Raw genomic sequence first — 134,062 nt, forward strand, 5'->3', positions numbered from 1 at the left:
TTTTTTTTTTTTTTTTTTTTTTTTTTTTTTTTTTTTCCCTCTGTTACATATTTAACCACCAAAAGCACCAAACCCCTGTTCAGCCCCCAATCAGCTTTGGCACTCCGTGCTGTGCGGTCATAATTACCATCAGATGTAAGCATTGCACAAATGTTATGGAATATATGCCACAAAGCTCCCAGAGGGGCACATTTAGAGAGCACAGGAGGCGGAAGGGAAAAGCACATTCTTCCTGCCCTGCTGTTCATAGGACGGCTGTACCAGCTCTTCACAGGTTTCAGCCCAGAAAAACTGTAGCCTCTGCACGTGGTGCTTGTCCAAAAAGATAAAAGCTATCTAACCTGCTTGGTGGGTCAAGACCTTTCTAGCTAGCTGCTGCTATATGAGGAACTATTATTTAGACTCCTTTACAGCAGTTTGATTAACACTCCAGTGATATGGACATTTGACTCCTTGATTCAATCACTTCCCTCCAAAATCTCTGAAGTCTGAGGGGCTTTAAAGTATCTAAAGTCCTCTCAGATCTGTGCTTCAAATTCATACTTACTAAACAAACAAACAAATAAATAAATAAACTTTTAAAATGTTTGGGCAGCTCAGCAGTAGTGCCACTTTGTAAGCTTACAAAAAAAAAAAAATAATAATAATAAAAATCTCTGAGTAGAAAGCAGGAAATTCCCTGCAGTTTAACCTAGATTTTTTCTTAAATTCACTTTCTATTATATTTCAGACAATGAGACAAGAAGGAGCATGAAGGATTAAATACAAATATTACAAAAAAAGACAATAGTGTAATTATTTGGGCAAGGGAAGAGGCAAGAATAAAATAAAGAATAAGTGATCTTTTAAATGAGCTGAATTTATTGGAGTATTATGTGTATGAAATTTAGAATATTTATATTTGCCTTCCTGCAGATAGGTATAGAAATATCATATCCATGATCTTTTTTATGTGTCAGCATAAAGCTGTGCTTTCCCTGCATATACAGGTACTGAGCAGAACCAACTTGTGTGTGTGTTTGTGCTCTTCAAGGATAAAACAAAGAGTGCTAAGTGTTTTGACTTTGGTGTGCACATCCAATAGAGTTGTTGCACCTCTAGATGATGATTCAGAGACATAAAAAGATGGCTGGGGAAGCAATGAGAAACTGTCTGAGCTTGCTCTGGAGAGACCCTGATTGATGTGCCATGTATTTCCTCAGTAGCCCCTACATTACTAGTCAATATACAAAAACTAATACTTCAGCAAAACACAACAAAAGTGATTAATTTGGAGGCCCTTGAGTCCACAGTGTTGTACAGCTGACAGTTTTATAAATTCAGGCTTCACTTGAGCAATGACAAATGCATGCCATTAAGCTGAATAACAATACTATGAGGCTGAACAAGGAAGAAGTAATATAAATGATAGCTAGACAGACCAGAAAAGCAGCAAGATAGAAAGTTGAGGTGAAGTACTGTGGCTTTAAAGGTAAGAAGTAAACCTTATTATCAGGCTGGTTTGCTTCTTGAGACTGGCAATTTCCTGACCTCAGAAAATGCACAGAACTGATCTCATTAATTTCATGAAGCAATTCACATTGCTGATAAACAAATATTTATATTTTGATAGCACATAAATAGATATTTTAAAAAGCATTGTAATAATTTTATGTAGCAATGCAACTGGGTTAAATTACACAAATTTGAATTTGATATTCAGAAACCATCAGAAAAATTCAAGCTTTGGTTGGCATTACTTACCAAACGCTATCCTCCTCATTGAATATCCAGCTGCAAGCTGTACAGATTTATGTTTAAAACAAACAATCAAACAAAACAAAACAAAACAACAAACAAACAAAAAACACCTTTATTTCCATAACTTGCAATACACAAAACTAGATTACCTGTAAGGTCTGTGTCCTTTCTCAAGCCTTTGATGAAATTTTCACCATGCTATTAGATGAATTCAGTTGATGCAAATATTCTGTTTTGCTCAATTTAAGGCATCAGCTGGTACTTAAAAAAAATAATAATACTTTGTAGAAAGTGAGAGTGCTTCTAATCTAACTGATAAATGGTTTAAACACTTTAAATTTTACTACGACTAGTGAATAGAGATACTGTTAAGAAACAAGATCTCCAAACTGTACTTAGGTTCACCCCCTGAAATGTGTTCACTCCTGATGCTATGAGTTTTGCATTTCTAAAATTAACTTTAATAAGGCTTTAGGGGTTGTGGGATGCAATTTTTTTGCCGGAACATAACAAGAGCTGTTTTGAAAACTGGGCTGTAAAGTTTTGCTTTGACATCACAGGTTATCTTAACATTTCCATCAGGCAGAACTTCCACTCAGCATAAAGCAAAAATTACTGGATCTAGTCCAGAGAATTTGGCTTGGATGAATGAACAGAGCTGAACAGAAATCCTGGGAATACCTCTCTTTGCTGTGACTTACAGGGACACTGCTGGGCATAGTCAAAATTTTAAATTAAAATTAAGAATGTACTTGCTTTGTCATACATGTGTTTTGGATTATTTTAAGTGAAACAGTTCACACAGGGTAACTGAGCAATATTAATCCCATTTATACAAGAAACTTTACCATATTACATAGCATTGTGTTATTAATGTTTTGGTATCCGCTCTGGTAAGAAATTAACTGTATCACAATATTTATTTTAAATTGCCTTGTTAGTGTGTCCATAAATTATAGTGCTTGATCTTTCTATATACAGTTCATGTTCATGTTTTGAGACTTCAGCTCACTTGTTCCCTACCATTTTTACTAAAGAAAAACATTAATATGAGCAATTTTTATACACATATTAATTATGGATTACTGAGATTGCTTAATGAGGTTTTAATTTTCTGTTAAATATTTCTGACATAGAAAAAAATAATCAGTATATAATTTGAAAAAACATCATCTTGTGATGACACCAACTTCCAGCAAGTTTTGTTGGAAATATTTGTGAGAAAGCCTTTACAGTTATGCAGGAAATTATCCTGCATAATGCTAATAAAGAAACAATAGCTCGGGTTGTTGATGACAGTAGGAAACTTCTCAGTTGTTTCACGCTATCAGGCTACCACACTTAGAAAGTATTATAAGCAACTACTAGGGAAATGAAAATTAACATGGGGGAAAGTAGAGAGAACATAGGCTTCCTCCAATTGTTCTTGGCAGTTTGGGATGCTCATCCTCAGCTGGGTCCTGACTCAGCCATTTAAGTGAAATCACCTCCAATGGAAGCACCTCTCAACACACAGGCACAAATTTAGTTGGGTTTTCTGTGAGTTTTTTTTTTCTTTTTCTTTTTTTTTTTTTTTTTTTTTTTTTTTTCCAGACTTTTGGGTTATGCTTTATTATACAACACTGGAACTCTAAGGTTTTAAAAGGGAAGATCACTTTTCTCAAATTTGTTCTGAAGTAAGATGCTGCAATACTAGTGTCTCACTAACTGATGTTCACAGGCAGGAATCCAATTGGCGGAAGGAAGGTAGGCTTTGCTAATTTTGGCTCAGTTTTCCAGGAGGATTTTTTTTTGCTGTTCCTGTTTGAGATGCTCCAGCTCTGGTCAACCTGATACAAATGTTTTCTTAAGGTGAATGTTGATGTAAGTTACATTTTCCTATGATTGTTTCTGTGAGGAATATCATAGGATTATAGAACAGCTTGGGTTGGAAGGGACCTTAAAGATCTCCTAGTTCCAACCCCCCTGCCATGGGCAGGGACAGCTCTCCCTAGATCAGGTTGCTCAGGGCCTCCTTCTAACCTGGTCTTGAACACCTCCAGGGATGGGGCGTCTACAACCTCTCTGGGCAATCTGTTCCAGTGCCTCACCATTGAGTGAAGAATTTCCACCTAATCTCTAATCTATATCTCCTCTCTTTTAGTTTGTTGTATTTGCAAAAAAAGCCGCAGCCGTCTTGCCCCACCACACACAAATGTCTCATTTGCAAGAGAAGATAAGGTAAAGGCAACTCACATTTCCTCTTAATCTGAAGACTGGATGTTAAGAAAGTGGGAAATGTGTGTCTGATGACCTCAGGCTATGTCTACGCCTGAAAATAAATGTATGGAAGATCATAGCCTGGCTTACACCCAGGCACGTAAGCTCTCTTCCCTCCAAAATCAGGGTTGACTCAGGTAAAATCCTTGTTCTCTTGTAGTGAAGTTGCACGTATCTCTCATCCTCTTTCTGTTTAGTTGTTATTGTTTACTCTAATGTTTTTAATTTGACACTTGAAGAAAAAAAAATCCATCACATCTGCTCATCTGGCTCTTTAGACAAGCATTGGTCTACTACAACTCTTTGTCATACAAACAATGAAACTTCCTGAAGCAGAAGAGCTTTTTTGTACAGCTTGACAAAGACTGGTGAAACAGGACATTTTGATGAAATGATATTCCTGTTTAGGAATTCTATGCAGTGTACCCATCCCTTTTTTTATTATTCCTGCTCTGAGGAGCAGACCACAGAATGTGTGAACACACCGAAGTCTGCAGCACCTAACAGTTGGTCTCAGAACCAATGCACTGAAAATCTTATCTTTGCACAAAACTAGTACAACTAAAGCCCATCCTGATGTTTCTGTATACTTTACAACTTGCTTTGCTTTCCTGGCACCAATGAAGATGCTGCAGATGCCCAGATGTTATAGTTATCTACCATGCTCTTTCTTGTGTTGGGAGTACTGCAGATGCTATAGTCTCATCATTAAGCAAACATTGTCTTGTATCTTTAACACAGAGAAAAATCTTCACTATATATATATATCCCCCGCCCCCAGTTTTATGCCTAAACTCCAAAGATAACAGCCTGCATTTCTACAGGGACATTGTGGTTAAAGGGAGTTCAGTCATAAACTGCCAGCAAAGATTTTGCCTCAAAATGCAGTGCTTGGTGAGGTCACATCCTCTATATGGATACATTAGAGTTGCTTATTTAAAAAGAGCTACTCTGATTTGTGCCACTTTAATATAATGTGAAGAAAAAAGATTTGTAAGATTTCAAGTTTGCAGTAGGCTGGAGAATAAATTGACATTCAAAATTCTGCTCTTTCTCTGCTGAAGATTGGGACAATTAAGTTTTCTTTTTTATTATATAACTCTTTATCTGTGTTTTTCTGGTTGGCAAAAGATGCTTCTTCTGCATCACCTGCTTGCTCACTTCTCTATTCTGGTGTATACTGCTCTCTGCACTACTGCAGCAGCACCTCTGAATGCACAAGGATGGGCATCCAGCTCACACCATCCTTCTTACAGATGTGTTCAGAGCTGTCACAGAGCACACATCTAAAGAATCCACCCAACAGGATAAAGATTCTTTTATTTGTAACTGGAAGAATATGGAACATCTTAGCAAGTACTTTATAGATAGATAATAGTGTAATTCAGCCACATGGTGTGTGTATATAGATGTTATAAAATAATGTAATATAATGCAACATTTTATTTATTTATTTATTTATTTATTTATCTTATTTTTTGGTCTATTTTAGGTGAATTACAATACTGCAATTTCCCCTTTGAAGTACATTTTACTTCCATGCAGACCTCTGAGTGCACCATCCTGATCTTGCTTCTCTGTGTTATCTATGTGAAATCTGGTTTGCCTTTCCAGTTTGGTTATGATGTTCTGGCATAGTTTGCTTATGGTTTACTCTGGCAAACCAGAGCAGGCTGTTCTACAAGTTGGTGAGCCGATACTCAACCTGCTGCCAAAGCTTACTGCAGATAATATCTACAGTAATCCCCGTGTACTACAAATGTTTCACTTACAGCCTCCAGTTTCTGTCTTCTCAAACGAGGCAGAAGACAAAACAAACAAAAAAACTGCTCTCACAAGTGAAAGTCAACAACCTAAGCAATATGGTGAGAAGACTTCATGTCTCTGATGTTGTATAGCCACAGTTAAACCAAAGCTTGAGGTCTTTGCTCAGTCTTCAACTAGTCCTTGCTCAGGCAAGGACCTTATGGAAAGAAGGCACTTAACCACACCAGAGATGTCAGCTCCTTCTCTAGGTATCACTCACTCTTATATTTAGGCTTTGTAATAATCCCCTTTTATAGATAGGCAGCCCAAAGACACGCCTGTGCCTTTCCTTATACCAACAGGATAAAAAAAATTATGTAGTTTCCTATATTGCCCTCATTACCTTCCCATTATGAATTCAGCAATAGTATGTATAGCCAACATGTAAGATTTCTTTGCGTAGGCTTTTACCAGGGGGATAATAAATTCTTTTTCTTTACATCTGAGAAAAAGAAAAAGAAAAGAAAAGAAAAGAAAAGAAAAGAAAAGAAAAGAAAAGAAAAGAAAAGAAAAGAAAAGAAAAGAAAAGAAAAGAAAAGAAAAGAAAAGAAAAAAGAAAATGGAGTATTTATGTAAGAATTACCTTCTGATATTATTAAAATGAATGGAATTGCACTAGGATAGAAATGATATGTACAAGAAGAGGCTCGGGCTCCTAAGCCATGTTTACATTGGCATTTGAGTGAGGAAACCCCTTCTCTGAGCTTTACACAGATCATTTTCTATGCAGTATGGTTTGTATAAAGGTGTATTGTTCCCTGTTCCTACTCACTCAGAGAGCTTTTTGTATTTTCACTGCTTTTTTATTCCCCCAAATATTGTATGCAGCCCATTTTGTCTCCTTTCATCTTACTGCTGCTGTGTCCTGATTCTTTCTTTGGCCTCTTTTCAGGATGTGGCGGAGCTCAGACTCCAACCTATCTGCAGATGAGTGGTGTCTCCCTCTTACAGCAGCCTGCAGCACTGGCCAAAGCACTGAGCATCCCTGGAGAGATCCCAATACACACAGTGACCGCAGGCTGGTGAAGTCAGTGGGCTGAGGCCAACGGTATGAAGTTCAACAAGGCCAGGTGCTGGGTCCTGCACCTGGGGCACAACAACCCCAAACAGCGCTACAGGCTGGGAGATGAGTGGTTGGAAAGCTGCCTGGCAGAGAAGGACCTGGGAGTTTTGGTTGATAGTCGGCTGAATATGAGCCAGCAGTGTGCTCAGGCGGCCAAGAAGGCCAGCAGCATCCTGGCTTGCATAAGAAACAGCGTGGCCAGCAGGTCCAGGGAAGTGATTGTCCCCCTGTACTCGGCTCTGGTGAGGCCGCAACTCAAGTACTGTGTTCAGTTTTGGGCCCCAAGTACTGTGTTCAGTTTTAGGGCTACGAAGCTGGTGAAGGGTCTGGAGAACAAGTCTAATGAGGAGCAGCTGAGGGAGCTGGGACTGTTTAGCCTGGAGAAGAGGAGGCTCAAGGGCGACCTTATCGCGCTCCACAGGTACCTGAAAGGAGGCTGTAGCGAGGGGGGGACTGGTGTATTATCCCATGTGCCTGGTGACAGGACGAGGGGGAATGGGCTAAAGTTGCACCAGGGGAGGTTTAGGTTGCATATTAGGAAGAACTTCTTTACTGAAAGGGTTGTTAGTCACTGGAATAGGCTGCCCAGGGAAGTGGTTGAGTCACCATCCCTGGAGGTCTTTAAAAGACGTTTAGATGTAGAGCTTAGGGATATGGTTTAGTGGAGGACTTGTTAGTGTTAGGTCAGAGGTTGGACTCAGTGATCCTGGACATCTCTTCCAACCTAGACGATTCAGTGATTTTGTGCATCTCTGCTAATAAATAGAGCAGGTCTGGTCTCTGGCTGGTGGGCTGACTGGCATGGTTTGGCTACAACTTTATGTTCCTTCTTTCTCTGCCCCCAAAACAGTATAGTCACACCCAGGACCACCCCCAAATGGAGAAAACCCCGAGCTGCAGGTGGACCTCCTTGGGGACAGGGTGATGGGGTCAGACTGATGCACACCAGGACTGAGGCTCAGTGCCCTGACCCTGTGCAGCTGTACAGCTAGAACCTCTGCATGCAAGGACAGTTGTAGCAGATTTATCTAGACAACATTTCTTTAACCACTGACAGGGAATCAATGTGAGGTACCATCAAAAGCCTTCCAAAGGCAAATTACTTGACATTGCTACTTCTCCTATGCTACTTCTTCCTCTCTGTTAATGAAACTACACTTCTTTGACATGGTCTGACATGGCCCATTATCTAACTGGGCTCTTATTTTCACACCCTGTCTTGATTTTTAAGGACAGCCACTTGCCTTACCATTGCTTTAGAAGTAATCACATGTAACTAGTCAGTGCTAAGACAGTTCATTAAATACTCTATGGTGAAGTTCATCAGGCCCAGCCTACCACAAGTATTGAATTTAGCTAAGATTGAGGCATTGAAACATGAACTTGGTATTTAAGGATATTACTTCCAGTGTATCTGCTACTTGCTATGAGATAATCATGAAAAAATACAAGCTGATAGACACTGCAATGCTTTTCAGTTACTAGGGCTGTGTTTTCTCCGATTGGTATTGTCAGCACTATGCATCATTGGAAACATCATTCCTCCCTCTCCTCAGGCTGTTTTAATGCATCCATGTCTTTAATATTTTATGTTGAGAAAGACTCTTTGTCTAAAAATATCTCCACTAATATCAATCCAGAGTAGATTCACTGAAGTACGCGCAGCAATACCTGTAGGACAGAAAGAGGCTTTTTAGGTATTCCAAATGGCTAAATTGTTTTGCAGTACCTCTTGATTTTATTGCCTAGATCTATAGGCTTTTTGTGAAGCCCTAAACGTTTCCAGGTCCCCCTGTCCCTAGTTGTTTGTATTCGCCTTTCACGTTCTGATTTCACTGTTGAAAGGGCAAGGAAAGTTTACTGAATGGAAAGACCTTGGAGTCTACAATATCAAACAGCAGAGTGACCTCAAAGGAAAACATATTTCATTAAAAAGAAAAGAGTTTCCTTGCAAATCCAGCTTGTTTTACCCACCCAGATCTGTCTTTTTGCTGCCTCTGTGGTAACACATGTTTTATATGAATCTATATTAAGATGAATTTTAACTTACAAATAACTAGATACAGCTATGCAGTAGGAGGGAATTCCTACAAGATGATGTAAAGTTTTTTAAGCAGTAAAATTAAAAATAGCACATAAAACCTGACCAGTAGATTTGGATCTGAACCAAGGCAACACATTTGGGAAACATTATCAAGTTTATCAGGGGTAACATATCACAGAAAATCTGCTTCTGTTTATATGCCATTTATTATTCATTTTTGACATTTCCCTTTTTTCTTCAACCTTTTGCAAACCCTAAGCAAATATATGTTAGACTTAACTGAAATGTGAGATAACAGACCAGCCTTTTTATTTCTTTCTCTATAAGACAAAAGCAGATCTGACTAGAAGTAAAAAAATAAAATAAAAATCTATAAAGTATAAGTACAGGAAAAAAATGTTGATGGAGTAGCACTGGTAATAAAGGAGAAATCTGTTTCACAATGAAAACCGAGAAAAACTGAAATGTCTAATAAGATGAAACTAAGGGCCAAATTCTGTCCTTCCCTATACTGTCTTGCATTTCCTGATGTATAAATAGCACATTACAGACTGCTTACTCATGCGAGCATACCATATTCTTTATATATTCTTATATATTTTATAAGACTAGGACATCTGTATTAATAGGGCTATGCCACCCAAGCCATTTTTGCCTATGCTTTTCAGAATGTTTGCAGATCTAAACAGTGCACAGTTGTCAAATCTAATTAAGGGAATAATGCACAAAATTCAAAATTAAAGCAAATTCAATTCTGGTAAATGACCCAATCACTCAGTTTTACTCAGACAAACTCTCACTGATACCATTGCAACAAATTTTAAACTAGAACTTTTGTGTAAGAGTGAATAGCCATGACTTTTACTTGCTATTGATCTGTCATCAAAATAAAAGTAATCGTTAAAGTCAGTTTAAACCTGATCCAAAGTCAGCCAAGATGCATGTAACCTTTCTACTGAATGCAGTTCATTTAGGTTAGAGAAGACCTCTAAGATCATCTTGCCCAACCTTTAACCTAGCAGTGCCAGCTCCACCATTAAACCATGTCGCTAAGCATTACATCTATATGTGTTTTGAAGACCTTCATGAACAGTGAGGACTCAATCACTCCCCTGTTCCAGTACTTCACAACCCTTTCAATGAAGAATTTTTTCCTAATATCCAACCTAAACCTCCCCTGGTGCAACTAAAAGACACTTTCTCTTATCACTTGATGCCTGGGAGAAGAGACTGACCCCTGCCTTGCTATAGACTCTAAGGTAATTGTAGAATGTGGTAAGGTCTCCAATGAGCCTCCTTTTCTCCAGGCTAAACAACCCCAGTTCCTCCAACAACTCCTCATAAGTTTTGCTTTTTAGACCCTTCTCCGACTTTGTTGCCCTTCTCTGGACACAATCCAATGCCTCGATATCCTTCTTGTAGTGAGGGCCCCAAAATCGAACATGGTATTTAAAGTACAGCCTCACCAGGGCTGACTACAATGACCTCCCTGATCCTGCTGGTCACACTATTCATAGAACCAGAATATCCTGACTTGGAAGGGACCCACAAGGATCACTGAGTAACTCCACAATACAAGCCAGGATGCTGTTGGCCTTGACCACCTGAGCACAGTACTGGCTCATATTCAGCCAGTTATCGACCAATACCCCCAGGTCCCTTTCTGCTACTGAGTTGCCCATCAGTAATTTGTGATTTTCTTCAGTGGATCCAAATGTAAAATATCAACATGTATTTGAAAGCAGTTGACATTGCTTTGTTCTGATGTTCAGATCTCCAGCTGAGGGGAGTATTCATTTTTCTATGCTCGAACGAGCAAAACCTGGACTGGATTCAGAAGCAGATCTTTACTACATATGTTCTAGAATATACATATATCAGCAAAAACTCTTCACATATCAAAGAAAGAAAACACAATACAGAGCATAAAATAGTGGAGACATTTATTTTAAAATGCAAGTACAGTCCCAGAATATAATAATATAAACATATATATATATATTGAATACATGCTACAGTTTTGAAAGTAGAGATTTTTATTTATTTTTTTTAATCTATGTAATAAAACTGCTCTGTGATTTTACCAATCATTGCATGCTACTGCTGATGGAAATGCTTTATTTGAATAGCTATTGAATATTTTCAGTTGAACAGTTATTTGTGGTAATAAAAGGGAAGATTCTTGTAATTACAGCGTACAATGACTGCAGATTCACACCCAGATGTTATGAAGAAAATTTTGGATAACTCCCCACTACTGTGGCAAAGCACAAAAATCATGTTTTAGCAAACATAAGTTAACATGTCTTAAAACATAGTATTCAAAGGACATTTGTTCAAAGTGGATACAGATGGAAGAGACCAGAGAGTAAGTCAAAAGGAGTTCCTAGTAACCCAGTAAGGTTGAACTGCTGAACCCTGTGGTGGAAATTAGCATTGCTGGTTATGCTGTCAGGTAGCTGAGTGCTACTAGAAAAAAGATGATTTATTAGAGCACATGAAGAAAAAGTTACCGCTTGTAGGAATAATGAGGGTTTTTTCTTTGTATTCAGCTTGACAATTCAAAGGCTAATGACTTGAACAGACTTTGAATCAGTTCCTTAAAAATCAACTAAACCTGTATGAAAACAAAATAATTTATTTTACATTGTTGCTTTTGTTTCCTGTCTTTCATTGTTGCAGAAATCCCAGCACAGGACAGCCAGACACTGCACTAGGCATTGCTCAAAGCAAAAATTTCTGCATATTGGGAACATTTAGATGTGCAGTTGCCTCTCCTTCTGACCAGTGTAAAAGCTGGCATTTCATCCAAACCAGGATCTTGGACTTTCAGTCCAACCCATGGTCCATAGTGGAGAGACTGAAAGACATTTCTAAAGGGCTGATTCAATGCATAGGAGCTCAAGAAAGGATGAGGCTCTTCAGCAGTCTGTCCCTCCCCAGTCTTTGGAGGACTGCATAGAGGAGGTCACAGTTTGCTATCTCAGACAAAGCCCAGGGCTGCTCTAAGTGATACCCTTTGAAAGACCAAATGAAAATTAAGGTTCTAACACCTGCCACCTCTATTTTTTCAAGATGTCTGTGGCAGGCTGGACTCAAAAACCAAACCAGGCAGGCCAAGCTGAGCAAAGCTTAGGAAGAATTTATCTGCTTCAAACACATGAGAAAAAAAAAAAAAAAAAAAAGTATTTTCTAATTTGTAAAATGGAGGATAAATAAATAAATAAAAATAATAATAAAAAAATAATGCCACTAAAAAGAAGGTGAGATGGTGTCTTTTTAGCAACTCTGACCATGAATTACTTTCATCCTGCTTTCAAGATCAGGGAGGTAAATGACCCATCACTGCAGAGTCTAAAATGCTATCTTTCATTTTTATGCTTCTTGACCCATGAGGTCAATAAAAGATGTCTCAGAGGAATTATTCCAGCAGAAGTTTCTAATACAATTGTGATACAATTGAATGAACACCTCAGGAAAAATGAACTTTCCAAACACACACAAACAAGAACCAACAGATTGACTTTCCAAAAAAACTCCTATTTCATGGCCCTTTAATTTTACACAGAAATGGCCCAGCTACACCCTGGAATAAAAATAATCTGAATTAAATTGAAGACTGTATCTTTCATAGCTAAAACCCAAAAATGTTTGCTTGTTAGTCTTTTGTTGGTTGATTTTTATTAAGTATGACATTTCAAATTGTTCTTGGGGTCAGAGTTAAAGAGAGGAGAGTTTGTTTGTTTGTTTAATTCTATTTCATAAGTGTGAAAGAAGTAAGGAATATCAAACTTTCCAATGTGAACAATTATCAGTAGCTTGGGCTATGCAAAACTCTACCAAAATTGTTCTGTGTTTTCTCAGTTCTGTTACACCATACCTCCAGATTCAATTTATTTGCATATTTTATAATTCCTGTATAGTAAAACTCCATTTTCCATTTGGAAAATACATACAATAAGGAGGACTACTGGTGCTTGTTTGAAAAATAATCTTGTTTCAGAAGTAATATTTTCCAACAAATTAATTTAAACTATTTTCCAGATAGCATACATTTGACTGTTTTTAGTGACTTCATTTAACCTGTGCTGGATTGTGTTATATAAAGACCTGGCCAATTATATAATGAAAGGCAAAAAAATAAAGAGCAAAAATATTTGTTTTATTTGGTCTCAATTAAAGTAACTACAATTGAACAACATATAATCAGAATAGTGGGTCTCAATGTCAGTGTGAAACTAGTGAACAAAACAAATCTTCATTAGGTTTTTAAGCTTTCAAATTTAATAAAGCAAATATCACTTCGACAGACTATGTAAAACAAATGTGGCATTCACCTTGAAGTTTTAAAACACAGCTGCAAAGAATTGCATAAGTCAGTAGTTAGAATTGCATAAGTCAGTAGTTAGAAATAATCTTTTGCTGTATAAATATTATAGATAGTATTATGAATGTATGCCTGAGTATGTGTGATCTAAAATTAATCAGAAGAACAAATATGTATGTTTCATCTGATATACATAACACAAATCTCCACAAAATCCTTTAATAAGGGTGGCTAGGTAACAGAATTTTTCTTAATCTAAATGAATTTCTTTTTACAGAGATGTACTTTATGGTTTGGTCTCATATTGGTACATTCAATATCTCAGTAGCTAGGACCATGTATACGTGCTCAGTGAAGTTCATCTAAGAATCCTAATGCAAGTCCACTGTAAGGAATCATGTTTGGGAAGGTTTCTATTAAAAAGCCTTTGAGCTATGATGCCACATGCTATTTAAGCCTAAGTTTCATAGTTAAAATGCTTATAATTAACCACAGCCCTGTGTGTAAAAACAAAACAAAAGACATGAAAAGGATTATAACAATTTTGTTCCCAGATACCCTAAACCAAAGACACAACTAAGAAATGCATAGAAAATTCTGACAGAAAGCAAACAAACAAAAACATATAGACATAGCATTTGATTTAGAAATATATCTGAAATTATCAAACATTAATCTCTGCTGTAAAAATTGTACAAGGTCACTTTTTTCAGTAACCTTCTCATAAAAATTAACAAAGTGTTTAGTTCCCACGGCTCTGAATTCACTGGGAAGACTCCATTTACAACAACAGAGGGCAGATGGAGGCTGTTTATAGGTGAGCTAAGGTGAGCCACATCGCATTCCCTCACAGGCAGCTTTACACACAATAAGGCTAAGCATCAAGTAGCAGAGGTTGTAGCCTGAAGTGGGCCCTCAGGCAGCAAATGGAGTAGAAACTGAGGTTCCACACAGTGCTGTGCTGCTGTCACAGAAAGGGAGGTGAGGTTAGTTAAGCCCTTAAGCTTCTTAAACCTTGGCATCCTGAAATTATGTCTGTAAAGAGATAAAGTTCTACATTTGGTGTAGAATACTTTCCTCGCCAAGTCCTCTCCAGATACCATGTTCTGACATGGGACATAGCCACGTCACACAACCACATGAGAAGGTAATTTCTGAACTGCACAGTGCCTGCATACATGCCAGGTCTCACATTTTGTCCTCCTTTCATTATGGACAACCTAAACCTGTTGAGGTTGATCATCTACTGCTATCCTCCAACTTTTTTTATCCAAGTCACATAAAAATTTTTAAACTTTAAATTCTTTTAGCAATTTTAGAATTGCAAGAGTAATGACAATAATTTCTTAATACCCACGTCTGTACTTTTGTCACAGTCCAAATATGCAAGATAAGAGTTTGATGATTCCAGCTGGATTCCAGATTCAGATCAGCTGAAAATTCATGATGTATCTTCCTGTTAAAGTAGGGATTAGTGCTTGGTTGGTCTATTTTTTCACTATATACTTATTGATTTTCTATAACATCTACTGCATTGTTCTTTTTAGTTTTAATTTCAAAGCAGTCAAGAGCCAGATCTCTGCAAGATTATCAGGTTACATCATTGATCTGCACTAGCAGAAGACTTAATTTACTCAGTAATAAGCAAGTTGGGTCAAAGGCCACAACTGAGAAAAAAAGCACAAAGAATATCATTTACACCCATGTCAATCAGAAACAGATCTTGTGCAATCAACTGAGTTACATTTATGTCAAACTGATGCAAAGAAGAATCGGGTTTGCAGAATTTGGATTATTTGGCAGTCAGGAATTCACCTTTATTAGTCTACAGCAGGAAGCACTACAAACTACTAGGTTAAAATACTAAATCTATTAGATGTGTTTTTTTAGTCAAACAAGGCTTTATTCACTTACTGATGAATAAAAATTGTGTCACTGTTTCAGTTCACTGGCTTCCATTACACTATCTAATGTGCTTCATGTCCATAGATTCTAGAATTTTGCATTAGACATTTCACATGAGGCAGGAGAATAGTAATTAGTGTACTACTTTTCAAACAAATAATAATAATAATAATAAAAAGCCCTCTTAAAAATATCTGAAACTGTCAATAAACTTTTCGGATAAGCAAGATTTTATATTTCTTGACTTTTTGTGTTCATTGAATCATGCACTTCTAATGGTTCTAGAACACATGTAAATTTTAAAGCATATTCCCAACTATACAACCACAAAACGGCTTCCAGAAAAGATTAAATCTGGGAACTGCAATTTTTTACAGGGATCTGATTGGAAGAATTGCATGGGATACAGTCCTGAAGAGGACTGTAGGAAAAGCTTGTTGATTTTCAAGGATCACCTCATCCAAGCTGAAGAATGGACCATCCTGATGAGCAGAAACCAGGCAAAGGTGGCAGGATGCTTACGTGGATGAACATGGCATTCCTGACTAAACTCAAATATAAAGAGGTAGCATACAAGAAATGGGAACAGGGACAAGTGACCTAGGGAGAATATAGACACTGTCTGAGCATGCAGGGTTAGGGTTAGGAAGACCAAATCCTCTCTGGAGTTAAATCTGGTGAAGGACATGAATAGCAAAAAAAGGGCTCCTACCAGTGTATCAGCAGCAACAGGAAGGCTACAGAAAATGTGTGCCCACTGCTAAATAGGGTAAGGGACCTAGTGACAAAGAATGCAGTCAACGAAATCAATGTTTTCTTTACCTCACTTTTTAATAGCAGAATTTGCCTTCAAGAATCCCAGGCCCCCGAGACTAGACAGAATGTTTGGAGAAAAGACTTACTCCTGCTGGAGAAGGTTCAGGTTTGGGAGCATTTAAACAAATTGGACATACACATGCCCATGTAACCTGCTGGGAAGCACAAAGAGTGCTGAGAGCTGGCTAATGTCACTGAAGACTGGAGGAAAGCAGGTGTAACTCCTTCAAGCACAACAAAGAGAATTTAGTTAATTACAGGCTGGTCAGCTTCACCGAAATCCATGTGAATCTGATGGGACAAGTCCTAGAAACTATTTCCAAACATAAAAAAGGACAAGAAGTTGCTTGAGTGTAGTCAGCATTGACTGATTATAAGGAAATCATTGAATCATAGAATGGTTTGGTTTGGTTTGGGTTGGAAGGGACCTTCCAGATTATCTAATGACACCGCCCTATCTAATGGCATCCATCCTGGGCTGCATGAGGAATAATACCATTAGCAAGCTGAGGAAGGTGATCCTACCCAGCACTGGTGACGCCCATCTGGGCTGCTAGTACCAGGTTCCCCAGAAGAAAGTTCATGTCTTTCTTCCATGTCTTTCTTCTACTGGGGAGCCCAGTACTTACTGGAGTGAGTCCAGTGAAGGGTCATGAAGGTGACTGGGAGACTGGAGAATCTGTCATATGAGTATAGGCTGAGAAGACAAGGACTGTTCAGCCTGGAGAAGAGAAAGTTCACAGGACTCTTAACAAAGTGTACAAACATCAGATGGGTGACAGCAAAGAAGGCAGAGACAGAGTTTTCCCAGTGGTGCTCAGTGATGGGCAAGAGGCGATGAACACAAATCAAAATTCATGAAATAGTGCCTAAATATGTTTTTTTTTTTTTTCCTTTTTTTTTTTTTTTTTTTTTCCTGTAAGGGTAGTCAAACATTCAAACAGATTTCCCACAGAAGTTGTGGAGCTTCCATCCCTGAAAATATTCAAAACCCACATGCACATGGCCCCAAAAAACCTGCTCTAGCTGAACCTGCTTTGAGTAGGGGAGTTGGACTAAATCTTCAGAGATACCTTCAACCTCAGCTACTCTGATTCCACGAAGCCCTTGAATCATATTGTTATTTAAACAGTTTTGTTCTTTTGTATTTATTCTTGGTCTTTGAAGACCTGTTTAGCAAACTTGGAAACTGAAAACTGAAGGAAAAAAAAAAAAAAGAGGGAGAGAGAGAGAGGAAGAGAGAGAGAGACTTGCCTCCTACATCCAAATAGTTTTCCTGCAAAGGTTGTACAGATATTTAAACATGAATGCACAGCTCTATATAGCTAAAACAAGGTGTGGGATGAAAGAAAGGTGCAGTATTTTCCAAATGTTTGCATACATCTACTGGTGCTATATTTTGTAGGATATATTGATTCCATTCAACTTCCCAAGAAAGATACAGGAGAGGGGGAAAGAGATCATTTCTTATGGTGACTTTGTTTAATTCAGAGTAAATGTAAGAACCAAAAGTCATCTTACATACTACTTACATTGCATTTCCAGTTTACGTTTGGCTGAAATACAACAGAGAAAGCAACACAGAGATGACTTTCTGTAACTTTGTAAAAGTCTGTATACATGGAAAACATTAGATAGCTTATCTGTGGCCCATCACATACCAGCAAATATAATCTTAGCAACTATGCTTTGTGACAGCCACTTAGTAGTAGTAGAAAGCTTAGAAGTCATAAATTATATTTCTGAGCTGAGATTACACCCATTCATTTTTTTGCAGCAGCAGCAAATTCTGGTCTTATACCAAAAAACAACCCCTCCCCTCCCCCCCTTTTTTTTTAAAAGGCTATTCTGTCCCAAAGTAGTCACACATATTTATGCACATTTTACAATGCTCTCGTTATGAGGCTTAAATATTTACCATACTACAAAATATGTATTCTTATGTAATGATGAACCAAAATAACAAGAAGCACTGAGAAAATGGAGATCAATAATTTTGACTATTAGCTTCTCTTCTGAAAGCAAATCATTTGCACTTATATTAAGATTAAATGAATCATCCTCTGGTGATTATTGATTTTAAAGGCAGCCTGAGACAGCCACCACAGCCTCGGGTAACTAATGTGCAGTTATAAATTTCACGGAAGGGATTCATCTCTTCTTCTTTTAAAGCAGTATCAACAATTTCCCCTGGACATGATGACGAATGATACTATCTGTCAAAAAATCCAGGAATTGTTTAACTGACTTGAGGTTGTATTGTTCTGGCATGCAAGTGAAACACTAAATGCTTTTTAAAGAAACTATAAACTGGATACATAAAGGTGAGCCTACTATATCTCAGATTCAAAACTTAAATAAAATTCTTTTCAACTTTTAAATGTTGTCTCTAAATACAGACAGCGCCACTGCTTACTGTACCAAACTTTTTATTATTTCAAACAAACTTCTGTACAAAAACATCACAGCAGGCAAAGAAATTCAGTGGCTTCAGCAAACAGCACATGACAACTCACAGAATGCTTTAAAGTTTACATTTTTATTATACAAGTGACAAATAGCTTTCCTCCAGGCTACTTAAAGACTTCATTGTTTGACAAATAATTGCAGGTAAGCATCTATTAACTGTAGTTACCAAAACTCAACAGAATGATCTTTAATCCACCTAAATTTATCTAACTGAAAGTGGCTATGAACAAAACGGGATTTTCCCTAATATACATTTGTAAATGTCCCTCCATTAAAAATGGAGTTTGTAAACAGTGGATATACTACTATAAAATAGCAGTGTGATCACTGCTTCCAGAAAAAGAAACAACTAGCAATTTCTAATTCTGTTCCTGACAACAACATAGTGATCTGCTACAACTGCAGATATCTGAAATCAACTCTACAGTTGCAGTGGTATCTTGTAACATCGCATGTTTAACACTAGCTTCTGTGGGTTCTCATAAGATTTAAGAAACCTGATAGTGGCAGTTCTGCTCAGAAATAAACTCGAAGGCAATTCCTATTCCAAAGAACTTATGAGAGTAATACCTTTTAAGGACCAAATTCAATGACTAAATTTGTAACAGTGAAGCAGAGTTTTAGCAGACCAAATGCATCTTCAAAGTCTTATGGGTAATGTTTCAGAAGTGAAATGCATGAAAATTCCAGTGACAGCACACAAACCCTGATTGATGTACACAAGAATAAACAAATACAAATCTGAATCTGTGCACAAGCACTGGAGTTTTCATACATACATGCAAGCAAAGTACACAATTGAACACATTTTCACAACGTGACCTTTGCAAGAATATGTACAGCAACTGCAGATCACTCAGAAAAGACACTTAACAGAGCATGAACATTTTGCTGCTTTTGGCAAAATATGTCTATTCCATTTACTGGAAAAATTACTAGAAAGAAAGAACAAACAACTCAGCAAGGAACTCCAGTCCTTGAAGCATCAATCACATCTAGAAAAACCATGAAGAGCAGTCAGCTGAAACATACCTCTGTGTGGATTCTGAATCAGCTGATGAATATTACTATCCAGGAAATTGATGGAGTGCCTAAGAACAGCTCAGGTCTTGAAACTCCTTTATTTCATCCCTAGTCTTATGTGGGCAATTTGACACTAGGGAATTTTACTGCTACAGAAAAGCGTTCTGTTTTATACAGTTTTGTATCAGCAAAAAAGTTACTTACCAGGAAGAGCTGTCTCTAACAGATAATGTTCACCATGATATATTTACACTGACAAACTCTTTCTTCTCAAGTCAAGGCATTAGCATTTTCCCTTACTTTTCTAAATCTAATAAAATTACACAGAATTTTCAAAATCTAGTAATAGTCTTGAAACAAACTTCATGTTTATATTGAATCTGAAAACAGGTATTAATTTCCTCAATGGTGGAATGGTATAGGCTATATTTATTAGAGGTAAGATGACCTCTTTTGCAATGAACTTTTGGATGTCAGCCAGCAAATAATCCTTAAAATTGGATGTCCACTCATTACAGGAAAGACAACATATTTAAAGAGGATAATGAACGTTCAGGTATTCTATTCATACAATTTTATTTTTTCTTTTATTAAATTTCTCCTTTAAAGTTCCTTTTTCTAGGGCATCTCTGATATTCCAGTTTATCTGATTTCCATTTTGTCTTCATTACTACCTACTTTTCTGGAAGAGAAGGCATTTAAGGATTAAAATACACAGATAAACTGTTGTAGCTAAAGTATCTAAGTAAAAAAGGTATTTTAAAAGTCAAAAGATAAAGGCTAGCATAAAAACTTAGGCTGCACTATATAAAGTCAGTCAGGTTATGACTACAGATTCATATATTTTAGCAGTGCGAAGAAAACGGTTATGTAAATACACACAAGTATTAACACCAACTGTATTAAATTATGTAAACATACACATCTTCTGTGGTCAATACAAACATCTACTTGTCTCAGGGTACTACTGCAGCATAGCTCGGATTTGTTTTGAAGTAGATTCATCATTCAGGTGTTTTGTAGTGAACCTAGAAATTACAAGTTAAAACAGTAAATTAAACAGTAAATATAATAAAACAAACACAGATAATAGAAGTCTGAAAACTTCATTTTTTTTTTTTTTTTTTAAATCAATACAGGTTAATTACACAAAGACCCTTGTACATTCCTTTACTCACTGATCACTGGTATTTAATTACTATTAGTCTGGTGCTCTTTATCTTTTAATTACCCTTTGCAATAAATTATTCCTTGTTAAAAGGTGGAGAATTGTGAATAAATCCTGGCCTCACTCCAACAATCATAGTAACTTCAGTGTAGCAAGTATTTTAATTTAAAAGAAGGGTCTGCAAACAAATACAGTGCCTGCGATCTGGCAGGAAACTGACATCAATCATATTTCAAGAACAGTTCTTGATACCGTCTATGACATTATCTTATTTTTTTGGCAAACTTATCTTCACTTTTTTATCCAGTTAAAAGCCTCAAAAGAAATATAACACATGGAAAGAAATAAGAAATAGGATAAAAAATAGGAATCTAGAGAAATCCTAAATAGGATTTATGAATCTAGATTGAATTCTGGCAGAACTTAAAAGCTTAAGAAGCTTTTTTAAAGGTCCTCTACACTTGCATCTTATGAGGTACCATCACTCAGAGAATCTTATTTATTTATTTATTTTTAAAACAGAAGTTTGTTCGGTCTGAGTTACATTATTATGAATATCCTAGGAGAAAGAGCTTTAGTGTGTTTCTTCCATTTAAGCCCAAACATTCGCCACTATGTATGTTTGTTGGGAAATCAATTACCACTGAGCTCAAAAGACAACTGACACCTGTAGGATTTAAATCTGTATCAATTTCAATTCAGAAGACATAAGCAAAAATGGATGTGGTTATGGCTATAGTTTTCTCTCTATCCTAGTCCTCTACAGCTAAAAAAATCAACACAGATGTAAAAGATTTGTTGCTATGATGCCTTTCTCAGTTTCAGAGAAGTCAGATGATTGCGTCTTGCTTTCTGGGACAGCGCCTCAAATGCTTAGGTACCGTATTGGGATTTAGGTTAGATGTCTTTAAGTTCTATCATTTAGCAATGTTAAAATAAAATGATTTACTAGATCATAAGGAAAGAGAAAAGGGAAGTAACAATGGCCAGAGAAATCAAAATTCTGTTCTACTCAATTCTATTCTATATTCTATTATTTGTTTCTAAGTGTTCTAACTACTGAGATATTTTAAGAAATCTTTCTCTAGCTGTGCCTTACAATAAAGCTCAAACTATATACTCAAACTGACAGTCCAATGCAAGAGTAGATGTAGTAGATCAGTGCTCCAAATTGCAATGTTCCTGAAATTTGCAGTCTTTTTCCTGTCCTTTCCTCAGATTTCCCGCTGTTCTCCTTTACTGGGTCTGCACAGGCTGCTGGTTATCTGCAGACAGCTTTGAGGAACCTAGATCTGCATTTCTAGCAGTCACTTCAACTCTGAAGTTGACTCTAGAAAGTGCTTGTTGAAGCACCGTACCATTCCAGTTTTTAATATAGTTCTAGACAATTGGAGATGTCTCAAGAAGATTGTGGTAGAGCGAACAGTTAACATTCATTTCACCTAACTTTACTTATATAAAAGCCAATTATCTAATTTGAGTGTTCTGTTGATGCTTGTAAGCAACAGAGAAGTAGACAGAAATGCCCATTTTTTTCCACTGAATATTAACTGAGCATAGAAAACATACTTAGCTATATTGTTTACTTTTTAGATAGCTAATTTTTAGGCAATTAAATGAACTTTTGCTTAAGTATCACTGATGTAGGACATTATGACTTCCAGTATTATTTATCATTGTCTATCAAAGTGAAATGGAATTGAGAGAAATTAATATTACTTAAGAAAATCCCAGGAGATGAATGCTTATCTGAAAGGACAGTTTTCTCAATGAAACAAACTTCTAGGGCGAAAAGTCTTAACCATGAAGAAACTGGGAGGGGAAAAAAAAAAAAAAAAGGAATTTGTTAAGGCTGAATCAAACAATTAATCGATACATACCTGAGAGCATTCAGAAGTCCTTCCACAGTGTCAGGTGGTTGTTCCTTTAAAACTTTTATGCATCCCTTCATCTGGGAACAGAAGCATGCCACTATTGAACAATAATATATGAATTGCACTAGCTGAAAGCAAGGAAAAATTTCACCAAAGATAGGCAGTTTTTTTTTCCTACTGAGTGTTAACACTGTTTTGTAGGACACAATAAAAAGTGTGTCTTATATTAAATTAGAGAAAACACCTACTTTAGTAAGTATCTGTTGATACTAAATTATAAATCAGAAGTGTTTATTGTAACTCACACACAATTTCTCCAATTACAACTTAAAAAGAATTCAAGAATAGCTGACATAAGCTAAAAAAAAAATCAAACCCTGAGAGAGAGTTCCATATCACTGCTGTTAGGAACTATCAAAAGAGATGTTTCAACTTTGACTTTTATTTTTATACTTGCACACAAAGAAGTAATTTTCAGTATTCCATTTATAGTTGTAAATGGCAATAGATTACATTTTGTTTCATAACTAGTGGTTTCTAACTTCATCTGAGATAAGAAGTCCCTGATGTTGACTTTAAACATGATGGTGAAAGAACATCTGCTTTGGAGACTGTAATAATCAGGCTAAAAATACTGTCCAAATTTACAAAAGATAATAAAGCAGAGAAAGAAGACACAAAACTCATCTGACTCAAAATACAGACTCCTTATATAGTCCACAGAGAGAAACAGTAAATTCCTCCAACCTATTCAAAATATAATTTCAGATGTAGTGAATGGTGCTCTGGAAATACGTATTTCTTCCCATTGCTATGTATACATCTATAGCTACAGCTATCCAGAAGTCAGTTTAGATAAATTCAATCTTATTTAAAGTAACAGGTAAAGACACTGAACAGCCAAGATGTGATCCTTTTAATATTCCAAGTCACATTACAGTGCTAAATCTACAAGCCAGTATTTTCTTTGTAGCTATAGAGCAACTCTGCCTTATTGTGGAAATGAATGATTAACTGAAGTCAGGGTCCATGTATTTGCCAAGAAAAATTATTTGGAAAATGTGACTCAGCCTCCTGTACAAAGACCAGTCTAACAATTACTGATCAGTGTTCAGATGGCTCATTTCTACCTGTAAGATAAACCTAGCTATGCAAATACCAAATCAGATGAAATCTCAGAGGAGCAGCACATGTATAGTTAGATGACAAAGTTATTCTGAAGGAGAGAAACTCAGTGTTTCTATATAGTATGCAGTACACATTCAGATGTCCCATCGGATCAGACAAACTCAAAAGGGATAAAAATTCAAAGCATTCATTTCCATTTTTGTCAGTATCAGAATCCTTAAAACAGTCAAAAAAATAGAAGCTCTTAGGGTGTCTAAGCTAGGTGCCTATCATTAACAGCTTGAAATACAACTCTGTGGTATCCAGCTTTGAAAGAGTAACAGAAAGGCTAAGGAAAGGAGAAAGGAAAGGTTCCACTGTCCCTAAACTCTTGAAATGGCTCCCAAAAAATGACTAGCTTGGAGAATAGAATTGCTTTTTTTTTTTTTTTTTTTTTAACTAAAATAAATGCATCACTTGAAATACAACAGGATTTCTTTCTAAAGAAGAATCTCTAAACTAATTAAGCAAATTAATATTTGAGATCAAATACTATTTTTTACAACTGAGTTGTACGTTTCCTGCCTCCCATTTACACTGACTATCCTGTAAGATTACAAGGCTTTAGGATAAACGTGATAAACAAAGTACACACACTGTGTATTTGGTCCTGTGAAAATTTCTATTTGTGTATTCTTTGAATGCAAGAGACCGAATTAGAAGTCAGGAAGTCTGAATTTAATTCCCAGACTTTATCTGCTGCATGACCTTGAGCAAATCAATTCACCTCTTTGTGAAATCCCTTTCCCTCTGTTAAGCAGAGTCAAAGAGATCCAGTAAAATATTGGTATCCGCAGATAAAAAATGCTAACAAAGACTCAGTGTCATGGAGCACAACAACATTATATTTATATATATATATATTTCTTTTGAAGTAGACTGTCTTGTAAAGGGAAACATTTAGCTTTTTTCATGAATTACAGATTATTTCTTCTGAAAGATGTAGTTCATGATATTTAGGCTTGTAAAAACATGTAGCACCAATAGAGCACTTTTTTTTGTATGTGCTTGCAATATCTCAGATAAAAAAAAAAAATAAGGTTGATTTTGCTGTGACTGTTCATGCCAAAACTAGAACTGAAGGCTCGTTATCAACATTACAACAGTAGCATTTCAGTTCTGTTACTTTAGATCACAGACAAAGCAGAGACAATGTAGAATATCTGCTTATTTACAACAGAACTACAGCCAAAGATAAGCGTTTCAGTATGAAGAGATTACATGATTAATAAAAAATTGTAACCACAGAACTTATTCAAAGTTAGCTATAATATAAAATTATTTTAGTGTAACTGTACAGTTGGCAGAAAAGCACAGCTAACAAAGACAAATGGGTATCTGTGTCTGAGAGAAAATACCGACCCTTATTTTAATTCCAAACAAGCTGATATATGAAAGTATGCAGGTAGCATAAATTTTAAGTTTTGCCATTCAAAAGTAATTAAAATGATTTATACAAAGTCGTAAGCTTGTGCTGAAAAAAATCTGCAAACTAGTTTTCAAACCTATAGAATATTAAAAAAAGTAATTCTTACATCAATCTTTGATGTCTTTGAGAAAGCTCCCACGGGATGAACATGATCATACAGAATAATAACTCCCACCATTACACGCATGCAGAACATAAGAGTCTCTTCACTGGTGAATCTACTCCTGTACTCACTGAAAAACAGAACAAAAGAAACAAAAAGTCTTGAATGTTTTTAGTTTGATAGCTTTCCAAACTGGACTATGAATGTGTGAAACCTTAACATTGTACTTAAAGACAGTATAAGAAGAATTTTAGAAAAATTTTAAAGATCTTTAAATTGCATAAATCCACATCAATTGAGAAAGAAGTTCAGAACACAAAGAGATATGTAAATCTGTCCTATTGACTCTTCACAGCTCAGATCCTCACTACTGTGAAGCCATCAACTTAGAACCATCAATTTTGCAGAAGACTTCTATAGTTAATGAAATATGATGAAGAAAAATTGAGCTTCTGTTTAATCACATTGGGACCTCAAAGGAAAGCTACTCTTTTTGCTTACTTTGAAATGACTAACATTTAGGTGGGATCTAATTTTAGCAGCTAGTAAGCTTAGGGCTTCACCTAGGTGAATCATAGCTCTCTTCTACGTACATAGGCAACTTCAACAACCCAGGTTCAGTAAACATCTAAAATGCAGAGGCACACTATATGGGACTTGACTGAACTAATTCCAAAGAGATTTTCTGTGACTTTTGAACTGCAAAATAGGAGTATGGATGGCACAGTTAAGTCAGACCCTAACAGCTCCAATACCTGAAATAATCATAAATAAATGAAGAATTAACTAGAAAGTCTGAAAAACAGTAATCACTGCTATTTTTCTAACAAGTATTATTCTGAGTAGATAATACATAGACATCTACTGTCATTTATTGGCTTTCAATATAAAAAAATACTTAAACATTAAAAACACCAAAAGATTTACTGTATTATCTTTCAGTTTACAGTGACTTCAGATTTTATTCTTCAATTTACAGCTATTGACAGCATCCTAACATGGCCTGATTTAAAGACTACAGACATTTACATGTGAAAATGTTTGATTATCCCACAATCAGAACCAAGAACTGGATAATAAAGTCAATTTTATGTTTTGGTAGACAACACTTTACTTACCGTTACTCTAATTTTGCAAAAAAATGAGCTAACGTAAGGTTAGTTTACAATGACTCATTCTGAAATGTCCAAGTATTGTGAGATGAGCCCCACCTCCTATATACACTTCAGAATCTTCATAAAAAATCACAATAACCTCAGGCATTCTACCCTTTATATAGCATTATGAGCAAACAATTTAAAGACAAGATTACTGTGAATCTATCTTCTATTTGTTTTTCACTCAGGGGAGACCTCTAACCTAAAAAATACTTGGCCAAAAGCACGGCTAAACAATAGTAACTCCATTGGCTGTAATTATGCAAGTAAATAAGAAAGCGACTATAAGGTTTCCAGACAATTAAACTTTTTCATATCCAGAATAAAATGGCTGCATCCAAGAAAGACCTGTTCAAATTATCTTCAGAGTAGTCCCTGTGTAACATCTGCAGAAATGCCACTTGGAAGAGCCAAAATTTGGCCTGCTAATAATTTAGCAGAATGGGCAATCAAGAGATGGCATCTGGCCTATGACTCTGGCTAGACAAGACACGGATATTGAAACCTATATACTTAAGATTATACTTGTATGTTAACCTTTGTTGTAATACAGGCTGACTGTGTAATCCCAACCTAACAAAGTTCAATGCTGATTGATGAAAAATATCCTAAAATGGTTAAAATAGGAGGAAAGGCTTTCTAAAACAGATAATGTTTTGTATACCAATATGGTAACAACTTAAGGTAAACAGGAATTCATCTAGAAGAAGTATTTGTTACAGGTGCAAATAAACAAATAAATATGGTACAAATTTACTCATAGAAGAAAAGCAAGATTTAAGGTCAAACTTACGGTGTTTCCAACATGACTTTACATACACTAGCCATAGTACTTAGACAGTCCGTTGTATTTTCAATTGGCAATGTTTTGTTCTGGAAGGGTTAAAAACAGACATTGTTCAGTAAATTTTATTGTAAAATTAAAATTAAGAATGTCTGTGCATTTCTCTCTTTTCTCCCCCATTACCTACTTCTGATACAAAGTGTGTAGTTGCATTACTGAGTGTTTTCAGCATTGGTGTGGCTTCAGCATAAAACAGGGACATCCTATTGGCCATTTCATTGTTTACTTCATTCTCAATGTCTAGCTGATGAAAACACAAGAAAAAAATAGTTAGTAAAACTTAAAAATCTTGGCAGCAGCAAGATGCTCATATCAGCAAGCAGATTGTTACATGAATAGTTCCATCCTAATCACTGCTGATTAACTCTCAGTGTGAAGGACAGAACATGACAGCTAGCTAAGCAGAATAAAAAATATTACTACAAATGGTGTAAATGCACACAAAATGACAAATACATCTGCATGAACAGTAGATCAGATTTTATTAACTTACATGCATGTTGTTTATTCTGTTACGACTTATTGTCCGCCTATAATAACTGAAGTCATTCTGAATTGCTGGGTTTCTCATCTTAGGGAAGGACAAATAGGAGATAATCAGTTTCAATTCAAAATATATGGAAAAACATTAGCACGTACTATAAGATTTCATTTACCTTAAGTTCATCAAAACGAAGAGTAAAATGTAAGATTTCCGCAAACTCTTTAGCCAGAGCCTGTTCCCTTTCCAGGTGTTGAGTTGGAGTATAAGGTGGGCAAGTCAAGGATTCCAATAAGCTTTGCAGGGCTTTTTCTAAATAAAAAAAAAAATAAAAGCACAGCTTTTATTTAGTCCATATTATGATAATTTTTTACATAGGTATCTAAATATTCTTTTTTAAAAAGGAAGGAACTCTTTGAATATGCAGACCCCAAACAGGAATGCTCTTCCTTTCTATTCTAAGGTGAGAAACATTAGTCAAAGACACTTGCCTCTTTAAGCTGCCATTTTCTCTCCATTTTGCATCACTGAGCTCCTTTCTCTTACTTCTCCTTTTCATTTCTAACACCCTTTATCAGGAATCCCTATCAAAAATTGTATGGAGAAAGCATTTTTCTTGTATTCAAATATCCTGCCCTCTCTCTTTCATCTTACTCAGTTAGCCATCAACACAGCACAGAGATTATTCTGGCACCTCAGTTATTAGAAGTGTACTCTGAGGCATTGATAACAATGTAGTTCAGCTCTTGTGGCTATAATTACTAGCATTACTCAAAAAGGGATACACTTAGGATGTTGTAGGAGAATTCTCTTGTATTGGTAGCTCTCCCACTTTACAAATGCATTTTTTGCATACTGGTTCTTATCTAGAATCCTAATTCAAAGATTAATTACATATTTTTTTGAGGAGAGCAGGGATGGCAAGATCAGTTTAAAATATTCCCAGCCTTGGATTTTCACCCTGCAAGAGACTTTATTGATACAGTCCTTTCTCTTATCTCCCTCCTTTAAAAAAATATATAAATAAATAAATATATATTACTATGTATTTTACTATAATTATATATATTTCAATATATATGGTCTTAATTCATTTTAAAACCATTCTCTTCGAGAATCCAAATTACAAAAAGTAAATTGCATTACTACAATAAAAATCAACGATGTGCTGAACAGTGGGAGGCATCAAACTTCATATCATTACGATCACACACTCTGCTTGTCCTCTAGATAATACAGACTTGAATGACAAGCTAATAAACTGTGCTAATTTTGAAATCAAATAAATTAAAAGGTATGCCCTGAAAAATGTAATTGAAAGCAAATTTCTGTTGGTATCAAAAAGAAAGAGTAATAACCATTTGAAAGTTTGTGGGAAAATAAACCTTTTATTTCCTTAAAGTAAGCTGGTAAAACAGATAAAATAACACAAGGCTCACCTAATCTGAGTGAAAATTCATAAAAACGCTTCAGCCTTACAACCAGAGGACATACTGAATTCCATGCTTTTTCTTGCAACTGGATATCATTGGGGTTTTGTATTGCCTGAAACGAAAATATCAGGGTAAAGAATGGTGATCCTTGAGTAACTATCAAAAGGTGGTTTGGAAGTTTTTTAGTACAGAGTTTTAGAAAGTAAGTATTATAAAACACAGAACAATTACAAGAAATTACATTGCATAGGAATAGAAAATTATTAAATGAAAAAATAAAATACCATTCTTTTCCAACTTCCTTCTCCCTTTTAACTTGATGATTAAAAAAATATTGTGAAAGCATAAGGGAAGACATTTGTATGAGTCCTAGTTGCAGAAACTTTTTTTCCCTTTTCAAGTTGTGATGTTTTTGAAATTTTCAACATATTCAGGTTCTTAAGTAACCAATAGCTCATAATAAAAGTAAACATAAGGCTGATGCATGAAAAGATTCCGTAAGTTGAGACAAATTTTAAGTTCCAGTTCAGAATTTTACTTCAGGACCAGTTTCACAGAAAAAGACACCTGCAAAACTGATATAAAGTTATAATTTACTGTGTTTCATTATTTCTCTTTTTTCTCCATTTTTTCCATCTCTCTTCTCTCCATTATTTCAACTTTTTTTCTACGTATTTCTTATATTTGAGCATTATTTCTTACACATTCTCAGCTGTGACTTCTGCCATAAGATACATGAAACAAGGCATTTGAAACTGTATATCAAAGTGAAAAATAATTACTAATTTCTAATAGTAAACCCAAAAGAAATTCCAACAGTCATTTCATCATTAGATGATATGATGTTAGGGCTTATTATGTTACCGATAATCAGTAACATGTTTTCAAAAAACAATTTTAATGACGATTTTCATATAGTTCCACAGAACATGCAGAACAGAACAGAAGCAAGGAACACATTGAGTTTTGCTTGATTTTGCTTCCAGAGAACTGTTATTAGCATTAATGAACATACATCTCTAATTTCTTGTCCAGCTCCTTTGTAAGCCTGAAGATCTGCAAGCATACTTTCTGAGTCCTGTAACACTGCACTGATCTGATTCCATACTTCCCTTTCTCCATCTGTGGGCTGCGCATCTAAGAAATGTAAAAGCAAAAGGCACAAAGTCAAAAAGTAGCTGCAGTACAAATGGCAAGATTACTCAATTCTACTAAATTATATTCAATTTGACTATGTGTTAAATGCGTTTTTTTTTAAACACACAATTATATTGCACTGCCACTCTGCTAACATCAAAGCTTTTCCTTTCTATACACCAAGGAAGGAAAACCAGTACAGTTTTGGTAAGCTCTGGCTCAGAATGTCTTTTCTCAAAAAGCAGCATTTTGAAGTGAACCAGCATCATAAAGCAGTAGTATTAGAAAACAGGATAATGCCTCAGTCTTTTAGTAAAAATGCCTCTCACTCATGAGCTCCACAGCTTGAATCCTCAAGCAAAGGATTGTTCACGTTTCTTGCAGCTTGGGGATAAAATCAAGCCTTTCAGTGAACGGTGCAGTAGAATATTAAACTTCCTCCAGGCTTCCCTAACTGGGGTAATTTTTCTCCTTTTGTAAAAACACTGGTACAATACTATTAAACATTTTTCCTTTCTATGTCAAAGACCATTCCTGCTACTAAAATAAAAACAGCTCTGTCAATGATGTTTTCAGGGTGGGAATGGCCTGTAGGCCTTTATATTCAGCGAAGTGACATTTTGAAGGAGATTAAAATGCCCGCATTTTAATCGAAATTCACGAAATTCAACCAGGCCAAGTGCAAGCAAGGCACGTAGTGATAGGACAAAGGGAAATGATTTTAAACTGAAAGAGATTTAGATTAGATAATTATTCACTCTGGTGGTGAGGCTGGTGGTGAGGTGGTACAGGCTGCCCAGAGAAGTTGGGGATGCTCCCTCCTTGGAAGTGTTCAAGTCCCGGTTGGATGAGGTTTGGGCTGCCTTATCTAGTGAGAGATGTGCTTGCCCATGACAGTGGAGATTGGACCTAGATGATTCTTATGAAGATCCAAACCAAACCATTCTACAATTCTAAGATAAATTTTCCCACACCAATCCAACGTGATAGGATTTTTAAAGCAGTATGATATCAAGTGTTGATGTCAGACCTTAAACATCACTTTGCAAGACAAGGTAGAAATCTTCTCCCATCTTTTGCTTTGAAACATAAAGTTAATGACACTGATTCAACTGGATGACCTACATTTACAATTGCAGTCAGCAGTTGTAGAAACAATCACAGTGTCCCAGCAGATTTCTACAATGAGACTTTTTTTTCCCCCCTAAAGACAGTATTTTGATCTTAATGGAAGAAAAAAAATACTGTGAAGGTCAATCTTATGTCAACTGTTAAGGCTACTTGTTTGAACTCAAAGCAAGGAGATACCTTCAGCTTGGATGAATATGAAGAGCAACTGTACACAACTCTATGTTAACAGGCAAGAAATATTAAATGTACTTTTTCTATTTAGTCTTCCCACTCTCCTTAAGAAATGAGGCACAGTTCTCCGGCTACAAATAAGTATGGGATTTGTTTACTCAAACCCCATTACAGGCAAATGAACCAGCTGAACTTGGAGAACATACGGAAAGAGCAGACACTTTTAAAGACTTTCTCTTTGGCTTTTTGGGTTAGGGTAATTTGTTTAAATATTAAACTGGTACCTTCTTTGACTCAGCTCACTCCCTGAGGCCTCTAGGGATATCACCTCCTGTAAACATCTCAGAGGGAAGGGAGAATCAAAGGGAAAAGTACCCCAAAGACAAAAATCACAGCTGTGACGGTGCTGATGACTGAACTCTTACTGATATTAAGCTTACAGTGATACTGACTGATTCTTTCCCCAAGCTGCAAGAAATCTCATGTATACACTGTAATGGTTCTCTGACCTTGTGAAAAAGAGGGGAACAGTAAAACAGTAAACATTTCTGAGTTTAACAAGGAGGGTGGTACTCTTGCTAAGAAGTTACATACCATAGAACAGTAACTTAGGGGGAAGGAAGGAGTCACCTATAAATCAGTTTTTATATTTTAATTGTTAAATAAAAGTTAGAGTAGCATTTCCAGCATAAAAGAGAATAAGTAAACTATTAGTACAAATCACAAGTGTAAAATTTGCATATACAAGTCACCAGAAGCATGTGTTAGTTAGCAAAGTACTTCTATGTTACTTCTACAGCTTATTTGCATTAAAAAGTTTTACCCCCTAATAAAGATTTAAATGCTGTAGACTGCTCAGCATTTTGGAACTTAGAAACGGTCTTTAATAACATCCTTTGTAGTTAATCTTTATCAAAATTTCCTAATTCATTTTTCAGAAGCTGGGTTAAGGGTGAACATTTGAAACCAACTGAGCTATTTTGTATCCCAGCACCTTGGGAAGTAGGACTAGCAGAAAGGTAGATGGATGGAAAAGGGAAGGGAGAGGGCTGCAAAAGCTACAGAGCAATAGGCTTAGCTTGCACTTGCAGAAGCAGTTTGGATTTATGCTGAAAGTGTTTAGCTTAAACGCGAAGGCAGGGAGGATGAATCAGACTTTTTTTTAAAAAAAAAACACAACATGCAACTTATTTATGAACTGTATGTTACGCAAACGATGCTCTGATAAAATTATGGTTGTGTTCCAAGAGATTTTACTTAAACATTTTGCCAAACATGGTCAGCTAAAATACCTGTGATCAATCACTGAAAAAGATACAGCTTGCTTCAAACAATAACAACAACAACAATTAAAAGGAATAAAGAATTCTTCATGGTTGAGAGTTTGGTTTTTAAAATTGTTTTTCTATTCTAACAATGCCAAAGCTCATTTCCCTGTACTAAGTGAAAAAATGCAGCGTGGCCAGCAGGTCGAGGGAGGTGGTTCTCCCCCCTCTACTCAGCTCACCTGGAGTGCTGCATTCAGCTCTGGGGCCCCAGGCGCAAGAAGGCCACAGACCTTACAGAAAAGACCTTACAGAAAAGGTCTAGAGGAGGGCCATGAGGATGATCAGAGGGCTCCTATGAGGATGGGCTGAGAGAACTTGGGTTATTCAGCCTAAAGAAGAGAAGGCTCTGGGGACACCCTGCAGTGGCCTTCTAGGGGCTACAGGAAAAGCTGGGGAGGGACTCGTTGTCAGGGGGTGTTGTGATAGGACAAGGAGCAATAGCTTTAAACTGAAAGAGGGTAGGTTTATATTAGACATTAGGAGGAAATTCTTCACCTAGAGGGTGGTGAGGCACTGGAACAGGTTGCCCAGAGAAGCTGTGGATGCCCCATCCCTGGAAGTGTTCAAGGCCAGGTTGGATGGGGCTTTGAACAACCTGGTCTGGTGGGAAGTTCGAACTAGATGATCTTTAAGGTCCATTCCAACCCATATCATTCTATGATTCGATGAAATCTGTGTATTTCTGTATGCAGATTCTACCAGCAAATTTTCATACAGAAAGCAAAAAAATTAGTTCTGGAGAGAAAAGTTATTCCATTGGCTCCATCAGGATTAACCAGAACGTGGTAACTCATCCATTCCATGAACAAATGAACACTTTAATCATTATACACGCTCTATTCAATCTTTTCGATGGGGCTACTGATTTTTAAAAAAAAAGAAAGGGGGAAAAGATGGAATCTGGACCAACTTCAGTCCATTTGTGGATGCATTATGTATTTCAGGTACTTGGTAGGGTTGCAGTGTGGAATCAATATTTTTTTCTTAAAATATATGTCATTTGTTTCAAAATATTCCTAACAATGAACAACCTCATCCTTCACCATTTATACATTAGAAAAAGCACAGACACTGCTACATATGTAAGACACTACTTCTCACAGGACAAGATTAAATATAGAAAAATGGATATGAAGCATTTACCAAGACAAAGTGTAACAATATCTCAACAATTGATTTTTATGAAGAGATAACAAGTCAGTACTAAAAGGAGTACTACCAATCCATACACCATTTCTGTATCTGAAATGCAGATGAAAAGCGCAGAAATTTATTCCAACCTCAAATTAATTTCAAGCTAAGGGGAATCCCCATGAGGTTGGACAGTGCTTCCATCTCATTAAGTGCGCAATCATATTTGTCACAAAATACCCTGGTCAGCTGGCTCTGACAACCTAGCAAAATAATAGTGAGTAAAGCAAGGTGTTTTACAGGCTCTACTTTCACCTTTTCTTGTCCTACACATGGCTGAATATGGCCAATAATTCCAGCAGCCACCAAAAGCAAGTCAGAGTGCAGCATATATATATATATATATATATATTACTGCATCCTTCTGAAGTCCTCTTACATGGCAATGATTTTTCCTCTTCCAATCTGGCACATGATTACACACAAAGATAGCTTATGTCCTTGAAAAAGACTAAAAGCATTACTTTCAACTACAGTGAATAATGTATTTCAGAGGATATGAGAACCTGCTATATCCCGTACATTAAAAAGTATGGTACCATACAGAAACAGCATCCTACCAATCATACAAAGCAAAATGCCAGTGTACACCGGATTTCTGAATTTCATCCTTTCTAAATTAGCCAGAACAAGAGGAAGCTCTCTAAATTGGTAGTATCTGCTATGGGCATGACGCTGTGCCAAGCAACTCAGTCTGAGGCTTCCTCGTTTGCTGCTCCCTTCTGGCTCTGTGACAGATGCAGAGTGAACAGCCTGAGGAGAAGAGGCGGTGTGACCTCTGAGACTAAATCACAACTTCTTGCTTAGGGCACTCTCTGAAGTGCAGGAGACAAATGTAATCTCCCTCAGGCTGGATACAGATTACATCTCCAGCCTTCCTGACTGCAGAGCAAGGGAATTAATTAATACCCTATTGTGCAAAAAATGGGCAGTTGCTCCGCTGCCAGACACGTTCTATTAATAGACACTTTTAATCATATATGAACAATTATAACTCAGTACTTCAGGGACCTTTTTGAGGATGGTGGAGGAGGAACATTGGAAAATAAGTGTCCTTGATTCTATGGGGAAGGATCAGATAACAAGTCCACCTAGCTAGCATTTAGGAAAAACGGTTCAGGTTCTTTTAAGGTTCTGAGTTCAAAGAGTTTGGTAAAAGATATTTATACATGGGGAGAGGATGGGACTGAAGGTGACACTAAAGACATTTCCTGCCAAAAACTTACAAGCTTTCCAAAGCAAGTTATAAAGCTCTACTCTTTTAGGTTCAAAACAAATTGTTGTTACCTCAACCATCAAATTATTTTTAAGAATTCAAGAAGTACTTATTTACTTTTCCTGAAAACTGGGCAGTAGTAATTTGACAACAGATTTCTGCAAAAAAAGAGCACTCATAAGCTGCTATGGAAAGTGCTTCAAATACCCAGACTTCATTTATCTGTTACTAATATAAACAAGGTGAAGATCTAAAGAACAAAACAATTTTTGAAGGGAGAAAGTCAATTTCAAGATAATTCACCCTATGAGCTAACAACGAAAGCCTTCATTAGCTGTGAAGACCATAAACTCTCAAAATTTGTCATGTACTCATTCTTCCTAACAAGATTTTTTCTGAGTTAAGAGCAAAGGAGGAATTAAAACGAAGTGGTCTATAATTAATTCAAATACCTATCATTTTGAATACAAATACTCACACAAAGTGTAGAATAGTAATAGAGTTTGCTTTCTGGGATTAGATTAAAAAAATCTGGGATTTAATTAAAGCAGAATTCTGTTCTGGAAAAATCATAACTTCTAAGAAAATAAATTTATTTCTGTTGCACAGAACTCAACCTTACAACATGTTGCCTAAAATTAAAGGTAATAAGGGAAACTAGTAAAATAAGAGTCTACTGACTACTATGCTGACCTTATTGTGCAGTTTCTTAACTGACCTAAGATATCTAGATCTGTTCAATTGCTTGTCATTCTCTCTGGCATTTCTGTTCTCATTCATGTGACAGTTAGGGCTTTTCCAGCCATGCAGTCATCCAGATCACTCTGATCTGCCTGAAAGAATACTTAGTAGGAAGTGGAAAGAAGTAAGCTGGTAGGATTTTTTGTTTGTTTTGAACAGCTAGTTCCTAGCAGTGTTATTTTCCCACATAGTTATCATTCATGACTGCTGCAACCATATTTATACATGTTAATTCTAGTATTCTAGTACAAGGATATGAGACTACGTGACAAATCATTGGGGATCACCCCTTGTGAACAGCACAGAGCTAGATCAGCTTAAATTGATTATCAAGTGAATTTTAAACCTTCACATTCTTATTGTGCTTCCTTTGTATAAGCACTCATACTACTTTTGACCAACATCAGCACATAAAACCTCTGACTCTTGAGGTATGGAGACAGATCATATCTGTTCCACTCCTTCATAGTTGGAAAAACATTTTTTTTTTTCTTAACAATGTTTGTACGGCACATTGTATGCATAGCAGGAAGAAGTATGTCACACACCCTCTTTTCAGGTATAATAAATTCCAAATGAAGAACAGAAAAACGTACTAAGGAAGGAATATTCAAAAATTCTGTAAACATTTCAGAAGTAGTGCTGACAGATTTACTTTGAGATTTCAACTTACTGCTAATGAAAAAGTGCACAAAAACTAAAAAGCAATATCCTGATGCAAAAAAAATGAAATACAGTAAACGCATCAACTCAACATACCTTTCATTTAAATAAGGACGTTCTCCAGAGTATTTCCTGTGTTTTTATAATGTTCAGTATTAATTCTTGCAGTTGAACTCAACAGAAACCTCTCTGGGATACTTATACTCACACAGAAATGTTTTCAAGAAAGTTACTGAACAACAGTTACTTCACTAACACTTGAAGCTATAGTTTTACCTATTTAACTTTGGTTTAGTCATTTTGCAGTTTAAGGCAGAGATGAACACAGGCATGGTTCTTTCTCAGATGAGGTGTAGCACAGTTGGAATAAATCTTTATGGACAGAAAGGGATACTGCATTTCTACAATCACACTAATTCTTCCTTTAAGTGTGATGTATTTTCCTTAGATACATTACACTTCTAGTTGGAAGATAGGTGGAAGATTAGTAAATATTTAAAGAGCCTGGCAGCTAATCTTTTTTAAACAGTATATTTGAAATTGAACTAAGGAAGTCTATGATAGTCTTATTGAATCATGAGCATAATACAAGTACACTTGAAACTGCATTTGGTTCAAGGCTTTAGTGACACAGAAAATGATTTTTTGCTCGCCTTAAAATAGGTTCCTAACCTGTCTGTATTAAGCTGCAAGAGATTTTTGTTTGTATGTGTATATACTCATATATATATGTGTGTGTGAACATTTCTACATATTTTGCTTTTTACCTATCAATGAAAAGCACAAGCTACTTGACTCTACAGATTAATAAAATTTAGGGGGAGAGAAAAGGAAAGAATTGTGTAAGAAACCAATTGTCTCTACAGTAACCTTAACTCTGTCTTACATTAAATTTAGCATATCTAAACTTTACCTTCTAACACATTCCTACAATATTCAACAGCTACAGTGACTGGAAAAAAAGCTTTTGGAGAAAGTAGAAACAAACTCAGCCTAACTCCTAACTCAGCTTGCAGACACATTAAGTCTTTCAGGGAGAAAGAAAATAATAGAATTTCTTGCACCTGTCCTGTTCTATAAGGAAGCCCTACACCACGCTGCCCCTGGTTTTACATCCCACAGTGTCAGGAGATCATCACACTAAGGTTTTTTTTTTTTTTTTTTTTTTTTTTTTTTTTTTTACAGGAGAACTGTAAGTAATGCAGTTCTAGTCTTAAAAACGTGACTAAACTTATCTTTTTGTTATAACACAAATGGTAACATCAAAATATCTGAAACTATCAAAAGTTGATTTTACATTAAATGAGACACCTTTCCAAAGATTTGGAAAGTTTTTGTTTTGTTTCGTTTTTTAACTTATTTACAAGGAAATATTTGTAACTGCATTAGGTTCTAATAACACTTCTTATTGCTGATATTAGATATGTAAGAATAAAAGTGTGAGAAAAGAAACTAAAAGAGCCAATTATGTGACTTTTCTCAATAAGTTCGATACATGTATCGATAGGTTTTTGGCTATGGTGAATGCACTTTGAAATATTTGAATTTACAAACAAAACAAGTTTTCAAGATTTGATTATAATTAGCATACAGTCACTTTACAGTCGGTTTCTCAATTACAATTACTTCTGTGCCTCATACAGCACACACAACACCAGAACTGTCTACCAGATACCCGGAGATTTCAGTGCATGCTCACAAATTAACATGTGGCTGTATGTTTGAGAATGCACGAGGAACATCTCTGTACTTTAGCATAGTCCTAACTATCTTGTTCAACAAGGTATCAAAAACTGAGGCCAACTCCTGACTGGAACTACAGTGAATGTATCTTTAGCAACTACACCTTACAGATACAAAGCTGAAGGATTTTTAGAGATCTTTGAATAACCAACTCAAGTGACAACTTTCACCCACTGAACTAAAAACTAAGTCCACAGAAAGTCACAGTCAGCAAGCATGTATGGAGACTGGCGTCTACAGCCATTAATTGACAGCACTTTTACATCGCTCAGGGTCTAAGGAGACAAAGACGTGCAACCACAGGCCTCTGCTGTCACATCCCTTCCCCAGAACACAGACTTTATTCCATAAAAATCTTCATGACTTTATTTCAATCTGTAGGTAGCTGTGCCTGACAAGTGTTTGTGTGTGCTTACACCAATCACTTGCACTTCCCCTGGGAGAAGGTGCTTTGGCCCACTTCAGTTCTTGTTGGCAGTGCACTTTTACAAAGGCAATAAAATAGGTATTTTCCCCTCTCCCTCCTACAAGGCCTCCCACTGCCAGGCCACCTGTTTCCTGCTACATCTACATTCCTGGTTCATAGGACTTTCTTACAATACAGGACATGATGGGACTGATTAAACCTGAAAGCTCAAAGCAGCTGAAAACCTTTGTAATAGCTTGGCACAGTGCTCTGCTAAAGTATTCTGAAGTTTGATAGTAAAAACTACATGATCCTTTGGATAAAGATTTGACATCTCAGATTTACAATAAAATTGTCAAATTATTTAGGCAGAGGTAAAAACGGGATAGATGGCTTGCAGTACCCTTTTTCTAAACCCCAACTAACCGATTAACTTTTTACATAATTTAAAACTGATCCTTCATAACATGGTAAGATCTAGACGAGATACGTATGAATTTATATGCATACACTCCAGTTCTGATCCAAGAAAGCATGTTTGAACAATTTCTTAAGATTTACATGTGCTTAAATGACTTTTTGAACCAGTGCTTCAGTGTGCACACACACAGTCTCACCACATCATGTAATTTTTTTCAGAAAAAAAATACTTTCAGAATAAATTATTCAATAAAGCTATTTCAAGGTAATAAAACTGATGCCTACTCATCTGGAACTCTCTCTTAAACCATTCTTGAAGTTATTAAAAAAGTGACTTTTCTCAAAACATTTTTGTTTGTTCTTTAAAGATTTTAAGAGACAAAACATTACACACATTAGCATCTCAAATAAAAAGCATTACACCTAAGTAATGGAGTAAGATTAAATTCATATTTAAGGACTTGATGACCAGTTTTCAAGACAATGTCTAGAAGTACATGCAGGAAAATTGTAGCCAGCAGAACTGAATAGCTTTGATTCAGAGACAGATGCAACAAGGAAATTAGAAAGCAAAACACTGTTTGCAAACTGATAAACATGCAATTAAGAGAGATGCAATCAAGCACATACACTCTGACCACTTCATTACTTTTTAAAAACGGTAATAATCCTGTTAAATCATCACTGAACCAGGCAAAAAACTGTGCCACCTACACTGTTGACATTTTTAAAAGATTTTTATTTCCAATATATATTTGCATTCAATGAAGCAACAACAACAACAACAACATAACTGAATGTTAAAGGAAGCTGAGGTCAAGTTCTTTCATATGCAAGTTTAAAAATGGCTTATAAATCTTCTGAAACTAAATTAAGGTAAGATTTTACTTGCATGTCTATCATTCTGCCCTCCTCTCTGCTCAGAATGAATTTAAATCATTTTATATGGTTTTATAAATATCAAAAAAACAATATTCAACTGAAGTGTAATTTGATTTGCTTGCAAATCCCTTTTGAATTGCTTTATGATGCGTAAGCGCATGCAGTTTATTAGGAAGTAATAAGCAAAGAAGGCAAGCCAGGCAAGAAGCTTTGCTCACTTTCAAAGTCAAGGAAAAAATTTGGCCCCTGATCAAGCTCTGTGCAAGTGAGAACTTTTAAAAGATTTCCCATTTGGTTCCTGAAAAATAGAAAAGGAAGAGAAAAGGAGTCCTGAGTGAACAAATTATTTTAGAGACAAGGACTTGGACAGACTGGTTGTGCTGGAAAATACACACTGCAAGCAATCAGATTTTAAAAGTTTTTCCTCAGTTTGCTGTTAAGTCAGGGAAAAGATTCTCTCATTGTCTAGTAATTGTTTGAACTTACTTTCAAAATCCAGGAAAAAATGTGGATAGTTTTCAATTTCCCTGGTAAGGACCTTAAGAAGATTACCCATCCCAGCAAACCTAGTAAATGCAACAAAATCGTAAACAGTTATATATGTAAAGTTAGAATACTACAACTAAGGGCTTGACACAGTCTGCATCATGTAAACATTATGGCAAGTTCTGGACCATGAGAAACATTTTGATGGTCAGTTCAGTGATATTTATGTGTGGGGACAGAGAGAGTAAGACCTTGGATAAATACAGAAATAATTCTATTCATCAAATTGGAATTTAAACATTCCTAAGTACAGACAGATATTTATGAGTTTATTTACTTAGCAGAAGAAACAAACTCAGAACTGTATCTATATTTGTAAATCCTCTAAATTGCTGGACTCAGATTACTGAATAGCATTCCAGAGTAAGAAATAAAGTCTTAATCCCTGGTTTGGGTTCTTAAGCATAAATTCACCCATTATTGCACTAAAATTACTCAATTATTAAAAATAATAATAATAAATTACTATATAATGTATTAGAAAGCTGAAAAGCCTACTTCTTAACTTGTAAGAAATTATGTATTTTTGAAAAAAATACTGGTTCAGACTCAACTACTTTTTATCTGTTATCTTTTTATTTGTGTCCCTATCTTGTATCAACTCAAAAACATTTACATGTGAAGTTATTGAGAAAAACTTCCAAAAGGAGAAGTGACCAATTCTCAAAAAGGCAAGTTTCTATAGAAGACAAGAAGGAAGGAGATTTGAAGTTTATTATTATTATTATTATTATTATTTTCCACTGGTATGGTCCTTAGAAAGATCCATTATTCTAAAACTATGTGAAAGCATAGCTTTCTTGGGTAAGCTTAATCTTTTTTTCCTCAGAAGAGAGGAATTAAACCATGAAAAGCTAGAATAAAGAGGGTCTGCCTGGAGGGATGTAGAAAAATGTAATTTTAGATTTAAAAGTCAGATTGAAAACTGTTTTTTGCCTGAAAGATAAACATTCTCAGTACTCTAAACCATGGCTCTTGAGGCTTACATCTGATGCTCATCTATTTTTCAGTTTAAGATTTTTCCCACTTAAGAAATCAGAACACACACAAAAATGATTCTAAGCATGTATATGGGTAAAACTTCGTTTGAGGAGACATTTTTTTTTTTTTTTTCCAAATCTTCCCTCAAGCATTACAGAAGAAAAAGTATCATGAGTTTCAACTGGTTTATGCATATAGAGGATACATTTCAATAGCAGGAAAACCTAGGAAGGTAATGTAAGGCTTGGAGATTTCAAAGCAGTTATAGTCATCCCATAAAATTATATAAATCTAGTCAATAATCCGTTCCGAGTACACAGCTTCATGTAAAACAGTTTTTTGTTACACATGCTTTGCATAACGTATTTCTTCAAAATTTTCTCTCCAGAACAGATCTAGTGAGCAGACTGTCAAGCCCTTTAAAATTAGCATCATTTTGCATACACAGTATTGAAACATGAAGAAACATTCTCCATTATTCATAAAGTTATGTCCATTTACATGCAGAAAAAAGAAATACAGTTTTACTTTCTCAACAAGTTCTACACTTTATGAACTGAACCTAAGTTTCTGATTAGCCTAAAAAGAGGAAAAACATGCAAACAGGGCAAATGACTTTATACATCATTAAACATTGTATCTTGAGTAATTTAACATCCCATCACACTGAAATATTGCATTTTATCAACATCATTTAAGAGGGACAAGATAATACGCATATATTAATTTTCCTTTTCAGAACTGAGAAAGAAACAATTTACATTATTAAGAAATACTACCACAATCTAAATTACTCAGTTTGCATTCTTCACATTCAACTCATTTTAAGCTGTATCTTACCTCATTGCCTTCAGTCTTCAGAGAGAATCCAAGCATTTCTTCTACTGCCAAAGTTAGCACTGCATCCAGAGACTGTTTTAGTTGGTAGCATGCTTCGAACAGCAAGAAAGCTGTTCCCTTTGCCAAAAACTGAAGCTACGAGCCCTTATTTGCATTGAATAGCTTGAGGTCATGTGCCCCATCTTTGGTTTCTGATCCTTCTTACAGAACTATAGCACACCAAGGCTGTGGAGATTTCTCAATATTTTTCCTGAATGTTTACTACATTTCTTAGCTTGTTTTTCATTTTATTCCCCTCTCCTTCAATACTCATTTAGAAAATAGATTCAGATATTTATGTCACAAGTACTAAACAAGAACTCTCTTGAAAACTTTATACCAATTTTCAGGGTCAAAAGGCACTGCTTTGATGTCATCTATTTCCAATACACACAAAACCAAAAAATAAAGTGATATTATTCACATTTGATAAATATGCATTTTTTATGTTTTGAAATAATTTCTCAGTTTTTCATAAAAGTGAAACTAAAAGCAAGATCTACTTCCAAGTAAATTTTGGTTTTAATTATAAGTCATCTTTCAACATTAATTTTTTAACTCCATATTAGAAGACCAACTTTTACCATAATAGAAGTGTTGATAAGCACATTACCCTGCCCCAAGCTGAATTATTTTATTCTTCATAGCTTGCTGCTTCCCATGACTTGGATCTTCCAAACTGCCTTACCCTGGATACTAATAGTTTTTCAAACCTCAGAAACCAAAAGTCACTTCCAAGATGATTTCTTAATGAGATTTCAAAGTAACTAATGACATAAATGCCGAAGAGGTCAGTATTTATAATGCAGTTGTGTCAGAAACGCAAACACACAGCTGATGCACAAGAACAAACCACAAAGGTTTAATCTTCAGTCTAAAATTCCATTTCATTAACCTGGAAACCATTTTCCTTTACTTACTGTAAAATCAGTTCAATGTTGAAATAAGACTCAATGCACGCATAAAAGCATTGCTGTTGCAGCGATCCTGCGTGACAGCAGCTTCTACTTAATGTCCAAATCCATTAAAATTTCAACTTTTAACAATAGGTTTTAAAAATTACAATGATGTTTGTGTTTTCACGTTTTCTACTTTTTCCAAACCATCAAAGCTTATCCTAAGAATTTACGTAAACAAATAGAACATACTTTCTACGGTATTGTTGACAGTTTAATACATATTTGATGCTCAACATTTAATTAGTTGCACAGATATAAACAAACCATGAAAAAGCAGTGAACAAGAAGGTACATTTAGTATTTTGTGTTTCATATGCCACTATTCCCTGCCATTTATAAAATCTTGAGCTTTGAAATAAAAATAACACAGACTGGTTTTCTATTACATCATCACTTTCTTCCTAAAATCACATTAATTTAGTTTAGACATTCTTGAGGTTACTATTTATGATGGGTAAAGAAATTCCTTCTCCTATACTAAAGCAATCAATATATTTTTGAATAATGACACATAAAACACTCCCCAGAGTTCACAAACTGGGTATTATCAAATGAATTTTGCATGTCAAATGTTAACAAAGTGTTATTTAAACCTTAAAAATATTTGTGTATTTGCTGTTTTATGTCATTATATTATTTTGATATCTGGAGTTTTGTAATATTTCTAATTGGTAACTATAGCATTCTATATATTGCTAAGAAATACTAACTTTATAAAATGTATTTATTCTTCCTTTATAGGACTAATTTACATCAGTATTAACTCAAAAACATCACTATCACTACAGCTACGTTGAAGGTAGACATAGAGAAACAAACATTTAAACACTGTATTAGTGAAAAAATAAACGTTCACCAGCTCAACCCTTTACTGATCATCAGCAATCCTTTGCCAAATATTGTTTCCTACATCTGCCTACTTACATAAACATAGTCTAAATGGCTTTTGTCAAAATGAGCTAGATCAGCAAATACCTACTGCTTAAATTCATTTAGATCACCCTAACTGAATAGGGTTGGGAGTGTTCTCATGAGCAGCTCCACTGAGAGTTTCAGGAGAAACAGAGACTCCCAAGTTCAGAAGCAGCAAAAAGTTATTAGGAATGATGACTTCTAATGGTGCATCTACATTGACAGAGACAGGCATCCAAGTCCACAGTCCGAGGGAACTGTATTGTAGTAACCCTATTAATATCATTAAAGTAGTGGAACTGACTTTACTGCCTGAGTACTTGACTCTGATTTAAAAACAAACAAACAAACAAAACAAAAAAAGCAGTACCATCTAACCCAAGATGATGTCTCAGATCAAAAGCACAATTCCAAATTGTTGTGATATTCACCTGTGAAATTTGTTGAGGTGCTTATACGGGAACATAGCAGAAGTGCAACACTCTGAAAATGGTCTCATTATATTGAGGAATAAAATAAAACAAACCAAAAAAAAGTTGATTAAACATCATCAAAACTTCTTGACAACGATAACCAACTTCATTTTCTGATTCGCTCATTTTTTTGCTTGGGAGAAGAAGGAAGATATAAAAGATCATTTTTAGCTGCATTTGACTATTACTAATATTTTTGTTTTTTCTTCTTCTTTGCAATAAACATATTAACACTTACTCTCTTAAAGAGTTGATGTAAGACTAACTCCAAGCAAACTGGAATTGATGCAGTGCTTGCAATCATCCACAGTGTGACGGCACACAGAGAGACTGGAGTACTTACAAACAAGTGAAGAAAAACCAGTGCCTCACATTCCTTGCCCAGGTGAAGGATAAACAGACAAAAACAAAAAACAAGCAAACAGACAAAAAACACAATACAAAACACAACAAAACTCAACTCCCCAAAACAGATGTAAAAAAGTGAAAAGTGGAATAAGAGAAGAATGTTGCTCAAAGTGAAAGTAATCAAAGACAAAAGAATAATTTCTGCTTTGAACAATTATTTTATTACAGTTCCTAGAAAAACAATGCTTCAAGCCAAAAGCTTTTACTGTCAATGGACAAGTAGATTGTGGGACACAACTGAAAGCTACACGAAAGGTGAGGCATATCAGCAGGAGTGTCTGTAATGACAAATACATTTTTAAATAATCATAAAATGTTAAAAGAGTTGGCCAGCAATATGAGAACCTGTAGCCCCAAGGAGCAAAGAGCTTGGCTCGTGGTTTCACTAAAATCAAAAGGTAAAGAAAAGGATTACCTCAGATAAACTTAAAACTTATTTAATGGGGGATTTTTCAACATGCCAACCCTCACACCTGAACACACTTTGAAGAGAATGAATACCTATATATTTTCAAAGTGCATAATGTTAAAAAGAGACATCATGAAAGAATGAAGACCAGGCAAGCAAACTATTGGGATTCTGACTTGCAGGTTGCAATAAAAAAAAAGAAGGGAAACCAGTGGAATAATTAGAAGAAAATTATGTTTGAAATGAAGGAACCACTGTTGTACTTGATGATTCCACCTAAGTATACAGTAAGTACAGTTTGAATCTAATTCATTGACTATTGGCATCACATCCACAGATGCTTACACACCCAACAGGGATTTAATTCCTCCCCTTGCCCAAGAAATAGAGCCTCAATCAGGTAAGCTAAACAAGATTCTAACATCTACCCAACTGATACTTGTTAAAGGTATCCTTAACAGAAACAGAACAGGTTTAGCTAGTTTAAGTGTTCTTCCTTCAAAACAAAACCATTTTTTCCAGGCACAGTTTGACTTAGTGCTTTAGAACTTCAATTTCAAAGGGCATCTGCTTTCAACATTTGTTGATATTACAAGCAAAAAATCTACTACCGATCCCATACAGTCTTATATACAGAATCAGAAACAGAATTCAGATGAAAAATCAGAAAGAAAAAAAACACAACACGTTGCTCCTCTTTCTGCCTTTCAATGACTGCCAATTATTCAACCTTCTGACTATGCCATACATAACATTTCATACTATGCTCATAGAAAATCCAAAGTATGTGTCTGAAACAAAAAGTTGAAACCCAACATATTCTAGTTCTTTGTACAGCAGCAGCAAAGATTTTCCTCAAAGTGATTTTAATTTTCAATTTACTTCTTGAGAAAGTTGATAATGGGAATAAGTCTTTGCATGCTAACTTTGTTCTTTATCCATTTTACTTCTCTTTTTAATACTTAAATACCAAAACAGCACATAAAACCTCAGTCAAGCCAGACATCCTACAGTGACTGGATTTCTTACTGCATATTTGCTAGTGATCTGCTCTGAATGTGTCAATACGTAGGGCATAGTGCATTTTGCTTGCTAAACATATATTTCTAGTTTGAAGGGGGCTGATCTACAAGCTATGGACCTGAATCAGTCTTTAAACATATTCCTTTTTGGAACAGGAGTCAGAAATCAAACTGTATCTTACAACACTAAGCAGACAATTAATTTCCATCAAAGAAGTATATTGATACTGTCAGAATTAAGATAGCTATAGCTGACATACTGTATCAATTGCTCAAGATTTGGGGAATTAAAGATGAAAAGTAGACCTAATGGAAGTATTTTAAACTAATAGCAACTATTTGTGTAATACTGGTCATAATACCTCCTTACAGAAAATAAGAAAATTTGCTGACTCATTTGCATTATATTTATGCTATTAACGGAAATAGCAACAATTCTACTAGAAAGAAGAAAAGTATTTTAAAAACATTGTAAATAGGCTGGATGGTAATATATATACATTAATATATATATATATGTATATATATATTTCTTGAATACGGATAAGGGTAAGAGAAAAAATTCCAATATATCCCTGGGTGAGGGTAAAGGAGGAAAGCACAGGTATCATCAACACAGCATTCTGACAGATCACCTAAGACCAAGAAGGTTTACTGAACTATGGAGGCATCTGAGTAACAGAACTAGGCAAGAAGCTTTAGGAGGTTTAATTAACCATTTACCTGTACCAGTTCCTGAAGTTGACTAGCCATAGATGTTGTTTCTCACACATCGATAAATTTACTAGAAGAAAGGCTATTTTAGACTTTCACTTTTATAGTATTTTTATATTGTATTTGGTACCTGTTGTAAAGATCTGTTTTTCTCCAATACTTTTAATCAGTGACAAAATATGCAATAAGCTAGAATGGAATAAAAATATTCTGGAAAACAGGATTACAATTCAAAATCATTTTGATAAACTAGAGAAAACATCCAAAAGAAATTCAGTAAGTACTAATGTAATATACTGCAGTTAAGGAATGAAAAAAAAACAACACAAAACACAACAACAAAACAAACAAAACAACAAAAACAAACAAACAAAACAGTCACAAATGCAGATGGTCTGGAATGCAGAGAGACTGAGAAAAAATTACTTCATCATTATACTGGACAATACATTAAACATAAAGCTAGAAAGGTATTAAAACTCCAGATTTTTTTAAAGATTGTGCTTATAGTCAAGGAAAGGGAAGGGGGGGGGGCATATACTGAAGAATATATTTTCTCTAATGTATTAGTGTAATCTGTAATTAGACGAGAGCTAAAGAAATGGATGAATTCCTATAACACTTCCTTTTAGCTTCATTAGCTTTGTGTCATTTTTTAATTCCTTCTGATATTATTTTATTAACTTTCACTCTTTCCCATTAGACACTTAGTTCATTAGAACTTGCAGAGAAAGCTTGGGACCATGGCATTGCTGCAAAATATCCTGCCTTGAAAATTGTATTCCATTAATAGGTAAGCACATTAGCCCTCTTAATGATGGAAACATAAAGAGATTCATAATTTTGCATCATGCCTAATATTTTAAGAAGCACATCCCCTCATAAATCTATTTCCAACTAATATGTTTTGTGTACAAAGAATACCAAACAGGTTTTTGTGCCCCAATATGAGCTACTAAAAGCCACTGAAACTTTTTTGGCTACATTAACAAATCTGCTATTTGCCTTATGACAAATAAGGGAAGAGCACTGTGGATGGTAGTGAATTAAAAAAATCATCCTGTTAATTAAAAATTGTATTAGATGGTGCAAATGAAAATTGAAGTAACATACTGACCCTGACAGGCTTCTTAGTAATTAATTCAAATCACTACTGGAAGCTGTTCTTAATTTAGCAATGAAATTTGCACAATAACTTTTTATTAAGACAGTAAAATTGATGCACAGCAGTGACTTTATATCCTCCTTCTACTTTCCTATAAAATCTATTTTTACTTAATCGACTGATTTCCATGATGGTTAATCACAAGCCCATTTATGACAGCTCATTCCCTTCACATTAAAAGATGCACAAGCCTATAGTGGCCCATTATACAAAGAAAACAGAGTATTGTTCAATGATGTGAGCAAGTTAAACATATGCACAAAAGTGAGCATTGTACAGTTGTTTTGACAACCCTACAATGCTACTCAGTGGATTTCCTGTGAAGGAGACATTTAAAACTCAGACCAGCCTATAGACATTTGCTCATTCAACATGGCTTCACTCGAGTAGCTGCAATACAAGCTCAGGAAGGCTTTTGCTGGTGATGTGGTGCCACCTGCTGTCTGTATGGGAATCTCAACCCGAGACACATTTTTGAGTGTTTTTAAGTTACCCAGCATTGCACAATACGATACAATGGAAAGCACAAACTAGTGCTTTCACATAAAGCACATGAAAATTCATGTTCTAAACAAATCTAGTTAATTAATATTTTATCTGAAGTGCTTAATACTTTTATGCTTAAGTAGCACTAGCACTTTAGATCTAACCATGAGTTTATATGTGCACATATGAAACTGAATTTTTGCAGGGACTACAGCTACGCTATCAGTGGGTGAATTTCTCCTCTACCTTTACTTACTTTTCTAACTAAAGCCAAACTAATCTAGATAGTATTTTGATAACCAAATTTCAGAACCAGTTCAAAACCATTACATTGTTTTCCCCTTCCTCCCACTGAAACTCAAAATTTAGTTTAAAAGTGACTTCAAACACTTGAATCTGAAATTACAAAAAACATTATTTCTTCTGAAACATTCAATGGTGTATTATTAACTAGGCTTAGAAGAGAATGAAACTGGAAGGCCGGTGAGCGTTCTCAGCATGTATGTAACGTGCTACATTGGTCTTTGGCAGCAGTTGAGTTTCTTCTATGTGAACAGAAACACCATTTTTAGTTACAGGTATTCAAGAAGTTTCAATTACCACTCTTTGGAAGTTAGAAGCAGACTACAACTTGAAAAAAGAAGAAATCTGGTCTTTCCTTTGTAGTCTCTGACTAAAAAATAAATACACAGGATAAGATACACTAGCTTAAAACTGCCAATCGAAAATGTAGGTAGGTAGAGTTAGCTCCAACAATTTTTTTTTCTGACTTTGTCAAATACTGCTGTTTGAGAGGCAATTCTAGTTTTAGAACTAGAAACTATAGAAAAGACACTATAATTATGTTTAAAACAAAATTTAGTAAAATTGATTTTTACCTAAAAAGGATGTAAGAATTTTCTACTCACACTTAGAGGTGAGATAAATCAAAAGTAAAAGTAATACACCCTTGTAAAGGCATCAGTCATTACCTCTAACAAAAAATTCCAAATATAAATTATTTAAATAGTTCATTTAAAATATTTTAGGGGCAGATACATAACTCATTAAAAAATTCAGTATATGTCATATACGCACACAGATGTAACATAACATATATACATATAGATACTATACACAAAGTTGCAAATCAGCATATTTAACCTAGAACTGAGAATCAGTTGCTTGTTAAAGGGAAAATATATAAATCAAGTTTTAAATTGCAACAAAATAATGTAAATCAAGATTAAAATAATCTACTTAACCAAAGCCTTCTATTTGTTGTGCCCAGAGACACTACAACAGTAAAGCACACAGCAGAATGTCTCTGTGTCTAAGAGAGTCTTAAAACTCTGGTTAATTTCATCTCCTTACTTAGATGATGTGAGTTTTTCAGAGGATGGGGTGAGACAGAAAAAAACAACCCTCAATTATTCCCAATTTCATTATAAATAAATATAATGATTGGAAGATATAAATTTCCTGAAAAAAAAATGTGTTATTTAGGCAAATCAAAATCGGCATTTTCTTTCAGTCTTCATCAGTAACACAACCAGTCTGCAATAAAGCATTAGAAGATGACAGGAAATTTAATTGTCTTCTTCTTTCTTCTCAGAGCCAACCAGTATTTTACTTGTAGTTTATTCAACTGACTTATTAATAAAAGTAGTGTAGCTGAAAACTTCAGAAAAAAAAAATTAGAGATTTAGTAAAAAATGCTCAAGTGGCAGTTGAAGATTTGGGGGGGTTGATGGGAAGCAATGTAAATTTACTTAGGGAATAAGGAGTTCAAAGACCACAGTTTAAAGACTGAAAAAGTCCTAAATCAGTCCTAAACCAGTGTGTTTCCACAGGGGAAACAATCCCTTCCATCAATATAAATAAATAGATTATTTCTGTCAGATACAAAGTATGAATTTCTATGTATTTAAATTTTCTATCAGATACACCAAGTTATTAGTACTGTCATCTTTACTACTGAACAAAGAAAAATCCTTGTGGAAAGAATATACTTCAAGTAGTAACTGTAAAGTAGATGCAAAAGGTCTATTTCACTATCTCACCTTTCTGTTATTCCAAAGCAGAATTGTTTGAAGTCTACAAAAGATTCCAGCTAAAACAGGATCTAGCCCAGTGCTATACTCTCTACTTTTGTATATACATTCCTTAGTGCCATCCAAGAAAAGGCATTGCCTACTTTAAATTAGGTCCTCTTCAATTCAGTTCTTGAAGAATCGGCTTGTTTGAGGTCATGGCTTGCCCAGCCACCCAATCTTTCAACCATAAATACAAAAAAAACCACCTCATTGTCTGAAACACCATTATCTTTAGCTTACTACCAATTATATTTCACTAGCCTAAAGAAATAATGCAATAAGACCAAGAATGTTTAATCTTTCAAATCAAGTGAAATATACAAATGAGAAGATCACAGAATTGTAGGGGTTGGAAGGGACCTCGAAAGATCATCAGGTCCAACCCTCGTGCCAAAGCAGGTTCCCTAGAGCAGGTTTCCCAGTTAGGCCGTCCGGGTGTTGAGTATCTCCAGAGAAGGAGACTCCACAACCTCCCTAGGCAGCCTGTTCCAGTGCTCCGTCAACCTCACTGTGAAGTTCTTTCACATGTTCGGTGTGGAACTTCCTGGGCTCTATCTTGTGGCCATTGCCCCTTGTCCTGTCCCCACAAACCACTGAGAAGAGGTTGACTACATCCTTCTGTCTCCCACACCTCAGGTATTTATAGACATTGATGAGATCCCCTCTCAGTCTTCTCCAGACTGAACAGACCCAGGTCTCTCAGCCTTTCTTCATAGGGAAGATACTCCAGGCCTCGTATCATCTTTGCGGCTCTCCGCTGGACTTTTTCCAGAAGATCTCTGTCTTTTTTGTATGGATCCTTACTTTCTCCTATGAAGTTTAACATTCTGTAATAAATGTCTCTGACTTTTTAATACATTTCATCCAGAACCTGCACTGACTATCATGAACTTCATAAAATAGTAATAACAGAAGGTTTTTTGAAAACATGCTACTATCACCATATTCTAGCCAGGAAGAAAACTACAATATAGATATGGATGACTTTCTGCTACTTGATTTGGCTTTGCAAAAGACTGTAGTTAAGGCTATTATCCACTAAGTGGCATTATCAACTCAAACATGTAAATTTGACAAAAATAATCGTAGTACAGTTTGTTTTTCCTTCTAGAAACAAATTCCTGGAAAACATTTTCATCGGATGTTTCATTTTATTTAAGTCTGTCAGATCTTTTGACAGTTCCAAACAGGTAAATATATTAGAAAACCGGCAATACCAGCTTCTTCTTCATGCAAATATTTAGCAGAATAGAAACAAGAACATTTGCAAATATCTAGCAGAATAGTCAGGCCAGAAATAAAAATGTCATGATAGACATATTAAACAAACCAAAAATAATGTAATAAGAGCTCAAAATAGGTAGATGAAGGTATCATACGGTATTTAAAAAAGTAGCTGGCATTTCAGAACTGTTGTGCATCGACAATTTTACAACAATATCTCAACAATACTTCCTACTGTAAAATGTACAGGCACCAGAAGTCATACCAGATGTTTATTTTACTTTAGATGAAATACTTTTAAAAAATGTATACTTTTAAAAAAAATATGAAATACTTTAAAAATATATATATCTAATACATCAGGGAAACTAATTGATTGTTGCTAATTGATGCTAAAAAGTATTTTAAAAATACCAACCATTTGAAAGTAAGATAAGTATTTATTACATTTCAGTAATTATTTAAGGGTTAGTTTTCAAAATGTTACTTAATAATAAAAGAAAGAAAATATAGCTTTCTGATAAAAGCTTACTGGAACAAAAGCATTTAGAAACAATATAAATAGAATAAAAATGTATTAGATCGAAACTCTCATTTTAAAATAGGTTTATTCTATTCCTATTATAAATCCCTCATCTTTTATCACTGTCAGTTTATACATACACAAAGAACTGCTGAAAATAAAAAGGAAAAAACTAGTGTCACTGTATAAGAGTCTAGGAAAATGAAATAAGCAACTACTTCTGTCTCTCTTTACCACTTCAAAGCATGTATTTTAAGCTTGTGAAATGTCCTGTACATGTACTCATGTGAACATACAATGCTAGAAGAATCAAGACATTAAGACATTTTTTTTTTTTTTAAGGGGATTTTTTTTTCTCACTGGTCACAGAGGAATTGCATTAGGACATAGTCCTTTTTCCCTACATCCGCCTACGACAAACATTTGCTGCAAGTCAGCGACTCCAAAACCAAATTGTTTACAATTGACTCAAAAAAACATTAAAAAATTGTTTCTTTGTTCCAGTTGGAAAGAGAGACAGCCAGATGTGTGGCTTGTTGATCTTGCTCTTTTCTGACCTCTGAGTGTAGGAAGAACTGTAGCTGAGGAAGGAAGTCAGCAAGTTGTGTTAATGAAGGTGAACATTGTGAAAAAAGATGTTTGCTTTTTTTAAATATATATATATATATAAGAAAAATATCTTTGAAGCAGTTTTTATTTAAAGAAAAAAAGTATTAAAAAGCCTTTCTTTTTGCTAGTGGTGAAATATTAGAACCTTTGTTTCTAGAAAAGTCAATAAAGAGTGCAGGTTTTGTTACATTTAAAAAATTCAACCCTTAATTTCAGGAATTTCATAAAGTTTCATCCCTGTAAATTATCAAACACCTCATCATTAACACCTGCTGGGAGACTGTCCTTCTTTGAGAATGTAAAATTCAGGAAAGACATTTAAATTTTGGACTCCGACTGAGTCATACTCTATTATTACAGACAATAATCAGACCTAAAGCTGAGTTCCAGATTAAGAGTGCACCCACCTCTTTGTAAAACACATCTGGCAAAACCCCCAAGACCATGAACGATGTTTTCTACAGTACCTTTCGTCACGCTTCTCCCTGAATCGCACATGTGCTTTATAAATATTCAACAATTAATTGAAGTAATCTGAGTTGAAAACTATTCATTACATGGTTCTATTGTTGCGGTACACACCGAGATATTCCACTAGCATAATAAAGAACAATCTCTCAAAGACTTCATAGTAACAGACACAAAACATTATCACCTTCTTTCTTAACTTTGAATTATTTTCTAGGAAACATCTAAAATGTATTCTAAAGTTCTGTGACAACTCTGGCCCTCCTTTTATCATGGAACCTGTCAAGTCAATGAAAGTTACCATACCTGAGGTGCTAACAAATGTGTTTGCATGTGAAACAAAAAATTACACCAGATACTCAGTTTTAGGTATTATTTTTGGCACGTAAGCATCAATCCAGACTCATCAGACAGTAAATGAAGATTCCAAAATGTACTATGGGCATCTAACTTCATTGTCTGAATTAAGCAAAATTTATGAAGGTGCTCTCCCTGCATTGCTCTCTTCATCTTAACAACTCACACTAGTTTTGGTAGAAAATGATAATGCCTACGTTTTGTCAACTGGTTACTATTTCAAGAATATACTTACCATCCGAAGACCTGAACAATATCATCATAGTTCATCATCATCTTTCAACATATGCTTATTATGCTACTATTTAATTAAGAATTTATTATGTATTCTTTGAAAACAGGAAATTGAAAACTACTCTCTTCCCACCCGACGTTCTCTTGGCCTCCAAGGGCATTTGGAAAATGTTATTAGATCACTACCACATGAATATATACACACAAAAATATTTCTGAGAACAGTTATACAAATGTTTAATCTGATTCCGGAGAATTAGAACAGTATTTCAAATCATACATTTTGAAACTTTTCTAAGGGATATGGATCATTTTAAAAACAGCCTAAGAGACTCAATCTTCCTCTTTGCACTAAGAGAAGTGGAAAATCTTATCATGCAAGACTTCCAGCACAGCTCAGACAGCTCACAGCGATGACCACAAAGACACAAAGAATTGCTTCTGCTGCATTAATATTTAGAAATTCTTTTTGGCTTGCTGTTGTTATATGGTTTTATTTTAAGAAACTGATTTTAGGGAAAAGTGTTTAGATGTTTCTACAGTCCATGTTTTGTCATTGTCTTTTGCCACAGTCAGTCTTTAAGGTCATTAATGGCATGTTTTGAAAAAATAAATAAATCTTAATATCTGTAAAAGGTTTCTAGTAGAAAAAAAAAAAAAAAAAAAAAAAAAAAAACAGGACTTCAAAAATTTATCAGCTAATAAAGGGATTATCATTTTTTTTTCTACCAGTTGTAGTTCCTAGCAAAGGAATTAACAAAAACAATGAACTACATTGTAGTAATAATTAACTTTCTATGGACTAGATTTAAAGAAGAAAATAATCCTTAATTCAGTAAATCTCTATTTCTTTATTTTACATTCCTTGGTTCTTATCATTTCCTGTTGGAGTCTTCATCAGCATTCCTACATTTTTTCCCTTCATTCTTTCTTTTCAGTTTTCCTGTCTCTTAAGATCTCCTTGCCCTGTGCTTCAGCTCATTTCAGTCCCCCCTCTACTATGATGGATAAGACCAAGAAAAGCAGTCATTTTTGAGATCCTCTCATCTCCAGCACAGTAGTATCTTCTTCGACTAAAAAAAAATGAATGGCCCCTAAATTTTAATTGAAATACTATCTTTATAAAATGTAATAGGTATACCATATACATACATATATATATGTACATATACATATAATATACCTAATTCTTATTTTAAATTCCACTTGACTTTAATAGAATAGAAGGCTGGAAAGCCCTTCAAAGGAAAAAAAAAAAGTGTAAAAACAAAATACACAGAGACACTGCACTGATTTAGTCTGTAGTCCTTTGAAGCGTCACTTCTTTGGGTTACAAGGTAGAAAAGAATAATTACTTACACTGCAGAAGGTATCAAAGTTAGGATTATAGCCTTCAATCTTAACTAACTTTCCTTCTACCCCTTACATCCACGTCCTCCCTTGGTCCTGGGTTTGTTCAACTATCCAATGAAACAAAACAGGAATACTGCTGGTTTTCAACGACACTGGTTCCACTTTCAGCAGAAACATTTGTGGTCTTAAATTAATGAATCTTTAAACCTTCTAAAGTCCTCAGCAAGTGGCTTTGTTGCTTTTGAACAAACATCCACATGATTAGCAAATACTTTTACTTTGATAGACTGCCATTGAGATTCCTGAGGTCACTTGGGAACTGCAAACCTGCTTTGATAAATTGCCAGTCAGACTGCTGCCATGTTGGGCTTGGTATTTTACATACAACAAATTTAAGTCTTTGTGGCCATCTGCCTGCAGCATCCCTCACTGGATGACTCTCACAGCAGCTGAACTAATGACAGAATTCACTAAAGCAGGGCCAGCTTCAAGATTCCTCTCCTTATTTCACGATTTCCTTCTCTCCTAGAAACCACTGGATGAAAGCTAGCATCTCACAGGGCCTTAATTCCCTTAACAAATTAAGATATTAGTCTATTTAAGATTTTAAGTGTTACATACTGCAACAGCACAGCTCAAATGTCATGTCTGCTTCGCATTTTCCAACAGCCTAGAAAGGGCTGGCAACCAGCAGCGTGTTTGGGTCAGAACCAACAGAACCATTTCCTGCAAGTTGTAGCCTTCGATTTTAGAATCAGCATATGGACAAGTTAGTGTTAGGTAAGTATTACACTGAGTTTTCCATTCTCATCTTTATAATCTATGTGGTAAATACTAGCAGCCAAATTGGCATGACCTCCAGTATTTCACTATGAGGAAGAAGGCAATCTCCAGGGACAACTGCTGTAATTACATATACCTATTAAAACCTTCAAGCTCTACTCTATCACCCTCTACTTCCTCCCCAGATACTGAAGTCTCCAAAGTCTCCAGCTGTTCACAAATCCTTCATCTTATTTCTCATGCATCAAATTTGTTCTTGGAGCAGAGTAAGCTAGAAGTTTAAAGACACAGTAAAGCTGATACAGCAATTTGTTGCCAAAAGTACTGACACTGATTTCCTTGTGTCAACACCAATACTTGTTGGATTCCACAGCAGGCTGATCCAGAGGTCTAACCTGTCAGAAAACCCTCCAATACGTCTTTAAAATCCTACAGAGTTTCAGCAACAAATTCTCTAAACCAGCACAAAGATAGATACAGGTGTTGATACAACAGAAGGGGGCAGACAGAACTGAACCACCGCTTTTTACAGCAACAAGTTAACGAAACAACTACTTACTCGATCACAAAATTAAATCCTATACACAGTTAAACCATGTAGAGTTTCTACTGCATGAAAATAAAAGTTTAGACAACTGACCTCTTATTCAATCTCAGATAAAAGTGGACTCATTCAACAAAGATAAACACTCTATATACACAGTAAAGTCTAGCATATTGCATTCTTTAGCTTTCTCATAATCAGTGCAAAATTAAGGAGATACTTAACACACTTACTTATGTCTTACCTAGAAATAGAGTGGTTCCAATTCACATTCAAAAATCCAAAGTGTTGATGCTAAACATTCAATGTCCGTCTGTCATGAAAAACATTTAAGATTACACATGGGATCACTGTGCTTTTTCTCTTTCAGTTTTCAGTTAAAACTTTCTTGCTTGGAAGGAAATACACCAGATTGTATCAATTGAAAACTAAAAATTAGTCTTTTAAAAATGAAGTTTGGAACATCCAAGAAATTTTAAATTGAATTCAAAAATCCCACTGGATTGAAATGATCAGATATTTAAACCCTTTTATCATCCCATATAATTCTACAGAACAAATTAAATTTAATATTTATTTTTATAATGAGCATTGCCAAGATTGTACAGCCATAGCAAAATAATATTGTACTGGTATGCATTACATTAAGAATGAAATGAAATAACATTGAAATAATGAAAGTGTAAACACATTTTCAAAACATTATAATAGCTACTTATTATAATGGCTATATTTATTTAAATCAGTATTTACATTGAAAGAAGTGTGGTGCAACTGATTCTAAGTTCACAAATGAAGTTTCCTGTCTTCTGAAACTTCCAAAATAAAGAATGAAACTGAAATGCTTAACAGTGATAATTTCATTCTGGAAATGTGTGGGAGAAGCTAAGAGAAACACAGGTAGACCAACCAGGTCCTTTATAAGGATCCATAGGTAGACTCATTCTTTAGATCGGACTGTTATATCACTTCTACAACTCTCTAAGTCAAAGAACTTATAATGATACATTTTTGCTCCAAGAACAAGGTTAAATCAACTTAAGAGAAATACATCTGCTAAAGAAAAGATTGGAAATGAACTTCTTTTTCAACCATATCCTCAGAATTGCTAATTTGGCTCCACAAACACTCTTCTTCAAAATATTCTGTTTCACTGTTCTTATGACTATGGAGAAACAGAGGTTAAGTCATCATGTCCATAAATCAGTTCATTTAAGTTTGGGGTCTGAAAATCCCATGGTTTCTGCTGCTGTACTTATAAAGATATGACTAGGAGGAACTGGCCCTAATCTAACTATGAATTTTTATTCCTTTTTATTTCAAAAAAGTAAGCATGTTTAATCACTTCCTGAAGAGAAATCCTCTTTTGAAAATCAGGGAGTGATATGGCACAGATATTTTTTTCTAAAAATAGGTCCCTCACTACAAGCTATAACAATTCTTATAAAAGCAGATTGAATTAAATCAGAATGAAACACTAATTTCTCAAGTAGAGCACCCACATAGGGAACTAATTAGGAATAACGCCTTTGAGTAAACAAACCTTTATACCAATTAGTAACTGGTCAAGTCAGGGAACTCCCTTTCTCTAGGGAAAAAAGTCTACTTTCAGCATCACATTATTTTGCTGCTGGCTACAAATTATCTATAGGTTCTGTAGCAATGGAGGGTGTTTAGAATTTAATTTTGAGACAGTTTTCTGAGAATGTGGTCAAGATTTTAAAAAAAAAAAAGTAGCAGTGGAAGACCTAAATAATCGTGGTGTTAGAACTTCAAAAGGGATGAGAAGAAATCCTATTTTCCATCTAGGCCAATTTTGCCCCAAAGTCTAAAAAAAGTAATAATAAAAAAAAGTTACAGTAACAGTGAGATGACTCAAAACAAACAGTAGCATAAGTGAAAGAAAATACATGGGAAGGAGAATTTACAGCTTTTGTTCTATAAGAAAAGAAAACAAATAAAAACCCTAGGGCGAGAATATTATGCCCACACAGCATTTTGAAAGCATCAGTTAGGTGCAACAGTAAAACTGTATCACAGGGCATCATTCAAGGGAGGCTGAGTATTCATTTATTATTTATGACATATGAATCTGCTAGACAGCTGTACTGTGCAAGATGAAAAGTACATGGGTTGATTCTTACCTTGCTGAAGACGATTCAAAGCCTTCCTGATAATTAGAGAGAGACTGCAATCTGTGAATTTTAAAATTTGTTTGAAAGAATTGTTATTAATCCAAGCTGATTACTAAGTAAAAATCAGAAAAGTTACCAAAATGCCTTTAAAACATTATAGTAATTTCTCATTTTTAAAAAGCAACGGGTACTGCTGCAAGGTATCTTCTCTTGTGCATTATGCCCAAAGTAAAAGGGCAATTATCTCATAGTACACTGCACCAGGATAGTGAATTTCTGTTCCCATGGTTAGAATAGCAAGGGAAAGTTCAGACCCATCTTAGGAAGCTCCTGTAGAGTTAAATTTGACTAGACTCTCAGCAGCTTTAACTGTCTCTATGGAGAGTTACAAAGAATTGAAGAAAAGGAATTGATAAAACCTTTCAACTGTTTTAACTCCACTTCTCGTGGGAAAGAAGCCAAGAAGGAGGCATCAGAGAACAGGCAAAAGAGAGACAGAAAAAGGACTGGAAACACCCCACAGAATCCAGAAAACTATTGATTTCTTACAGAGTAGTGAAATAGCAACCGACAATTTTTGACCCTCCAGCCCTGGAAAACAAAGGACTAGCTACCATAGTTTTCTACAACATTTACTGATTAAAGATGCATCAAACCTTCACATCTTCCCTCTTGACCCACCACAAATGACAAATTTGAAGGATTCAGTAACCTCAGCGCTAATTAAATGAGTATCAGTGGGAAAGTTTCAAAGAGGGTATCCCACTTAAAGCACCATGTTAACTCTCAAGCTATTAAGCATCTAGGTATTTTCCTAAATTCCTGTAATTAAGGGTTAATAGCTGGTTAATAACTGGAAAGATTGGTCAAGCAACAATGCACTAAGATTCATATTAAACTGAAACAAAGCAGATTAATTACAATGAATGAGAGAAAGTGAGGTTGGTAGAACAGAATGGATGGAAATTTTAAGAAAAAAAAAAATATTAGTGCAGGTAAAGAAAAAGCCCTGTGAAACTTGATGCTTTTCAACAAGGAGAAAAAAAAAAAAAAAAAAAAAAAAAAAAAAAGTGGAGTTTAGCAAGTCCAGCACAGACTATTCTGATACATATTAACTGTTTTTGGAGCATGCTCACAACTGAAAAAAAAAAGACCCTAAATCAGTTTCAGAAAGGGGAGTAAAGCATTTTAGTATTTTAGATACCTTTAAATAAATACTTGAATTAATCCATTAAAAATCTCATGCCAAAGTGGGCATCTGCAGAACTGTATTTATTTGATCCATAATCAGGAAAAGTTAATCAATTTGAAAAGACCAGAAATTTTCAGTCATTGAAGCCAGAGGCAATGCAGTTTAATTGAATTCATAATCTAATATCACAAGAAAACAGAAGTTAAAATACCTTAGTAAGGGCACTAGAAAAGTTACTAAATTTCCACCTCTTTTTGAAAGTTTTAAATGAAAATAGGGCTACAAAATTCAAACTGTAGAATCAGTCTTACATGTTTAATTATGGCAAATAATTGCTGAAAAAAGTGGGACAGAAAAAAAATCCAGTCTATAACTCTATGGAGTAAAGAACTGCTATAAAAAATGAAATAGATTGAATGTCATGATGCGAGCACAAAAGATAAAATATACTTGACAGAAACTTTAGAATTTGTATCTTGTAAAACAAGACATTTGGATTGTTTAAAAAAAATCTCTATGTTCCTATCATGTGAGCCTTCTCTAATAGTATTAGTGACGCTACATTAAAACCTTGAATCTAATGTAGACCTAAAGAAAGGTAAAGGAGCATTTTTTTGAATTATATTGATTGTTTTATATGTTGATGCTTGACTGATTTGTTTTGTTATGTAACTTGTCTTATTTGGACAAAAATGTACAGTGTGGGCAAGAGTAAACTCTCTTTTTACAGGTGTAAAGTATACTCACAGAAAGCTTATAGACTGTCTGGAGGTAGGCTAGCACAGTTACTTAGTGAGTCCTGCACATTTTTATATAGAAAAAAAAAAAACCAACAACAAAGTTTTGGCAACAAAACCCAGCAACTATAAAGAAGTTGCTCCAGCACAGCAGAATCACAGAACTACACAAACACTGATACTTCCACTGAATACTTGTCCTAATACAACCTAGCCAGCAGCTCAGCAGCTAACACTGGATTCCGTTAACAAACTGTACATTGCATTGTGAAAGTCTTTTTAACCTCTTAAATAACTTATTCTGGATATCCAAATGTCTTTCAACCGTAAACATATATATATATCAAATGGCATGTAAAAATAATGCCAAGCCCAGTTTAGCAGTGCTGATATGACCAAGGGGGATGAAATAGGCATTTAAAAAGGACAAGGACCAGATGCCAGGAGGCTCTTCTTGTTCAGCTAGCAATAAATGCCTGGATGGCCTGGGAGGCAAGTTTACTGAGGTAAAACATGTGGCCTGAGTGAGATGCCATTGAGCGGGAAAGCAAGAGCCATGGGAGAGAGAAGATAAACTACTCTGGCTGAAAGAGCCTCCAGTTTTCAGATCTTAGCCTTTAATACAGTATTCCTTTAAAAGTTCACACAAGCAAAGATTGATATCAGTCTTCCATGAGAGCTAGAGGAATCAAGAGGGTCAACACTTTAGAATGTTTATAAAATAACTAATTACCAGTATACTCCCTACAACACTGTGACCCAGACAGGGGGTGAACAAACACATCTATGAGCAACTGAGAATTCTTGTGTCAGGGAGAAAAGAAAGGCACCTTTCACCAAGGAAAACACCAGCATGATGAAAACGGACAGAAGCAAATACGCTGCTGCTTACTCTAGAAACCTCAGCAAAAAATCCAACCCTTAATGCGGCTTTAAAGGAAGGATGTCAACAAGGAGGAAAACCATCACAGATTAGTGTAGAAGAGACAATTCTGTTACTGCTTTGGTAACACCTACTAAGTCCACTTATCCCTCGTTAAAACGCATTTATAAAATGAAGCACAGGAGTCAGTTCTGTACCTTCAGAGCAGTCGGCTGGGGGGCCTGCTGGCAGTAAAGCTTATTATACACCCAGGGATTTGGGCCATCAGAGCCCACCACCAACTCAAACCTAAGGCACAACACAGCTGCTACTTTGAACGTTTCCTGCTGTGTAAGAAATAATTAAGGATGTATGAGCAGTATTCAAGAAAGCATTTATATCAGAGAGGGCAAGCTAATTCTACCTGCAAATAAAGAGTTAAGTGACGTTGCATCACAGAACAGACTAAAGGCGAAACAAGAGTTAAGCAAGATGTGATGTGTAATAGAGAGGCCAGGCTCTGAATTATAACAGTGCAAACCACGACATTATTTCACATTTTAGAACTTATTTACTCAAGAAGGCACATGTTCCAAAATGAAGTTACGGATCTCTATTTCGATTTAAGATACAGGGGAAAAAAAAAAGGAGAAGCAACAGAACACACTTATTGATGTATATAGTGAAAAACAAAGGCTTGTTGAAACGTTTAGTACCAAGCTGGTACTATTTAAATATTATGTGGAAAGATGAGAGAGAGATGGCAAATCTAGACTCTTGTGTTCAGGGCAGTCCTTGCTGAACTTCAACTTCAGTGGCACTTGCTCTTGGTTTTGGCTCCCTTCACGCACAACCCATCACCCATTGCACCTGACATCCCCAGACTAATCCACCGCTAGGGCCAGCGCTGTCTCTCTTTGGCCCAGGACTCTGTTTCTGATTGCGGGGCCGTTCCCAGCCAGAGGGACACACGCCTGGTTCAGCAGGCACCCTGCGCGGCCCGTACAACTATTCCTCATCCCCTACAGAAGAGGCTGGGAGACAGATGGAAGCGCTCCACAGACCGGATTCAACCCCTAAGTTGTTTAAAGGGACCCTGGCCCAACTGACATTAGGTTGCTAATAGCTTTAATGCTGCTTTAAAAAAATAAATAAATCAAAAATAACTCAACCCACCAGTTTTGGCAAAATACAAAGTTAGACTTGCAACCCCTTGACTGGAAGCAGTAAGATAATTAAAGAGGGTTGAATATTTGCTTGAGACAGACTCCCCACAGGAAATCTAAAGATCATACCTGTTGCTAGCAGGTTGCTACTGTTACTTTGAATAACAGAAGGCAAAGCTTAGGAAAGGGATAAGTTTTACACTAGTACCAGGATATATGTCCTCTGGTCAGCGGACACTGTAGATGCCATCTGTTTATTTTTATTTTATTTTTTATTTTACTATTTTATTTTTATTAACTTTCAAAATGGCTAATTGCCTGTGTATTCCCTGGGGCTTTTCTCATACACACAATATGAAACTTAATTATACTATGATTTTAAGTTGCTCAGGATTATTTTTCCAGCTTTCTAGACACAGATTCTTACCGTCGGATTTGATTGATTTTTCTTTTTCTCAACCCTTCTAAGCATGCAAAGAGAATCCCGCCTTTGCTTTCTCAAATAAGCTCCTGAATCCCAGCTTCCTGAAAAGCAGGATCTGCAGCTGCATATATAATAAAAAATAAAATAGAGCAGGGCAAATGGCCACACTCTGGGCTTGGCACCAGTTATCATGGTATAGCTTGTGGCTGTACAACTAAAATCCTGTCCCTCTGAAACAGCATGGCCAGATCCAGACAGCCTTTTGGAAATGGTCCACAGTCTATACTAACCCCAGAACTATGCTTGGGCATAATGTGGGAGAGTGTTAGTTGGCACAAGACAAAACTGTGTCACGAACAGTACTAAATTTGTAACAGTACAGACAGTTGCATGCCATATCCATTCCTTATTTAGTTCCTACTATAAACATATATCATGATTATAGTTCCCAGTTGCTTCTGGAGAATATCATTTTAAGAAGTGAATTCCATAAGTAGCCAATGCATTTCAGAATTAACAGGTCACCTTTTCCAGGCACGAGAGCTTCTAGCTTTAATAACACATCCTAATCTAGGCTTTTGGTGAATATTTGTACTCTCTAGGTTTTAGATTTTTTTAGTGTATTCGGATAGACAGAAGATGAGCATCTGGGATCTGACTTCTTCGTTTTAGCAAGCCTGGATTGCTGTCAGTATTGTACTGGACCAGACTGTCAGCTGCTATAAAGTAGGCATAGCTCTAGTAACAAGTAGCCAATGTACAGCAGATTAGACTCCTCCCCAGACTTTACCTGCATCAGGGTGGTGAGCAAGGACAAAATTCAAATACTTTAAAAGGTCACTGTTTTCTGTTTTTTTTTTTTTTTTTTTTTTCTTTTCTTTCTGTAATTAACACACTCATCCATGTCTTCACAAATTTATTCTAAATCAGAAATCCTGACTTACTTTTCCTGCAAACACAAATGAAAAGAATTTACACTTAATTTGTACAAAAATAAACATAAGTAACAAGTCTTTGTTCACACAACAGAGGCATATCATTTTTTTTTTTTTTCCAAAGGAAAACATAACTACTCTAGTGTAAACTGGATGCAAATTTTATACTTAGGAAGAATTACTGTCTCTTAAACTTTGTATAGATGTAAGTGATTATGCAGTGTCACAGGGTAATGAAAAATTAGAAAAATTAAAACTGAGTACAAAACATATACTCCTTTCATAAATGCATACCTATAAGTTATCTCAATACATGCTTCTCTAAGGCTTACCTTGAAATAGCCTTCAAATGTAATGGTATTGACAAAACTGCATATTGTTCTGTGAAACCTCAACCTGCCATTGATAACTGTTGGAGTATTGGCTTCCAATCTGGTCCACTGAGCTCTGAAAAATTAAAATACCAAACAATGCTGCCTTGTCCCTTGCCTAGTGTACCACTCCCAGTCATTGAACTCTTCTACCCACATTTGCCTGGGAGTACTTTAATCGTAGCCCCTTGAATTATATGTGCAACTTCTGTCTTTCAAAAAGTGACATGAGCACATGCATAAAGATGATCACTCCAGTTAACCAGAAAACTATCAGATCTGCCAAAAAAAACAACAACAACAACAACAAAAAAAAAAAAAACTAAAATACAAATGCCCTCCCACATCAGTGAAGTAACAAACTTCTTAACTCTCAGCAACAATAACATTGCTGCCATGAGACAGGCATATGTTTCTCACAGATCTTGGCCTAAATCCTAGTTCTGATGTGGAAAAAGAAAAAAGAAAAAAGAAAAGTAATAAACCATCTTGTCGAAAAAAGAAAATATGACTTTAGATCCAGAATTACTATGGTCCTTTTTCTGTTTTCTCTGATATGCTGCCCAGAATACATACAGTGACATTAGAAAAAGACGAAGCTAGGATATAACTGGTCAATACTGTCATCTCCATTTTCTCTGGTTTCCTTTGGACTCCCTGACAAAATATTTAATTTCATATGAATGTAAATTCTTTTATCGAAGATTTCTACTTTTCACAGTTGCTTAGGAAAAAAAAAAAAAAAAGAAAAAAAAAAGTCTGGTTTCCAAAGGTAGATCCATTCTGCTATCATTCTAAAACCTGTTGTGTTAGATTGAGCTGGAAGAGAGACAGCTAATTTATATGCCTCCAAGTCACATTGTTCCATAGCATCAGTAAGTAGGGAATGTAGAAGACTGACTAAAACCAAGTTCATCAGTACTATGGATTGACTTGGAGATGGTTTTGAAAGTATGTTCAGGACATCAGCAGCGAGCATGGCTGGATCTGACAGATGAAGACTGTCCTGGTGCTGGCTGCACACTTAGATGCTGAAACATAAACCAGTCCAATGCTACCTGGTAAGCCATGGTAGAAGCCAAGTGGCACTTATTTAGAGCTGTTAATTGTCTTCACTCTGTGGAAAAAATGTGAGGACTATGCTTTTTGTCAGAATATGTCAAAAGAAAGTCAGGAGACTTGTGCTTTGCTGTACACTGAAAGACACTAATTACGACAGCAGAGCAAGTGGGCACAAGGCCCCCAGTCATGGAAAAGCAGTGAGACTTCCAGATTTGACTTCTGGGTAAGCCTTCAGAGAATCACCTGAATATTCTGTTTTTTTTAAAACTGGAGAAGAAACTTTTTAACAGTGCAACATTAAGCACTAAACTTATCCTGCATATCTAAACTCACTGGCACGAGATGGGAGAATACCACACACAGTCATTCTTTTAATCACCAGCAGGAAAGTTTCTGTAGGTTTGGAGGACAGGCTAATCCCAGAGAACTAGTATTTTTTTTTTTCTTTATTCCAAATTCGTTTATATCCAGCCTCCCTTCAGAATCATCCATGTAGCAGAAAAGAAAAACAAAGTTATTCTAAGAATGAAATGTTTTACTTCAATGTCAGTTGAAGGAAGTACTACCACATACTCTGACAATTATATCAAATTAAATGCAAAGAGCAGAATGTCTAATGCCATGTGGAAGAGTTAGTGCAAGAAATAGCTACCTGAGTAACCTCCCCCCCTGCTCCCCTTTGAGATCCGCTCTAAACAAGTCATATGGCAGCACTTTTCTCCTTTTATGGGCAAAAAAAAAAAAAGGAGAAAGGAAGTCAGCACCACAAGCAGGACTGCACTGCCACGTGAATCGAGAAGCTCAAAGCTGTAAGACTACGTGCTCATGCCTACCTTGGTGAAATGAGAACACACACCCTGGAAGAGGAATACCATGAATCAGTTGGCAGGCACTTACCGCGTATATAACTATGTCACAAAATATTTCATGCCTGCTGAACTAGAGAGCGTACTAAAAACCAAAGGAGAGAGGGCATGTAACATATTTGTATTTGCTTATCTAACATCTTCTTTCTTTATGTGAATGGCCTATCACTAGATACAAATCTCTTCTTTTGGAAGCAGCTGTAGTGATAGTATGACTCAGAGCAGCAATTAAAATGCGTTCCCGTGAACTATAGTACTTTCTCCTGCGTATATTTCTCTGCCAGTTACATGCTGCCTCGGTGCCCAGCACCCACTCCCAGTGCCGTGGGAGTTTATTTTTTGTTCAGCACCAAGCTGTGGTCTACAAGACAGTCAGAGAAAGTTACCAATTATCTGACATAACACAGCTTGGCCTTTTCAAGAAAACTGTTAGAATGTCATTAGCTCAAAACTCGGGAAAGGTAAATGATATAGAAAATTCCCTATGTATCAGGCAAAAAGGAATAAAAGCCTTGTTGTTCTTTTATCAATAGGAAGAAAGAAATCATTGTTTCTGCCTCAATAGTTAAACCCCTAAATCGTATGAGAGGACTCCTACCTATAAAAAGCTGAAGAATTGAGAGACAAGAAAGCCCTTTTCTCACCATGCAGAGCTGATGGGACCACAATGTTGTAAGAATTCCCATTTCCTCTCCAACAACAGGCAGTCAGGTGCATCAGCCAGACCACACATAATGTATGTACATGCATACAGCGAACCTGCAGGGCACCTGCAGACACCCTGTGTGGAACTGGGTACTTATCTGTCAGCCGTACAGGTACCTATCATTGACCAAGAGCCACCTCGCTTTTCCTCAGCTGCTGATGCACAGTCATTCAGCATTTTATTTGAGTGCTTCAACTTTATATTCGACTGCTTTGGGACTCATCCTGAAAACAACTGAATTCAATTACATGAGTTACGCTTGCTGGGTTGCAACCCACGCATCAAAGTTAACACACAGATAAGCATTGGCCAGGTCAGAGTCTCTGTCCTCAAAGCATTTTTTTTAAAGGAAGGAAACAGTCTTCCCACTTATCAGATCATCATCGGGTCAGATCAGATGGCCAAAACAGCAGAGCTCTGGAAGGAGTTTAAAATAATCCCACCGTTTTTTGAAGTCTAGCACTGCTATTACATGGAAAATTAAATTCATTAAATATATATATCTATATATCTCTATATTTGTTATTGGTAAAGATTATGATTTGCTCCTGGGAAGCTTTCAAGTGTTACCAGTGGGTCTTTAACTCTCTTTTGACAAACGTTATTTCAGTATAAACAAGGGATATTTCTTTAAAAAGTAGTACTTTAACCTGTAGGTGTCCCTTTGCCTTATAAATAAATTAGAAAGCACTGAATAACTGCAATTGCAAAAGTACAAACACTTTATTACGATTGTGGTGAGTCAGACTGCCAGGATTTGGCAGCCCACAGTGTTCCTCAGCAGCAGAACAAAAGGGGATTTTTTAGGCGGATTTACTTTTGGTTCAGTAAAGGACAACATGATACTGTCTGTGCCATAATGAATCAAAACCTCAGTTAAACACAGGCGTAAGTAGTCAGACCACAATAATTTTTGTCTCACGGTATAAAAATGGACAAGAAGATTATCTATACTTCTAAGGCCTCTGATATGTATGCTCTCTCAATGTCTTTTGGATACAAAAAACAATAAAAGTAGTAATATTATCTAGTTGCAGAACTACAAATCTGTTCTGCAGGCAGCATATCCCCAGAATACTTCAAAATCAGGAATTATTTTCTATTTTCCTCTTGAGTACAAGAGGTGTTCATACAAAACAGTCAGTGGATTTTTTAACACCTTCTATAATTAAAAATATAAACCCAGTAGACCTAAGTATTGCACTCCCAACAAAATCTTTCATGTATTCAGAGCATGAAACACATTTTAAGAGAGACTCATTTTCTAGCTTCCCAATCATGATCTCATTTGGACTCACAAACCGTTCCCACAGTAATTGATATTACAGTGCTCTGCTGTAATACAGTCTTCTGAGAGGGTGAGGAAAGTGTTCCAGTCCTACAGAGTATTTATGCTTTAATAATAAAAATATAGAAAAAACAGTTGCAAAGTATCAGCTCCCATTTCCTCTGCTGCCATGAAAAACCCAATCAGTTATTAGGCAGATGACTAAAGTCTTATTTCCAGAAACTTCCAAAGATGCCCACATCCATCACAAAATCCTTATTTACAGGAGTCACCAGAAGTCTACGGATGATCCTTCAAGGAGAACATCATAAAATTATCAAACAATTCAGTAAAAGAAGTCAGACTACGTATATGTGGGTGGGAAAAAATGTAACTGATAAAAAAAATCAAGACTGTTCTTGGAAATGAAACATAACAAAGTTAACTAGCCTTCTAAAATATAAAGAGGTTTGAACAACTCAGAGAAATATTATTATAAATGTTTCCCCTCCCCCCAATTTCCACAGCATTAGAAGAACCTCCCCCAAAATTAGGAACAGAAAGTCATCTGTACCAAATAACAAACCAAATGATAAATACCACTGCACATCTCTTATGATGGCTATTTAAACACAATTCTGGAATCAATTTACTTGAGATAGGCTCATACAGATCAGTTACCAGAGAGAGATTTCCTTATTCTCCAAAACCAATCCAGCTCCATCGGTGGCACCATCACTCAGCACTTCCGTACCAGCTAACAGCTGACAGTAATGAATTTCTGCCCCACAGCTCCACACCACCCTTAATATGCATGAGAGAAACCCAAAGATGTACTTTCTCCTCCCCTCCCAGAAAGCCATTAACTCAAGCTAACCTCCCAGACTTAATGTGGGGTTGCTGCAAAATGAAAATGAGGATGACCAGGCTATGTACCAAACACATTGGCAATAAAGAAAGTGAAACAGAAAGAAGGATTTCTTTGAAACGCCTTTGAGAAATAAGAAAAACACCTCTTCCCCCCACTTCTCAACCTAAACACATTCAGCCTAAACAACAGAAATCTTGGTACACTACTGGGCTCAGTTCAGTTGTATACTAGAACCAGCTGTTCTCAGCACCAGCTTAGACCCCCCTGCCTTCCCTGAAGGCATTACTCCAGGCAGGACATGGATCTTTGTAAATCTTACATCTGCCAGCAAAGCACAGATGCAGTGGAAGCTGTTGAGCATCTGGGATAGGACATAAGGCCTGTGTTGGGCAATTCCATCAAACCATGCTCCATTGTGTCCTAACCCACAAATAAAGACGTTCTTTGGAAGGTAACTGCAGTCCACTCTTGCCAAATTCTCGACTTCATCTCCCCAGAAATCTATACTTTCCTTAGACTTACCACTTCATATGAGAACAGAAGCACAAGAAATGGATTCCCACAAGAATGCTGAACATGGCTACAATAATTCCAGTTAGGAACTTGAAGTAACTGGGATAGTAAGCAGGAAGCCCTCTAACCTAATAGGAAACAACGCTGAGAAGTTGGTACCTTAAACATCATTATCCTGGAAGCTCAAGAGATGCCTATGTTATTAAGAAGGGTTTTAAAACCTTCAAGCCTCCACGGGAGGAAAATACAAAGACATTCCTTTCACAAAGAGATGAGGGAAGGAGTCAGGCAATTTTGAAGTTTCAGATGAGAAGACAAGAGCACACCCCCGAGCACCATTTAGCACTTCAAGAGCATCAGTAAAGCAACCACAGAGGAAGTAAAAGAGCTGGATGGTATGCACTTTTCGGGCTAAAATGCTGGCTCACAACCACGCCTCCGCTTGACAGGGAACTGCCCTAACCAACAGTCTCTCCCGGACCATTCCCAGTGAAGGTATGAAATTGAAGAATATTTACTGGATGGAAGAATGAAACATTGATAGCAATCAGATTTCCCTCACCTCAGATTAATGTCTTGATCACAGGGCAGGAGTCGCCCTCCCTTTGGCCTATTTTTTTTTTTTTTTTTTTTTTTCCCAAGTAACACAATTGCAGGTGAAATAAAGGTTTCCTACCACTATGGGACAGTTTATGAGATGCTGACTGTTGTACTCCCCTGGGAGGAGAGAGAGAAGTGAGCTTAAGTTACTTCAAGATGAAAAGAGGACATAGAAACAAGCTTCCCGCTTCATGGGTAATTGATGCAACTAATGCACCATTGAATATAAAGAGAAGAGGGAGAGAGAAACATCATTGCAAACGTTTCTTCCTTGAGTTTGAATAAATAGTTTACACTTATTTATTTATAAGCAAAACAAGGTTTTCAAATCCAGGGGGATCGTTCCTGTCTAAGGATGCCAAAGGCAGTTAGGCACAAAAGAGGTGCCACTCTCCAGAACAGTCACGGGAGTAACAGTGCTGGATGGATGCAGACGTGTAGCTCAGTGTACCTAATTTTCCCTACAGTAAAAATACAGACAGCAATGTGCTTTCAGAAATGAGTTTTAAGAACACCATAGTTAGCTTTGAGGCATCTAACTGTAAAATAGGCCACTCAAATAATTTATGAATTCAGGCTGTAATTCAACAGGGAGAAAGATTTTCCCTCCAAAATCCCATAAATTATACATATATGTATATAAATATAAAGCTTCTTATAGCTACTTAAATTTTAAGTAAAGCCTATGCGTATCAGAGAGCTATAGGACAGTACAGAACAGCTGTCATCTAAAATGTCAGCGTAAGTCCACAGATCCCTTTAAAAACACCAAACTACCTGCACAGCATTATTAAATTGTGCAAGCTCCGATGCCCACATATGACTCAATCTTTCAGAGCTCACCACAGATAAACAGGTGACCAAACGCAACATCCCAATATATTCCATTCCGTGTTCCATATATGACACCTCCCATGACATGTCAGTGCTATTCACAGATCTGAGGGCGACACATTTATGAATCACATTTATTAACTCAAAACCCTGACAAAGAGTGGCAGTTGTGGTAAGCATAAATGACACCACAAGTTTACTGCTAGAGGAACCTTCAAAATTAATTTTTCACATTTTACAAACTTGATAAATTCCTTATAGAGATTTATTGAAAAAATAACTCTCAGACTTAGGCATTAGCTTCACCTTTTCTACTGCCATTCATCCAACTCATGATCTTAAAAGTCAACTTGTACACTGCCACTTCGAACAGGCCTTCCTTCAGAAGTATTATCTTTGACAGGGAAAAAAATAGGCCAAAATGCACAGAAAGTTCCCACAGCACACTAGTTGTGTAGTGTATGGACAAGTTGGTAGACAAGAATATTTCAGCTGTTGGTGACTATTCGTGAGTAAAGTCCATAAACTATGGAAGATGTGAAGATGCCACTCATGAGACTATTTCTAAACATTTAAAATGCATAATAATAAATACAAATCTTTTAAGCACCTGTATGTCCCTGCTGCCCTAGTTCATATCCATTCTATATTTGTCCTGTATCTGCTATTTTTCATGTACAAGCAACTACTGCTACCAAATCAAGAATTTGTATCAAACAGTATATAAAGATGGAAAATAAGACACACGTATTTCATTTTACTTGCAAGTGTAGATTCGAATTCTGTGAAAACAGAAGAATGGTAAAGTCAGTACTTCACAAGAATTAGGACCTATACAACTCCCATCATTCACATTGCTCTCATCATCATTCATACACAAATGCATAGCAGCTTCTATTACATTTTTAATTTAAACAGCAAAATTCAAATTTATGACTCCATTTTTTGCAGCTCTCAAGCTGTCCCGTATTTTAAATATTTTAATTCATGCCTCTCAAACTGTTTTCTCAGATTTACTGTTACTGTTTTGCATTCATAGATAACGTAAGTAGAAGGCACTGCTAAAAGAACGATTGATAATACTGAAACAGATCCAAATACATACTGAATTCAGTACACAGGAAATACTACGAGGTTTTGGCTCCTTCAAATTCATACGTACTATTACTATGCATATTCCTCTGCACACTGATACTATAGCTCAAATTGACATAGTAAGTTTGTTTCCAAGGATTTAATAGGAGACCTAATGATGTCTGAATTGTATACAGGTTTTGGATTTAGAATATTATTTTTCTGTTTTGTATAAAATGTAAACTGAGTGATCAAGTTAATGTGCTACTGCATCTAGTACTAATGAATGTCAGTGATTCCACAAAACTATTTTACACTTTCTCTAAAAACTCCAATTAAAAAGGTATTTGAAAATACATATATTCAATTCAAGAGGTCTTATTTATAGTATCTGTACACCTGTAAAATATAGTTTCTGTTAAAGTAGGAGAATTGTTATTCATCTAAATAATGTCTAGTATTTTTACATACATTTTAACCACTCATTTTGTATAACACATAACCCATGTAAATCTGCAACACACTGCACATGCAAATCCCTGACATCTTTGTGAGACTACTATAGTGCTGAGGACAAGATATTTTAGGCTGACAAAACAGTGTCAAAAATGATGTCATGAAGACAAGCTAAGCACACTAACAATGAATTATCTTCCCAGCACTCTAAAATTCACTAACAGGCTCACTATTATGGCAAAATGACATCTGCTGACAGTTAACTATACAGTAGTACCCAATATCTTCACCATTTTTCCTTTGTGAATTAACCAAGTATTTTTCATTCTAATTACTGGCATACGTTGTCTTTTTAATGACTTGTGACTTGTTTATTTTCTGTTTTTAATAAAGAACAGAAGTTCACAGGCATATGTGACTGCAAAAACAGCAGATGAGAGTAGTGAAAAAGTACAGAGCAGTATACAATAAAATAATGGACAGTCATTAAGAAACCATGCAAATAATTTAGAAAGCCTCTCTTATACTTGCCATAGTTTACATTCAAGTGAAACCTTAATGATCAGATACACTATACTACAGTGGTTCAAAATGTAGCTGAAGAATCTTATTCTTAGTTGCTACTTTATGCTTTTTATAAATTTAAATTAAACCCTTTACACTAGTCTCAGTCTGTAATTTCATTAAAACATTTTGTGAGTTTATGATTTGTTTGTTTTTATTTCAGGCCTGGTGCGTGCCTGCATTTACAAGAACGCAGAAAGGAGAATCCAACATGAGAAATTACAAAGCTCATTCCCTACAAAAATCAAATACCTTGCCAATGTATAAATCTTCTTCATGTCTTACAAAGATATAAAAGTTAGCATAACTGAGAAAAGGGAAGTATCAACTTAGTTCTTCTCTGTGTAATATGAGTTGGGGTATTTTTGTAGACCAATGTTGAGCATGTAAAATTCTTTGCCCACAAGGCAACCTCCTGTCACAACTGCATTTCATTCCAGATCTCCCCACCTAAGTGTTCACAGTCATTTTTTTTTTTTTTTTTTTTTTTTCTGACCTTGCAGATGGCAAGAATAGGAGAAGGAAAGCAAAGCCAAAACATCCCTATCCCCCTCAACTTACCCTTTCCACATGAACATACAAATTGCCTTTAGGAGCTGGTAAACAAAAACAGAGTGCAAAGACTGCCTGTATGGAAATCAAAGACTACCAGAACAGGCTGGAAACAACACACATCACAACCCTCAGCAAGTTATTAGCAACAACGCTGAAAGAATGGGAAGTTAAAAGCCTTTCTGTGCTTCTGGTGAATTATGGAACATTTGATTTTATACACTGGCATCATACATTACCAGGGCCTTAGCATAACAAAACCCAGATAAATAAATCTGAAGCTAAACTGTCTTGAAATTGAATTAGGGGGGGAAAAAAGAAGCAGAAATGCTTGTGTGGTATCTGTTCAGAGATTCAAACGATGAGATGAATTTAACATTGCAGAACGTGTTTTCCATCTGCTCTCTCTCATGCCTAGCCTTCACAATGGTACATCCTTCTAGAAACGGTGCTCACAGCACCCTGCATCCAACCATCTCCAGTAGCTGAAATAGAAAGTTTTCCCTAATAAGCAAAGTTATGAATTTGACCCCCACTTGCCCCCAGCCTCGAGCAAAGGCGTACTGCCTTTTTTTTTTTTTTTTTTTTTTTTTTTTTGATGTTGTTTGATCCATACCCTCAGCCCCCTTACAGCTCATCCTGGCACCTGGGCCCACAGGGAGCTAGGTGCCCACAGCACCTCAGCCTGATGGGGATCCCCGAGGGAGAAACGGAAGCTCCTTTTGGGGCCGAGGCAGTGATGGGACCTCAGGCACGGTCCTTTTGGGGCCGAGGCAGCGATGGGAGCTCCTTTTGGAGCCCAGGAAAAGCCTCTCCCCGAGCCGAGGCTAAGATCTACCAGCAAAACGTTTTACCACGGAGGAAGGGAAAGCAAAGCGTGGCCCTGGTGCCCCATAACCCCACTCGAAGCCGCTGGAGCCGGTGTTTTTTGAGGCAACAGTTGACCGCCTCCCCACCGGCGCCGCCGGCCCCGCCCCCCCCCCCACCCCCCGAGGACGGAGCGCCGCCTGCCCCCACCGGCGGCCAGCCGCAGCCACCGAACCGTCTTACCTGAGCTGCCCGTCGCCGCTGGCCGCTGCAGGGACCCTCGTCCATCCCCCAAGCCTCAGAGACAGCCGGCGGAGCGGCCCAGCCCGGCCCGGCCCAGCCCAGCCCAGCCCCGCGCCACACTCGCAGGCCCGCCCCGCGGTGGCTGCGTGCGGCTGCCGCCAGCCGCCGGCCCCGGCCGGGCGCGGTTCTCCCCCCGGACCCGCCTCCCGCTGCTGAAGGGGGGCCGGGAGCCCCTCAATGTCTCCCCACCGGCCTGTGTAGGGTCACAAGAGGGAGGAGGAAGAGAGGATGAAGCCTCCCCCCCAGTGGAGGGTGGGGAAGGGGCGGCAGGGCGCGGGGGCAGAGGAGGCGGCGCGGTTTGAGATAAGGGAAAGAGGGAGGAAGAGGGTGAGGGGGACACCCTGCCTCTGCGCAGACCTCAGGAAGGGAGATTCGTGCTCCACACGTACCCCCCAGCCCAGCCCAGAAGAGCAGAGACACCCGGCGGTGTCAACCCAGAAGCCACAGATGAGCGGCCCCCACCCGCCCTCTTCCCCTCAGCGACAGCGGCTTTGACCCAAATCGGCCCCGTTTCGACCCAAATCTGCTCCGTTTCGACCCAAATCTGCCCCGTTTCTCGCAATTCCCAGCCTGTCCCCTTCTCCTTTGTGGGCTTTTGACTCTTGGTGTGTGAGTTCAGCAGGGCTGCAAAGACATTTTGTGTGTGTGTGTGCATTTCTGACTTCGCAGAAGGCAGTACTTCCTCAAGATGTCAAAACCAGATCTGAGCCCATTCACAGCTCATGAAAATACTTTGTACTTCCTCTTACTGTTTGGAGGGTTAAGTAAGGTTAGTTGTAAAAGTGGCTATGCGGCACTTGGTTTCCCCCTTCCCCAAAAGCCAGTCTATGGGTCATTTACAGGAAGAAAGAAGAAAAAAAAATCACCTACAAGTAACTATTGGAAGTACAGCATAGGTTTTGCTTACTGAGTTCTGTAGATGCAAGGCTGACCACAAAGCCATTGTAATACTGTCAGTGCACCCATGATTTCACAGCTGTGCTATGCCTTGGGAAAACATGTCAGAGAAAAAGGGCCTCTGTGCACTGAGCAGGTGTGATGCTCTTGAACAAGGCGAGTTTTGCAGTGCTCTGGAGCAGAGCGGCTTGGTAGAGCTGGGAGCATGTAGGATCTGCTGCTGACTTGATTCTCTGGCCTTTCACACCAAGTCAGCGTCCCAGAGCAGCAACACTTACATGCCCAAACTTGTCTTTATCCAGGCTGTGGTCAAATATCCTTGAACTGTTCTCTTTGGGTTTGAAAAATCCAAATTTTCTGGCCAGAAAATAATTCAAGGGACAGAACTGGTCTATTAAAAGCCTTAGTCTCTGTTACGGTGGCACATATTTAATACAGCTATCCTTACAGCACCCGGCTTAGTGGAACACTAAATTGCTGGCTTGCGTTTTTTATCCGCAAGTCTCAAAAAGTACCTTTTAAAAGAAGTAAAAAGCATTGCTCTACTTTCAAGCAGGAAGAAAGGTCACGTGGAAAACTTGAACCAGGAGAGAGAACTGAATCTCAGATTCACAGCTAGCAGCTTAATGTCCCATTTTCCTTGCTTATTTTTCTGGGGCATGTGTTCTGACCACTGTATAATGGACACGTCTTTAACTGGCTGCTGTTACAAAAAGAAAGAGCTGTCACCCATTACTGGTAAATACTCCCGTTCTGTTAGTGTGTGTTACATATGCTCTCAGAATGCCTTCACTGAATGCAGCTGGAATTTAGCCAGAAGAATATTTTGATTCTGGATACTGATAGTATTTAGGAATTAGATATGTCCAACTTTTAAATTCTGTCAAAACAAAGGGACCGTTATATATTGATGAAATGGACTGTAGAACAACTACCCAGCTTTAGCGTCACATACTGCCGTAAGACTGAAGTTGAACAGCCTTTAGGGGGAATGGCAGTTGAGTGATAGATTTCAGATTCTCAACTTTGGACAGTGACGTTACAGACTGGGAATTAATTGTTTAGTCAGCTACTTGTGTATTGGCCATGCCACAGTAACTGTGTGAAACTGCTATGCCAATGCAGATGTGAGACAAATTCAATTTGGGACACATTTGGTAGGATTCAGATTCCTAAATAAAGCTCTTTCTTATCATTTGGACTCGATGAGGTGTCTTACATAGTGCCCAACTTTTGCTCAGAAGAGGTTCCAGAATTCTTACAAAGTTCCATCTCATATCTACCAGCTACGTGTACCTCAAGCACCTTAAGCTTTTTTTGATTTAAGGATGTGCTTGCATTTAGACAGGTAAATTGTACCTCTAATGTCAGGTATGTAGACACTTGAATGATCTTAGACATCGGTCAGGTGTCTAATCTCCCACAGCAGTCATAGTAGTGTCTGGTTCTGGTGCTTTCATATGGGTGTCTCAAGCATCACAAGAAGCAGTCAGGTGCCTACTGGGGAGCGATGATATGGACCAGCCACTACAAAGCTGTGTTATCACAGCTCAAAGCTACCCAGGCTCCCCTGAGCCAAGTCCTGAAGGGGTAAGCAGGAATATGCAGGGCATTTCAAGATGCCTTTGGTTATCTTGCTTTGTTTTCTGCCACTCCTATGGAAGCATGCAGGTCTCTTCTGGGTCCTATGACCCATACAGGTAGCTCAGACAACTCAAGGTGGCCACTGCTGCAGAAGTCAATCTGTCTTCACTGCAATGGAAATTTAGATCCCTAGCTGAAGACAACTGCATACAGACAACAAAAATTTGGAAGTTTGACTCTCACATTGAATTCCATCCAAATCAATTTCCTATCTTAAATCTCAGGGGAATTTAACACATTTTATTGCACAGTTATGACAATGTATGTGCACCCAGTAGTTATGGCTTAACTGGAACATTGTAGCATAGCACCAATAGCCCATTTTTTAGATGCTCTCTGTAATTTGAAAGATAACATAGAGGTCTTTCTTTCTTTCTTTCTTTCTTTCTTTCTTTCTTTCTTTCTTTCTTTCTTTCTTTCTTTCTTTCTTTCTTTTCTTTCTCTCTTTCTTTCTTTCTTTCTTTTAAATGGGAATGATTGAGTCATAAAGTCATAGAATCATAGAATCATTAAGGTTGGAAAAGACCTCTAAGATCATCTAGTCTAACTGCCCACCTCCCACCAATGTCACCCAATAAACCATGTCCCTAAGCATGACGTCCAACCTTTCCTTGAACACTCCTAGAGGTGGTGACACCACCACTTCCCTGGACAACCCATTCCAATGCCTGACGACTCTTTCTGAGAAGGAATGTCTCCTCATTTCCAACCTAAACCTCCCCTGGCACAACGTGAGGCCATTCCCTCTAGTTCTATTGCTAATTATCTGGGAGAAGAGGCCGACCCCCAGCTCCTCACATCTTCCTTTCAGCTAATTGTAGAGAACAAAAAGGTCTCCCCTGAGCCTCCTCTTCTCCAGACTAAACAACCCCAGTTCCATCAGCTGCTCCTCATAAGATTTATGTCATAGACTTATGTCAAGGCTTTTGGATAAGTCATCCACAAAGTTGGCAAATATTTGAATGACTATCTACCTAGGACAGTGTAGCCTTCTGTAGGGAGTACAGTGCCTGAAAAGTTTTGAAACTCATGGTTTTAGGCAGAATTGCACTAACAATCATCTGGATACAAATGGTGGCCTTGGAACAGATGGAAAAGTGAGTTTTCTGCTTTTGGTATTTGACTTGCCAAGAAGTAATAGATTTATCTAGCAGTTTTCTCAAGTATTTAGTGTAGGGGTTGATTTGTGGAATAAAAGGACATCTTTCTTAATACTCATTTTAACTCTGTACAGACTGCCATGAAGCAAGTTAGTACAAACAGCATTTCCAGAAAGAAGGGTTTAGCACCCACTTCAGAGACTGCCAAATTCAAAGGAGAGGCTCTTCAGTTTCAGCGGCTATTGAATCAGCCCCTTAATCACCTCCTCCATCTGGAAGTACTTTATTTTTGTGGTTAATGCAGGAAAAAAAAAAAAAAAAAAAAAAAAAAGATAATGCTAATATATTCTGTGAAGTAAATTGTATGAATATTCAGTATGATCCTGTCATCACTTGCATAATTCATGGTACCACTGATACTGTTTGGAATTGTAGCTGTTCATCACTTATGAAGACAATCCTCTGTACTGTTCTGGAATTTAGGGACATAATTTTTTGGGTTATGAGTTATACGGCTCAAAATTAGGAGTAAAAACCGTAGATGAGACATAACAAACCAAATAAATTTGGTGTTGGTGGTGGGGAGGAGTTAATCTGTCATTTTATGAGTCTGAATTGTGTCTAAAATTGTTTCCTACCAGAGAAATGTGCTGCTGTGGTTTGTCAGCTTATTTTCCTCTCCTTGCAAGAATCAACTATTAGTAAGTGGGCAGAGAAAACTTCTGCTTCTCAGTTGTTGTGAATATCTTCTGCCTGAAGAGCTTGCTTTCTCAACATGCATTGAGCCTTCATTGGAAATCCCCTGTTTATTTCTCGCATCAGCTGATGAAAGAAATTAGCAGAAGCATGGGCAGACAGCCCTTTGCTGGCAAAGGGCCAACCACTGGAGATTACGGCAGCTACACTGGTCACAAAAGTATAGGAATCCCCACTGAATACAGCTAGAAATCTGACTTGTATTTGTTTACCTATTTGAAACTCAATATGTTGGAAATATAATCCTCTTTATAATGCATGTACACACCTTAAAGAGGTATACAATAAAATGTATTTGTTTTATATGTTAAGTATATTCATTAGGCATTTAATGCAGACAATCTTCATTGTCAGTCTTACACAAATTAAACAACTTTTCTCAAGAAAGTGATATGATTAAGCTTCTGGTATAGGCTTTTAAAGGTATCGATATGCATGCATGCAATTTAAAAACAGTTGAGATTTATGAAATATATTGCTTAAAGTAAAAAGTAATTTTTTTTTTGTATTTTTTTTTACCAAGTCAGAATAATATACATTAAATAATGAGACTTTGGTTATGTAATTGAATAGGAACGTGGTAAGACCCTAGGATATTTTTTGGGCACAGTTCTCAACTGTAAACAACTTAACCGAATATACACAGGCAAAACATAATAATAGTGTCCTTATACACTGATACATGCTTATTGGTAACAATATAACACTGAAAATCATAAAAATTAATAACAGGAAACTTATTTTTTAAATTCAAAAGTTTATCAAGTAGCTAAATGGAATACTTACTCGTTCTGTATTCTTCTACAATGAAACTGCAGAGTAGTGGAATTATATTGTACAAAACAAAACAAAAAAAAGTTCAGATTTTCTTGAAATAATATTCATAATTAAAAATTAATATTGTTAATTAATATAATTAATAATATAATTGCAATAGCTCACCGGATATGTAATGTTGCACTTATCACTATTAATGTTAATAAGAAAATGTCTAAGTGCCAAACTATTTTAAGCTGGTTGGCACAAACCCATTTTCATTTGCATCTAGCAAGATGTATCCTGGCAACCATATATTTTTGGATTTGTAACAATTTATTCTATTCATTTTATGCAAATGAGGTAACCAATACTGCAAGAATCATGAGAATTCAAGATGGATAACTTGGATAACATCGTTCAGAGCTATATATAGATGACTAGGAGTGATATGTGAGTTATATATATATATTTAACAATCTATTGAACATTTCTTTCCATGTACCTACCCAGCTAAGGGGTTTATCTTGCACAATTCACATACTTTTATTCCAAAATAGAAAGCAGTAGCAACCCAAGCTGTGTCCTGTGAAGTAATGATTATCACACACCACAGTCATGCTTCTGTTTTGCTCTTTTTGGGGTTGAAAACGCTGCATGTTTCCCAGACTCATACAGACTTTAATCAGCTGGAGGGAGGAGGAACAGCAAAGGCTCTAGCCGTTGACCACATCTATGCATGCTGACTTGATAACTTGATAAGTTAACACAGTATCTAGAGCAAACACGAAGCTGAAGCTATATATGTACTTTGTATCTATTGTGTGCAAATGTAATTGAAAGGACACATAAGAAAACTTCTGGTTTCGGTGCATATGTGTGAATGATTTTAATGCTTTTGCTATAGGATTAGGTTACAGCAACCTGTGCATCTTCACTACGTTCTAGTATATCAAAACCTTGTTTGATTAGAAAAGATCTAAGGTGTTCAGCTGGAACAAAGCTCTGCTTATAAAAATGCAGAGTGTATAATGCCATCATAAGAACAAAACACATATAAAATTGTTAATTCTTTTTTCTTACCTATGTTGTTCAAGAGCTTTCAGCCTGGATCAAACTCAGTGAACCTGAATAATCCAGAAGTTGGGCCTATATAGTCCTAAAGCAACAACAACTGAAGCTTTCTGTAGCAGCATAGCTGGTAGACCCAAGCTGGATACTACTAGATGTTCCTCAGTGAATCAGTCATACTGTTGTTCCACTCTGAGATAGTAATCTTCCACTACCGAGCAGTAAAACTCAATTATATCTAGAATAAATTCAAACTGGGCAACTGAAATGGTCTTCAGTCACTTTTCCTGTCATTGTTTCAGAGTCAAATGTACCTATAGCAAGATTGAAGGAACTGTTTTCAAAGTCACTCCTACCTTATACTGACAAAACACAATGTTCAGAACATTCTTCATGAGCTAATCAGTAGAGCCTTCCTTGGGTACAACAGGCTTTATAAAAAGAAAGGAGTACATAGCTGGTGAAAACAGTAATTTCAGCAATATGATTTTTCCCTATTGCTACATGGCAGTCACTGAAATTTTTGTCTGAGATCTTTGTTAGAGAGTGAAAAGGTCAGGACTCCAATTTGATGATTTATGAATTGATGAGCTATTTTTATGGGAAATTGCACAAGTATATTAAAGTAATGGTTGGTTTGCTGAATTAGATTCTTAGCTTTTATGATAGGAACAGTCAGGATTTGAGTTGCACATACAGTCTCAGTATGGATCCCAATCCATATACATTATATCTTTCCAAACATCATAAACAGGGATGTGTGATATATATAAACAAATGCACACAACCTCTGACTAGATCAGGAAGCAGTGTAGGTGCCTGATGGGACCGCATGAAAGTTACGTTAAAATCTGTGCTCTGATATTTTCTAATTGTTGAAATTTAGACTTTGTAACCTTAAAAGCCAAGGCACGGAGGGACCTGAACTTAGCAAGGGGTGCAAAGAATAACGAGAAGGGATTCTATAGGTACATTGGTCAGAAAAGAAAGCCCAAGGAGAGTATACCCACTCTGATAAACGAGGAGAGAGAACTTGTAACAAGAGGCATGGAGAAGGCAACAAGTTCTTTGCCTCAGTCCTCACTGCCAGTCAGGCTTCCCATGTCTCTTGAGTGCCTGAACTTCTAAGCAGGGGCTGGGGAAGCAAAGTCCCTCCCACTGTACAAGAACAGCAAGTTTGAGACCACCTGCCGAAACTGAACAGGAACAAGTCCATGGGGCCAGTAACATGCATCACAGGGTCCTGAGGGAACTGGCTGATGTAGTGGCCAAGACTCTTTCCATCATATTCAGAAAGTCCTGGTAGTCAGGTGAAGACCCTGGTGACTGGAAAAAGTGAAACATCACTCCCATTTTTAAAAAGGGTAGAAAGGAAGATCCGAGGAACTATAGACCAGTGAGCCTTCCCTCTGTATTTGGGAAAATCATGGAACAGATCCTCTTGGGAGCAATGTCAAGGCACGTGAAGGACAAGGAGGTGACCTGAGACAGCCAGAATGGCTTCCCCAAGGACAAATCATGCCTGACCAATCTGCTGGCTTTTTATGATGGAGTCACTGCATCAGCTGACAAAAGAAGACTGACTAATGTCATCTACCTGGACTTCTGTAAGACTTGACACAGTCCCAAATGACATCCTGGTCTCCAAATTGGAGCAATATGGATTTGATGGGTGGACCAGTCAGTGGATAAGGAATTTTCTGGTTGGCCTCAGCCAGAGAGTTGCAGTCAACAGCTCTCTGTCCGGGTGGAGGCTGGTGACGAGCGGCATCCCTCAGGGGTCTGTCCTGGGACCGGTGCTGTTTAACATCTTCATCAACAACATAGACAGTGGGATTGAGTGCACCCTCAGAAAGTTTGCAGATGACACTAAGCTTAGTGGTGTGGTTGATCCAACTGAAGGAAGGGATGCCATCCAAAGGGACCTGGACAAGCTTGAGAAGTGGGCCCAAATGAACCTAACGAGGTTCAACAAGTCCAAGTCCAAGATTCAGCACCTGAGTCGGGGCAATCCCAGACAGGAGTACAGACTGGGAGAAGAACTCATTGAGAGCAGCCCTGCAGAGAAAGACTTGGGGGTTCTTGTGGACAAAAAGATCAACATGAGCCAGCAGTGTGTACTTGCATCCCAGAAGGCCAACTGCATCCTGGGCTGCATCAGCAGAGCAGTGGCCAGCAAGTGGAGGGAGGTGACTGTCCCACTCTGCCCTACCCTTGTGAGGCCCCACTTGGAGCACTGCATCCAGGTCTGGGGCACCCAGCACAAGCAGGACATGACCTATTAGGGTGGGTCCACAGGAGGGAAAATAAGTTGAACAGAGGGCTGGAACACTTCTCCTATGAAGTCTGAGAGAACTGGGGATGTTCAGTCTGGAGAAGAGAAGGCTCCAAGGAGACTTCATTGAAACCCTTCAATACTTAAAGGGGGCTTATAAAAAAGATGGAGAGCAACTTTTTACATGGACAGATAGTGATCGGATAAAGGAGAATGGTTTTAAACTAAGAGGGAGATTTAGATTAAATGTTAGGAAGAAATTCTTCACCCAGAGTGGTGTTGGACCTGGGGGTTTTGGTTGATGAGAAGCTCAATAAGAATTGTATGCACACTAATGTGTACTTGCAGCCCAGAAAGTCAACCACATCCTGGGCTGCATCAAAAGAATTGTGGCCAGCAGGTTGAGGGAGGTGATTCTCCCCTTATACTCTACTCTTGTGAGACACCACCTGAAGTATTGTGTTCAGCTTTGGGGCCCCCAGCCCAAGGAGGACATGGAATTGAGTCCAGAAGAGGGTTGTGAAGATGATCAGAGGGCTGGAGCACCTCTTTCATGAAGAAAGGCTGATAGAGTTGGGATTGTTTAGCCTGGAGAAGAAGGCTCCAGCAAGACCGTATAGTAGCCTTCCAATACCTAAATGGGTCCCACAGGAAGGCTGGGGAGGGACTTTTTACAAGGGCATGTAGTGATAGGAAAAGGGGTAGTGGTTTTAAATTGAAATAGGGTAGATTCAGATTAGGTATAATGAAGAAATTCTTCACTATGAGGGATATGATGAACTGGAATAGGTTGCTCAAAGAAGCTATGGATGTCCCAGCCCTGGAAGTGTTCAAGGCCAGGCTGGATAGGACTTTGAGCAACCTTGTCTACTGGGAGGTGTCCCTGCCCATGGCAGGGGGGTTGGAACTAGGTGATCTTTAAGATCCCTTTCAACCTAAATCATTCCATGATTCAGCAAACTTGAGGAATTCAAAACTGGGTCCTCCTTTCTACAATTGTTTGGTTCTTCTGATACAACAGAAAACTTAAAGCACATGCTGTAAGTTTTACTAAAGTCACCGGGATTTATCTGTTTGCTATGTCAAAACAAATCTCAGTGTAGATGTAAATCATTATGTGCAAATCTAATGATTTTTCTTGCAAATTTTTTTTTTTTTTTTTTTCTATTTGCCCGTTTCACTAATTGTAGATAACTCATACGACACAAAAAGCAGTAGAAGACTGGCTCATCTCGGTTTCGTTTTCTGGTTTTATTTGAGAACAAGTAGGATAAAGTAGTTTAAAACTACCTTATATGTTTTAGTCAGCCAAAAATAAAGAAAAAAATATATATATTTTTCACCTGAGATCTTAAAAATCAAAAATATTACTTCTTTAGAAAGAAGTGCTTCTGCCTTTTAGTTGAACATTCAAAGAAAATTTAAGTATAACAGCACTGGTAAAGGCTCCATTTGAGAGGGTGCCAACACACAAAGACACACAAACAAAATTTATTCCTCTATAATCTAGGCATTCCAAGCTTAGTCTATCACTTGTCTAGTTTATAATACAAACAGCACAGCAACAGCAGTGCTAGGAACATTGAGATAATGCTTTCTTCACTTCTCAAAAGTGCATTACTCTTTTGATGTCTTACTAGAGTTAGAATAGTTATAGGCCATATACTATCTTCCTGCTAGATTATGTCAAAAGTACTTTAAAAAAGTAAATGTCATTATTATTAGTATACTACCTGTGCCTTTTCTGGCATTTGCACAAGGAAAGCTAAGCACATTTTCGTGAGTTCTCTAAATAACCATTACATTTCTTCTTTCAAGCATTGAATCTATCCACAAATGAAAGAATTACTTATCTCAGAGATAAATGCAGCTGTAATTATGAAAAGTCAGCAGCCAGCAGTCAAGAAGATGTTAAAAATGAACAGCAATTAATACTTGTACTGGGTCTGGCTGGGATGTTAACTTTCCCTGCAGCAGCCCATACAGTGCTGTGCTCTGCACTTGTAGCTAGAACAGCAGTGGTATCACACCAGTGTTGTGTCTGCTGCTGAGAAGTGCTGGCACAGCATCAGGACTCTCTCTGACCCTCCTAGGGGGTGGGCAAAAAGTGAGAAAGAAACATCAGCAGGGCAGCTGACCTAAACCAACCAAAGGGATATTCCATACCATATGATGTCACACTCAGCAATAAAAGGTGGAAAAAGGAAGAAGAGGGGAGGGGTGGGCTCTCATTGCGAAAACGTCTGTCCTCCTCCCGAACACTGGCTACGTGCGTTGAGGCCCTGCTTCAAGGACGTGGTCAAGCATCGCTCATTTGTGGGAAGTAGAGAGTAATTTATTTCCTCTGCACTTCCACATAGCCTTTACTTGTTTTGTTTAGTTATTCCCTTTCCCCCTCCCTTTTCCCCTTTCCCTTTTTTCCCTTTAGTTGAATTGTTTAATTAATAATAATATTTCCTTAATTATATATTTATATATATATATATATTTCCCCTTTTTAATTAAATCATCCTTATCTCAACCCGTGAGTTGTTCTTTCCTTTACTTCTTCCCCTCCTCATCTGAGGAGGGGGAGTGAGAGAGCGGTTGTGGTGTTCAACTGCCTAGCACGGTAAAACCACCACAATACTGAATCATTTATGAGGATAAATTGAAAGTTTATTTACATGAGTGGAAAAAGACCTGTTTCCACAATATATTGAACAATTATAGGATCAGAGGATCATAAAAAGATTAATGTTGGAAGGCACCTGAGGCAGTTTCTAGTCCAACCTCCTGTTCAAAGCAGGGTCAGCTCTGAGACTAAGTTGTTCTGATATTTATCCATTCAGTTCTTGAAAACCTCCAAGAATGGAAATTGTACAGCCTCTCTGGGCCTACTGTCTGACTGTCCCCATGCTGAAAAGACTTTTCCTTATATCCGGTCTGAACATCCCTTTTTTTCAACTTATGTGCATTGAGTCCCTTCCTCCTGCCATACATCACTCTGAAGAACTTGTATCTATCCTGGATAACCTTCTCATGGGTATTAGAAAGCTTCTATTATTTCTCCCTAACAGTGATATACAATAGAGAGTAAGTCTTTGCCTCATTTTTCCTATCAGCTACTATGAATGGGAAATGAATATCTTACTCTACCTCACCTTCTTCTGTTTTTCCAATAAAGCTGCCGATCCTAATCCCCTGTCCTCCCCCCTGGTATGTCTTCTGTGATCCATGTACAGCAAAGTCCCCAAAGCCATCTTAAATCATGATGTTGCCTTGAGCCTTTATTCTAGTGAGAGAAGCTCCTTGCTTTCCAGTAGTGACCAGAAATTTCTGGGAGCCAGATATAGTGTCTCATTGCTTTGGCATTGCTTCTTGTAACAGTCCTAGTTAGACATACCACAGTTCTACTTTGAACAGTTTCAGCTTTGTCACTATGGTGCAAAACAATCCAAGTATTTCTCTGACAAGATGATATGCAAACAGTCTTTTCTAGCTCATTAATAGGTGGCAACAGAAAGCTATTTCTCCTATGACAAGAAACATGTTCATTCAGTTGTTAGAAGGAACTGAGCATTGACTTATAAAACAATTAATTTGGCATAAAAATGAAACTTATAAAAAGCTTTTTTTTTTTTTTTTTTTTTTTTTTTTTTTTCAGATCCTTGTAGATCTCAAAGTAAGGCTGAAGCATACTCTCTGCTTTAAGTCTTTCACTGCATTTTCTGCATTTCTTTGCATACAAGAGATGGCTTCCTGTTGCAGGTAGCACCTTTAAAAGGAGCTGTAGGACTGAGCTGAGAGCTGTGTTTCAGTGCAGCCATAATGAGAAAATGTCAAGCTGTGCCACACATTCTGTCAGAATGAAAACGAAGAAAGCCATGGATGAAGACAAAGAAAAGCATTTAAAATTTTCTTGGATAAGACAGCCTCTATGACTCAAATATGGCAGTGGAAAAAAACAAACAAGATAACTTTTTGTACCATCATAACTAGATTAAATCATAAGGAGATCTCTCTTCATCACAGTTTGAAATACAGCTAAAATCTTATGCATAACCTAAGTGGAGGATGGTCTTCCTGCACAGAGAGCAGAGAGGAGCTCTGCCCTTTGCTGAAGTTCAGGATGAGGGCATGAAATTCGTCTCAGTGTGTTTGCTTTGTGCATCCAGTGATTACAAATGGTGTTTTCTTTACCCTGAAGGTTCAACAGTGATAGGGAACGCCATGCAATGAACAACATAAAACAAGCTATTAGAGTTTTTCCTTCCCAAGCTTTAGTTTGTATCTCATTTTGTCCTGAACGATTTTTTTTAATGCCTTTTCACCAAGTAAAACACAGTATAAAGAGAAGGCTTAATGCAAACGAATCAATGAGATAATTAGTGCTTTAATCAAACAAGCAGGTTCAATTCATGCAGTACCAAAAAGGCATTTCCAGCTCTGCCTCCCTGACTATTAATTGAGCACATCTAGCTTGCAGTTTGCTAAATAGCACAAAGATGACGACATGGGCCATGCTGCTGTACGTGGTTTGCAATCCATTGATTAGCCTACAGCTAACGGAGAAAAAAGGGGTGAGGTTAAAAGTTGTATTTTAACCTCTTAATGACTTGGAAACCTACTGACTTCAGGGTCTTGTTCAGGGTTTCAGTTTCTGGCAGTCAGCAACTTTCAGATCTCTGAAGGGTTCCTCTCTCTCCGAGGGTAACTGCCGTGTGAAGCTCAGCAAGAAGCAGCACAGATCTGCATATTCAGTTCTGGATACAATAGCTCCATTCTCACTGTCAGGTCAGCAGTCAAGTTCAATGTAACTCCTCCTTCTGTCTCTGAATCAGGACTTTATGGAAATGCTGAGGATTTTTAATAAAGTAGCTCTGCTGTGAAACAAATCTGCCCTTAGTGACAGCTCTGTACTGAGCCGCACCAGCACAGAGCTTATTGAGTCAAAATTTTAAAGTTCAAAGACAGCATCAGGTTTCAGTGGGCATCTCTCCTGATCTGCTCTTCACAGCAACATAATTTGTTACCACCCATATTTTGTTAGACAAGTAAAGTCTACATGCTCTTGCTGTTGTAAAACTGGGTATATTTCAGTAACCAGTGAACCATTCACACACACACACATATATATTATCAAAAGCCCAAGCTTCAGGTCTTTAAACTGCTTTCCAGCTTTTTTTTTTTTTTTTTTTTTTTTAACCTAGATTTAGATGCAGTCTATGATTCCTAATCAGTAGCAAGCATTTCCATAACCCTGGAAATGATATTTTTTCAGTCATCCATATTTCAGTGCAATACTAAATTAATGCGTGGCAGAGCAGAGGAGAATGTTATTCCATGGGTCTCAATTCAGTGGTTTATATGGCCTGATTTATGGTCAAATCTTTCTTCACACAATGTAACTTCTGATGTGGGTAAACTCCATCCTTTAAGTTTCAGTGTTATGACCTTTGCAAAGGAACCATTGCAGTTGATTATAATCTTGCATTAAATTAGCAGCCAAATATTTTATTTTTTAAATAAAATTTCAAATTATACCATTACTGGCAACACATATACATTTTTTCCCATTGTTTGCAGAGAAACCGTAAACAACTTTTTAATTATTTATTTATTTATTTTTAATTTAAATCTCTACAGCAGTTGGTGGGATTTTATTCTGATTTCAATGCTTTGTGTTACAATCACTTGGAACCCAGTTTTTAAATATGGAGGGCTTCTGATAGTGATAAATGCACGGAAAGCAATTTCCTTTAACTGAGTTGTTCTTGTAGTACTCACTAACAGAGAATGTCATTGGGAATCCATCTGCTGGCCTGAATGTTGCATTTCTAACTTGGTCATTGGGTTTCTCAGTTCTTTTTTTTTTTTTTTTTTTTTTTTTTGAGGATTTATAAATACAAACTTCTTTATATCTTCATCCCACAGTAATCCAGTAATCCTATAGATAGCTGCTGTAGATCATTGTCTAATCTGTCTGTCTCCCTGGATATTTTTCTGCTGACTGGGAGGCCTTCCTCTGCTACTGCCAGAAGAATTAAGCTTCAGCCACAGTTAAAAGATTTTGGAAAACAGTTTTTGAAAACAGATCGACCTCTTAGTGAGTGGGTTGCAGTGGGTAAAAATATATATATATATATATATATATATATTAAAATAAAATTCTTAATTAAACCAAACAATCCACTATCATCTTCTGAGGTCAATTTTGTGTGTGACCAATGGACACAGCAGGATTTGAGTGGGTGTAGCTGTGGAAAGGATCTAACTGATACATTTATTTTTCAGGGTAAATTCAGCCATATTTTTTTGCTCCTTTTTTTTGGGGGGGGTGGGGGCAGGTGGAAGTCAAAGTTTCCATTTTTTGTGCAGGAAGTTTTCACTAAAATTACTTTGGTGTCTGTCTGAAATGGTATGCAGCATATCATGCAAGGTGACAGTAGAGTAAATAGGATGCCTGTTAATGAAAGTGAATTTCCTTCTACACAATCATTACTTTTGTCATGCTAACTTTCCATATCCTGTAAATATGAACCTCGCCTCCAACAGGAAACACATGTGCACACGTTCTTGTCATTGAAAAAAATGATACAAGGCAAAGTTAGCTGGCACTGAACTTTTAGACTGCAAAGTTTGTGAATAGTCACAGATATGCCAAGAGGGGATCTTTATAAAAACATGAAGCATGAAGTTGTAAAGTAAGAGCTGAAAAGTTACAGTGATAATTATATGTTTACATAAGTTCGAGCATTCTGATTTCCTTTCCTTCACTCTGAACCCTTTTCTTGTGCATATAACAGAACCTAAAAACCCTCTAATAATAACAATTCACCTTTGAAGTCACAGGATTTTTAATACTGTAGCTACATAGTCCTGTCAAAGGTCTGTTCATGTTAGCATGAGCTGGTATAGCTGAAACAAAATTAAAGAAACTACTTGTGAAGTGCTTGCATATGTAAAGTAACCCGTGTTCATGTATATACAGAAAGATTAGAACTATTTTGCAGAACAACAAAACACCATAATTTCATAAAGAGTTGTGTATCTATTCATGCTACTATATGGAACAGCACACATGAAAAACATTTCATGGATTGTGTTTTAGTGAATTTTAGGAATGGATCTTCAGGGAGCCGTGGGAGAATCTTATGAATAACATCTTTGGTAGCTTTAATTACAGAGATATTACCTGCATGCAGGCAGGAAAAAATGTAGCTCTTATCCCTGTTTTCCCATTTACAACCTGACATGTTAGGACTGTGCTCCACTACGTGTAATTCAGTAAGGTGTAATGGCAGTCGTGGCCTGAAGAAGCTGCTGAGACAAGCAGTAATAGCTCAGGAATATTGACATAGCTGTAGAAGTGTTACGTGTTGCATAAGAGAAAGAGAAAGAAAGAGAAAGAAGAAATTTTGCAATATATTTGAGAAAAATGTAGCATCATTATAGAAATTTACATTTCTATAGCAGTTGTCATCTCAAAATATACAGGTGGTGCTTGTAGAGATGAATGCAAGTTGTTTTAATTGGGACTAAGGCTGATATGTGGTAGCTTAATTTGGGAAAGAGCTCTCAAAATCCCCGCTTTATTTCACAAATGCCTCAAAATTTCATCAGTAGTGTTTCCTAAGTCCTTGATTTGAGCCTTTGCTGAGAACTCTGATTCAGTCATGTGAGGAGCACTAATGGTCAGTGCAGGACTGATTGATGTCAATCACAAGGCACAAAAAGCAGAATCTGTTCTGGTTGCTCTTTGTGAGCAAGCTGCTCTTGGAGGTCCTGGTCCAAGGTATGGAGTATGGAGCTTTTCCCATTCACTTCTGCAGAAGACACCATGGGAAGGAAGGGCTGGGAGTTTCTGCACTTCAAATGATGTGTCAGGGAGCAGCAGGGGCAGGGTGCTGGGCAAGGGCAGGGACATGGGGAGCCAAGGTGCCTCCTTTTCCCTGGCATAGCATCCTGACCTGTTTTCTCATTGGCTACATCAGAAAATAGTAATTATTTTTCTTAACAGATATTTAAAAATCCAATGATCCTTTTTAGTACAAGTCTGTTCTGAATCTTCAACAGAGGCTGATGTCTTTTTGCCTCAGAAACCCACATGTAGCCTGCAGCTGTGCAGATGTGTACTGGGTCTGGCTGGGATGTTAACTTTCCCTGCAGCAGCCCATACAGTGCTGTGCTCTGCACTTGTAGCTAGAACAGCAGTGGTATCACACCAGTGTTGTGTCTGCTGCTGAGAAGGGCTGGCACAGCATCAGGACTCTCTCTGACCCTCCTAGGGGGTGGGCAAAAAAGTGAGAAAGAAACATCAGCAGGGCAGCTGACCTAAACCAACCAAAGGGATATTCCATACAATTCCATACCATCTTGGGGTCAACTGCATGAAGTTTAACAAGGCTAAGTGCCGGGTCCTGCACCTGGGGCGTAATAATCCCAAGCAGAGCTACAGGCTGGGAGATGAGTGGTTGGAGAGCTGCCAGGCGGAGAAGGACCTGGGAGTGGTAGTGGACAGTCGGCTGAATATGAGCCAGCAGTGTGCTCAGGTGGCCAAGAAGGCCAACGGCATCCTGGCTTGTATCAGAAATAGTGTGACCAGCAGGGCTAGGGAGGTGATCGTCCCCCTGTACTCGGCTCTGGTGAGGCCGCACCTCGAGTACTGTGTTCAGTTTTGGGCCCCTCGCTACAAGAAGGACATCGAGGTGCTTGAGCGGGTCCAAAGAAGGGCGACGAAGCTGGTGAGGGGCCTGGAGAACAAGTCCTACGAGGAGCGGCTGAAGGAGCTGGGCTTATTCAGCCTGGAGAAGAGGAGGCTCAGGGGCGACCTTATCGCTCTCTACAGATACCTTAAAGGAGGCTGTAGAGAGGTGGGGGTTGGCCTGTTCTCCCACGTGCCTGGTGACAGGACGAGGGGGAATGGGCTAAAGTTGCGCCAGGGGAGTTTTAGGTTAGATGTTAGGAAGATCTTCTTTACTGAAAGGGTTGTGAGGCATTGGAACAGGCTGCCCAGGGAGGTGGTGGAGTCACCATCCCTGGAAGTCTTCAAAAGACGTTTTGATGTAGAGCTTAGGGATATGGTTTAGTGGGGACTGTTAGTGTTAGGTTAGAGGTTGGACTCGATGATCTTGAGGTCTCTTCCAACCTAGAAATTCTGTGATTCTGTGATTCCATACCATATGATGTCACACTCAGCAATAAAAGGTGGAAAAAGGAAGAAGAGGGGAGGGGTGGGCTCTCGTTGCGAAAACGTCTGTCCTCCTCCCGAACACCGGCTACGTGCGTTGAGGCCCTGCTTCAAGGACATGGTCAAGCATCGCTCCTTTGTGGGAAGTAGAGAGTAATTTCTTTCCTCTGCACTTCCACATAGCCTTTACTTGTTTTGTTTAGTTATTCCCTTTCCCCCTCCCTCTTCCCCTTTCCCTTTTTTCCCTTTAGTTGAATTGTTTAATTAATAATAATATTTCCTTAATAATATATATATATATTTTCTCTTTAATTAGATCATCCTTATCTCAACCCATGAGTTGTTCTTTCCTTTACTTCTTCCCCTCCTCATCTGAGGAGGGGGAGTGAGAGAGCGGTTGTGGTGTTCAACTGCCTAGCACGGTAAAACCACCACAAGATGTAACATGGGATTTACCACAAGTCAAATATTTGTAAACATCTGTAAACATACAGGTCAGGTCTTGATCAAGTCCTGCATGGCTTTTATTCTTTACAGATTCATGCTATCATTTAGGTTTTGTATGTAAGTGTGCAAAAAGAAAGTAACAAAATGTGGGGCTGGTATCTCAACTGCAACCAGAGGTCACTTGAGAGAAGGCTTAGCCATCCAAAGAATTGGCAAATATAGGTATTGGCAGTTATGCAAGCAGTTCTAAAACGTTCCTACAAAAGATCTAGTGAAATAGAATCTTCTTTAAAAAATAATAATAACAATCACTGCACATACTAAAGTGCTGTTTGTAGGAAGTGACACTAGGAACATTAGATATAGATAGTCAGTGAGTATAGCCCTTAAAAGTAATTGCATGTCTAAAATGTTGGTACCTTTTTTTTTTTTTTTTTCTTTTCTTTTCTTGTTGGGATGCCTTGTAATGAAGTCAGACCAGTTATGGTAGCAGGCTTAGACTGCAAGAGGTATTCATTCCAACTGCAACAATATTTGTAAAAGAACATTCCTGGGAGGTCTACTGGCTTATTTCAGGATGATTTTTTTTTTTTTTTTTTTTAATAGAAGCCATCTTTCATTTGAATGCTTCTGTTTATTTTTTATTTTGTTCCCTAGGTTTGTCCTGGAAATCTAGAATGCAAAATTCAAGACAGCAAAACATTACAATATTCATAATTTTACCAGAGTTACAATGCTTGTTGATGATACAGAATGCTTGGAGATATAATAAAAAGGCATATTACAATATATCACTAATTTGATTTAATAGTAGATCTTAAAAAAAAAAAAAAATAAGAAGCTATGTAAAATTTCTTTTAATACAAATCCACACCTCCCTGACTACTGCAAAACACCAGATGTCTTCTCTATGTCACCTTTCCTTTCTATGGAAACTTCAGCTTCTGGGTCTCTCTGTTTTCAATTCAAGGAAAACAACAAGGTGTTAAGTATAATTAAACTTTGTTCCATTACTGCAATGTCTAATTGTTACAAGTTGCAGGTTGAGGGGCTGGAGAACAGAAACAGATCACCAAACTCTTTGATGCTGAAGTGAGCAGTCTTCTCATTATGAAGGCATATGAACAAAGATAAACAATAGTGCTATAAAAGCTTATTAAACACAGTTTTAATGTAAATATAAGAACACGTATTTATGTAGTATTTAGATTCTAAAGCTTCATTTGGCCAACTGATGGATGCTTCACAGTCTTCTGGGTAAGGATATGTACCTCCCTCAATGTTAAATCTTGAGGCTGAGCAAGATCTGAACTCTGGTACAGTTCTTCAGAACTGTCTTTGGAGGATATTCAGATTCAGTTCTCCCTGTCTTTTCCTTCTTTATGGTTTTCTTGGTTCTCAATTGATCCAGGAAGGAGTTTCGATTGGTTATTTGCCCCCTTGTGTTTTAGAAATATGATGTTCTTTAAGTTCTCTTCTATTCTGAACAAAGCATTTAGTAAAACACTCATCCCAACACAGCCTTATTCAACTCTGAGTCTTTGGTTAGACAATGTAGTGAATTCAGTTTTAGAATTCCTAATGCCAGATCAAAATAGATCAAAATATTATGGAAAAATGACAGTAATCATTATTCTAATAGAAACCATCTGTGTAAGTTCAAATCTCTTTGATTAACTTCTCTGAAACATGAATCTTGCAGTGGTAGGTTGTATGCATGGTAAGTCATTGTCTCTCTGTTCTACTTTATGCTGCATCAGATGCTTGTCATTTTCCCATGGTCAGCATAAAGATGACAGAAAGACATAAAGCCAACTAAATTTTGTATATGCAATTTGTACTTATTATCTCATTGTGAAACTCTTCACATGCTAAGACTTATAAATCATTAGAACCTGGGAAACAACAGCCAAACTTTACACCAATATGTGAGTAGAATTAATCATTATGCTACCCCAGATACCGAGGTAACAAGTCACTAGAAGGAATGTAACTCCTCCCTCTAACTCTGTCCTTGAGGGATACCATATAACATGATTCATCTGACCTAACTTTAGATGTCTACGTCTAGGCAAGCCATGCTTTATAGACGATGAAGAGAAAGGGGCATGTGATTCATCTGACCTATTTTAGCCACATACTTTAGGATGAGTTTAATTGCAGTCTAGAAATGTGTCTTGGTCTCCTTGACTATAAAATTAGTCTACAGAGACCTGGTCAGATGAAGATGTCTAAAATAGGTCAGATGAATACCATTTAAACTGTCTGAAAGCAGAGACCAGACTATGTAAGAAATTCCACAAAGGAGGGAAACTAACTGACTAAATAAAAGATTGGATCTTAAAGCTACTTAGTGCCAGGAAAAATTACAGGTGTCAGGTGCTTGCTGAGCCATTTTGAATCTTAAAAGATTTCATAAACACAAAATATTCCTTGCTCACTTTTTCACACATAAACATCCAGAGCTTTTTGAGATTCCCTGGGGTATTTGAAAGAATTGAACATGTTTGTCAAACATGAGATTAGTGATCCAGGCCATTGTGGAATGGCAGGTAGAAACCAGGTCAAACACTCAAGATATATGGAACAGTACTAGACGTACTAGTAGTATGGGAAACTACATCAGCTCTATACTGTCCTTGTAGAAGGGTGTCTAGGGTGGGTGTCAGTTCCAGATGGAGACACCTACATTTAGGTTTCTTCCTGTATATGTGCTTGGTGTCTAAAGTTACGGTTATATTCAGCAAACCTTAAATTTTGATATATTGCCCTGCATATAGGCACCTAATGATGTATGAGGTGCCCCAGAGCATCACACCTATCTTCCTACATCTGCTACAAAAACCCATCTTCAGCAAGTTCTATTCATTTCTTAAATAGCAGTACTTGGCAATTTTTTCAAAGGCAAGCTTGAGCTAAGGAAGTCCAGATCAGTATTGGTATCCCTTTCCTATATTGTGCCACTTAGTAACTGCAAGGAGAAATAGTATTTTATAAAATGTAAGCAATTATTTAAGGTAAAAAAAAAAAAAAAAATTTACTTTTACTTTATTCAGCAAGACTACCCAGTTCAGAGGAAGTTGTCAATGAAAGAGACTTTAAGAAGTACTGCAAATGCACGGAATCTGCTCCAGCTTCCTGTCCAACTAAGGAATCAATTTTTATTGTTCTGAATGTCATATGTTGATTTGTATCAATTACGAGTTGGCCTCAGAGAAGTGTTACCAGGTCAGAATGTTTTTATACAGCTACTTAAAAGTTTAAGCACAAGTACTGACTCTCCTATGAGAAATATATATAACTTTTTTTTTTTTTTTTTTTTTTTTTTTTTTTTTTTTTCCAGTACCATCCATTTTATTATGATGGGCAAATTCACATTTTTTTTTTTGATGTGACATTTGGCCTGTTACTATCCTTTCCTCATTGTTTATATTGGAATTGGGCATATGGTCCCCGGGCTGTAAAAATTGATCATTTGTACTAGACTTATTCATTTTGAAATGCTTTTAGTGACCTTACAGCAGAATGTCAAAGAGAAAAAAACAAAACAACAACAACAACAAAAAAAACAGACCTCATAGGCACACTTTCCTGTTTCTAATCTCTAAAACATTAATTTCCCATTTCTAAAATATCTCGTGTTTCCAGTAGGTTATGTTATGAATGTCTCGAGTTACCATGAGTTACTAGACAGATTTAAATATATTTTTCACCGCATCTTATAGCAACTGAAATACATATTTCAGGTTTTCATTTTATAAAAACCAGAAAACATATTTTGTGTTTGCATGAAGAAATTTAGAAGACTGCTTCTTATGGAGCAAGTATAGATTTTTTTTTTTTTTTTTTGCATAACCTAAGTTATTTCTACCTATAGTTTATTCTCAAAAGATATAAATTTATTACTATTTTATTTATAATATTTAGTGTCATATAGATCACAAGCACTGGAAAAATACATATTTTGCATAAAATTATAACACAACTGAATACCACATAAACCAGGGATTTCTACATTCTGCCATCACTGATCTTGGAAAAAAATGAGATGATTATTACAGGAGAAGACATTACCACACAGCAATTTTGAGCATTAGTCAGAACTCTGAATACAAATAATTCCTAGATATTATTCTCTTATGAATACTGAACAATATTAAACTCTATGAGGATTTTAAAACCATGGCAATATTTATTTCCCTACTTACTGTGATAATAAAGCAAACACTAAATAAAGATTCAGATCTGACAAAATTTATTCACATTTGAGGCAATTTACCCTGTGTTGGTGTAAGTACATATTATAGATCTTGTTGCTTAGAGACATGACAAGACTGTGCTATCTCCAGAATAGCAACTCACTACAAACACATATTTCAGGGTCCTGAGCCAATCTGCCAAACACTATGACTCTTTTGTTCCCCCTCCTGTCTCTCCTCCCTTGCCCAGCAAACACATCAAGATCTGAGCTGGGAAAACCTTTGCCAACATTCACCTTCATTATTCATTGCCTGACTTGAATAGACTAAAAGACCAAAAATTCCTGGTCCTTCTCCTTTTTCTTCTCCTCTCGTCTTCCATGAAGGCTGCTAATATAATGTCTGCAAAGCTGTTTTCCTATAGTAGGGGACTTTTAGTCAACACAGTCATGACCTTTTAAGACTGACGATCCCAGTGCAAGTAACCGTTAAGAGGAGGAAGGAAAATGTTTTAAAAGAACTAATTAATATTTTTTAGAAAGATTTCTTACAATGCTTATCAAATTTGATGTTTCTTTGTTGATGTAATATTATTGTACATGTGATGCCTTTTTGTGTCTAAGCATTTTAGTTTCTGTCTTCACATGTTCCAAATGCAGATAATTTTAGCAGTTTCATGTAGTTTATACCATATGAGCTTTGCTTTGTTTTTCCTTCCAGAGTCAGTAAATTAAAATAACCATTCAGTATTACAAAAGTCCTAAAGTGACATTAAGTTCTCTAATGAAAATTGATTGCTCTTGGTTTTTAAGACTTTTTCTAACAAGATGTTACTAGTTGGACAAGAAGATTCAGTGAAAGATTGCAAATATAAGGAAGCTTTTCTTAAATGTACATTTAGCCATTGCCGTGTCCTGCTGGAAGCCCTGTTCTCCACTCCAACTTGGGAGCTTTAGATGTGCTTTAGAGTAGAGCAAACAGTTGAAAGGAATGTTAAAATGGTCTTAAAATGTTTGATCTGAACTTTTGAACGATTTCCCTATCTTCTGTTCTGGCTTCAAGTCATAAGCATGTTTAAATAACAGCATAATTCATAGCTACTCTGGATAAGGTGATATTTACTTCCTTATTACAGAAAGTAATCAGAAAAAGGCATCAGAACATGAAATGATAAATTGTATGAAAAAAAATCTGATGATATATGTATGGCTGAGGGTTGTACTTCCCCAAAGAGGAAAATATATGCTCCAATTACCTGAAAAAGACTTTGTCTTGCCTATCTTGGCATGTATGGTCCTGCTTCTTTTTAATTGCTTTACACCTGCAGTTTGATCCCAGCTTAGAAATGCCAGGGCTCCAGATAGGGCAGAAGGAACAAAAACTTTGACAGTAAGGAAGAGAACAAAATATAAGAAATAATGCTAATATTGCAATAATAAAAAGGGTGAGCTGTCAGAGATTCCTTGAAATTCATCAGGAACTTTCTCATTATCATTGACTTAAGGTGAAGGCACAGATCTACTTGTGATGAGTGGCTACTCAAAACTCAGACAAATGTCCTACACCTGTCCTTCAAAGATATGCCTAAGAATATATCACAGCTAAAGATTTTCCTGCGAGTCAGAAAATTTAACCTCACAGGTATTGATATAAAGACACGTTGTATATTAGTTGTGTGACATGCCCCCCATCAAGACAGGTATTTTGAATAAAAGTATTTAATGGCCTGCACTTTCCCAATGAGGTAATTGGGAATGTATGACTTCCTCCATATACCTTTCATAGCAGCTCGTTCCTAGAGGAATGCAGAGAAGTTGCAGGCAATGCCCTCCCAGATTTGAAGGCAAAATTGATCTTGACATTCATGCAGGAATGTGGAGAAGAAAGTTCCTTATGCTTTACAGACCAACCCACTCATAGAAGAGCCACAACTTTTAGGTCTGAATAAGCATTTACTGTCTTAAGTTTCAACCAGCAATACCAAAGGGAGTGTTTTGGGTGTGCCAGGAAGCTCTTTTGATCCTCCTTTCTCCCAACATGAAACAAATTCCTCTTCCCCAGGATTAAAACATGGTATGTTGTGTCATGCTGTTGTTCTGGGAAGTTTGAGTAAAATTAGTCTCAGGGCTGCAAATAATGTGAATACATACTGCACAAATGTTTGTGTGCACATGCTCTAGAACTTCTTTCCGATGTAAAATACTTTTTCTAACTATAAAACTGAATGCAGGTAAATGTCATCTTTGAAAGAACAGCAAAAGGTTGAAAAACACTATAAGGACAGACAAGTATTATTTCCTGAAGCTGAAGACTCATATTGACAAGTTCATGGTTAATATGAAGTAGACCAGATGTCCTCACTTCCAATCCCTCTCTACCTTCTGATAACATCAGGGCAGATGGTTCACTGAAGAATGTGTTCAATCCTATCTATTTTATTGAATCTCATATTTAGCTAACTTTGTATCATATTTCCTGCTCATTTATCATTGTTCACTTTGTTTTATAAACCTGTATATGCACTGTGACTGGTTTTATAATCTACAATCCTCTATTTATTGCTTTAGTATACCACTCAATAAATCAGGTGGCGTAAAATAGTGCCATCTTGTGGAACTCATCAGCTGTGTAGCTATTTCCATTTTTTCCCAGTGATATTATTTCCAAATCAACATTTTTGTTGTGACATACCGAACACCCCATGTGAAGGTCTTCCAGACCATTCTTGAAATGTTGTTCAAGAAAACAAAAATTAAATTTCCCTGTTGAACCATGAATATTCCTGAGATCGCCTTTTATTTTCTTTTAGATCGATCCCACTATATAAATGGAAAAAACCCTACTCTTTCAAAGAGACATTTCAGGTTTTGAAAATAAGGAAACTATCTAATTATGCCATGAAACTATGTTGTTAAAAGGGTGGCCTGACAGGTTGCTCTGATAAAATGGGGATCATGGAAAATATTGTTTTCCCCAAATTCTCTTTTAGATGGGTGAAAAGTGTCCTGGATATCAATGTACTGTAGACAAAGCACTGAACATCTGAATTACTAAAGTGGTTTCAAGAATCTATCTAGTATTACATTCATCTATCTAGCTGGCTGTGTTTTTTCCCTACAGGATTCTGAAACTAAGCAATTTTCATGTTTTTACTCCGTGTTTCTCCTAATGAGAATGTTAGCATCTGGGGAGGAGGAATATGACTCACTGTTTATGAGTATGATATTCACTCAAAGTAAATTGAAGGATTAGGGTGAGTGCCTTCTCTTGACTTCTGTTCTCTACTTGACCTTCAGTTAGAAAAGGTAGTGTGAGATTTTCAAAAGCACTTGGCCTTGACCTAGTTCTTCTCTAATTAAATCATTCCTAAAACTCCCACTCAGTAAGAGGTCATTTAGGCTATCACTGAGGACTTTTAAATTAGTTCTGTTCCTTATTTATGCTTCAGTTCCTCCCCTCTGTATAATGGATGTAATAATTATCTGCTCTGTAGTAGCTGTGCAAAACTTCATTAGTATTGGATAAAACTAACTACAGAAGTGCAAAGCAATGTGTGCTTCAACTGCAGTTAAACTTGTACATCTGGCCACATGACATTTTGCTAGCTCATAGAAAGCATTGTCCAGCTTATAGAATGCCACTACGATGTTTTCTTAAAAATAAATAACATGGCTTGCATGATATGATTATTAATTAAATGTCAACTACAGTTGTCAACTATGGTTTACCTATGAAAATTCAGTTACCCAACAAAACAGTATTGTAATTAAATTAAAGCAACCAAGTACCACCAGTGTGTGGTTTATATGGAACCAGTTTGTATGTATTGAAGTGAAAACTAACAATGTACCGGACTATAATAGCAAGACTGCAGCCAGTAGGAAGAGGGAAGTGATGATTGCCAATGTAACACTTTGCAACACACTGTAACACAGGCTGTATCTGAAGTTCTAATTTTGTGCTCCTCAGTACAAATAAGAGCAGGCAATAAATAAATAAATAAATAAATGAAGAGGTAATTCCCCTTCCTGACCATTATTGTTTTTTATAGAGAAAATTGAGCTAGATTCCTCTTGGAGGTGCAGAGCATCCAATGCAAGGGGCATTGAGGACAAAATGCAGACAGTTAAAATTCTGATTAAAAGATTAGGACAGAAACAATTACTATAATAAGGATGGTGACATTCTGGATCAGGTTGTCCAGAGAGGCTGTGAAATCTCCAACCTTAGAGAGAGACGAACCTTTACATGGCAAGGCCCTGGGCAACCTTGTCAAAGTTAAATTCAACTTTGAGATTGGCTCTCCTGTGAGTGGGGAGTTGGACCACACAATTTACAAAGATCCATTTAATCTTAAAATATTCTCTTATTCTCTATGTTGGTAAATATGTTTTACCATCAAGAAAAGATTACAAGAGCATTATTCTCAGGCACTAAAAGCACTGGCTACTTCCATCTTTCCATAAATCAGTATTTTTGTTTCTGCTTCTATCAGAGTGTAATGGCATTTACAGTGCCATCTGGAACAGACAAATAAATACTCTAACTCTGCTGTGTTCATTTGTTAGTATCAGTGGCATATAAATACATGTATATATATTATTTATTCTGTCCCCAGTAATGTATTTCTGTGTTCATAAAATCCTCACTATTAACATTCAGAATGCTAGAACAGTCACACTAGGACAGAGAGAAGAAAAAAAATCAAGCAAGAAAGCAAGCAAGTAAGCAAACAAGAAAAGTTGTTAATTCTAGAAAACAAAGCCTCTAAGGAAATTAAGACCTTTTAGAATTAAAATACTTTGGCATTCATGATAGATTGTGCTATTCTCCTTACAGAGATGTACACTAGTATCTAGAGTCTCTGGTTTTCATTGTTCCTGAGAATAAAAGCCCAGGTAGAAGGAATTTATTTACCATAAACACTGTAGATAATATATTTCATTTAAGGTATATATGCTATTCTATTGAAGGAAAAATAAGTAATAGAAATGTTCCAAATCAGATTCCTGTATGCCACGCTTTTTCTGGAGTAAATGGGTTGAATTTTGAGGTATATACATGGAACTTCTCTCAAATGTGGTTCCAGACAGGCTCTATTTTACACCCTCTCTGCAATACTTATTTAATAATACTTATTAATAATACTTATTAATACTTATGCCTTTGCACTCAGAAACAAGTCCATGTCATCAACTTCTCAACTTCTCTCTGAGAGAAAAATATGGACTCCTCACAGAAAAGGCAATTCTGGAAGAGATCTTTCTTATTTTATTCTTTTCCTCTTCTTTCTAGCTTGGTCAGGGCTACTTTCTGCTCAAAAATCTTTGGTACAGATCTTTTTATAGCTGTACTGAGCTCTACAGAGGCAATAATCATATTTTAGTGACAGCACAGCTATGCTATGTTGCCATTTTTTCCAGTGATTTGCATGAAACGCCCATGTCTGTCATAAAATTAATCTTTATAAAATTAAAATAAAAAATACAAAAGTAATCGAAGTACAAAAATAAAATAAAGAAGCAACTAATAAAAAACAGTGGTTACACTTAACACCACAGTTTGCGTGCATGTAGTTGGTAAGACCTCCACAGCAGAAGTCTTGAGGAGTACAAGATGGCATAAGATTATGTTTTCATCATATAAGTCTAATAGTTTTTAGTGAGAAAGTAATGGAGCCAGTGAAATCAGAAGTTCTGGAGAAAGTCTCTTGGGATTTCCTAAGGAGCAAATGCCAGAATATGAGTGCTACATGGTAAGACAGTAATAACTCTAAAATAAATATGGAAGGGTATAAAAAAATATTTTTACATCTATATCTTCTAGCATCCAGTAAACAAAAGGATGATAATGAGGATTAGAGCTTGTCCTTCCACGGTCATCTACATGACAGTGCATACCTGATATGAGCAGATCGGTGTCTGATACCCAAGGACACAGCTGTGATGACTGGTATTTTAGCACTTCAGCTATTGCATTCAATTTGATGACATATTAAATATCTCCCACGTATTGAGAAATAAAAGATAAAACCTACGTCGGTGTCCCGTGTGTTATTAGGACTGGGAGGATATCTATACAAAACATGTGCTCTGTTTGCCTGTGGGACAAGACCTGTGCATGTGGGTGTCCAAAACCTGGGCTTCACCCCTGGGCTGGGTGTTGGTGCGAGCAGGCCTGGTCCAGCAGGTGGAGCTCATTGCTAACAAAAAGGCATAACAAAAGAATAAACGAGGAAAGCTTTTTTTTTTTTTTTTTTTTTTTTTTTTTTTTTCTCGTTTAGGTTTTCTGTGACTAACAGCTATTTTGGCGTCATTTTCATGATTTATCACCCTGCAGCTAATATTACAATGTCGCTCACAAGTGATCATAATGAGTCCTAGGTGGTGTATAGGTGAGGTGGTGTTGATTAGCTTTTGACAGATCTTCTGCAAGATCCTTAATGACATCCTGTGGGATTCAAAGTGCTTTCAGATTCCTATAAACCAGACTGCATCATAATGAGAATAGAAATAACAGCTAATTGCTGTGGAAGAGCACCAGAAAGTTAAAGAGAAATTCTGCACATCCTGTAGAGATCTAATCTTGAAATCCGAGGACAGGCTTTAAAGAACTGGTAGTACAGACTACTCACTATACTGCTTTAAATAAGGCTTGGCATAAGAATCATAATTAAAACACTTGAAAAAAAATCCTCAGAACATGTCTTTTTTTATCTACATGTTACTCACTTCCTAATCAAATTAGATTTTGTAAAGCAGTCAGATAAATCTCAGATATTTATTTTGTCTTTATAGAGGAAAAAAATAAAGTGCCCTGAGGTCTGTTGTCAATGGGCTCTCACAATGACTTAGAAACTGCCTGGCACATTTGGAGGTTGGGCTTGTCACCTCTCCAGGCCTAAAGGACAGTGAAGAGCCACTGGCAGTTTGTCATTGTTGCACAGTCCATGTAGAGGATACAGGCTGGCTTTTTAATGTCTGTAAAACGCCATGTTGGAAACACTCGTTGGCAAACACTATAAAAACTAGCTGCTCTTAACTGGGTACAAAACACTTCCTTAGTCTCTGAATCCCACTGAGGTTCCTACTTCACATTTCATTTTGACCTTCTAAAGAAAGGCAAAAACATCCATGTGTAGGTGATCTCTTTTCCACTTTTTTTTTTTTTTTTTACTTTTTTTTTTTTTTTTTTTCCCTCCCTGTAATAATCCCAGACATGGGGAGAGATCAGAGGCAGATGCCTGAAGTCACTGATAGTAAAACAACAGCTACTCAATCCTCTCCCTTCAGAAATCAGGTTAATCTCAGATCTCACAACATTTAAAATGTAAGAAATCTTTATTCTGGTCTGTATCTTAACTCAAAGACTGATGTGTAAGTAGCAGAAACAAAATAGGATAAGAAATATAGAATGAAAAAGCAGTTTTGGTTTTGTTGCTTTGCTAAATCAAAATATTCTGAAGTTAGAGAATGCTACATTTCTTCTCCTCCCTTGTGTAGTGAAAGCAGAATTCTTATGAAAATCCTTGTTTAAATACTGTTGCTAGTGCCTAGGACTTTAGCACTGGGTATAGTAGATATATTGCTGTGTTCCAAAACAATTATACAATGTCATGAGATAAATTAACCTTTGTGAATCTCCAAAATCTGTCTACTCTAAGCAGTTGCACTGATGGCATATAAAACCTGGTAGAATATCCATAGCAGACAGTAGAAATTTGGGATTTTGACAAGTTTGTCATTGACAATATGCTTTTATTTACTAAGCAGAAGCTTTGCTCAGTTGTAATATACATATACGTATGTATATTTTATAAACAACAACAAAAAAAGTTAAGAATGTTTTTAGGAATTGCATTGACAATTTATATATTGCATGGAGGTAATTTGCTGTCACTTAAGCCAATTCTAACAAATGTTACACTGTTTGGAGTGGATATTATATATATATTTTTTTTTGGGGGGGGGGGCGTGGGGAGGATGGCGGTGAGGAATGGAAGGAGTAAGAAAGTAAGAATAAAGAATAAATTAAACTAATTTATTTAACAAAAAAAAAAGCCACAGGCCTGACCAAGCTCCCTCCATGGCAGACTACACATGCTCATATACCATAGCACAGGCCATATGTCTGTGTTTGATGGCCCAGAGACAACATATTTATCAAGTTTTCTCCCTGCTTCAGCCTGCAGCTGATGAGATACAGCATGACCCCAGCCAGCAGACACAGGCAGACTGCCTGCCACCACGGTATTGGGTGAGGGTCAGGGGTGCTTGCAGATTCAGAGCTCACCGGGTAAATGGAAGAGAGAACCCAACCTGGTGTGGGTTTAATGATATTGTCTCCTAGGGTGTAAATTCCCCTCCCACCAACTCCTACCTGGGAGAGATGCTGTCTGGGATTTCTTGAAGGTGGCAGGGAAATGAAAGTTCTGCAGCATGAAAACAAGGGTCCAGTGCTCAGCTTCCCTCCCAGTATGTGCCTTATTCTTCTGTGTGGGTATATAAAGACACTGTGGAGGAGGAGGATTCAATATCCCAATAGTGAGGGTAATCTACTGGAGCTGAGAATGTGTACAGATGCAGAAGTCTGAATTAGAGAAATAAAGAGATTGAGTGAGGCAATTTCTATTGACTCAAAACCTGTAGACTACACCTTAAGTTGATGGAATGATATGGGGACCCTTATGTTAGTGACTCAGTGTGAGTGGAGGTGAAATGAATACATGAAATGAAAAAATAGGCATATTAATCTTGCCCTTAGTGCTCAATGCTGAAGTTCCTTGGATACTTTGCAGCATTCATTCCATCCACACAAAAAGTAGGAAATAAAGAATCTTCTATTCCCAGGAACATTCCTAGCTTTTGGGAATTATATGAAATACGATTAAATTAGATTTTCAAAAGATTGCTATGTTAAAACTGTTAGCACTTGTTTGTGATGTTGCTATATTATATTGTTACTTTAATTATAATTTCGTCATCAAGCATAGTCTTAATTCACTAGGATGAGTCTTAATAGCAATAGACATTATTCTAAAAGTTAAGTTACAAAGCTAATTTGAATTAAGGTAGACTATGCATCTAATCTTCAGTTCCTCAATACCAATCTATTTAGAAATCTTCATATGAGTATTTTATCACATGTTCAGGTTAGTCCAGAAATCAAATCAAACTAAATAGGAATAACACACTTATATTTCAAATTTGGAAGATTCAGAAGAAGCTACTGAGTTCATTTCATATGTACACAAACTCCCAGGAAGCCAGTAGAAAAGCAGACTGTCAAACAGTGTGCTGAAAAGAAGGGGAAGAAAACGGTAACTAAAAATGCAAATGAAATATGACAGGAGGTTGACTCTGAGTATTTATAGGTGACAGAGTGTTAATGCATTATGCAAAACAAAACACAATGCTGGTTTCTTTTTCTACATATTGCATTAAAAACAAACAAACAAACAAACAACAACAAAAAAACACCACCAAAGTTAGTAGAAACATACTCTATCTACAGTGCCATGTTCCTTCCCAGCTAAAATGGAGGAGCCCTAGGAAATAAAGTCCACATCATTTTTACTACCTTGCATAATTCCTTAGGGGATGGGAGAAGGGGTGTGTGATTCCAGAAATGTTAAATTCTGCAACAACATGATTATCATGTTTTGTGCCCTTCTAGTGTTGACTTTTGCTGGCTTCTTCAAAAATCAGTGGACCTTAACAAAGATCAGATCTTCAGATAATGCCCAAAGGTCAATGATTCTTGACCAACAAGTGCCAGGCATAACTTCACAACTGCTTGGCAGTGGAAAAGAAGAATGCTAATGTCTGAAATTGTGTGGCCAGTTACTAGTGGATCAAATAAACCATCCCCATGAATAAATCTTTCCTGTGTCCCTGTAGTGTAAAATCAGGCTTTGCATGTTTTAAGTAACTTAGAAATGAAGAGCTCCAGTGTGAGTCTACTGGGTATGTTACGCTCTTTACATCATATGAAGAATGCTGCAGTCTCAGCTGTTGCTCTTATTCCTGCACTGGTTATAAAGGGGGTGGGGAAAGACATCCTGTCTTTTATAGAGTCCTCCTCATTCCCAGTCACAATCTAGGGCAACCATTAGCACAGCTCAAGAAAGGATTGCCACAGAGCTTTTGATGTATATTCTCCATCCAGATAATCTGAAATCAATTTGACCCTGAATTATACATTGGGACAACTGTTAAATTTGCCCTGCTGTTACCATACAGCTATTTTTTCTAACTGCATGATATACCATAGAGCTTCTAACTTTCTTTAAGGTGAGCATCCTTTTAATGGGAAATATGGATGTTGCGGTTTTTCAGCATGTTTACATCTCATGTGAAAGGATATCATAGCATTTATAAATGACAAACTCATTTATCCACAGAGAATTCATCCAGCTTGCAGATTAGATACTGGAGCTGGCTCTGCCTAGATGACAAGTTATGATTTCAATCACTGCAACATGCAAATGCATATATATTGCTTCCAAGGCTAGCAGCTTAACCAGTTAGCACAGCCTAACACAACTGTGTGTAACAGCAAGCTGATAACTCACCCATTATCACTACAGGAAGCTGTGTTCTTGGAAGTTGGAGTCCTAGAGGTTACAGTGAAAAGACACATGGCTCTGTTCCACGTCAGCTCTTATCCAGAAGGATTTATTATTTTTGCCTGAACACAAGCCCTGCAGGACATATGCTAGCTCCTGCAAATCCTCTTATGCATGTTCTTTCTAGAAAGAAAAAAATGAAACAAAACAAAACAAAAAACAACAACCAAAGCCTTATGGAGAATTCATGCTATAATGTTATACCACTTATGGAGTAAGCAGTACTGGAACAAAGAAACTCCGTTTGCATTTTCTAGACTGAATAAAATGTTGTCTTAAAAAATACTTAAGAACAAAATCCTTCCAATGAGGAAGGTTTCATGTTTCACATATGCACTTTTATACAGTACAGTCCAGTTTGGGGTCATCATTGTCAGAACCACTTCATCTTTCAGAAGGGAACATTATTTGCCACCTTCTCATATCTCTTATTAAATTGTATTTTTGTTACAGTCCCAGCAATAGTGTGTTGATAAATCACAGTTTTCTAAAACTACCATGGCATGCCAATTCCTTAGAATCTAATTATAATCAAAGTATGTTGGCAAATATATATGAAGTATATATGTAGCTGCTTTCCTCCAAAAACTGCAGCTTCTAGAAATCATGTGGTTACAGAAAATTCCAGCTTTCATATATGATGTAAACTTTGTTTACAAAACTCTCTTATTATTGCAGAAAATGCCTAAAAATATGTTGAGTTGTTTGTATGTTTTGCACCTAAAGGGTGCCAAAAGTGGACTGCAAAGAAAACGAGAAACACTAAACCAACGCATACGAATCCTGCAATTTTAAGCTTTTTTTTTTTTTTTTTTTTTTTTTTAGTCATTAAACTTGTACTAAAGGTTGCATGTTTGAAAGGATGCTCCACACCAGTGTAGTTTTAAGGCCAAGACAGAATAACTTAAGTCCCTCAAAGACTTATTTGTGGGAAAAAACAAACAAACAAACAAACAAACAAAAAACCTTGCAGTCAACCTGACACAGCAGAGTGTGGTGATGCTTGGAGCTGTAGGCAGTTAACAGCTTGTACTCTCTTTGAGTCTTTGAGTCTTTGAGGTTTATTAGAGTGATTTTCATAGAATAAATCCTCCAAAATTGCTGTCTCCTTTAGCTGATCTCCTTCTCCAGCTAGCTCTTCTGTTCCCTTGCTTTGATAATTCTCTTCACAGAGCAGTCTCATGAAGCATGCAAGAAACATGCATATAATAAAGCTGTCTTGAGCAGTTGCTTGGTAACTGTATTAAATGCTTCTAATATTCAAGAGATACATGGATTACAATAATAAAATACAGGAATACAGGAGGGAATTACTAACAGCTGTTAGAGATTTAACACCCACATCCAGATGCTTGAAAAAAAAAAACATGTTGTACTAATTAGCAATGGATTATTAGCAGTTTGAGTAATTGCTTTGGATTCAGCATAATGATCCTCTCTGATATGAAGAATTTTAAAAAATCTTTCTGATTTTTTAATAAGATTACTCCTTATAAGTATGTAACAAGAGATTATAAAATTTAAGGTCATAGATCTTAAAATTATTTTTGAATAACAAGGTTTGGAGATCTAAATATAACAAGGAAATAACTGGTATTCTTACAGAATTCACACCTCCTGTTCAGGATCCACTGCCTTGTGCTTGCTTTTCCATACAAAGATCATAGCAGATGTCTGTGCAAGGAAGGTCAGGAGAAAAATGTCTTGAAAAGATGCACTACATTTATGAGTGTGCATACGTTTTTTAAAAACGTGGATTGTACTGAAATATTTTTTTCAGCAATGTAACTCAGGGCTCATAGGATTAAAAATATTCATAGCCAGACTCTTCCTTCCAAAACCAGCAAAAAGACTATTTGGGTTCCTCTCATACTGCCTAAAAGATTATAGAATGACTGCAATGGCTGTACTGGAGCCTTGCCAGTCCTACTCTGAGGTGGGAGTGGGAGGCATGGGTCTGACTCTGGAGGCTGGTGATCAGAACAGTCCCCTGAGAAGCCAAACATTAGTGTTCCAATCCCTGCTCCAAAGAGCATTTATACAAAGAACACATTCATACAAAGTTGAATAGCTCAAGCAGGAAAGACTAAGAAGATGTTGTAGCCAAGTAGCCAAGTTATTACTGCAAATTAAAAATGAAGAGAGCTTGACTGTAGATGAGAACTCTTCATTCTGTCCTGCATCCTTTTTCTAGAATTAATTACCAGATTACTTTGGGATGACAGCTTGTCCTTTATTAATAAATAAAAATAAATAAATAAATATGATAGCACTCATAATATTGTGAATTATAGTATAACCAATATTCAAGTTTCCTTCACAGAAATATAATTTAAACAAAACCAGAAATGTAGAATGCTTTCTAAATTTCACCTGTCCCCTTACTGGCATTTATTAATACTCCTTTCCCTTTTCACTGTAATTAATTATAAATAGTACAAATATACTGCCATGAGCATCAGTCCTGCTGCTGAATTGGAGGTAACACAGTAGGCAACAAGAAAAAGAGACCATGATGAGGGCTGAGGGATAAAGAAAAGAAAAGAGGATAGAAATGTTATCTATGTATAGGTACCACATACAGTCATTCTTTGAGGAGAGGTGCTATGCAAATACAGAATATTACCACAAAAATAAGTCACCTTAGCTATCTGAGCTGTCATAAAGACTAAAATTGAGTTACTCAAGTGAACAAGAAAATAGGGACTTAGTATGCATTTACAAAGGCACAAAAGTCTAACATTTTATTGTATAGTCTTCTGAATATTAACTGTTAAATTATTGTATTGCTCCATTTTCCTGCTTCTTTGTAATGGAGTCTAATGATGTTATGTATACCAGAAGTTATGAACTGGATGATCAGACTATGCAGAAGAAAATACTATAGAATTTGTTGAAATGCTACTGAATTTTTATCTGGAGCTGCCAGAGCTTGAAGCACAAAGATAACACACATGGTGAAATTTATTTTCTTTTTTTTTTTTTTTTGGATCAGTTGATGAGAAACATGCCATCATACAGCTCACTTTACAAAAAAATTCTTAGATTACAGTACATAGAATTCAATGTCATAGATGTAACTTTTATTTTCTGGTCCAAACTAATTCCCATGTTTTAGACACGACCATAGCCATAAAGTCCATTATAGTACAATAATAAAAACTAGGTATTCAATACCTTTTAAAATTATTAGCAAATAACAGAATTACTTTTGGTAACTTTAGCAGCCTAGTAAAATCAAGAAATTCATATTATTCTAGCAATTACCATAGGTGGTTCTATCTTAATTAAAAAACAAACAAACAAACAAACAAACAAACAACCTTTGAATGCATTTATAACTATTTCTATTCTACAACTACAGAAAATGCAAGGACTATTTATCATGTTATGCTCAATTTTATGTAGGAATAGTTCACAACTGGAAATTAATTGTGCTTGTGATTGTCTTTTATTGGGGTCATATTTACAAAGCGTTTTGTTGTGTGAATCTAGTTATTCATCAGTATGCCATGTACAGTCATTATATAAGCTATGGCTTGGCTATCTGCTATCAAGGTAAAGACATTTATATTCATGTATTCAATCTGATACAGAGGAGGTAGATTTAATTAACAGTTCATAAATCATATCATATTGCCAATCTGGTATATCTATACCAGAAGGCTTTGATCTAATCTGAATTTCTATGTGCATGAAGTTTAGCTTCTTCCTTTCTCTGCTAATCACTAATCACTTTGGTACTGTAATAGATCTAATAAAGCACTTATTCTTTGTATAAAGTACTGAATAACTTGATTGCTGCTTGTGCCTTCACATTTCAAAACCTTGATTTTATAATCAAATTGTTAACAGATTTCACAGAAAGGCTTCATTGCAAGTGGTAGCTGGACGTCTCTTGTTTACAATACAAACTGCATACACATCATCAACAGCATCATAGATAATCCTTCTAGTTTAATCAGGATAGTCTTTTTTGGTACACCTCAGACCTCCATGGACAGAGAAAAAAAAAAAAAAGCATAATGCAAAACACTGAAAATGCTGTGCTGTGTGTAAGTCATGCACAATGAGACTTTTTCTTCTGCAGTGGGAAACAGAGTTCATTTAGTGTTAATATGTTAGTCCTAATCACCTCCTCTTCACTAAAAAAGCATGTTCATACTCTCTTCAATACTCAGCCCAGTTCGGGTCTAGTTCAGATCCTAAAGAATCTTAAGAAATCTTAAACATTGCTTTAAACAGAACAGGGGAGCCTGTAGCTAATTATAAGATTAATTTTGGTCTTTGCAGTCCTGATTATGTTCATCAATCGTAACAGCATCAATATTCTTATCAGTGTTTTGTAAGAATGTCAAAGCTGATAACTGTCAAAACTGTTAGTAATTAAAAGCAAAGATAATCATAACATTCTGGAATTTCTGACTCCCCATTATGGCCCTCTGCTGTGGAAACCGCTAGGGAATATGCTATGGTTCTGCAAGAAACATTTCATCTGTGGAGGAAATGGAAATCATAAATCTTTCTTCATATAGACGAAGGAAAACAATTGCTTTGTTTATTTATGTGTTTGTTTGTTTGTTTTAAACTTGTCCTACCATGGCATGTCAATCTGTGATATTTGACATTGAAGCTATCAGCCATTTATCAAAGGCAGAGACAAATTATAGGAAAGGAGGGAGGAAAACATTTTTGCTTTGAAGTGCTAATAGATAGATGCTTTCTGTAGCTCATGTCAAATTTAGTGAACAATAAGAGAAATACCACTTCATGTTTCCTTGGTTACAAATCTCTTTACTTAAGACATTAAAATTTGAAAGTCAAGTGCAAGGAGTAAAAATGTACTGTTTAATATAGTCCAGGCTGAAGTTCTGAACCTCCTTCTAGGACAGGGTAAAAATATATTTATGTATTGAATCCCAGTCAGTGACATTGCCATTCTTCACAAACCAAAGGTCAATGTATTTTGATTCAGATTTAGGTATGAGAATATAGAAATGGAGCTGCCAAGGTTCTCTGCTTTTTTTTGGATGACCTATATGTTTTCAGATGATACGTCTTGAGATTTAGGAGTCAGGGAACATCATCACTGCTCCCAATGGGTCTTACTTGTAAAACTGTTGTTCCAATGATAGCATAAAGATTTAAGGGAAAGAAAAAACTGACATTTTGATTTAAGCATCTTCACGGAGGAATTCTCCATAGTAGTCAGTATGTGTCAAAGGAAATAAATCTAGGGTTTCAAAGAGTAGTCTAGTTCCTGTGACCAAGTCTTACCTACCAATTAGCAAGCTGTCTGAACACGTGTCAATATGGCTAGGATTCAGGGCAACACCAGTACATCTCTGATTTTATATCTTTTTATAGAGAAACTACAGGCTCAGTTCAGTTCTCCAAACAGAGGCTTCCAGTGCTATTTTAAATTCCAGTGTCTAAGATGCCCACATAGTGTTTATAGATGAGGCATGAGATACATAGAAATATTGTTTACACTTGTGTACCATCACTTGGGCACAATACTTTGATCATCTGAAAAGGCATTAGACACAAGGTTGTGTTACAACCTTGCTTTGCCAGTTTCCTAAGTACCCTTTATGGTCAGTAGGGATCTAGTTAAAGAAGTTAGTGGAGCTGAGGGTTCTACTGGAAGCCCCTGAAGTTAATGGAGGTACTTAAGGTTTCCTCAGTGAGAAGATGCAAATATCTGACTAAAAAAAAAAAAAAAAGAAAAAAAAAATAAAGATACTGTTGTTCTTCTTTGCCAAGGTGGATCAAATATATGTTGTTCCTGCCAAAAGGAAGAGGTATTCAAAAGCCAAAAGTACTTTAATTCTCTAAATATGCATTTTTTTTTCTATAACCTACTATTTTAACTATCACATTTTGAGAAATTATGACATATGAATTCTACCACATTCTCTTGTGGTCACAATTTGTTAGAAAAATCTTTGAAACAACTTCTGATATCTGTGGGGCTTAGAAACCAAGGTTCAAGTGTTATCAGCATCATAGAGACCTCCGTAGCTGTAGAAAAACAAACAAACAAAAAAACACAGAACCCCTCACCCACAGGCTCTAATGCTTCAATTGTGAAAACAGACAAACAAACAAACAAAAAACAAATTGACTGAATTCAATTTGAAAGTTCTTTATAGTTTTAAACCATATAATTTCCTTCAGTGAAAATATTTATAATATTAACAGTGCTTACTATGTTGTAGTGATTAGCCTGAGTATGGCCTAGTTAGTAAATCTGCTTGTGTAGGTCTGTGAGTATCCCAGGGGTAAGCGCTAGGTCCAGTCTTTTTTAACATCTTCATTAATAATCTAGACAATGGGGTAGAGTGCACCCTTAGTAAATGTGTGGATGACACAAACCTTGGGGGAGTGGCTGACTCACTAGAGGAGGAGAGCCAAAAGGACTGTTGTGGTTTAACCCAGCTGGCAGCTAAACACCCTACAGCCGTTCGCTCACCCTCCCCCCTCCCTCTCTGGGATGGGGGAGAGAAACGGGAAAGTGAAGCCTGTGAATTGAGATAAAGACAGTTTATTAAGATAGGAAATAATAATAATAATAATAGTGTGCATGAAACAAGTGATGCACAATGCAATTTCTCACCACCCACTGACCTGGTCCACCCTTGGGGACCTTGACTGAAGAAGGGGAGAGGGGGGCTCACAAGAATCTTACGATGTTCAACAAGGAGAAGTGGAGCATCCTGGACCGAGAGGAAGAACCCCAAGCACCAGGACATGTTGAGGGCATCCAGTTGGAAAAGTCTGCAGAAAAGCACCTATGAGTCTTAGTAGACACCAAGTAAAACATGAGTCAGCAATGTGCTCTTGCTGCTAAGGCTAGCAATGTTCTTGGCTGTATTAGGCAAAGTGTTGCCAGCAGGTCAAGAGAGGTGATCCTTCCACTCTACTCAACATTGATGAGGCTGTACCTGGAGTAGTGAGTCCAGTTCTGGGACCCCCAGTATAAGAGAGATAGACATACTGGAAACGGTCCAATGAAGGGCCACCAGGATGATCAAGGGACTGGAGCACCTCTCCTCTGAGGAGAGGCTGAGAGAGCTAGCACTGTTCCTCCTGTGGAAGAGGAGGGTCAGGAGGGGATCTCATCAATGTGTATAAGTACCTGAAGGCAGAATGAAAAGATGGAACCGGTTATTTTTTTCCTGTGCCAGAACAAGATGCAATGGTCAAAGACTAGACCACAAGGGATTCTGCCTGGAAATCAAGAAGCATTTCTTTACTATGTGGTTGACTGAACACTGGAAGAGGTTGTCCAGAGAGGTTGTGTCCTTGCATCTTCAAAAGCTGTCTGGCCATGGTCTTGGGCAACCTGCTGTAAGGGAGCAGGAGAGTTGGACCAGATGACCTCCAGAGGTCCATTCTAACCTTAACCATTCTGTGATTCTGTGTTCTTTAGCTAGTCCTATGAGTAAGAATAAGCTAAGAGTACTGAGATAAACAATGGTGACTGAAAAAAAAAAAAAAAAAAAAGGCACAACAAAAAACACAAATCAAACTCCAGGGAAGTAAGTCCCACACCCCTTCATCAGTATCTTTCCATCCTCCTGGGAGCACAGAGAGTGGAGAGAAGCCCAGGAAAACCTCACAGCCCAGCACCAGGACAATGCACAGCAGAGCAGCAACCACTATAACAGTTGCCCAGCCTCCCTCCAAAACTGCCATCTCTCCCATGGACCAAGGAGGTCATGCGGGGAGCCAAGACATTAACCCAGACAGCTGCTATACCTCACTGCACCATCTCCCTCACAGCACAGGAAAGTCATGTAATTAATATATGTGTGATTGAAGTGTTTTGTATGCAAACCTTCCACATTGCCATTTGGTTTTACATATGACATATGACATGTAGGTTGGACTTACTGCGGTGAGGGGAATTAAGAGAGTGAGGGGAAGCAGATCTTACACAACAGCAACCTTGAGTAAGCTAGTGAAGAGAAATGGATGGTGATGAACTGCTTTGATCCTGTTTCAAACTGAATGTTATTGAACAGCACTAAGATCTGAGTGAGGAATCTGAAAGTAAAATGTGCTGACAATGAGAGGAAGAAAAGCCAATTTAGGGAGGTTTTTCCACTCTTGTTTTTACTTACATTAATTAGCATGATCTATTCAATACAAATGAAAATTTTCCACTCTTTTGCATGGAAATGATTTAATATTTTTGATTAAGATGAAAAGAAACAATGAAAGAAAGTTTCTCAGATTCTACATAATTTAGATAACATGCATAATTCAGCGGGGACAAAATGTCAAATGAAATAGAAATTATCCATCTGATGTAAATCGATCTGCCTTTCACTTATTTAGCCTACCCTTAAATGTTGGCTGCAGAGAGTTGAACATTATCTTTGAGCCCCTACTATCTTATTGGCATTTGTAACCTTGTGCAGAGAGCAGTAATTTGTATTAAATCTCCTTACACAGTGCTATATTCAAAATAAATTCTTATCTGAACAGTGTAGTGAATATTGATGATAAAATACCAGGCATTAATGCTTGCTAACTGTTGCAGGACACTACCTATTACATAACTTCCTTCCATGTGATAAAGGCCAAATCAACAGGTATGAAAAAGAAAAAAATAAGAGATATAGCAGAAACATGACTACCTAGAAAGAAAGAAAGAACTAGGAAAATAAACAAACAAACAAAAAACATGGACAAATTACTGAAAACAAAACAATATCCCCCCCCCCCCTTTTTTTTTTTTTTTTTTTTTCTCTTTTTTTACCTGTTTGATGTGACAGATAAGACTCCAACAGTACACATAGCCCTCATACCATTTTGTCTTTTGGCTTTACATACACACAGAAGAACAAATGTCTTCTGAGTCCAGTGACTCCAGAGTAGCTTTTGTTTTATTCAGGCCCCAGCAAGGCAATGTGGTTACAGAGCAGAAGGTGCCATAGAGCTGTTCAGTCTCATAAAAAGTCAAACTACTGTCAGTAAAATATTGTGAGCCTTTTAACAGAAGTGCTATTTTTTATCTAGTGAACATTATACTTCTACAAAGAAGTTTCCAAGAGTAGCTCTTCCCTTCTTGTTTGCTATAACTGCTCAAATAGGCATGTCCTTGATCATGACACAGCCTGTGTCCTTACAGCTGGTCTCCCAGATTCCCATAAAGCAGAAAGGTTGAGTACAAACTTTCTGTGGATCATGCTAACCCTGAAGCCTACCCAGGCAGCACCTGAATGAATATTAGTAGGCTGGAACCAGAACTATCCCAGAGACCACAGCAATTTAAGTGTGAATGACTATGTGGCCCATGCCCGGTTCAATCTGCAAGTGTAGGCACAGACACAGAGAAGATTTGTGACAGCTAGAGAAGCCAATGTTCTTCTTTCTACAGGAAGCACTGGTTTCAAAGTTTTTATCCTTAAAGAGAAGAAAAGTGAAAAGAATCTAACTTTGCTAGATAAGAAAAAAAAGAAAGAAAGAAAGAAAGAAAGAAAGAAAGAAAGTGATCCACATTTATCAGACATTTCACTTGAGAGAAGTTTGAAATGTCAGAGTGTAAAAATCAGGATGAAGCAACAAGGTCAAATATGTTTCAAGCCAGAAAAAAAAAAAAAAAAAAAAAAAAAAAAAGCTTAAATGACTTGTATTGCCAGTTCTCTCTAGAACAGATAATAAAAATAGAATACTCATGCAAAACCTCCCATTTTTCAGTGGAAAATTACTTAACTATTTTTTTAAAAACCTTTTTAAGAACTCTCAGTGAAAATTTTCCTCCATGGTTCCACTGTATCTGTTACAGAGGGAAGTACATGTTATTCAGGAGATGGGGGGTGGCATTAAAATTAATTATTGAACACTTCTGACTGAAAGTGTCATCTTTGCTTCATTTCAGATTCATTGCTTTTGGGGAAAGGAATGCCATTTCTAGGTTATTACTATAAGTAATGAACTGCATTTCAAACACACAGTCAGTGTCTAGTACCAAAACTGCTGACACCTATTTGTGTAGTCTGATGGTACAATCTTAAGACCGTTTTACAGAACATCTTTGCTCAGGGACTGGAATGAAGAAAACTAATGTCACATCTTAACCTACTCTTAGATCTTGCCTTAGATGTCCTGGTAGAGCTCATACAGCCTCCAGCTGCCACAGGAGACCATCCTGCCTTGGTACACTTTACTTATTGCAATATTACACATTGTAAGTTACATATTACCCAGTTGTAGTGCTTTAATATCAGACTACATCCTGCTCCAATGACTGGTTGATAACTATATGCTCAGGATCTAGAAATAATATTCATTAAACATAAAACTTGAAGATATGAACAATTCAAACACTGTTAAACAGAGATTAAGGCAGTCAATGTCTATGAAAAAAAAATGCAAAGACATTTAAGATAATAATTGAAGCAAAAAATTAACACATTTAAAAATATATAAATGTGCATATGTAAGCGTGCATATATATCTTTTTCTGTGATAGCATATCACATAATCTTATTTTTCTTTTTCTCAATACTAGCTTTTACATGAAGAAGTCTAAATGTAGAATTTGCTCTTTTAATTTATAGTGTAATTGACCAAGGCAGAGTATAAGGAATAAGTATGTGCTCATCAGCTAAAATAAATAGAAAGTTATACGAAGTGGTTAGAACGTAGTTATATATGTGGGTAGAACATATTATGCCAGGTCGTAACTTTTAGTATACATATGTAGTCAAATGGTTGTTAAACATAGGTTGTCAATATAGGTTGTTTCATTCATAAAGTTTGCCATAAATGATACCTCCAAAAACATAATGCCACTGTAAGTTGTGACCACTCTTCAAGATGTCATATTCTTCCAAAAGAAATTTGGCCTAAGGGAAATAAATTCCTGCAAAACAACATTCCTGAAATCTTTACTTTACTACAAACATCTAACAATGCAGGGTGTAATCCTGGCTCTATAAATAACAAGCATTTTACCCTTGAGTTTCTCTGAGCCAAAAATCCACCTGAACTTTTGTGCTGGGGAGAGCTGATGCTATGCAATGAAAATATTTTGTAGTAAACAAAATTATGATTAGTTTTGAAAGGATCATAGACAAATTCAGTGGAGCTATGTCTAGGACTGCAGAGATTATCAAGTCCACTCACTGCATGGCAAAGCTAAGCTGATTTGTGCTGCAAATATCTCTGCTGATTGCAGACTCCCCCTTCTCAATGCCTTTTTACTTTGCAAATAAAAGCTTGGCATTTATTATAGTAGCCCCACTTATATATAAGTAGCCCCACTTATTCAAGTAGAGCCAAGAAAGAATATTTAGTGCACAGCCACTATTACTTGCATCACTACATCATACCATTTGCTTGGCCTGACCCCATATGTTACACACACATCTGTCATTAATTGCAGATACAATATTGGTATATTCTACTGTCAAGTCAAAATAGAATGAATCGAATTCACTAAGAAATGGAAAACAAGGAAAAGACTAGATATATGATAAAACTTGTTTAAGACACAGCTTTATATATGGCAAAGGGATACTGTATTTAGCTTATAGGAATAATAAGATAATGAGGAAATTAGTCCATTAGTTCATCTGAAATTCATAGTTGTATCTACCTACTCCTGCAGTTCTGCAATGCTGCAATTAAATGGTTTTATAACTCATTTAGATTTCCACAACTGACTGACTCACTACTGTCTATGGTCATAGAGTGACAAAAGTGAGGCAGGTTTTTGTCCTAATTGGACTGCAAAGAAAATAAAACCAAAAAGGAACAAGCAAAAAAAAATATTTAATTGCCATTTGCATTCACTTCTATACTGAGACAATAATGAAGAATACATTTAGAAACTCCTCATAGTTTAAAGAACAGTCTTTTTGATGCTGTACACTATAACAGTAGGGGATTTCCAGCACCATGCACTCTTGACAGGAAAATACCTTAGAGTTGTGTATGTTGAAACTATAGTAAATATGCAGGGTCATATTTATTATGCAGGGTCATACAGTTATACTGTATCATATTTAGACCATATTTAGCAAAACATTCCATTAAAGATTGTATTAGAAACTACATAGACTCTTGTAAATGAATGACTCTTGTAAATGAATCAAATGCATGAAATTAAACCAAATTTTGGAAATCAAATTTATGAAATCCTCTTCAAAAGGAAAGAACCTCATCAGATTGATATTTGGGAATACAAGTGTTAACCTTATTTTTATTTTTTTTAATTTTTTTTTAAAAATATTTTATTAATAGCTGCTACTATTTTGAATGATAGCATCTCCTCCTCCAGATTATCATAATCATTATGCCCGAGATGTATTTGAAAGACAATTTAGAAATGAAATTGTAGGAAAATCACCATCTCTTTCTAGGGAACGTTGCTGATGGTGAGTTGCCTCCTCTACCATCTGTGACTTCCATCAGTGTTTTTTATTCAAGTTGATCAGAATTCAGACCTTGATATCTATCTGTCTATCTGTCTGTCTATCTATCTATCTATCTATCTATCTATCTATCTATCTATCTATCTCTATATTTATTTATCTATGTATAATCTATATCTCTATATATCTAATCAGCTTGAAGAGATCCTTGGACAACTCTTGAAGATGTTTCATAATTGGAGTCCTTCAGTTTTAAAAGACATTCAGCACCTGTTCTACCCCATTGCCTTCCTCTCCTTCTGCATCCCCAACAGCAAGGATATTCATGTTACTGAGATATTGTAAGATAAATTACAGCTAAGAGATATTTAAACTATATCTCTTTTTCTTGTACATGGGAGGATAGTCAAATTAACATCTAGCAGAGAGAATTACATGGAAAAATACCAGCCTTAAACAGACTGGGTAAGGTGAAGATGATGCTGGCTGCCAATAGAAAGCATTCTGAAAAACTGGAATAAAGAAAGGTCTCCACCTCTTATTGAAGAATTTATTTATTTTATTTATTTATTTTTTTCAACCAGAACACCCCCTGCAAACCCAGACAAATTACAAGAGAAATTATTTCTATCACCTTATGGTTGCCAGAAGATTCTAAATATCTTTTGTCTCTGCAGTTAATTTTGCCTATGCTATTCTAAACTTTAACAAATAATAAATTATTCTAGTTTGAGTAATGATTGTGACCATTTTATTTCAGTAACTTTAGGTTTCAGTTACCATGCTCTGAGTGAGAAAACATGGTTGAAATCATACTTAAAGTCATGCCCTAAATCAACTGCATCTTCATTTCTAGATGAGTTGCATTGTACAGGTCATTAAAATAATATTGCATGACTTAAGTTATTATTTGGCAGAAATAGATTGGCTGCTTGTCCATTTTGGAGATGAAATATGTGTGAGGTAGCGTGGTGTTTTAACACTGATGGGCAGGTCAGCTCCACCACATTACTCTTTCACTCCCCCTCTTCAACAGAACAGGGAGAGAAAATATAGTGAATAAAAAAGGCTTCTGGGTTGAGATAAGGACAGGGAGAGCACTCATTAATTACCATTGTGGGCAAAATAGACTCAGCATAAGGGATAGAAAGACTAGGAAAAAAGTATCTATAAGGTTGTTTCGGAAATGAGTCCTCCCTTTCTTCAATCTGCCCTCCCAGAGGCCCAGCCAGCATCGCTTCCTGGCTTGGGTCTGGCCAGCAGCAGGTCCCTTTTGGAACCAGCTGTAGCTGGCTCTGACCTGACATGGGGCAGCTGCTGGGCTCTGCTCACAGAGGACACCCACGTAGCCCCTTGCTACCAAAGACCTTGCCACATAAGGCCAATGGAGGCAGAGGTATAGGGAGTCTCACAAAAATACAGAGTTAAATGGATTGACCATATTATAACTGAACAGGGATAAACATCTAAATAACATTGTTTAATTTCTTACAGTTCCAGGTGCTGTGCAGGGAGATGAATGCCTGTAAATTCAAAATTTCTTCTTTTTAAATAAAAGTCTTTACGTATATATATATAAAATGCACTGAGTACACCCCCATTTTTAGGACCAGATCAACTATTCAGTCAATTTACCCCTGTGAAATTAATTGCCTGTTCATAACAGCATGCTTCATGTACTTAAAACATATTGCTCTTCAGTAAAAAGGAATTCACTAGCATTTAGAAACTAAACAGCTCCAAGGTAATATTCTGGTAAATCCCAGAATAACAAAATATTTAGTTATTGACAGCAATTCTTGTCCTTGAAATCTCAGCATTTTAGTCTCATTTGCAGTAGGAACCAGAAAAAAAATGGCAAGTAGTTATTCTTTGTTCAGTTTCCATAGCAACAATAATAATATATTCCCTCCCCCCCTTTACTTTTCCCTTTATAGTGATGCAAGTTTCCAGAGATTGCCATTTATTTGCCACTGAACATAGAACTGCTTTACTCCTGCCTAGGGGGTGCTGTGCTGCAACAAATATTCTTCAAGTATATATGGGTATATGCTTGAGAATTTGGCTTTGCATAATAACAGTCTTGTGTTGTGACATGGTGAATCTTATTGTATAAAATAAAACGATATTACTTAAGAATCTATCATGATGTAAGTATACTTCTACCAGGCATTAATTGATGTTCTGGTTTCCTTTTCTCCCTCTGGTAAGGAAGGAACACTGTTTTCTGATGTTGTGTCCCAGGAAGTTCATGCAGCTTTATAGCCATTGGTCATAGTTTTATAGCTATGAGATCATGCAGCTTTATAGGCATTCCCAAAATACGACCAATGATAAATATAAAATAAAGGGAGCAGCACAGTCAGTATGAGGTCCATAGGGCAGGACCAGTACCGTTCAGCATCAATACTATTCCACGAGGAAGTCTGAGGTGAGCTACACCCCATGGCCTGACTTTTCTGGAAGAAAAATAAAAGCCAGGAATCAAATTGTGGTGAAACCCTCTTTTTTTTTTTTTTTTTTTTTTTTTTAATATATATATATTATATATATTACATTTTATTTATTTATGTATTTATTTTTGGTCTGATCTTGAGTGGAGCAGCTCTGTTTTACCCTCTCCTGAAGCCTACACTAGCATGCCTGGCATTTGAGGCAGAAGTCAGCTGTTGTTAGATACTGCGAGTGATACATCTGAATTTGACAATTTTTGTATCACCCTGAAAAGCAGAGGGAAGGTTCACGAACCCAAGTGATAAGACAAGGGGAAGTGGCCTCAAGTTGCACTAGGAGAGGTTTAGATTGGATATTAATAGAAATTTCTTTTCTGAAAGGTTTGTGTGGCATTGGAATAGGCTGCTCAGGGAAGTGGATGAGTAACCATCCCTGGAGGTCTTCAAGAAACATGTAGATGTAGAACTTGGTAGCATGGTTTAGTAGTGGACTTTTCAGTACTGGGTTAAAGGTTGGACTGGATGATCTTAGAAGTCCCAGAGTTGTCAGGCACGATCTCCCCTTAGTTGGCTGTCACCAATCACCTACTTATTTTCCATGTGCTTTAGCAGAGTCTTCAGGAGGATCTGCTCCATGATCTTGCCAGGCACAGAGGTGAGACTGACTGGCCTGTAATTCCCCGTGTCTTCTCTTTTTTTCCTACTTTAAAAATGGGGGTTATGTTTCCTCTTTCCTAGTCAGTGGGAACTTTGCTGGACTGCCACAACTTCTCAAATATGGTGGATAGTGGTTTAGCAACTATATCTGCCAGTTCCTTCAGGACCTTTGGATGCAGCCCATCAGGTCCCATGGACTTACACACCTTAAGTGCCCTCAGATGTCTTGAACCTGATCTTCTGCTGCAGTGGGCTCAATTGGCATCAATCTCTCTTGTGTACATTTTTACAAAATATAAAATATAAAACTTTAATTTTGTTTTCTCTGTTACCATTATGAAAGTGCTTAACATTGGTAACACAGGTACAGGTACTACACTGCTTTTTATGGAGCCAATTTATTGTCAGTGAAAGACTGATTTTCATAATTTACAGTAAGAACTGCTGAGACAGATAACAAAGTCTACTTTCATTGTATCTTTTAGCTGTAAGGCAAAGTTAGTGGCATTTGTGACAGTATAAGGAAATGAGGAAAAAAAAAAAAAAAGCATTCTAAGTAACGTTTGTCATCTATTTGTTTAATGCCATGGTCTTTGAACAACTAGTGTTGCAAGACATTGATTTTGAAAAGATATTTGTATACTTTTATTGATGCACAGTACTGAAATATAATACCTTTTCATAAGGAAAGCTCTGTATGTTTCATTTCCAATTCTTTGGTTATTAAACAGCAACCTGAGGAAGAGCCAGATGCTGGTGGAATTCCACGAGAACCTCAAAAGAGTGTTTAGCAACTTTCTAGCCATTTTTTTTTTTTAATGAGAAACTGAGGACTTTGCTTTGTTTTGCTATAATAATAAATGTTCTTTTAAAATAATGTTTTATTAACTTAACAATTCTAAAAATAAACTTTGGTAAATGTGAGGTGCTTTTCCTTCCCTTACTGTGAACTAACCAATTAAATTTGGAGATGCAAACAAATTTTTTCTGTCATCATCTTCAGAACAAGATGTGGAATCTCAGCAGTCAGGGTCTTGCACATCAGTATTCAATAATTTGCCTGAAGAATAATAGTATTATATTAGTACATGAGGAGAAGTCTCCTCTTTGGCTAAACTTTGTTTCCATTTTTTTTTTTTTTTTTTTTTTTTTATTTTTCAGTTTTCATACAGAATCTTTGTTCCATATTTTACAGACAAAATGCAAAAGCTAGGAATTTGAAATAATTTGTTTTACAAGGTAAGAAGGCAATTATAAATGTAATAATCCTCTATACTTTCCAAATTTTAAATGATCATGGATAAGGAGATATTTGCAGCAAAACCTTGTTTCAAATTCACAAAGGCTTGTTTCAAATTCACAAAGCTTAGATATTGACTACCATACAACTACCATTAAGCACGTGGGTCATCAACCTGGATGGATACTGGTTGTATGGGAGACCTGCATCTTTCCACAGAAGGCCTGACACTAGTAAACCATGTTACTAGTTCAGGCGTGTTAGACACAGAGATGAAGTGAGAAAAGGAAAATGCAGAATGATGCAAAAGTCACGTAGCCTGAAGATAAAGGAGGTATAATTGGGAGACAAGAAGACCAAAAAAGAACAGGTACAGTCTGGCCTGTTGCTCATCAGTACACGAAAGAGAGATATGGCTGCTGTGCGATCGCCTTGTGTGAACAATAACGGCTAACGAGCAAACTTTGCCAAGTTGTGTGATAAAAGCATGTAGATACGCTAAGCCTATATAAATAGATGGGTTAGACAATAAAGTGCTTCAGCTACACACCAGCCTGGAGTTGTGTCGTTCTTTCCCTTCACAGGCGCCCATGTTTAGACAGCTAAGTTGAGCTCCTCATGACATTCAATTCAAAATGTTTGTTTTGTTTTGAGTGAAGAGTGAATACATATCCTAAATGTAAAATAGATCTTTCAGCTTATATGTGTGCAAAAGCTCCATCTTGGGCAGATAAGTGTTTTTTTTTCCATTCCTTTGCATCTACAGATTTGAACTGCAATGGTATGGCACAAGAATAATGTTCTCAGCCTTAACCTATGTAGACATAAGATGTTACGGTCTGCAGGCAGTCCACAGCATTTTGTGTGGCAGTCACCTCTGCCAGCACAGGTTAAAATGCAACAGCGGAACAAGCTCTGCAACTCAGATTGCAGAACCTCTTAGGGATGACTTGCAAATTAATATATGAATAAACAAACCAAAGATGAAGAAGGTAGTTGGATTGCCACCTTCATATAAATCCTCTTTCATCTGCAAGTGGGACAAGTGAAGATTTTGTTCCACCTCTACAAAAAGATCAAACTCAAATCTGTAAACTTTTCTTACAATGACAAGCACTTACATTTGTCAAAAAAGTTAATGAAATCAACTACACATGCACCAAAGGCAAGGACTGCTTTACATAGTTGAGGGAACACAGTCTATAATTTTACAAAATATTTTGTATACTTTCATATATCTGAAGCATAATTTCAAAACTTAAAGCAGATTAATAAGAACAGCATAATTTATGGATACCCAATATGTACTTTTCTCAAAGTAGCACTGCAGCTTTTAAGCACTGCAGAACACAAGTTTAATATGCACAGCTTAGGGACTGGTGAGCATCAGGAGGGCTCTTTCAGTGAAAGACAAGCTGCTTGTAGATTCCCTTTGGAAACCTCAGTGGAATCCAAAACTCATCCTGCTTCGGTGAACAATTCCCTGAAGCTAATGGCTTGATTGACAATTGCAACTCCATCAGGTCTTCTGGTTTATTTGAAATGGCTCATATAAGCCAAATGTATTATGTATACTTAAATTGAAAATGTCCTAGTGGTATTTGTGTAATAGCTTAGACAAATACACATGTATCCATTAGCCATGCTTTAAGAGGGGAACAGGAGAAAGTATTCAGTGTCACTAGTTTCAAAGGATTATGCTCTGAGTCAAATCCAAGTAAGGGCTGAATGCTTGTGGAAAGACAGAAAAGTTCAGGTCGTATCTCAAATATATCATTAAATACTGGCAACAACTAGCTCATGTTGTCTCCTGTTCATTTCGAAGGGAATTCTCACACAGATAAGAAGTCACCAATGCAAGAGTTCAACAGACTGACCTTTCTTTATTTTCATATAATTCCTGTAAATGCATACAGTGGAAAAAATAAAACATGCTCTCCAGTTATTCACACAGTCAGACCTATGCAACACATGAACTTAAAGGTCTTCTTAACTTGCTATTATTCTATTAAATTCATTTTTTGTTTCCTTTGTGACATCTTTTTCTGTCTACTAAGAGTAGCTTTATTACCATAGGCCATAATGTCAATAAAATAATAATAATAATAAAATGTAATTTAAAAATCCTCCTTTAACTGTCAGAGTTCAGCACACATGGAAGTAATTAAATTCAGAAAAAGACTAGTCAGCTTTCCCCAGCTTTCTCCAGTCAGTTATAGTTATCAGTCTAAACAGAAAATCTCAGTTTAAAATTTCTAACAATTGAGCTCATGTCTGCAAATTAATCTCAAATATCTCACAGTCAAACCAGGCCAAATTGTTAATAGTTTCCGAGACATTGGTTTGTACAGGAAGGGAGGAAAATAAACTCTCTTTAAGTTGCTGGACCTCTTCAGAGAGTTTCTCCAAAGTATTCTCTTTTAGTTGGTGAACCCTGGTTTGTTCAGGTGGGGAGGAAAATAATCTCTCTTCAAGGTGGTGGACCTTTAACAGTCCGTTGTATCGCTCAACTTTACCAGAGGCTGGTGCGTGATAGGGGATGTGATATACCCACTCAATACCATGTTCTTTGGCCCAAGTATCTATAAGGTTGTTTCGGAAATGAGTCCCATTGTCTGACTCAATTCTTTCTGGGGTGCCATGTCGCCATAGCACTTGCTTTTCAAGGCCCAGGATAGTGTTCCGGGCAGTGGCATGGGGCACAGGATATGTTTCCAGCCATCCGGTGGTTGCTTCCACCATTGTAAGTACGTGGCGCTTGCCATTGCGGGTTTGAGGGAGTGTGATGTAATCAATCTGCCAGGCCTCTCCATATTTATATTTCAGCCATCGTCCCCCGTACCAAAGAGGCTTTGACCGTTTGGCTCGCTTGATTGCAGCACGTTTCACACTGCAAATATGCAGAGTACTGCATATCTGAAACACATATGATTGTGTTGAAAGCTTTGAGACTCTCTTGGTGTGAAAAATGAGAAACAGTGACTATAAGTGACTATAATGAGAAGTTTAACCTTCAAGAAAACGTGTATGTAATTAATAAATACCTAGTGTCCAATCAGTTATTCTTAGATCAAATTTTAATATATAAAATTCTTCTGAAATTTCTGCACAAATTGTATTTTCTAATGTCTACAGCTTCAGGTTTCCATGCTTGTTACCTTTCATCAGCTGACGAGTATTTCATCATATCATAAACACGGAGGAAAAATACTGGAAGAGAGAGAAGAGTTATTTGAACAAGCAAGTTGAAGATAATTTTTAAAAATGTGAACTAATATGAAGTTTCATTAGTGATGACATAATTCTGCAAATGTTTTTGAAGATAATATTATGTGCAGTCAATACAAAGGAAAGCACAAGAAAGTAATGCCTAGGATGACCCATCTGGTAGGACCAAGTGCATTGGAAGAGAACTCATCCCTCTGGTGGCTCTAACAAGTCTCCACTTAAACTCCAAATCTTTGTTGGCCAAGAAGGCCAGCAACATCTTGGTTTGTATCAGAACTAGCATGGTCAGCAGGACTAGGGAAATGATTGTCCCTCTGCACTTGGCTCTGGTAAGGTCACACTCCAGAACACTGTGACTACTGTGTTCTCCCCAGTTTTGGGTCCCTCACTACAAGGACATCCAGGTGCTAGAGTGTGTCCAAAGAAGGGCAACAAAGCTGGTGTAGGGTCTAGAACACAAGTCTTATGAGGAGAGGCTTAGGGATCTGGGGTTATTTAGCCTGGAGAAGAGGAGGTTCAGGAGAAACCTTATTGTACTTTACAATTACCTTTAAAGAGGTTGTAGCAAGGTGGGGATCAGTCTCTTCTTCCAAGCACCAATGATAAGACAACGGAAAATGGCCTCAAGTTGCACCAGGGATGTTTAGTTTGGATATTATGAGAAATTTCTTTACTGAAAGGATTGTGTGGTATTGAAATAGGCTACCCAGGGAAGTGGTTGAGTCACCATCCCTGAAGGTCTTCAAGATATGCATAGCTGTAGAACTTATTAGCATGGTTTAGTGGTGGACTTGCCAGTACTGTTCAAGGTTGAACTGGATGATGTAAGAGGTCTTTTCCAACATGAATTATTTTATGATTCTATTGTTCTATGATTCTTGCTTTGTCCTTGCACATATGAGAGGTTGTGCCCAGAGAGGTTGTGGATGCCCCATCCCTGGACGCATTCAAGGCCAGGCTGGATGCAGCTCTGGGCAGCCTGCTCTACTGGCTGGCAACCCTGTCCAGAGCAGAGGGGTTGAAACTAGATGATCTTTAAGGTCCTTTTCAACCCAGGCCATTCTATGACTTGTTACTGTGACCACTTTGGCTTGGCTTCCTATGGCTGTCCCTGACCCTCCTTGGTGGTTATATCTCTGCTTTGCTCCATATTTCATGCTCAGATGTGGACAGACTCACAGAAACATTGTAATTTTCTTGTTATCACAAGGCTCTACTTCCATCTATATTTGCCAGCAATTCTAATGGAGAATGAAGCATTAACTTTTCCTGTTTCTTTTAGTACTTGGATCACAAATTAATTGCTTTCCACTGCTGCAAAGGACCAAAAAAACCCAAACCATATACATGTCAGGTGCTCTGGAGGACAGACATCTGGCCCACATACTTCTGTGGCCTCAGTTATTGTCTTAGGCAATGAATTTCACCATTGACTGTTGAAAAAATGCTGCCTTTACTCAAATCAAAAAGAAATAGGAGGAATTTCCAAAGGGACAGAGAATTGCTCTAGAGGAAAAAGTGCTGAGGGAAAACAGGGCTAAAAAGAGCTAAGAGGCAGAGAATGGAAAATAAAGAGAAGGGTTAAAAAAAAAAAAAAAAAAAAAAAGCCAAACCAACCAAAAAAAAACCCACATATCCCACAACAAAAGGTAATATCCTGACTATGAATACAAATGAAAACATATGCTCTCTGCCTAGTAACACTGCTGATGAGAAATGTATGGACATTTATAAGGCTAATCACAATACAAACAAGCGAACTGTCAAACAGCAGCAGCAGTTATGTACACTGCCCATCCCAGACTTTCATTAATATATCATTGGTATCCTCTGACTTTTAGAGAAATTTTAACCATACATTTACCCCCCCACCCCCAAGTCCACAGGCAATCATGATTTGCCCCATGTTTCTGTATGCATTTCATATCCCTGCACATCCACCCAAAGTAACTGAATATGCAAAACTTAGTTATAGATCTTGGATCTGCATTCCACTTTGGAAATTTTTAAACTCAGATGAGCACATTGAAAACAATAATTGTGCTACTCACATAAACAAAGGTCATATTTCTAACTCATAGTTTTCAAAACCAGAACATTATAGTCAAACTAAATGAGCAAATTAAGGCATTAGGAATGACATGAGAAAATGAAAGATGCAAGAATAAAGAATATTGTCTTACAGAGTGAATAACTGTAAATTAAGTGCTGCTTTCACTTCTGATCACATCCTGGTTTCTTTTTTAACCGTTCTGGAAATCATTCAGTCTATATATTGTCTTGGGCAAAACTTTTTGCTTTTTTTTTTTTTCTTTATTATTATTATTTTTTTTTGGTGGGTGGGGGGGAGAGGATTGACTTTCATTAGAGAAAAAAAAGTCCAGCAACCATTAAGTTTTTAATAAGCCACTGAGCTACACTACCAATATGCAGATCTTTTAAAATGAAATGCGATGTTTATTTTGAAGAAAAAAAAATAAAAATCCCATTTGAAGTTTGCTTTAAGCTTTATATTTTGTATCATATTTCCTAATCTTATATGACTGAATACTCAAAGCTACAAGTGTTTTTGCAGCTTTGCTGGGAAGACAAATAAAGTAAATTTATATATCATTTTATTTTTTAAAACATCATTAATTTCAAAGGATTTTGATAAGATTAGTTCTCATCAAAAGCCAATAGAAGGCTTACAAGAATCTCAGCAGCTTCAGAGACGAAGGGAAAGAAATATTTTGTGATGGATTAAGCCACACGCACAGACTGAGTCACAGCTGGGATCATAACTCAGAAAACCTGACTCTATTTCCCAGTTTTTCCCATTCCTCTACCAAATGTTGCCCACAGGACTTTATTAGACTTGCACGTTGGTTTTGGCAAAACATTAAATGAATTCTTGGGCAATGACACCTATACTTAAGGAGAACCTTTGTCTTTAACTAGATCACAGAGAAGATGGACTGTTTCCAGTAACTACATAATGATCTATCTGAATCACTTTTTCTTCAAGCAAAATTCCTTTTTGGCATATTGAATGGGTGACATGAAATGTCAAGTTTATCTAGTCTTCAATGTGTAGCCTTGTGCTACAGCAAAGTGAGGGAAAAGCTGAAGGCTTAATGACAGCAATATAATCTCCGTAACACTGAGATTGATCTAGTCTGCAGAGAAAGGGATGGCTGTGGTGCATATAAACGAACAAGCAGTGCTTTTGGAAAGATTGCAGCCAGTCTGATCTGTCTGTCAGCAAAAGACTGAGGTTGTTCACTAAATATCACAGCCTGCAGCTTAAGAAACCATGTACAGGAGGCAAAAAGAAGATAATGTGAAGGATGAGAGAAGCAGCAGATATTTTTTCTGTGCAGGCTCTGATTAACACAGTAGAGGAAACCATTCAAAGTTCAAGCAGCAGGCAAGAGAGTCAAGAGTGATAGACAAGGGCACAGTCAAACAGTTAATTTTTTTGACTTAACCCTGATGTTACCAGGATTGTGAGAAACCATAAGGATATTAAACTATTTGAAATATTATCTTTCTTTTTTCTATTCTTGGTGTGAATCATCATGAAATGCTACTTGAAGGTATTACAAAAGCTGTCCATCTGTATATTTGGTCAAGCAGTTGTAGTCAACAGACTAGCAGCAGTTTTTGAGGAATTTCTTAGCATATTTAGAAACTGTTAAAAAGCCTAATAGTCTCCAATCTACACAGAAAAGATAATCTATAGGGATTGCACATATCTTATCTGACTCTTCTTTTAATTCATCACATCATCAGTAAGTTTAAATATACAAACATTTTTAAATATCTTTATTTTTCCCCATGTAAACGAAGGGCAAGTGCCTGTGACTACAAAATCATCCAGTCAAAATTTCATTACCCAGTAGGCCACACTATAAAATGTAGTTTGATCCCATAAAATCCCTATGTAGTTTGATCCCTATAAAATGAATTTGATCCCATATGTATGTCAGGCAACTGAACCTTTCTACATGGCTTTGAAAACTTATGAAGGTAATAGACCAGTGTTGCAGTGTCATTTGGTAGGATCTTTCAATTCCTCTGGTTATGGCTTGGTATATGTCTGACACCAAATTAAAGATTAAATGACTGATGTTACTGAGTACTAAACAGTATTTTTCCCCAAAACACCTTTTAAGGGATATGAAAACAGAAGATAAACAATTAATGCAAAGCTATAACATATTCACTGGCTAGTTTGGGAACAGAAGCAGGCTTGCAAGCACCTTCCATAAATTCACTGGCATCCAAATTAGACTTAAATACCATTTCAGAGTTATCCATATATTTCTATATGTGATAGAAATGACCCAATTAACTGGGTCATGGACAGGACACAGCTACCAGGCACATTACAGCTTTGATGAAGATATTGAGCAGGCCCTTCCAGTGGATCAGATGACGGGGGAAGCTCCCTGCCTCATGCAGCAGTAGCTCCCACTTTTTTGCATGTTCTTCCTGAAGTACCTCATACAGCAATCAGTCCAGGTCTGAGAGCTGCGTTTTTTTCAGGATAATACAGAACAGCCAAAGCAGAGTGTAGGAGGCAGTATGATACTTGTGGCATATGATAAACTTAAAAATGTGTGATAGAGGGCAAGGAAGATAAAGTCCAAGTAGGCATCTCCTTGAGCATATAAACCTGAAAATACAGTGGTGCTACCAGATCCATTTTCCTTGTAATAAAAGTGTATTCTCTAGTGGTGAGGTTTCTCATTGGTACTAGACAGAGGTGTGTTATTGTTTTGGGTTTATGTGGCAAGGGTTTGGTAGCAGGGGTGGCCTCTGCAAGTAGAGCCCAGCAGCTGCCCCATGTCAGATCAGAGCCAGCTACAGCTGGTTCCAAAAGGGACCTGCTGCTGGCCAGAGCTGAGCCAGGGAGCGACACTGGGTGGGCCTTTGGGAGAGCAGATTGAAGAAAGGGAAAAAACACCAGGCAACAGCAGCAGGAAGAGCAAAGAGTGAGAACTAGCCTTGCAGCCCCCAAGGTTAGTGCAGAACGAGGGCAGGAGGTGCTCCAGGCACACAGCAGAAGTTCCCCTGAAGCCTGTGGAGAGGCCCCTGGTGGAGCAGGCTGTCCCCCTGCAGCCCATGGGTCCCACATGGAGCAGATCTCCACGCTGCAGCCCATGGAGGAGCCCCTGGTGGAGCAGGCGGATGTGGCCTGGAGGAGGCTGCAGTCCATGGAGAGCCCCCACAGGAGCAGGCCCCGGGCCGGAGCTGCAGCCCGTGGAGAGGAGCCCACGCAGGAGCAGGGGGTCTGGGGGGAGCTGCCGCCCGTGGGGGACGCGTGCTGGAGCAGTTTGCTCCTGGGGGATGGACCCTGTGGTACGGAGCCGTGTGGGAGCAGTTCTTAAAGAGCTGCTGCCTGTGGTAAACCCACACAGGCTCAGCTCAGGAAGGATGGAATCCCATGGGAGGGACCCCATGTGGAGCAGAGGCAGAGAGTGACTGTGAAGGAGCAGCTGATGGCGAAGCATCATGGACTGACTCCAGCCCCCATTCCCCAATGCTGCTTGGGGCGAGGAGGTAGAAGAGGATGGATAGAAGGGGGGGAAGGGACAAAGGGGGG

The 134,062-nt window shown here is 37.0% G+C and overlaps 1 protein-coding gene and 1 long non-coding RNA gene across 8 annotated transcripts in view; one reads left to right on the forward strand and one right to left on the reverse strand.

Annotated features, from left to right (window-relative positions):
- Positions 1-18,372: 18,372 nt before the first annotated feature.
- Positions 18,373-75,732, reverse strand: CYRIA (CYFIP related Rac1 interactor A). Of its 7 annotated transcripts, none has more exons than XM_035320421.1 (14): positions 75,499-75,725; positions 59,406-59,456; positions 57,506-57,574; positions 40,624-40,703; positions 40,356-40,435; positions 30,124-30,245; positions 29,115-29,220; positions 27,851-27,987; positions 27,688-27,765; positions 27,322-27,438; positions 27,144-27,223; positions 25,197-25,323; positions 22,501-22,571; positions 18,373-20,480 (listed from the first exon to the last, which is right to left on the reverse strand). In XM_035320421.1, exons 5-14 carry the CDS (start codon positions 40,426-40,428, stop codon positions 20,417-20,419), a joined length of 975 nt encoding a protein of 324 aa, XP_035176312.1. In that variant the 5' UTR covers positions 40,429-40,435; positions 40,624-40,703; positions 57,506-57,574; positions 59,406-59,456; positions 75,499-75,725; the 3' UTR covers positions 18,373-20,416. The 7 variants fall into 7 exon arrangements, with proteins under 7 accessions (XP_035176312.1, XP_035176314.1, XP_035176316.1 ...); XM_035320423.1 differs by lacking the exon at positions 75,499-75,725 and adding an exon at positions 64,568-64,693; XM_035320425.1 differs by lacking the exon at positions 40,356-40,435 and having other exon boundaries at positions 75,499-75,724.
- A 53,007-nt stretch (positions 75,733-128,739) lies between these two features.
- LOC118165032 overlaps positions 128,740-134,062 on the forward strand; it is a 13,018-nt gene continuing 7,695 nt past the window's right edge. The window contains exons 1-2 of the long non-coding RNA XR_004749824.1: positions 128,740-128,806; positions 133,564-133,566. This is a non-coding gene — a long non-coding RNA (uncharacterized LOC118165032). The remainder of the gene's footprint in view (positions 128,807-133,563; positions 133,567-134,062) is intronic.

The sequence above is a fragment of the Oxyura jamaicensis genome, chromosome 3 (assembly GCF_011077185.1).
Source record: "Oxyura jamaicensis isolate SHBP4307 breed ruddy duck chromosome 3, BPBGC_Ojam_1.0, whole genome shotgun sequence".
Taxonomy (NCBI): Eukaryota; Metazoa; Chordata; class Aves; order Anseriformes; family Anatidae; genus Oxyura; species Oxyura jamaicensis.

What these genes read in the sequence shown, in the direction of transcription:
- CYRIA (XM_035320421.1), bottom strand. Translation starts at nt 40,428, where the DNA reads ATGGGAAATCTTTTAAAAGTTCTCACTTGCACAGAGCTTGATCAGGGG. An exon ending in CTGGACAAGAAATTAGAGAT is followed by an intron (nt 29,221 to 30,123) that starts GTATGTTCATTA and finishes TTTTCGTTTCAG; the next exon opens with GCAATACAAAACCCCAATGA. An exon ending in CTACACACTTTGTATCAGAA is followed by an intron (nt 27,224 to 27,321) that starts GTAGGTAATGGG and finishes TAACCCTTCCAG; the next exon opens with AACAAAACATTGCCAATTGA.